Source organism: Puntigrus tetrazona, chromosome 13 (genome assembly GCF_018831695.1).
Source record: "Puntigrus tetrazona isolate hp1 chromosome 13, ASM1883169v1, whole genome shotgun sequence".
Lineage (NCBI taxonomy): Eukaryota > Metazoa > Chordata > Actinopteri > Cypriniformes > Cyprinidae > Puntigrus > Puntigrus tetrazona.
Window position 1 is genome coordinate 2793897 of NC_056711.1, and position 144179 is coordinate 2938075.

Below are 144179 nucleotides of genomic sequence, written 5' to 3' on the forward strand. Positions count from 1 at the left end.
CATTGTTGGGATGGCTGAGGTCTTCCACGATCTTCCTGGCCCTGGTACAGCACCGCTTGTTGTAGATGTGCTGCAGCACAGGGAGCTCAGTGCGGATGGTGCGCTCAGCTGACCGTACCACCCTCTGAAGAGCTCGCCTGTCCTGCATGGTGCTGTTCCCGAACCAGGAGGTGATGTTTCCCGTCAGGACACTCTCGATGGTGCAGGTGTAAAAGTTCCTGAGCACCTGAGATGGGAGTCTGAAGTCCCTTAACCGCCTCAGATGGTAAAGACGCTGCCGGGCCTTCTTCACCAGGGTGTTGATGTGACAGGACCAAGACAGGTCCTGCGTGATGTGAACACCCAGGTACCGGAAACTGTCCACTCTCTCCACTGGGGTCCCGTTGATCATGATGGGATGGTAAGAGCGCACCTGCTTCGTGCTGTCCACTAAGTCCACTATTAACTCCTTTGTTTTGCTGACGTTCAGGAGCAGATTGTTCTCCTGACACCATCTCTCCAGGTTGTTGATCTCCTGAAGGTAGGCCATCTCATCGTTGTTGGAGACCAGGCCCACCACGACAGTGTCGTCAGCAAATTTAATGATGGTGGTGGAGTTTGTAGTGGCCACACAGTCATGTGTGTACAGCGAGTACAGCAGGGGCTCAGAACACAACCCTGAGGGGCTCCAGTGCTGAGAGTGAGGGAGGATGAGGTGTGTTTTCCCATCTGTACGGCTTGTGGTCTGTCGGTCAGGAAGTTGGTGATCCAGTGACGCAGGGATGAGTCCCAGAACCTCCAACTTCGAGGTGAGCATGGAGGGAACTATGGTGTTGAACGTATTACATATTCACACGATCACATAAACATCAGCTGGCAGAGAGACATAAAAGAGAGGGATAAAATTCCTGAGCATCCGCAAATAACCACAACATCATCGCCACTGTCGCACTCGGACTACATTTCCCATCAGCCTTTTCACGGTCAAACCCGCACCTCATTCACGCACACATTAAAGCCACTCACACATCTAGTCTTGATTTGCCCCGACTATGGTTTCTGAGCGGTTTCTCTGTCTGTTTCCTGCCTAGTTTCCCGTTGACCTCGGATTGTTTTTCGTTTAGTGATTGTTCTCTGCCTGCCCCGACCTCTGCTTGGGCAATTTTAGTAATATCTCTTACTCAATGTTTTTCTTTTTCGTTTTTGTTTCTAATTTTTCTTTATAAACAAAGGCTGTCCTCATATCAAACTTCACTAGTTCCCAATATTTTCCATGCGACTTTTCTAAATCTGCAATTATTCTATATTTTTCAATAATAGTTTTTATTTTCAAGCAGGTTTGCGAACAGGTTTGATGACGCGCTGAAGATACTGAAAGCTGATTGGCCTGCTGACAACTATCGGTTAAATATATGGGAAAATAGCGAAATCAATTTATCCAGAGCTCAAAATAACATCTCTGATTTATGCCTTTATTAATACATCTCGCAAATTAATATTAAAAAGTTCACAAAATGCAACGCTAACGATAAATGCGTGCTCTCGCGCTGTTACGTTCACGCACGTGACGTCGGGCGTAAGTATACGTAAATTGAATTGTGGTTTCTATAGCGACGCGTGTTACCGTATGAATTCTTCACATATAAACACAAAAATCCATAAATATCTGCTGGTTGAGAGACGAGGCGATTTCAGAGACTTTTGAAGATCCTTAACTGCTGAGATTGAGATTTTCGACGGAGTTCAGATCGAGAGGAGACTTTTATTTTAGGAGTAGCGTTTAAAGGAAGTTTTTATTGTTCTCTTATTTCAGATTTCTTCCTATTTATTTTCTTTCTTTCTTTCTTTCTTTCGTTGTTCCTTCCCTTTCCCTTTATTCTTCCTTTAATTAATTAATTAATTACATTTTTATTGATTTATTGGAGTTTGGAGGAGATTGTGAGCCGCTCATATGAGTGAAAGACGTGGTGAGTGTTTTAATTTTGGTTTATTATTGGTATGTTATGCTGTGATGTTCATTGTTTAACAGAATGAATGTGAAAACACGTGTTTAATTCTGTCACAATTATAATGCTGGGAAACTACAGAGCTGCTCAAATGCATTTCAAGACCAAATAGAGAGTTTAAAAATGTAAAGGAACAGGATGTGACCAGTGACATTGGTTGATTATTGAAGGCTGTAAGTGTCTGATGTGTGAAATATTGCAGCCTCCGGCCGCTCCAGATCCAGGAGAGCTGCTGTCTCTCAGACGGCTGCTCAGGAGGTTGGGAGACGCGGCTCTGGCGAAGACGCTCGGGAACCGCTGACAAACCCAAACCAGCCTTGGAGCCAAGAGCTGCCTGGGTACACATCGCTCCTCTGCCGTCAGAGTTGGCCGTTTCTGTGTCCACAGATCAGCCTCACGGGAAGAGGAAGCGACAGAGCGGCAGCCAGGAGGATGAGGGTCCGTCCCCCTCATACAGAAGAGCTGCCAAACGCTCCCGCAGAGGTCAGAGTGCACTTAAAACACCTCACCACTCACTAAACGAGTTGTCACGTTACAGTAAGGTTCAGTTACAGGTGCAGATGCCGCAGCTTGTTTTCTGTTAAAGAGGTTTCTTGTGATCTTGTGTGTTGCAGAAGCGTATGTGAAGGGCCCATTGCTGGGGCGAGGTGGATTCGGCTCGGTGTACGCTGGGACCCGCAGGTCTGATGGACTGCCAGTAAGACTTTCTCTCACCTCCTCAGTTAAACGGCCTTTAGAAATGTTGCTGTCGGTAAACGTGGTCGGTGATAAGTAGTCAGCGTGGTCTTCATCTGTCTACAGGTGGCCATCAAGCACGTCTCTAAGAGAGGAACACCGAGCCTGAGAGTCGTGAGTTCAGAGCCGATCTGTTGCTCTGTTTGCTCTGCTTGAGCGCTGGATATAACGCGCAGCGCTTGTCCTGCAGGACGGTCAGGATCAGCTGCCGCTGGAAGTGGCGCTGATGAGTCTGGTCAATTCGGCTCCTGCCTGCCCCAACGTCCTGCAGCTGCTGGAGTGGTTAGACTTTCCCAGACGATACACCTTGGTCCTGGAGCGTCCCGTTCCTTGCCAGGATCTGGAGAGTTTCTGTAAGCAGAACGGACGCCTGGAGGAGAGTCTGGCCAAGAAAGTGCTGCTGCAGCTGATCGCGGCGCTGAAACACTGCGAGCCGCGGAGTCCTGCACCGGGACGTCAAACCGAGAACCTGCTGATCTCCACAGACTCACACGACATCAAGCTGCTGGACTTCGGCTGTGGAGATCTGCTCAAAGACTCGGCCTACAGACACTTTGCAGGTTGCTTTGATCTCACTGCAGTGATCTGAGTTTGTTTGTGGACTTTGGAGTCTGTTTTGACCGGAGCCTCTTCAGTTGACGTCTGTGCTCTTGTTGTCTCTCTCAGGCACTCTTCAGTACGCCCCTCCTGAGTGGTTTTCGGCGGCAGCGCTATCGCGCGGGACCGGCTACGGTTTGGTCGGGTCGGGTGACGCTCTACAACATCTTGTGCGGCTGTTTCCCCTTCAGAGGCACATTGAGGGTCACCTCCAGAAGCAGACTGCACTTCCCTAGAGAGCTGTCCACAGGCAAGAGACCGAACTCACGTCCAGATCCAGGTGGAGCGTGCGCTTCTGTGTTCCTGAACACTGTGTTGTGTGTAACAGAGTGCCGTCAGCTGATTGGCTGGTGTCTCAGTGTATCGGCCTCAGATCGGCCCGGTTTAGAGGACATTGAGCGCCACCCTTGGTTACACTGAGCAGGTGGCCAGTGACACACACTTATCTGACTTATCTGCTTGTCTTGTTAGGATCAGACTAGATAAATTGATTGTTTGCACAGGGTGAGCAGGAGGGACACAGGAAGTGCAGGGAACAGCTTCCTGGTCGTCCTCCAGAAAGAGCAGAGGATCATGGACTGATGGTGAAGGGTTTTGATCCTCTGCTCCAGTCTGTGAGGAGCTCTGTGTGGATGCTGCAGGAGCCACAGATCGATATGTTTAGTTTCTCTACAATTAGTGTAGAGAAATACGAGAAAAGTGTAAATAAGCAGAACACGATCTTAATAATAATTAGTCTTAATAATTAGATTTTGAAAGAAATCTTTATTTATTCAGTTGATTGATTGCAGGCTGCCCTAGAGCCACTAAAATAATTGATTACATTGTACATTTTTTTAATCAATGACAATAAATTATTCATAAATTATTGATTCTGCCTGAATTTTCTTTTTCATTTTTTCATTTTTTTTTTTTTTTAAATATCATGCTGCTTATATTCGGGTTTTTTCAAGTGTTGTATTCATGTGGCTATGATTATGAATGGATGATGAAGGGATTTCCAGACAGTGGTCATCTGTCCAGAGAAGAGAGCCGAATGCTGAATGTGTGTTTGGTCCTTGAAGAGGGTTTGTCAAAATGAGTTTCACTGTAAATAAATGAACCTAATGGAGCACTGCTGAAGCTAATTTGGACGAATCGTTGACGGGTTGCATTGCATGATTAGTTCAAATAAACCTTAGAATAACTCTCCTATGTTAGTTTCTGTGTTGTATGTTTTAGCTCAGTTTGAATACAATCATGTTTGATTTAAATCACCCTTCATCCTTGGCCCAATGTTTTATTAATGAACTAAGAACAAGTGCATAGAAAAGAAACTAAAACACAACACAAGTGTATGTTTGATGTCTTGAGGCAGCACAAACACACACACACGTTGCTACAATGTAAACTTTTAGTTCATGTGTGTTTTGTATTTAAAAATATCAGAACCAAAAATATTCATGTCAGGATTTCCAGGGTTAAAAACACATTGTTGACTCCTTATACTGGAACACAAGATTGATTCAGTAAAACCAAAAACTGGCAACCCTGATTAATCTGATCCTAATAAATTATACACATACTGTTGATTAATCGTATACGTCAACTGATTCATTACTTTATTTAGTGTATATATATCTATTATGCATTTATTTTGTGATCCACTCATTCACGTCACATGACGTTTATTAAATAATAATAACCAAAATAATGTGTTCATAGTTTAAACACCTTTTGAAATTTTAATCCCATCTGAATAGAACGATCGAACTTCATCTAACTTCAATCTCCATTCTTTCTTCATGGTATATTTGTATGGGATTTTTTTTTCTCTTGGTCTTGTTTTGAGATCCTTTCTTTATTTGGATTTCATCAATATTTCGGATTAATGTTAAGGTTTACTAATAAGTTTTTTAAAATGCTTTATTTATTCAGTGCCACAAGAAAAAGTGGTCATTTCAAATTCAAATTAAAATTTTATTTGTCACATACACATACATACATGGTACGACATGCAGTGAAATGTTCTTTACAACCATCCAGCTTTAAAATAGAAAGCCAAATTTAATTATATATATAAATATAAAATATAAAAATATGTATAAAAAGAAGTGTGCAAAGTAAAGTATAAAAATAAAAAAAGTATAGAATATAAAATATAAAGTATAAGATATAAAGTGTAAAGTGTAAAGTGGCTGTGCAAAGTGACTAGTGCAATATTTTCCTGTGTAATTGTCCAATTGTAAGTGGCGAGTATCTGGGGAAAGAGGGGTGGACATGGGAATCCCGGTGATTAGGTACTGGGCGTTCTCTGGTTCAGACTCGAATGGCCTGCGGGAAGAAGCTCCTCCTCAATCTCTCTGTGTTTGCCTTCAGGGAACGAAAGCGCTTTGCTGAACGCAGCAGAGAAAAGAGTCCATTGTTGGGATGGCTGAGGTCTTCCACGATCTTCCTGGCCCTGGTACAGCACCGCTTGTTGTAGATGTGCTGCAGCACAGGGAGCTCAGTGCGGATGGTGCGCTCAGCTGACCGTACCACCCTCTGAAGAGCTCGCCTGTCCTGCATGGTGCTGTTCCCGAACCAGGAGGTGATGTTTCCCGTCAGGACACTCTCGATGGTGCAGGTGTAAAAGTTCCTGAGCACCTGAGATGGGAGTCTGAAGTCCCTTAACCGCCTCAGATGGTAAAGACGCTGCCGGGCCTTCTTCACCAGGGTGTTGATGTGACAGGACCAAGACAGGTCCTGCGTGATGTGAACACCCAGGTACCGGAAACTGTCCACTCTCTCCACTGGGGTCCCGTTGATCATGATGGGATGGTAAGAGCGCACCTGCTTCGTGCTGTCCACTAAGTCCACTATTAACTCCTTTGTTTTGCTGACGTTCAGGAGCAGATTGTTCTCCTGACACCATCTCTCCAGGTTGTTGATCTCCTGAAGGTAGGCCATCTCATCGTTGTTGGAGACCAGGCCCACCACGACAGTGTCGTCAGCAAATTTAATGATGGTGGTGGAGTTTGTAGTGGCCACACAGTCATGTGTGTACAGCGAGTACAGCAGGGGGCTCAGAACACAACCCTGAGGGGCTCCAGTGCTGAGAGTGAGGGAGGATGAGGTGTGTTTTCCCATCTGTACGGCTTGTGGTCTGTCGGTCAGGAAGTTGGTGATCCAGTGACGCAGGGATGAGTCCCAGAACCTCCAACTTCGAGGTGAGCATGGAGGGAACTATGGTGTTGAACGTATTACATATTCACACGATCACATAAACATCAGCTGGCAGAGAGACATAAAAGAGAGGGATAAAATTCCTGAGCATCCGCAAATAACCACAACATCATCGCCACTGTCGCACCTCGGACTACATTTCCCATCAGCCTTTTCACGGTCAAACCCGCACCTCATTCACGCACACATTAAAGCCACTCACACATCTAGTCTTGATTTGCCCCGACTATGGTTTCTGAGCGGTTTCTCTGTCTGTTTCCTGCCTAGTTTCCCCGTTGACCTCGGATTGTTTTTCGTTTAGTGATTGTTCTCTGCCTGCCCCGACCTCTGCTTGGGCAATTTTAGTAATATCTCTTACTCAATGTTTTTCTTTTTCGTTTTTGTTTCTAATTTTTCTTTATAAACAAAGGCTGTCCTCATATCAAACTTCACTAGTTCCCAATATTTTCCATGCGACTTTTCTAAATCTGCAATTATTCTATATTTTTCAATAATAGTTTTTATTTTCAAGCAGGTTTGCGAACAGGTTTGATGACGCGCTGAAGATACTGAAAGCTGATTGGCCTGCTGACAACTATCGGTTAAATATGCGGGAAAATAGCGAAATCAATTTATCCAGAGCTCAAAATAACATCTCTGATTTATGCCTTTATTAATACATCTCGCAAATTAATATTAAAAAGTTCACAAAATGCAACGCTAACGATAAATGCGTGCTCTCGCTGTTACGTTCTCACGCACGTGACGTCGGGCGTAAGTATACGTAAATTGAATTGTGGTTTCTATAGCGACGCGTGTTACCGTATGAATTCTTCACATATAAACACAAAAATCCATAAATATCTGCTGGTTGAGAGACGAGGCGATTTCAGAGACTTTTGAAGATCCTTAACTGCTGAGATTGAGATTTTCGACGGAGTTCAGATCGAGAGGAGACTTTTATTTTAGGAGTAGCGTTTAAAGGAAGTTTTTATTGTTCTCTTATTTCAGATTTCTTCCTATTTATTTTCTTTCTTTCTTTCTTTCTTTCGTTGTTCCGTTGTTCCTTCCCTTTTCCCTTTATTCTTCCTTTAATTAATTAATTAATTACATTTTTATTGATTTATTGGAGTTTGGAGGAGATTGTGAGCCGCTCATATGAGTGAAAGACGTGGTGAGTGTTTTAATTTTGGTTTATTATTGGTATGTTATGCTGTGATGTTCATTGTTTGACTGAATGAATGTGAAAACACGTGTTTAATTCTGTCACAATTATAATGCTGGGAAACTACAGAGCTGCTCAAATGCATTTCAAGACCAAATAGAGAGTTTAAAAATGTAAAGGAACAGGATGTGACCAGTGACATTGGTTGATTATTGAAGGCTGTAAGTGTCTGATGTGTGAAATATTGCAGCCTCCGGCCGCTCCAGATCCAGGAGAGCTGCTGTCTCTCAGACGGCTGCTCAGGAGGTTGGGAGACGCGGCTCTGGCGAAGACGCTCGGGAACCGCTGACAAACCCAAACCAGCCTTGGAGCCAAGAGCTGCCTGGGTACATCGCTCCTCTGCCGTCAGAGTTGGCCGTTTCTGTGTCCACAGATCAGCCTCACGGGAGAGGAGAGGCGACAGAGCGGCAGCCAGGAGGATGAGGGTCCGTCCCCCTCATACAGAAGAGCTGCCAAACGCTCCCGCAGAGGTCAGAGTGCACTTAAAACACCTCACCACTCACTAAACGAGTTGTCACGTTACAGTAAGGTTCAGTTACAGGTGCAGATGCCGCAGCTTGTTTTCTGTTAAAGAGGTTTCTTGTGATCTTGTGTGTTGCAGAAGCGTATGTGAAGGGCCCATTGCTGGGGCGAGGTGGATTCGGCTCGGTGTACGCTGGGACCCGCAGGTCTGATGGACTGCCAGTAAGACTTTCTCTCACCTCCCTCAGTTAAACGGCCTTTAGAAATGTTGCTGTCGGTAAACGTGGTCGGTGATAAGTAGTCAGCGTGGTCTTCATCTGTCTACAGGTGGCCATCAAGCACGTCTCTAAGAGAGGAACACCGAGCCTGAGAGTCGTGAGTTCAGAGCCGATCTGTTGCTCTGTTTGCTCTGCTTGAGCGCTGGATATAACGCAGCGCTTGTCCTGCAGGACGGTCAGGATCAGCTGCCGCTGGAAGTGGCGCTGATGAGTCTGGTCAATTCGGCTCCTGCCTGCCCCAACGTCCTGCAGCTGCTGGAGTGGTTAGACTTTCCCAGACGATACACCTTGGTCCTGGAGCGTCCCGTTCCTTGCCAGGATCTGGAGAGTTTCTGTAAGCAGAACGGACGCCTGGAGGAGAGTCTGGCCAAGAAAGTGCTGCTGCAGCTGATCGCGGCGCTGAAACACTGCGAGAGCCGCATGAGTCCTGCACCGGGACGTCAAACCGGAGAACCTGCTGATCTCCACAGACTCACACGACATCAAGCTGCTGGACTTGGCTGTGGAGATCTGCTCAAAGACTCGGCCTACAGACACTTTGCAGGTTGCTTTGATCTCACTGCAGTGATCTGAGTTTGTTTGTGGACTTTGGAGTCTGTTTTGACCGGAGCCTCTTCAGTTGACGTCTGTGCTCTTGTTGTCTCTCTCAGGCACTCTTCAGTACGCCCCTCCTGAGTGGTTTTCGGCGGCAGCGCTATCGCGCGGGACCGGCTACGGTTTGGTCGGTCGGGGTGACGCTCTACAACATCTTGTGCGGCTGTTTCCCCTTCAGAGGCACATTGAGGGTCACCTCCAGAAGCAGACTGCACTTCCTAGAGAGCTGTCCACAGGCAAGAGACCGAACTCACGTCCAGATCCAGGTGGAGCGTGCGCTTCTGTGTTCCTGAACACTGTGTTGTGTGTAACAGAGTGCCGTCAGCTGATTGGCTGGTGTCTCAGTGTATCGGCCTCAGATCGGCCCGGTTTAGAGGACATTGAGCGCCACCCTTGGTTACACTGAGCAGGTGGCCAGTGACACACACTTATCTGACTTATCTGCTTGTCTTGTTAGGATCAGACTAGATAAATTGATTGTTTGCACAGGGTGAGCAGGAGGGACACAGGAAGTGCAGGGAACAGCTTCCTGGTCGTCCTCCAGAAAGAGCAGAGGATCATGGACTGATGGTGAAGGGTTTTGATCCTCTGCTCCAGTCTGTGAGGAGCTCTGTGTGGATGCTGCAGGAGCCACAGATCGATATGTTTAGTTTCTCTACAATTAGTGTAGAGAAATACGAGAAAAGTGTAAATAAGCAGAACACGATCTTAATAATAATTAGTCTTAATAATTAGATTTTGAAAGAAATCTTTATTTATTCAGTTGATTGATTGCAGGCTGCCCTAGAGCCACTAAAATAATTGATTACATTGTACATTTTTTTAATCAATGACAATAAATTATTCATAAATTATTGATTCTGCCTGAATTTTCTTTTTCATTTTTTCATTTTTTTTTTTTTTTTTTAAATATCATGCTGCTTATATTCGGGGTTTTTTCAAGTGTTGTATTCATGTGGCTATGATTATGAATGGATGATGAAGGGATTTCCAGACAGTGGTCATCTGTCCAGAGAAGAGAGCCGAATGCTGAATGTGTGTTTGGTCCTTGAAGAGGGTTTGTCAAAATGAGTTTCACTGTAAATAAATGAACCTAATGGAGCACTGCTGAAGCTAATTTGGACGAATCGTTGACGGGTTGCATTGCATGATTAGTTCAAATAAACCTTAGAATAACTCTCCTATGTTAGTTTCGTGTTGTATGTTTTAGCTCAGTTTGAATACAATCATGTTTGATTTAAATCACCCTTCATCCTTGGCCCAATGTTTTATTAATGAACTAAGAACAAGTGCATAGAAAAGAAACTAAAACACAACACAAGTGTATGTTTGATGTCTTGAGGCAGCACAAACACACACACACGTTGCTACAATGTAAACTTTTAGTTCATGTGTGTTTTGTATTTAAAAATATCAGAACCAAAAATATTCATGTCAGGATTTCCAGGGTTAAAAACACATTGTTGACTCCTTATACTGGAACACAAGATTGATTCAGTAAAACCAAAAACTGGCAACCCTGATTAATCTGATCCTAATAAATTATACACATACTGTTGATTAATCGTATACGTCAACTGATTCATTACTTTATTTAGTGTATATATATCTATTATGCATTTATTTTGTGATCCACTCATTCACGTCACATGGCGTTTATTAAATAATAACCAAAATAATGTGTTCATAGTTTAAACACCTTTTGAAATTTTAATCCCATCTGAATAGAACGATCGAACTTCATCTAACTTCAATCTCCATTCTTTCTTCATGGTATATTTGTATGGGATTTTTTTCTCTTGGTCTTGTTTTGAGATCCTTTCTTTATTTGGATTTCATCAATATTTCGGATTAATGTTAAGGTTTACTAATAAGTTTTTAAAATGCTTTATTTATTCAGTGCCACAAGAAAAAGTGGTCATTTCAAATTCAAATTCAAATTTTATTTGTCACATACACATACATACATGGTACGACATGCAGTGAAATGTTCTTTACAACCATCCAGCTTTAAAATAGAAAGCCAAATTTAATTATATATATAAATATAAAATATAAAAATATGTATAAAAAAGAAGTGTGCAAAGTAAAGTATAAAAATAAAAAAAGTATAGAATATAAAATATAAAGTATAAGATATAAAGTGTAAAGTGTAAAGTGGCTGTGCAAAGTGACTAGTGCAATATTTTCCTGTGTAATTGTCCAATTGTAAGTGGCGAGTATCTGGGGAAAGAGGGTGGACATGGGAATCCCGGTGATTAGGTACTGGGCGTTCTCTGGTTCAGACTCGAATGGCCTGCGGGAAGAAGCTCCTCCTCAATCTCTCTGTGTTTGCCTTCAGGGAACGAAAGCGCTTTGCTGAACGCAGCAGAGAAAAGAGTCCATTGTTGGGATGGCTGAGGTCTTCCACGATCTTCCTGGCCCTGGTACAGCACCGCTTGTTGTAGATGTGCTGCAGCACAGGGAGCTCAGTGCGGATGGTGCGCTCAGCTGACCGTACCACCCTCTGAAGAGCTCGCCTGTCCTGCATGGTGCTGTTCCCGAACCAGGAGGTGATGTTTCCCGTCAGGACACTCTCGATGGTGCAGGTGTAAAAGTTCCTGAGCACCTGAGATGGGAGTCTGAAGTCCCTTAACCGCCTCAGATGGTAAAGACGCTGCCGGGCCTTCTTCACCAGGGTGTTGATGTGACAGGACCAAGACAGGTCCTGCGTGATGTGAACACCCAGGTACGGAAACTGTCCACTCTCTCCACTGGGGTCCCGTTGATCATGATGGGATGGTAAGAGCGCACCTGCTTCGTGCTGTCCACTAAGTCCACTATTAACTCCTTTGTTTTGCTGACGTTCAGGAGCAGATTGTTCTCCTGACACCATCTCTCCAGGTTGTTGATCTCCTGAAGGTAGGCCATCTCATCGTTGTTGGAGACCAGGCCCACCACGACAGTGTCGTCAGCAAATTTAATGATGGTGGTGGAGTTTGTAGTGGCCACACAGTCATGTGTGTACAGCGAGTACAGCAGGGGGCTCAGAACACAACCCTGAGGGGCTCCAGTGCTGAGAGTGAGGGAGGATGAGGTGTGTTTTCCCATCTGTACGGCTTGTGGTCTGTCGGTCAGGAAGTTGGTGATCCAGTGACGCAGGGATGAGTCCCAGAACCTCCAACTTCGAGGTGAGCATGGAGGGAACTATGGTGTTGAACGTATTACATATTCACACGATCACATAAACATCAGCTGGCAGAGAGACATAAAAGAGAGGGATAAAATTCCTGAGCATCCGCAAATAACCACAACATCATCGCCACTGTCGCACCTCGGACTACATTTCCCATCAGCCTTTTCACGGTCAAACCCGCACCTCATTCACGCACACATTAAAGCCACTCACACATCTAGTCTTGATTTGCCCCGACTATGGTTTCTGAGCGGTTTCTCTGTCTGTTTCCTGCCTAGTTTCCCGTTGACCTCGGATTGTTTTTCGTTTAGTGATTGTTCTCTGCCTGCCCCGACCTCTGCTTGGGCAATTTTAGTAATATCTCTTACTCAATGTTTTTCTTTTTCGTTTTTGTTTCTAATTTTTCTTTATAAACAAAGGCTGTCCTCATATCAAACTTCACTAGTTCCCAATATTTTCCATGCGACTTTTCTAAATCTGCAATTATTCTATATTTTTCAATAATAGTTTTTATTTTCAAGCAGGTTTGCGAACAGGTTTGATGACGCGCTGAAGATACTGAAAGCTGATTGGCCTGCTGACAACTATCGGTTAAATATGCGGGAAAATAGCGAAATCAATTTATCCAGAGCTCAAAATAACATCTCTGATTTATGCCTTTATTAATACATCTCGCAAATTAATATTAAAAAGTTCACAAAATGCAACGCTAACGATAAATGCGTGCTCTCGCGCTGTTACGTTCACGCACGTGACGTCGGGCGTAAGTATACGTAAATTGAATTGTGGTTTCTATAGCGACGCGTGTTACCGTATGAATTCTTCACATATAAACACAAAAATCCATAAATATCTGCTGGTTGAGAGACGAGGCGATTTCAGAGACTTTTGAAGATCCTTAACTGCTGAGATTGAGATTTTCGACGGAGTTCAGATCGAGAGGAGACTTTTATTTTAGGAGTAGCGTTTAAAGGAAGTTTTTATTGTTCTCTTATTTCAGATTTCTTCCTATTTATTTTCTTTCTTTCTTTCTTTCTTTCTTTTGTTCCTTTCCCTTTTCCCTTTATTCTTCCTTTAATTAATTAATTAATTACATTTTTATTGATTTATTGGAGTTTGGAGGAGATTGTGAGCCGCTCATATGAGTGAAAGACGTGGTGAGTGTTTTAATTTTTGGTTTATTATTGGTATGTTATGCTGTGATGTTCATTGTTTGACTGAATGAATGTGAAAACACGTGTTTAATTCTGTCACAATTATAATGCTGGGAAACTACAGAGCTGCTCAAATGCATTTCAAGACCAAATAGAGAGTTTAAAAATGTAAAGGAACAGGATGTGACCAGTGACATTGGTTGATTATTGAAGGCTGTAAGTGTCTGATGTGTGAAATATTGCAGCCTCCGGCCGCTCCAGATCCAGGAGAGCTGCTGTCTCTCAGACGGCTGCTCAGGAGGTTGGGAGACGCGGCTCTGGCGAAGACGCTCGGGAACCGCTGACAAACCCAAACCAGCCTTGGAGCCAAGAGCTGCCTGGGTACATCGCTCCTCTGCCGTCAGAGTTGGCCGTTTCTGTGTCCACAGATCAGCCTCACGGGAAGAGGAAGCGACAGAGCGGCAGCCAGGAGGATGAGGGTCCGTCCCCCTCATACAGAAGAGCTGCCAAACGCTCCCGCAGAGGTCAGAGTGCACTTAAAACACCTCACCACTCACTAAACGAGTTGTCACGTTACAGTAAGGTTCAGTTACAGGTGCAGATGCCGCAGCTTGTTTTCTGTTAAAGAGGTTTCTTGTGATCTTGTGTGTTGCAGAAGCGTATGTGAAGGGCCCATTGCTGGGGCGAGGTGGATTCGGCTCGGTGTACGCTGGGACCCGCAGGTCTGATGGACTGCCAGTAAGACTTTCTCTCACCTCCCTCAGTTAAACGGCCTTTAGAAATGTTGCTGTCGGTAAGCGTGGTCGGTGATAAGTAGTCAGCGTGGTCTTCATCTGTCTACAGGTGGCCATCAAGCACGTCTCTAAGAGAGGAACACCGAGCCTGAGAGTCGTGAGTTCAGAGCCGATCTGTTGCTCTGTTTGCTCTGCTTGAGCGCTGGATATAACGCAGCGCTTGTCCTGCAGGACGGTCAGGATCAGCTGCCGCTGGAAGTGGCGCTGATGAGTCTGGTCAATTCGGCTCCTGCCTGCCCCAACGTCCTGCAGCTGCTGGAGTGGTTAGACTTTCCCAGACGATACACCTTGGTCCTGGAGCGTCCCGTTCCTTGCCAGGATCTGGAGAGTTTCTGTAAGCAGAACGGACGCCTGGAGGAGAGTCTGGCCAAGAAAGTGCTGCTGCAGCTGATCGCGGCGCTGAAACACTGCGAGAGCCGCGGAGTCCTGCACCGGGACGTCAAACCGGAGAACCTGCTGATCTCCACAGACTCACACGACATCAAGCTGCTGGACTTCGGCTGTGGAGATCTGCTCAAAGACTCGGCCTACAGACACTTTGCAGGTTGCTTTGATCTCACTGCAGTGATCTGAGTTTGTTTGTGGACTTTGGAGTCTGTTTTGACCGGAGCCTCTTCAGTTGACGTCTGTGCTCTTGTTGTCTCTCTCAGGCACTCTTCAGTACGCCCCTCCTGAGTGGTTTCGGCGGCAGCGCTATCGCGCGGGACCGGCTACGGTTTGGTCGGTCGGGGTGACGCTCTACAACATCTTGTGCGGCTGTTTCCCCTTCAGAGGCACATTGAGGGTCACCTCCAGAAGCAGACTGCACTTCCCTAGAGAGCTGTCCACAGGCAAGAGACCGAACTCACGTCCAGATCCAGGTGGAGCGTGCGCTTCTGTGTTCCTGAACACTGTGTTGTGTGTAACAGAGTGCCGTCAGCTGATTGGCTGGTGTCTCAGTGTATCGGCCTCAGATCGGCCCGGTTTAGAGGACATTGAGCGCCACCCTTGGTTACACTGAGCAGGTGGCCAGTGACACACACTTATCTGACTTATCTGCTTGTCTTGTTAGGATCAGACTAGATAAATTGATTGTTTGCACAGGGTGAGCAGGAGGGACACAGGAAGTGCAGGGAACAGCTTCCTGGTCGTCCTCCAGAAAGAGCAGAGGATCATGGACTGATGGTGAAGGGTTTTGATCCTCTGCTCCAGTCTGTGAGGAGCTCTGTGTGGATGCTGCAGGAGCCACAGATCGATATGTTTAGTTTCTCTACAATTAGTGTAGAGAAATACGAGAAAAGTGTAAATAAGCAGAACACGATCTTAATAATAATTAGTCTTAATAATTAGATTTTGAAAGAAATCTTTATTTATTCAGTTGATTGATTGCAGGCTGCCCTAGAGCCACTAAAATAATTGATTACATTGTACATTTTTTTAATCAATGACAATAAATTATTCATAAATTATTGATTCTGCCTGAATTTTCTTTTTCATTTTTTTCATTTTTTTTTTTTTAAATATCATGCTGCTTATATTCGGGTTTTTTCAAGTGTTGTATTCATGTGGCTATGATTATGAATGGATGATGAAGGGATTTCCAGACAGTGGTCATCTGTCCAGAGAAGAGAGCCGAATGCTGAATGTGTGTTTGGTCCTTGAAGAGGGTTTGTCAAAATGAGTTTCACTGTAAATAAATGAACCTAATGGAGCACTGCTGAAGCTAATTTGGACGAATCGTTGACGGGTTGCATTGCATGATTAGTTCAAATAAACCTTAGAATAACTCTCCTATGTTAGTTTCGTGTTGTATGTTTTAGCTCAGTTTGAATACAATCATGTTTGATTTAAATCACCCTTCATCCTTGGCCCAATGTTTTATTAATGAACTAAGAACAAGTGCATAGAAAAGAAACTAAAACACAACACAAGTGTATGTTTGATGTCTTGAGGCAGCACAAACACACACACACGTTGCTACAATGTAAACTTTTAGTTCATGTGTGTTTTGTATTTAAAAATATCAGAACCAAAAATATTCATGTCAGGATTTCCAGGGTTAAAAACACATTGTTGACTCCTTATACTGGAACACAAGATTGATTCAGTAAAACCAAAAACTGGCAACCCTGATTAATCTGATCCTAATAAATTATACACATACTGTTGATTAATCGTATACGTCAACTGATTCATTACTTTATTTAGTGTATATATATCTATTATGCATTTATTTTGTGATCCACTCATTCACGTCACATGGCGTTTATTAAATAATAACCAAAATAATGTGTTCATAGTTTAAACACCTTTTGAAATTTTAATCCCATCTGAATAGAACGATCGAACTTCATCTAACTTCAATCTCCATTCTTTCTTCATGGTATATTTGTATGGGATTTTTTTTTCTCTTGGTCTTGTTTTGAGATCCTTTCTTTATTTGGATTTCATCAATATTTCGGATTAATGTTAAGGTTTACTAATAAGTTTTTTAAAATGCTTTATTTATTCAGTGCCACAAGAAAAAGTGGTCATTTCAAATTCAAATTCAAATTTTATTTGTCACATACACATACATACATGGTACGACATGCAGTGAAATGTTCTTTACAACCATCTAGCTTTAAAATAGAAAGCCAAATTTAATTATATATATAAATATAAAATATAAAAAATATGTATAAAAAAAGAAGTGTGCAAAGTAAAGTATAAAAAATAAAAAAAAGTATAGAATATAAAATATAAAGTATAAGATATAAAGTGTAAAGTGTAAAGTGGCTGTGCAAAGTGACTAGTGCAATATTTTCCTGTGTAATTGTCCAATTGTAAGTGGCGAGTATCTGGGGAAAGAGGGGTGGACATGGGAATCCCGGTGATTAGGTACTGGGCGTTCTCTGGTTCAGACTCCGAATGGCCTGCGGGAAGAAGCTCCTCCTCAATCTCTCTGTGTTTGCCTTCAGGGAACGAAAGCGCTTTGCTGAACGCAGCAGAGAAAAGAGTCCATTGTTGGGATGGCTGAGGTCTTCCACGATCTTCCTGGCCCTGGTACAGCACCGCTTGTTGTAGATGTGCTGCAGCACAGGGAGCTCAGTGCGGATGGTGCGCTCAGCTGACCGTACCACCCTCTGAAGAGCTCGCCTGTCCTGCATGGTGCTGTTCCCGAACCAGGAGGTGATGTTTCCCGTCAGGACACTCTCGATGGTGCAGGTGTAAAAGTTCCTGAGCACCTGAGATGGGAGTCTGAAGTCCCTTAACCGCCTCAGATGGTAAAGACGCTGCCGGGCCTTCTTCACCAGGGTGTTGATGTGACAGGACCAAGACAGGTCCTGCGTGATGTGAACACCCAGGTACCGGAAACTGTCCACTCTCTCCACTGGGGTCCGTTGATCATGATGGGATGGTAAGAGCGCACCTGCTTCGTGCTGTCCACTAAGTCCACTATTAACTCCTTTGTTTTGCTGACGTTCAGGAGCAGATTGTTCTCCTGACACCATCTCTCCAGGTTGTTGATCTCCTGAAGGTAGGCCATCTCATCGTTGTTGGAGACCAGGCCCACCACGACAGTGTCGTCAGCAAATTTAATGATGGTGGTGGAGTTTGTAGTGGCCACACAGTCATGTGTGTACACAGCGAGTACAGCAGGGGGCTCAGAACACAACCCTGAGGGGCTCCAGTGCTGAGAGTGAGGGAGGATGAGGTGTGTTTTCCCATCTGTACGGCTTGTGGTCTGTCGGTCAGGAAGTTGGTGATCCAGTGACGCAGGGATGAGTCCCAGAACCTCCAACTTCGAGGTGAGCATGGAGGGAACTATGGTGTTGAGCGTATTACATATTCACACGATCACATAAACATCAGCTGGCAGAGAGACATAAAAGAGAGGGATAAAATTCCTGAGCATCCGCAAATAACCACAACATCATCGCCACTGTCGCACCTCGGACTACATTTCCCATCAGCCTTTTCACGGTCAAACCGCACCTCATTCACGCACACATTAAAGCCACTCACACATCTAGTCTTGATTTGCCCCGACTATGGTTTCTGAGCGGTTTCTCTGTCTGTTTCCTGCCTAGTTTCCCGTTGACCTCGGATTGTTTTTCGTTTAGTGATTGTTCTCTGCCTGCCCCGACCTCTGCTTGGGCAATTTTAGTAATATCTCTTACTCAATGTTTTTCTTTTTCGTTTTTGTTTCTAATTTTTCTTTATAAACAAAGGCTGTCCTCATATCAAACTTCACTAGTTCCCAATATTTTCCATGCGACTTTTCTAAATCTGCAATTATTCTATATTTTTCAATAATAGTTTTTATTTTCAAGCAGGTTTGCGAACAGGTTTGATGACGCGCTGAAGATACTGAAAGCTGATTGGCCTGCTGACAACTATCGGTTAAATATGCGGGAAAATAGCGAAATCAATTTATCCAGAGCTCAAAATAACATCTCTGATTTATGCCTTTATTAATACATCTCGCAAATTAATATTAAAAAGTTCACAAAATGCAACGCTAACGATAAATGCGTGCTCTCGCGCTGTTACGTTCACGCACGTGACGTCGGGCGTAAGTATACGTAAATTGAATTGTGGTTTCTATAGCGACGCGTGTTACCGTATGAATTCTTCACATATAAACACAAAAATCCATAAATATCTGCTGGTTGAGAGACGAGGCGATTTCAGAGACTTTTGAAGATCCTTAACTGCTGAGATTGAGATTTTCGACGGAGTTCAGATCGAGAGGAGACTTTTATTTTAGGAGTAGCGTTTAAAGGAAGTTTTTATTGTTCTCTTATTTCAGATTTCTTCCTATTTATTTTCTTTCTTTCTTTCTTTCTTTCGTTGTTCCTTCCCTTTTCCCTTTATTCTTCCTTTAATTAATTAATTAATTACATTTTTATTGATTTATTGGAGTTTGGAGGAGATTGTGAGCCGCTCATATGAGTGAAAGACGTGGTGAGTGTTTTAATTTTGGTTTATTATTGGTATGTTATGCTGTGATGTTCATTGTTTGACTGAATGAATGTGAAAACACGTGTTTAATTCTGTCACAATTATAATGCTGGGAAACTACAGAGCTGCTCAAATGCATTTCAAGACCAAATAGAGAGTTTAAAAATGTAAAGGAACAGGATGTGACCAGTGACATTGGTTGATTATTGAAGGCTGTAAGTGTCTGATGTGTGAAATATTGCAGCCTCCGCCGCTCCAGATCCAGGAGAGCTGCTGTCTCTCAGACGGCTGCTCAGGAGGTTGGGAGACGCGGCTCTGGCGAAGACGCTCGGGAACCGCTGACAAACCCAAACCAGCCTTGGAGCCAAGAGCTGCCTGGGTACATCGCTCCTCTGCCGTCAGAGTTGGCCGTTTCTGTGTCCACAGATCAGCCTCACGGGAAGAGGAAGCGACAGAGCGGCAGCCAGGAGGATGAGGGTCCGTCCCCCTCATACAGAAGAGCTGCCAAGCGCTCCCGCAGAGGTCAGAGTGCACTTAAAACACCTCACCACTCACTAAACGAGTTGTCACGTTACAGTAAGGTTCAGTTACAGGTGCAGATGCCGCAGCTTGTTTTCTGTTAAAGAGGTTTCTTGTGATCTTGTGTGTTGCAGAAGCGTATGTGAAGGGCCCATTGCTGGGGCGAGGTGGATTCGGCTCGGTGTACGCTGGGACCCGCAGGTCTGATGGACTGCCAGTAAGACTTTCTCTCACCTCCCTCAGTTAAACGGCCTTTAGAAATGTTGCTGTCGGTAAAGCGTGGTCGGTGATAAGTAGTCAGCGTGGTCTTCATCTGTCTACAGGTGGCCATCAAGCACGTCTCTAAGAGAGGAACACCGAGCCTGAGAGTCGTGAGTTCAGAGCCGATCTGTTGCTCTGTTTGCTCTGCTTGAGCGCTGGATATAACGCAGCGCTTGTCCTGCAGGACGGTCAGGATCAGCTGCCGCTGGAAGTGGCGCTGATGAGTCTGGTCAATTCGGCTCCTGCCTGCCCCAACGTCCTGCAGCTGCTGGAGTGGTTAGACTTTCCCAGACGATACACCTTGGTCCTGGAGCGTCCCGTTCCTTGCCAGGATCTGGAGAGTTTCTGTAAGCAGAACGGACGCCTGGAGGAGAGTCTGCCAAGAAAGTGCTGCTGCAGCTGATCGCGGCGCTGAAACACACTGCGAGCCGCGGAGTCCTGCACCGGGACGTCAAACCGGAGAACCTGCTGATCTCCACAGACTCACACGACATCAAGCTGCTGGACTTCGGCTGTGGAGATCTGCTCAAAGACTCGGCCTACAGACACTTTGCAGGTTGCTTTGATCTCACTGCAGTGATCTGAGTTTGTTTGTGGACTTTGGAGTCTGTTTTGACCGGAGCCTCTTCAGTTGACGTCTGTGCTCTTGTTGTCTCTCTCAGGCACTCTTCAGTACGCCCCTCCTGAGTGGTTTCGGCGGCAGCGCTATCGCGCGGGACCGGCTACGGTTTGGTCGGTCGGGGTGACGCTCTACAACATCTTGTGCGGCTGTTTCCCCTTCAGAGGCACATTGAGGGTCACCTCCAGAAGCAGACTGCACTTCCCTAGAGAGCTGTCCACAGGCAAGAGACCGAACTCACGTCCAGATCCAGGTGGAGCGTGCGCTTCTGTGTTCCTGAACACTGTGTTGTGTGTAACAGAGTGCCGTCAGCTGATTGGCTGGTGTCTCAGTGTATCGGCCTCAGATCGGCCCGGTTTAGAGGACATTGAGCGCCACCCTTGGTTACACTGAGCAGGTGGCCAGTGACACACACTTATCTGACTTATCTGCTTGTCTTGTTAGGATCAGACTAGATAAATTGATTGTTTGCACAGGGTGAGCAGGAGGGACACAGGAAGTGCAGGGAACAGCTTCCTGGTCGTCCTCCAGAAAGAGCAGAGGATCATGGACTGATGGTGAAGGGTTTTGATCCTCTGCTCCAGTCTGTGAGGAGCTCTGTGTGGATGCTGCAGGAGCCACAGATCGATATGTTTAGTTTCTCTACAATTAGTGTAGAGAAATACGAGAAAAGTGTAAATAAGCAGAACACGATCTTAATAATAATTAGTCTTAATAATTAGATTTTGAAAGAAATCTTTATTTATTCAGTTGATTGATTGCAGGCTGCCCTAGAGCCACTAAAATAATTGATTACATTGTACATTTTTTTAATCAATGACAATAAATTATTCATAAATTATTGATTCTGCCTGAATTTTCTTTTTCATTTTTTCATTTTTTTTTTTTTAAATATCATGCTGCTTATATTCGGGGTTTTTTCAAGTGTTGTATTCATGTGGCTATGATTATGAATGGATGATGAAGGGATTTCCAGACAGTGGTCATCTGTCCAGAGAAGAGAGCCGAATGCTGAATGTGTGTTTGGTCCTTGAAGAGGGTTTGTCAAAATGAGTTTCACTGTAAATAAATGAACCTAATGGAGCACTGCTGAAGCTAATTTGGACGAATCGTTGACGGGTTGCATTGCATGATTAGTTCAAATAAACCTTAGAATAACTCTCCTATGTTAGTTTCGTGTTGTATGTTTTAGCTCAGTTTGAATACAATCATGTTTGATTTAAATCACCCTTCATCCTTGGCCCAATGTTTTATTAATGAACTAAGAACAAGTGCATAGAAAAGAAACTAAAACACAACACAAGTGTATGTTTGATGTCTTGAGGCAGCACAAACACACACACACGTTGCTACAATGTAAACTTTTAGTTCATGTGTGTTTTGTATTTAAAAATATCAGAACCAAAAATATTCATGTCAGGATTTCCAGGGTTAAAAACACATTGTTGACTCCTTATACTGGAACACAAGATTGATTCAGTAAAACCAAAAACTGGCAACCCTGATTAATCTGATCCTAATAAATTATACACATACTGTTGATTAATCGTATACGTCAACTGATTCATTACTTTATTTAGTGTATATATATCTATTATGCATTTATTTTGTGATCCACTCATTCACGTCACATGACGTTTATTAAATAATAACCAAAATAATGTGTTCATAGTTTAAACACCTTTTGAAATTTTAATCCCATCTGAATAGAACGATCGAACTTCATCTAACTTCAATCTCCATTCTTTCTTCATGGTATATTTGTATGGGATTTTTTTCTCTTGGTCTTGTTTTGAGATCCTTTCTTTATTTGGATTTCATCAATATTTCGGATTAATGTTAAGGTTTACTAATAAGTTTTTTAAAATGCTTTATTTATTCAGTGCCACAAGAAAAAGTGGTCATTTCAAATTCAAATTCAAATTTTATTTGTCACATACACATACATACATGGTACGACATGCAGTGAAATGTTCTTTACAACCATCCAGCTTTAAAATAGAAAGCCAAATTTAATTATATATATAAATATAAAATATAAAAATATGTATAAAAAAGAAGTGTGCAAAGTAAAGTATAAAAAAAAAAAAAGTATAGAATATAAAATATAAAGTATAAGATATAAAGTGTAAAGTGTAAAGTGGCTGTGCAAAGTGACTAGTGCAATATTTTCCTGTGTAATTGTCCAATTGTAAGTGGCGAGTATCTGGGGAAAGAGGGGTGGACATGGGAATCCCGGTGATTAGGTACTGGGCGTTCTCTGGTTCAGACTCCGAATGGCCTGCGGGAAGAAGCTCCTCCTCAATCTCTCTGTGTTTGCCTTCAGGGAACGAAAGCGCTTTGCTGAACGCAGCAGAGAAAAGAGTCCATTGTTGGGATGGCTGAGGTCTTCCACGATCTTCCTGGCCCTGGTACAGCACCGCTTGTTGTAGATGTGCTGCAGCACAGGGAGCTCAGTGCGGATGGTGCGCTCAGCTGACCGTACCACCCTCTGAAGAGCTCGCCTGTCCTGCATGGTGCTGTTCCCGAACCAGGAGGTGATGTTTCCCGTCAGGACACTCTCGATGGTGCAGGTGTAAAAGTTCCTGAGCACCTGAGATGGGAGTCTGAAGTCCCTTAACCGCCTCAGATGGTAAAGACGCTGCCGGGCCTTCTTCACCAGGGTGTTGATGTGACAGGACCAAGACAGGTCCTGCGTGATGTGAACACCCAGGTACCGGAAACTGTCCACTCTCTCCACTGGGGTCCGTTGATCATGATGGGATGGTAAGAGCGCACCTGCTTCGTGCTGTCCACTAAGTCCACTATTAACTCCTTTGTTTTGCTGACGTTCAGGAGCAGATTGTTCTCCTGACACCATCTCTCCAGGTTGTTGATCTCCTGAAGGTAGGCCATCTCATCGTTGTTGGAGACCAGGCCCACCACGACAGTGTCGTCAGCAAATTTAATGATGGTGGTGGAGTTTGTAGTGGCCACACAGTCATGTGTGTACAGCGAGTACAGCAGGGGGCTCAGAACACAACCCTGAGGGGCTCCAGTGCTGAGAGTGAGGGAGGATGAGGTGTGTTTTCCCATCTGTACGGCTTGTGGTCTGTCGGTCAGGAAGTTGGTGATCCAGTGACGCAGGGATGAGTCCCAGAACCTCCAACTTCGAGGTGAGCATGGAGGGAACTATGGTGTTGAGCGTATTACATATTCACACGATCACATAAACATCAGCTGGCAGAGAGACATAAAAGAGAGGGATAAAATTCCTGAGCATCCGCAAATAACCACAACATCATCGCCACTGTCGCACCTCGGACTACATTTCCCATCAGCCTTTTCACGGTCAAACCCGCACCTCATTCACGCACACATTAAAGCCACTCACACATCTAGTCTTGATTTGCCCGACTATGGTTTCTGAGCGGTTTCTCTGTCTGTTTCCTGCCTAGTTTCCCCGTTGACCTCGGATTGTTTTTCGTTTAGTGATTGTTCTCTGCCTGCCCCGACCTCTGCTTGGGCAATTTTAGTAATATCTCTTACTCAATGTTTTTCTTTTTCGTTTTTGTTTCTAATTTTTCTTTATAAACAAAGGCTGTCCTCATATCAAACTTCACTAGTTCCCAATATTTTCCATGCGACTTTTCTAAATCTGCAATTATTCTATATTTTTCAATAATAGTTTTTATTTTCAAGCAGGTTTGCGAACAGGTTTGATGACGCGCTGAAGATACTGAAAGCTGATTGGCCTGCTGACAACTATCGGTTAAATATGCGGGAAAATAGCGAAATCAATTTATCCAGAGCTCAAAATAACATCTCTGATTTATGCCTTTATTAATACATCTCGCAAATTAATATTAAAAAGTTCACAAAATGCAACGCTAACGATAAATGCGTGCTCGCTCGCTGTTACGTTCACGCACGTGACGCGTCGGGCGTAAGTATACGTAAATTGAATTGTGGTTTCTATAGCGACGCGTGTTACCGTATGAATTCTTCACATATAAACACAAAAATCCATAAATATCTGCTGGTTGAGAGACGAGGCGATTTCAGAGACTTTTGAAGATCCTTAACTGCTGAGATTGAGATTTTCGACGGAGTTCAGATCGAGAGGAGACTTTTATTTTAGGAGTAGCGTTTAAAGGAAGTTTTTATTGTTCTCTTATTTCAGATTTCTTCCTATTTATTTTCTTTCTTTCTTTCTTTCTTTCTTTCGTTGTTCCTTCCCTTTTCCCTTTATTCTTCCTTTAATTAATTAATTAATTACATTTTTATTGATTTATTGGAGTTTGGAGGAGATTGTGAGCCGCTCATATGAGTGAAAGACGTGGTGAGTGTTTTAATTTTGGTTTATTATTGGTATGTTATGCTGTGATGTTCATTGTTTGACTGAATGAATGTGAAAACACGTGTTTAATTCTGTCACAATTATAATGCTGGGAAACTACAGAGCTGCTCAAATGCATTTCAAGACCAAATAGAGAGTTTAAAAATGTAAAGGAACAGGATGTGACCAGTGACATTGGTTGATTATTGAAGGCTGTAAGTGTCTGATGTGTGAAATATTGCAGCCTCCGGCCGCTCCAGATCCAGGAGAGCTGCTGTCTCTCAGACGGCTGCTCAGGAGGTTGGGAGACGCGGCTCTGGCGAAGGCGCTCGGGAACCGCTGACAAACCCAAACCAGCCTTGGAGCCAAGAGCTGCCTGGGTACATCGCTCCTCTGCCGTCAGAGTTGGCCGTTTCTGTGTCCACAGATCAGCCTCACGGGAAGAGGAAGCGACAGAGCGGCAGCCAGGAGGATGAGGGTCCGTCCCCCTCATACAGAAGAGCTGCCAAACGCTCCGCAGAGGTCAGAGTGCACTTAAAACACCTCACCACTCACTAAACGAGTTGTCACGTTACAGTAAGGTTCAGTTACAGGTGCAGATGCCGCAGCTTGTTTTCTGTTAAAGAGGTTTCTTGTGATCTTGTGTGTTGCAGAAGCGTATGTGAAGGGCCCATTGCTGGGGCGAGGTGGATTCGGCTCGGTGTGCGCTGGGACCCGCAGGTCTGATGGACTGCCAGTAAGACTTTCTCTCACCTCCCTCAGTTAAGCGGCCTTTAGAAATGTTGCTGTCGGTAAGCGTGGTCGGTGATAAGTAGTCAGCGTGGTCTTCATCTGTCTACAGGTGGCCATCAAGCACGTCTCTAAGAGAGGAACACCGAGCCTGAGAGTCGTGAGTTCAGAGCCGATCTGTTGCTCTGTTTGCTCTGCTTGAGCGCTGGATATAACATGGCGCTTGTCCTGCAGGGCGGTCAGGATCAGCTGCCGCTGGAAGTGGCGCTGATGAGTCTGGTCAATTCGGCTCCTGCCTGCCCCAACGTCCTGCAGCTGCTGGAGTGGTTAGACTTTCCCAGACGATACACCTTGGTCCTGGAGCGTCCCGTTCCTTGCCAGGATCTGGAGAGTTTCTGTAAGCAGAACGGACGCCTGGAGGAGAGTCTGGCCAAGAAAGTGCTGCTGCAGCTGATCGCGGCGCTGAAACACTGCGAGAGCCATGAGTCCTGCACCGGGACGTCAAACCGGAGAACCTGCTGATCTCCACAGACTCACACGACATCAAGCTGCTGGACTTGGCTGTGGAGATCTGCTCAAAGACTCGGCCTACAGACACTTTGCAGGTTGCTTTGATCTCACTGCAGTGATCTGAGTTTGTTTGTGGACTTTGGAGTCTGTTTTGACCGGAGCCTCTTCAGTTGACGTCTGTGCTCTTGTTGTCTCTCTCAGGCACTCTTCAGTACGCCCCTCCTGAGTGGTTTCGGCGGCAGCGCTATCGCGCGGGACCGGCTACGGTTTGGTCGGTCGGGTGACGCGCTCTACAACATCTTGTGCGGCTGTTTCCCCTTCAGAGGCACATTGAGGTCACCTCCAGAAGCAGACTGCACTTCCCTAGAGAGCTGTCCACAGGCAAGAGACCGAACTCACGTCCAGATCCAGGTGGAGCGTGCGCTTCTGTGTTCCTGAACACTGTGTTGTGTGTAACAGAGTGCCGTCAGCTGATTGGCTGGTGTCTCAGTGTATCGGCCTCAGATCGGCCCGGTTTAGAGGACATTGAGCGCCACCCTTGGTTACACTGAGCAGGTGGCCAGTGACACACACTTATCTGACTTATCTGCTTGTCTTGTTAGGATCAGACTAGATAAATTGATTGTTTGCACAGGGTGAGCAGGAGGGACACAGGAAGTGCAGGGAACAGCTTCCTGGTCGTCCTCCAGAAAGAGCAGAGGATCATGGACTGATGGTGAAGGGTTTTGATCCTCTGCTCCAGTCTGTGAGGAGCTCTGTGTGGATGCTGCAGGAGCCACAGATCGATATGTTTAGTTTCTCTACAATTAGTGTAGAGAAATACGAGAAAAGTGTAAATAAGCAGAACACGATCTTAATAATAATTAGTCTTAATAATTAGATTTTGAAAGAAATCTTTATTTATTCAGTTGATTGATTGCAGGCTGCCCTAGAGCCACTAAAATAATTGATTACATTGTACATTTTTTTAATCAATGACAATAAATTATTCATAAATTATTGATTCTGCCTGAATTTTTTTTTTCATTTTTTCATTTTTTTTTTTTTTTTTTTTAAATATCATGCTGCTTATATTCGGGGTTTTTCAAGTGTTGTATTCATGTGGCTATGATTATGAATGGATGATGAAGGATTTCCAGACAGTGGTCATCTGTCCAGAGAAGAGAGCCGAATGCTGAATGTGTGTTTGGTCCTTGAAGAGGGTTTGTCAAAATGAGTTTCACTGTAAATAAATGAACCTAATGGAGCACTGCTGAAGCTAATTTGGACGAATCGTTGACGGGTTGCATTGCATGATTAGTTCAAATAAACCTTAGAATAACTCTCCTATGTTAGTTTCGTGTTGTATGTTTTAGCTCAGTTTGAATACAATCATGTTTGATTTAAATCACCCTTCATCCTTGGCCCAATGTTTTATTAATGAACTAAGAACAAGTGCATAGAAAAGAAACTAAAACACAACACAAGTGTATGTTTGATGTCTTGAGGCAGCACAAACACACACACACGTTGCTACAATGTAAACTTTTAGTTCATGTGTGTTTTGTATTTAAAAAATATCAGAACCAAAAATATTCATGTCAGGATTTCCAGGGTTAAAAAACACATTGTTGACTCCTTATACTGGAACACAAGATTGATTCAGTAAAACCAAAAACTGGCAACCCTGATTAATCTGATCCTAATAAATTATACACATACTGTTGATTAATCGTATACGTCAACTGATTCATTACTTTATTTAGTGTATATATATCTATTATGCATTTATTTTGTGATCCACTCATTCACGTCACATGGCGTTTATTAAATAATAACCAAAATAATGTGTTCATAGTTTAAACACCTTTTGAAATTTTAATCCCATCTGAATAGAACGATCGAACTTCATCTAACTTCAATCTCCATTCTTTCTTCATGGTATATTTGTATGGGATTTTTTTTCTCTTGGTCTTGTTTTGAGATCCTTTCTTTATTTGGATTTCATCAATATTTCGGATTAATGTTAAGGTTTACTAATAAGTTTTTAAAATGCTTTATTTATTCAGTGCCACAAGAAAAAGTGGTCATTTCAAATTCAAATTCAAATTTTATTTGTCACATACACATACATACATGTACGACATGCAGTGAAATGTTCTTTACAACCATCCAGCTTTAAAATAGAAAGCCAAATTTAATTATATATATAAATATAAAATATAAAAAATATGTATAAAAAAGAAGTGTGCAAAGTAAAGTATAAAAAATAAAAAAAGTATAGAATATAAAATATAAAGTATAAGATATAAAGTGTAAAGTGTAAAGTGGCTGTGCAAAGTGACTAGTGCAATATTTTCCTGTGTAATTGTCCAATTGTAAGTGGCGAGTATCTGGGGGGAGAGGGGTGGACATGGGAATCCCGGTGATTAGGTACTGGGCGTTCTCTGGTTCAGACTCGAATGGCCTGCGGGAAGAAGCTCCTCCTCAATCTCTCTGTGTTTGCCTTCAGGGAACGAAAGCGCTTTGCTGAACGCAGCAGAGAAAAGAGTCCATTGTTGGGATGGCTGAGGTCTTCCACGATCTTCCTGGCCCTGGTACAGCACCGCTTGTTGTAGATGTGCTGCAGCACAGGGAGCTCAGTGCGGATGGTGCGCTCAGCTGACCGTACCACCCTCTGAAGAGCTCGCCTGTCCTGCATGGTGCTGTTCCCGAACCAGGAGGTGATGTTTCCCGTCAGGACACTCTCGATGGTGCAGGTGTAAAAGTTCCTGAGCACCTGAGATGGGAGTCTGAAGTCCCTTAACCGCCTCAGATGGTAAAGACGCTGCCGGGCCTTCTTCACCAGGGTGTTGATGTGACAGGACCAAGACAGGTCCTGCGTGATGTGAACACCCAGGTACCGGAAACTGTCCACTCTCTCCACTGGGGTCCCGTTGATCATGATGGGATGGTAAGAGCGCACCTGCTTCGTGCTGTCCACTAAGTCCACTATTAACTCCTTTGTTTTGCTGACGTTCAGGAGCAGATTGTTCTCCTGACACCATCTCTCCAGGTTGTTGATCTCCTGAAGGTAGGCCATCTCATCGTTGTTGGAGACCAGGCCCACCACGACAGTGTCGTCAGCAAATTTAATGATGGTGGTGGAGTTTGTAGTGGCCACACAGTCATGTGTGTACAGCGAGTACAGCAGGGGGCTCAGAACACAACCCTGAGGGGGCTCCAGTGCTGAGAGTGAGGGAGGATGAGGTGTGTTTTCCCATCTGTACGGCTTGTGGTCTGTCGGTCAGGAAGTTGGTGATCCAGTGACGCAGGGATGAGTCCCAGAACCTCCAACTTCGAGGTGAGCATGGAGAGGAACTATGGTGTTGAAGCGTATTACATATTCACACGATCACATAAACATCAGCTGGCAGAGAGACATAAAAGAGAGGATAAAATTCCTGAGCATCCGCAAATAACCACAACATCATCGCCACTGTCGCACCTCGGACTACATTTCCCATCAGCCTTTTCACGGTCAAACCCGCACCTCATTCACGCACACATTAAAGCCACTCACACATCTAGTCTTGATTTGCCCGACTATGGTTTCTGAGCGGTTTCTCTGTCTGTTTCCTGCCTAGTTTCCCGTTGACCTCGGATTGTTTTTCGTTTAGTGATTGTTCTCTGCCTGCCCCGACCTCTGCTTGGGCAATTTTAGTAATATCTCTTACTCAATGTTTTTCTTTTTCGTTTTTGTTTCTAATTTTTCTTTATAAACAAAGGCTGTCCTCATATCAAACTTCACTAGTTCCCAATATTTTCCATGCGACTTTTCTAAATCTGCAATTATTCTATATTTTTCAATAATAGTTTTTATTTTCAAGCAGGTTTGCGAACAGGTTTGATGACGCGCTGAAGATACTGAAAGCTGATTGGCCTGCTGACAACTATCGGTTAAATATGCGGGAAAATAGCGAAATCAATTTATCCAGAGCTCAAAATAACATCTCTGATTTATGCCTTTATTAATACATCTCGCAAATTAATATTAAAAAGTTCACAAAATGCAACGCTAACGATAAATGCGTGCTCTCGCGCTGTTACGTTCACGCACGTGACGTCGGGCGTAAGTATACGTAAATTGAATTGTGGTTTCTATAGCGACGCGTGTTACCGTATGAATTCTTCACATATAAACACAAAAATCCATAAATATCTGCTGGTTGAGAGGCGAGGCGATTTCAGAGACTTTTGAAGATCCTTAACTGCTGAGATTGAGATTTTCGACGGAGTTCAGATCGAGAGGAGACTTTTATTTTAGGAGTAGCGTTTAAAGGAAGTTTTTATTGTTCTCTTATTTCAGATTTCTTCCTATTTATTTTCTTTCTTTCTTTCTTTCTTTCTTTCTTTCTTTCTTTCTTTCTTTCTTTCTTTCTTTCTTTTCTTTTCCCTTCCCTTTTCCCTTTATTCTTCCTTTAATTAATTAATTAATTACATTTTATTGATTTTTATGGAGTTTGGAGGAGATTGTGAGCCGCTCATATGAGTGAAAGACGTGGTGAGTGTTTTAATTTTGGTTTATTATTGGTATGTTATGCTGTGATGTTCATTGTTTGACTGAATGAATGTGAAAACACGTGTTTAATTCTGTCACAATTATAATGCTGGGAAACTACAGAGCTGCTCAAATGCATTTCAAGACCAAATAGAGAGTTTAAAAATGTAAAGGAACAGGATGTGACCAGTGACATTGGTTGATTATTGAAGGCTGTAAGTGTCTGATGTGTGAAATATTGCAGCCTCCGGCCGCTCCAGATCCAGGAGAGCTGCTGTCTCTCAGACGGCTGCTCAGGAGGTTGGGAGACGCGGCTCTGGCGAAGGCGCTCGGGAACCGCTGACAAACCCAAACCAGCCTTGGAGCCAAAGAGCTGCCTGGGTACATCGCTCCTCTGCCGTCAGAGTTGGCCGTTTCTGTGTCCACAGATCAGCCTCACGGGAAGAGAAGCGACAGAGCGGCAGCCAGGAGGATGAGGGTCCGTCCCCTCATACAGAAGAGCTGCCAAACGCTCCCGCAGAGGTCAGAGTGCACTTAAAACACCTCACCACTCACTAAACGAGTTGTCACGTTACAGTAAGGTTCAGTTACAGGTGCAGATGCCGCAGCTTGTTTTCTGTTAAAGAGGTTTCTTGTGATCTTGTGTGTTGCAGAAGCGTATGTGAAGGGCCCATTGCTGGGGCGAGGTGGATTCGGCTCGGTGTGCGCTGGGACCCGCAGGTCTGATGGACTGCCAGTAAGACTTTCTCTCACCTCCCTCAGTTAAAGCGGCCTTTAGAAATGTTGCTGTCGGTAAACGTGGTCGGTGATAAGTAGTCAGCGTGGTCTTCATCTGTCTACAGGTGGCCATCAAGCACGTCTCTAAGAGAGGAACACCGAGCCTGAGAGTCGTGAGTTCAGAGCCGATCTGTTGCTCTGTTTGCTCTGCTTGAGCGCTGGATATAACGCAGCGCTTGTCCTGCAGGGCCGGTCAGGATCAGCTGCCGCTGGAAGTGGCGCTGATGAGTCTGGTCAATTCGGCTCCTGCCTGCCCCAACGTCCTGCAGCTGCTGGAGTGGTTAGACTTTCCCAGACGATACACCTTGGTCCTGGAGCGTCCCGTTCCTTGCCAGGATCTGGAGAGTTTCTGTAAGCAGAACGGACGCCTGGAGGAGAGTCTGGCCAAGAAAGTGCTGCTGCAGCTGATCGCGGCGCTGAAACACTGCGAGAGCCGCGGAGTCCTGCACCGGGACGTCAAACCGGAGAACCTGCTGATCTCCACAGACTCACACGACATCAAGCTGCTGGACTTCGGCTGTGGAGATCTGCTCAAAGACTCGGCCTACAGACACTTTGCAGGTTGCTTTGATCTCACTGCAGTGATCTGAGTTTGTTTGTGGACTTTGGAGTCTGTTTTGACCGGAGCCTCTTCAGTTGACGTCTGTGCTCTTGTTGTCTCTCTCAGGCACTCTTCAGTACGCCCCTCCTGAGTGGTTTCGGCGGCAGCGCTATCGCGCGGGACCGGCTACGGTTTGGTCGGTCGGGGTGACGCTCTACAACATCTTGTGCGGCTGTTTCCCCTTCAGAGGCACATTGAGGGTCACCTCCAGAAGCAGACTGCACTTCCCTAGAGAGCTGTCCACAGGCAAGAGACCGAACTCACGTCCAGATCCAGGTGGAGCGTGCGCTTCTGTGTTCCTGAACACTGTGTTGTGTGTAACAGAGTGCCGTCAGCTGATTGGCTGGTGTCTCAGTGTATCGGCCTCAGATCGGCCCGGTTTAGAGGACATTGAGCGCCACCCTTGGTTACACTGAGCAGGTGGCCAGTGACACACACTTATCTGACTTATCTGCTTGTCTTGTTAGGATCAGACTAGATAAATTGATTGTTTGCACAGGGTGAGCAGGAGGGACACAGGAAGTGCAGGAACAGCTTCCTGGTCGTCCTCCAGAAAGAGCAGAGGATCATGGACTGATGGTGAAGGGTTTTGATCCTCTGCTCCAGTCTGTGAGGAGCTCTGTGTGGATGCTGCAGGAGCCACAGATCGATATGTTTAGTTTCTCTACAATTAGTGTGAGAAATACGAGAAAAGTGTAAATAAGCAGAACACGATCTTAATAATAATTAGTCTTAATAATTAGATTTTGAAAGAAATCTTTATTTATTCAGTTGATTGATTGCAGGCTGCCCTAGAGCCACTAAAATAATTGATTACATTGTACATTTTTTAATCAATGACAATAAATTATTCATAAATTATTGATTCTGCCTGAATTTTCTTTTTCATTTTTTCATTTTTTTTTTTTTAAATATCATGCTGCTTATATTCGGGGTTTTTCAAGTGTTGTATTCATGTGGCTATGATTATGAATGGATGATGAAGGATTTCCAGACAGTGGTCATCTGTCCAGAGAAGAGAGCCGAATGCTGAATGTGTGTTTGGTCCTTGAAGAGGGTTTGTCAAAATGAGTTTCACTGTAAATAAATGAACCTAATGGAGCACTGCTGAAGCTAATTTGGACGAATCGTTGACGGGTTGCATTGCATGATTAGTTCAAATAAACCTTAGAATAACTCTCCTATGTTAGTTTCGTGTTGTATGTTTTAGCTCAGTTTGAATACAATCATGTTTGATTTAAATCACCCTTCATCCTTGGCCCAATGTTTTATTAATGAACTAAGAACAAGTGCATAGAAAAGAAACTAAAACACAACACAAGTGTATGTTTGATGTCTTGAGGCAGCACAAACACACACACACGTTGCTACAATGTAAACTTTTAGTTCATGTGTGTTTTGTATTTAAAAAATATCAGAACCAAAAATATTCATGTCAGGATTTCCAGGGTTAAAAAACACATTGTTGACTCCTTATACTGGAACACAAGATTGATTCAGTAAAACCAAAAACTGGCAACCCTGATTAATCTGATCCTAATAAATTATACACATACTGTTGATTAATCGTATATCGTCAACTGATTCATTACTTTATTTAGTGTATATATATCTATTATGCATTTATTTTGTGATCCACTCATTCACGTCACATGGCGTTTATTAAATAATAACCAAAATAATGTGTTCATAGTTTAAACACCTTTTGAAATTTTAATCCCATCTGAATAGAACGATCGAACTTCATCTAACTTCAATCTCCATTCTTTCTTCATGGTATATTTGTATGGGATTTTTTTTTCTCTTGGTCTTGTTTTGAGATCCTTTCTTTATTTGGATTTCATCAATATTTCGGATTAATGTTAAGGTTTACTAATAAGTTTTTTAAAATGCTTTATTTATTCAGTGCCACAAGAAAAAGTGGTCATTTCAAATTCAAATTCAAATTTTATTTGTCACATACACATACATACATGGTACGACATGCAGTGAAATGTTCTTTACAACCATCTAGCTTTAAAATAGAAAGCCAAATTTAATTATATATATAAATATAAAATATAAAAATATGTATAAAAAAGAAGTGTGCAAAGTAAAGTATAAAAAATAAAAAGTATAGAATATAAAATATAAAGTATAAGATATAAAGTGTAAAGTGTAAAGTGGCTGTGCAAAGTGACTAGTGCAATATTTTCCTGTGTAATTGTCCAATTGTAAGTGGCGAGTATCTGGGGAAAGAGGGGTGGACATGGGAATCCCGGTGATTAGGTACTGGGCGTTCTCTGGTTCAGACTCGAATGGCCTGCGGGAAGAAGCTCCTCCTCAATCTCTCTGTGTTTGCCTTCAGGGAACGAAAGCGCTTTGCTGAACGCAGCAGAGAAAAGAGTCCATTGTTGGGATGGCTGAGGTCTTCCACGATCTTCCTGGCCCTGGTACAGCACCGCTTGTTGTAGATGTGCTGCAGCACAGGGAGCTCAGTGCGGATGGTGCGCTCAGCTGACCGTACCACCCTCTGAAGAGCTCGCCTGTCCTGCATGGTGCTGTTCCCGAACCAGGAGGTGATGTTTCCGTCAGGACACTCTCGATGGTGCAGGTGTAAAAGTTCCTGAGCACCTGAGATGGGAGTCTGAAGTCCCTTAACCGCCTCAGATGGTAAAAGACGCTGCCGGGCCTTCTTCACCAGGGTGTTGATGTGACAGGACCAAGACAGGTCCTGCGTGATGTGAACACCCAGGTACCGGAAACTGTCCACTCTCTCCACTGGGGTCCCGTTGATCATGATGGGATGGTAAGAGCGCACCTGCTTCGTGCTGTCCACTAAGTCCACTATTAACTCCTTTGTTTTGCTGACGTTCAGGAGCAGATTGTTCTCCTGACACCATCTCTCCAGGTTGTTGATCTCCTGAAGGTAGGCCATCTCATCGTTGTTGGAGACCAGGCCCCACCCACGACAGTGTCGTCAGCAAATTTAATGATGGTGGTGGAGTTTGTAGTGGCCACACAGTCATGTGTGTACAGCGAGTACAGCAGGGGGCTCAGAACACAACCCTGAGGGCTCCAGTGCTGAGAGTGAGGGAGGATGAGGTGTGTTTTCCCATCTGTACGGCTTGTGGTCTGTCGGTCAGGAAGTTGGTGATCCAGTGACGCAGGGATGAGTCCCAGAACCTCCAACTTCGAGGTGAGCATGGAGGGAACTATGGTGTTGAGCGTATTACATATTCACACGATCACATAAACATCAGCTGGCAGAGAGACATAAAAGAGAGGGATAAAATTCCTGAGCATCCGCAAATAACCACAACATCATCGCCACTGTCGCACCTCGGACTACATTTCCCATCAGCCTTTTCACGGTCAAACCGCACCTCATTCACGCACACATTAAAGCCACTCACACATCTAGTCTTGATTTGCCCCGACTATGGTTTCTGAGCGGTTTCTCTGTCTGTTTCCTGCCTAGTTTCCCCGTTGACCTCGGATTGTTTTTCGTTTAGTGATTGTTCTCTGCCTGCCCCGACCTCTGCTTGGGCAATTTTAGTAATATCTCTTACTCAATGTTTTTTTTTTTCGTTTTTGTTTCTAATTTTTCTTTATAAACAAAGGCTGTCCTCATATCAAACTTCACTAGTTCCCAATATTTTCCATGCGACTTTTCTAAATCTGCAATTATTCTATATTTTTCAATAATAGTTTTTATTTTCAAGCAGGTTTGCGAACAGGTTTGATGACGCGCTGAAGATACTGAAAGCTGATTGGCCTGCTGACAACTATCGGTTAAATATATGGGAAAATAGCGAAATCAATTTATCCAGAGCTCAAAATAACATCTCTGATTTATGCCTTTATTAATACATCTCGCAAATTAATATTAAAAGTTCACAAAATGCAAGCGCTAACGATAAATGCGTGCTCTCGCTGTTACGTTCACGCACGTGACGTCGGGCGTAAGTATACGTAAATTGAATTGTGGTTTCTATAGCGACGCGTGTTACCGTATGAATTCTTCACATATAAACACAAAAATCCATAAATATCTGCTGGTTGAGAGACGAGGCGATTTCAGAGACTTTTGAAGATCCTTAACTGCTGAGATTGAGATTTTCGACGGAGTTCAGATCGAGAGGAGACTTTTATTTTAGGAGTAGCGTTTAAAGGAAGTTTTATTGTTCTCTTATTTCAGATTTCTTCCTATTTATTTTCTTTCTTTCTTTCTTTCTTTCTTTCTTTCTTTCTTTCGTTGTTCCTTCCCTTTTCCCTTTATTCTTCCTTTAATTAATTAATTAATTACATTTTTATTGATTTATTGGAGTTTGGAGGAGATTGTGAGCCGCTCATATGAGTGAAAGACGTGGTGAGTGTTTTAATTTTGGTTTATTATTGGTATGTTATGCTGTGATGTTCATTGTTTGACTGAATGAATGTGAAAACACGTGTTTAATTCTGTCACAATTATAATGCTGGGAAACTACAGAGCTGCTCAAATGCATTTCAAGACCAAATAGAGAGTTTAAAAATGTAAAGGAACAGGATGTGACCAGTGACATTGGTTGATTATTGAAGGCTGTAAGTGTCTGATGTGTGAAATATTGCAGCCTCCGGCCGCTCCAGATCCAGGAGAGCTGCTGTCTCTCAGACGGCTGCTCAGGAGGTTGGGAGACGCGGCTCTGGCGAAGACGCTCGGGAACCGCTGACAAACCCAAACCAGCCTTGGAGCCAAGAGCTGCCTGGGTACATCGCTCCTCTGCCGTCAGAGTTGGCCGTTTCTGTGTCCACAGATCAGCCTCACGGGAAGAGGCGAGCGACAGAGCGGCAGCCAGGAGGATGAGGGTCCGTCCCCCTCATACAGAAGAGCTGCCAAACGCTCCCGCAGAGGTCAGAGTGCACTTAAAACACCTCACCACTCACTAAACGAGTTGTCACGTTACAGTAAGGTTCAGTTACAGGTGCAGATGCCGCAGCTTGTTTTCTGTTAAAGAGGTTTCTTGTGATCTTGTGTGTTGCAGAAGCGTATGTGAAGGGCCCATTGCTGGGGCGAGGTGGATTCGGCTCGGTGTACGCTGGGACCCGCAGGTCTGATGGACTGCCAGTAAGACTTTCTCTCACCTCCCTCAGTTAAACGGCCTTTAGAAATGTTGCTGTCGGTGGCGTGGTCGGTGATAAGTAGTCAGCGTGGTCTTCATCTGTCTACAGGTGGCCATCAAGCACGTCTCTAAGAGAGGAACACCGAGCCTGAGAGTCGTGAGTTCAGAGCCGATCTGTTGCTCTGTTTGCTCTGCTTGAGCGCTGGATATAACGCAGCGCTTGTCCTGCAGGACGGTCAGGATCAGCTGCCGCTGGAAGTGGCGCTGATGAGTCTGGTCAATTCGGCTCCTGCCTGCCCCAACGTCCTGCAGCTGCTGGAGTGGTTAGACTTTCCCAGACGATACACCTTGGTCCTGGAGCGTCCGTTCCTTGCCAGGATCTGGAGAGTTTCTGTAAGCAGAACGGACGCCTGGAGGAGAGTCTGGCCAAGAAAGTGCTGCTGCAGCTGATCGCGGCGCTGAAACACTGCGAGAGCCGCGGAGTCCTGCACCGGGACGTCAAACCGGAGAACCTGCTGATCTCCACAGACTCACACGACATCAAGCTGCTGGACTTCGGCTGTGGAGATCTGCTCAAAGACTCGGCCTACAGACACTTTGCAGGTTGCTTTGATCTCACTGCAGTGATCTGAGTTTGTTTGTGGACTTTGGAGTCTGTTTTGACCGGAGCCTCTTCAGTTGACGTCTGTGCTCTTGTTGTCTCTCTCAGGCACTCTTCAGTACGCCCCCTGAGTGGTTTGGCGGCAGCGCTATCGCGCGTGGGACCGGCTACGGTTTGGTCGGTCGGGGTGACGCTCTACAACATCTTGTGCGGCTGTTTCCCCTTCAGAGGCACATTGAGGGTCACCTCCAGAAGCAGACTGCACTTCCCTAGAGAGCTGTCCACAGGCAAGAGACCGAACTCACGTCCAGATCCAGGTGGAGCGTGCGCTTCTGTGTTCCTGAACACTGTGTTGTGTGTAACAGAGTGCCGTCAGCTGATTGGCTGGTGTCTCAGTGTATCGGCCTCAGATCGCCCGGTTTAGAGGACATTGAGCGCCACCCTTGGTTACACTGAGCAGGTGGCCAGTGACACACACTTATCTGACTTATCTGCTTGTCTTGTTAGGATCAGACTAGATAAATTGATTGTTTGCACAGGGTGAGCAGGAGGGACACAGGAAGTGCAGGGAACAGCTTCCTGGTCGTCCTCCAGAAAGAGCAGAGGATCATGGACTGATGGTGAAGGGTTTTGATCCTCTGCTCCAGTCTGTGAGGAGCTCTGTGTGGATGCTGCAGGAGCCACAGATCGATATGTTTAGTTTCTCTACAATTAGTGTAGAGAAATACGAGAAAAGTGTAAATAAGCAGAACACGATCTTAATAATAATTAGTCTTAATAATTAGATTTTGAAAGAAATCTTTATTTATTCAGTTGATTGATTGCAGGCTGCCCTAGAGCCACTAAAATAATTGATTACATTGTACATTTTTTTAATCAATGACAATAAATTATTCATAAATTATTGATTCTGCCTGAATTTTCTTTTTCATTTTTTTTTTTTTTTTTTTTTAAATATCATGCTGCTTATATTCGGGGTTTTTCAAGTGTTGTATTCATGTGGCTATGATTATGAATGGATGATGAAGGATTTCCAGACAGTGGTCATCTGTCCAGAGAAGAGAGCCGAATGCTGAATGTGTGTTTGGTCCTTGAAGAGGGTTTGTCAAAATGAGTTTCACTGTAAATAAATGAACCTAATGGAGCACTGCTGAAGCTAATTTGGACGAATCGTTGACGGGTTGCATTGCATGATTAGTTCAAATAAACCTTAGAATAACTCTCCTATGTTAGTTTCGTGTTGTATGTTTTAGCTCAGTTTGAATACAATCATGTTTGATTTAAATCACCCTTCATCCTTGGCCCAATGTTTTATTAATGAACTAAGAACAAGTGCATAGAAAAGAAACTAAAACACAACACAAGTGTATGTTTGATGTCTTGAGGCAGCACAAACACACACACACGTTGCTACAATGTAAACTTTTAGTTCATGTGTGTTTTGTATTTAAAAATATCAGAACCAAAAATATTCATGTCAGGATTTCCAGGGTTAAAAACACATTGTTGACTCCTTATACTGGAACACAAGATTGATTCAGTAAAACCAAAACTGGCAACCCTGATTAATCTGATCCTAATAAATTATACACATACTGTTGATTAATCGTATACGTCAACTGATTCATTACTTTATTTAGTGTATATATATCTATTATGCATTTATTTTGTGATCCACTCATTCACGTCACATGACGTTTATTAAATAATAACCAAAATAATGTGTTCATAGTTTAAACACCTTTTGAAATTTTAATCCCATCTGAATAGAACGATCGAACTTCATCTAACTTCAATCTCCATTCTTTCTTCATGGTATATTTGTATGGATTTTTTTTCTCTTGGTCTTGTTTTGAGATCCTTTCTTTATTTGGATTTCATCAATATTTCGGATTAATGTTAAGGTTTACTAATAAGTTTTTAAAATGCTTTATTTATTCAGTGCCACAAGAAAAAGTGGTCATTTCAAATTCAAATTCAAATTTTATTTGTCACATACACATACATACATGGTACGACATGCAGTGAAATGTTCTTTACAACCATCCAGCTTTAAAATAGAAAGCCAAATTTAATTATATATATAAATATAAAATATAAAAATATGTATAAAAAGAAGTGTGCAAAGTAAAGTATAAAAATAAAAAAAGTATAGAATATAAAATATAAAGTATAAGATATAAAGTGTAAAGTGTAAAGTGGCTGTGCAAAGTGACTAGTGCAATATTTTCCTGTGTAATTGTCCAATTGTAAGTGGCGAGTATCTGGGAAAGAGGGGTGGACATGGGAATCCCGGTGATTAGGTACTGGGCGTTCTCTGGTTCAGACTCGAATGGCCTGCGGGAAGAAGCTCCTCCTCAATCTCTCTGTGTTTGCCTTCAGGGAACGAAAGCGCTTTGCTGAACGCAGCAGAGAAAAGAGTCCATTGTTGGGATGGCTGAGGTCTTCCACGATCTTCCTGGCCCTGGTACAGCACCGCTTGTTGTAGATGTGCTGCAGCACAGGGAGCTCAGTGCGGATGGTGCGCTCAGCTGACCGTACCACCCTCTGAAGAGCTCGCCTGTCCTGCATGGTGCTGTTCCCGAACCAGGAGGTGATGTTTCCCGTCAGGACACTCTCGATGGTGCAGGTGTAAAAGTTCCTGAGCACCTGAGATGGGAGTCTGAAGTCCCTTAACCGCCTCAGATGGTAAAGACGCTGACGGGCCTTCTTCACCAGGGTGTTGATGTGACAGGACCAAGACAGGTCCTGCGTGATGTGAACACCCAGGTACCGGAAACTGTCCTCTCTCCACTGGGGTCCCGTTGATCATGATGGGATGGTAAGAGCGCACCTGCTTCGTGCTGTCCACTAAGTCCACTATTAACTCCTTTGTTTTGCTGACGTTCAGGAGCAGATTGTTCTCCTGACACCATCTCTCCAGGTTGTTGATCTCCTGAAGGTAGGCCATCTCATCGTTGTTGGAGACCAGGCCCACCACGACAGTGTCGTCAGCAAATTTAATGATGGTGGTGGAGTTTGTAGTGGCCACACAGTCATGTGTGTACAGCGAGTACAGCAGGGGGCTCAGAACACAACCCTGAGGGGCTCCAGTGCTGAGAGTGAGGAGGAGGATGTGTGTTTTCCCATCTGTACGGCTTGTGGTCTGTCGGTCAGGAAGTTGGTGATCCAGTGACGCAGGGATGAGTCCCAGAACCTCCAACTTCGAGGTGAGCATGGAGGGAACTATGGTGTTGAACGTATTACATATTCACACGATCACATAAACATCAGCTGGCAGAGAGACATAAAAGAGAGGGATAAAATTCCTGAGCATCCGCAAATAACCACAACATCATCGCCACTGTCGCACCTCGGACTACATTTCCCATCAGCCTTTTCACGGTCAAACCCGCACCTCATTCACGCACACATTAAAGCCACTCACACATCTAGTCTTGATTTGCCCCGACTATGGTTTCTGAGCGGTTTCTCTGTCTGTTTCCTGCCTAGTTTCCCGTTGACCTCGGATTGTTTTTCGTTTAGTGATTGTTCTCTGCCTGCCCCGACCTCTGCTTGGGCAATTTTAGTAATATCTCTTACTCAATGTTTTTCTTTTTCGTTTTTGTTTCTAATTTTTCTTTATAAACAAAGGCTGTCCTCATATCAAACTTCACTAGTTCCCAATATTTTCCATGCGACTTTTCTAAATCTGCAATTATTCTATATTTTTCAATAATAGTTTTTATTTTCAAGCAGGTTTGCGAACAGGTTTGATGACGCGCTGAAGATACTGAAAGCTGATTGGCCTGCTGACAACTATCGGTTAAATATGCGGGAAAATAGCGAAATCAATTTATCCAGAGCTCAAAATAACATCTCTGATTTATGCCTTTATTAATACATCTCGCAAATTAATATTAAAAAGTTCACAAAATGCAACGCTAACGATAAATGCGTGCTCGCGCTGTTACGCGTTCACGCACGTGACGTCGGGCGTAAGTATACGTAAATTGAATTGTGGTTTCTATAGCGACGCGTGTTACCGTATGAATTCTTCACATATAAACACAAAAATCCATAAATATCTGCTGGTTGAGAGACGAGGCGATTTCAGAGACTTTTGAAGATCCTTAACTGCTGAGATTGAGATTTTCGACGGAGTTCAGATCGAGAGGAGACTTTTATTTTAGGAGTAGCGTTTAAAGGAAGTTTTTATTGTTCTCTTATTTCAGATTTCTTCCTATTTATTTTCTTTCTTTCTTTCTTTCTTTCGTTGTTCCTTCCCTTTTCCCTTTATTCTTCCTTTAATTAATTAATTAATTACATTTTTATTGATTTATTGGAGTTTGGAGGAGATTGTGAGCCGCTCATATGAGTGAAAGACGTGGTGAGTGTTTTAATTTTGGTTTATTATTGGTATGTTATGCTGTGATGTTCATTGTTTGACTGAATGAATGTGAAAACACGTGTTTAATTCTGTCACAATTATAATGCTGGGAAACTACAGAGCTGCTCAAATGCATTTCAAGACCAAATAGAGAGTTTAAAAATGTAAAGGAACAGGATGTGACCAGTGACATTGGTTGATTATTGAAGGCTGTAAGTGTCTGATGTGTGAAATATTGCAGCCTCCGGCCGCTCCAGATCCAGGAGAGCTGCTGTCTCTCAGGCGGCTGCTCAGGAGGTTGGGAGACGCGGCTCTGGCGAAGACGCTCGGGAACCGCTGACAAACCCAAACCAGCCTTGGAGCCAAGAGCTGCCTGGGTACATCGCTCCTCTGCCGTCAGAGTTGGCCGTTTCTGTGTCCACAGATCAGCCTCACGGGAAGAGGAAGCGACAGAGCGGCAGCCAGGAGGATGAGGGTCCGTCCCCCTCATACAGAAGAGCTGCCAAACGCTCCCGCAGAGGTCAGAGTGCACTTAAAACACCTCACCACTCACTAAACGAGTTGTCACGTTACAGTAAGGTTCAGTTACAGGTGCAGATGCCGCAGCTTGTTTTCTGTTAAAGAGGTTTCTTGTGATCTTGTGTGTTGCAGAAGCGTATGTGAAGGGCCCATTGCTGGGGCGAGGTGGATTCGGCTCGGTGTACGCTGGGACCCGCAGGTCTGATGGACTGCCAGTAAGACTTTCTCTCACCTCCCTCAGTTAAACGGCCTGTTAAATGTTGCTGTCGGTAAACGTGGTCGGTGATAAGTAGTCAGCGTGGTCTTCATCTGTCTACAGGTGGCCATCAAGCACGTCTCTAAGAGAGGAACACCGAGCCTGAGAGTCGTGAGTTCAGAGCCGATCTGTTGCTCTGTTTGCTCTGCTTGTGCACTGGATATAACGCAGCGCTTGTCCTGCAGGACGGTCAGGATCAGCTGCCGCTGGAAGTGGCGCTGATGAGTCTGGTCAATTCGGCTCCTGCCTGCCCCAACGTCCTGCAGCTGCTGGAGTGGTTAGACTTTCCCAGACGATACACCTTGGTCCTGGAGCGTCCCGTTCCTTGCCAGGATCTGGAGAGTTTCTGTAAGCAGAACGGACGCCTGGAGGAGAGTCTGGCCAAGAAAGTGCTGCTGCAGCTGATCGCGGCGCTGAAACACTGCGAGAGCCGCGGAGTCCTGCACCGGGACGTCAAACCGGAAAACCTGCTGATCTCCACAGACTCACACGACATCAAGCTGCTGGACTTCGGCTGTGGAGATCTGCTCAAAGACTCGGCCTACAGACACTTTGCAGGTTGCTTTGATCTCACTGCAGTGATCTGAGTTTGTTTGTGGACTTTGGAGTCTGTTTTGACCGGAGCCTCTTCAGTTGACGTCTGTGCTCTTGTTGTCTCTCTCAGGCACTCTTCAGTACGCCCCTCCTGAGTGGTTTCGGCGGCAGCGCTATCGCGCGGGACCGGCTACGGTTTGGTCGGTCGGGGTGACGCTCTACAACATCTTGTGCGGCTGTTTCCCCTTCAGAGGCACATTGAGGGTCACCTCCAGAAGCAGACTGCACTTCCCTAGAGAGCTGTCCACAGGCAAGAGACCGAACTCACGTCCAGATCCAGGTGAAGCGTGCGCTTCTGTGTTCCTGAACACTGTGTTGTGTGTAACAGAGTGCCGTCAGCTGATTGGCTGGTGTCTCAGTGTATCGGCCTCAGATCGGCCCGGTTTAGAGGACATTGAGCGCCACCCTTGGTTACACTGAGCAGGTGGCCAGTGACACACACTTATCTGACTTATCTGCTTGTCTTGTTAGGATCAGACTAGATAAATTGATTGTTTGCACAGGGTGAGCAGGAGGGACACAGGAAGTGCAGGGAACAGCTTCCTGGTCGTCCTCCAGAAAGAGCAGAGGATCATGGACTGATGGTGAAGGGTTTTGATCCTCTGCTCCAGTCTGTGAGGAGCTCTGTGTGGATGCTGCAGGAGCCACAGATCGATATGTTTAGTTTCTCTACAATTAGTGTAGAGAAATACGAGAAAAGTGTAAATAAGCAGAACATGATCAGAAAGAGACTGGGGCAGAGCTAACATAATGTTAGCGAACAAATGCTAACATAATGCAAAAATAATGATGCAAAAAAAGTCCATTTGGTATTAGACACAGATTGTAAGTTACCAAAATGTTCAAGAATTGTTTTGCTTTGGCTCATTTTAACATGAACAAGCAGGAAGAATATTTTCACCATATTGCAGATTATAAGACATAGAAATATCTTGCATTTCACAATTAGTAATAAGTAGGTCTTAATAAATCTTAATTAAGTCTTTATAAGTAGATTTTGAAAAAATCTTTATTAACTTAATTAATGATTGATTGCATGCTGCCCTAGAGCTGGCGTTAAGATAATTGATTACATGACTACTATTGTTTTGACAAAAAATTGCAATAAATTATCCAAAATTTATTGATTCTGCCTGAATCTTATTTTTCATCTTTTGTATTTCTTTTAAAAATAGCATGCTGTTTATATTAATTTTTAAAGTTAAAAGTTTTGTATTCATGTGGCTATTATTATAAAATGAGAGGCCACGCAGAATCTAAACCACTGGATTTACAAACATCTAAATTTTACGAAGTGTTTTTTCAACATTTTAATATTGCATAAGTTATTTATTAGCACATTTAGTTTTATTTAAATTATTTTTTTCTCAATATTTAGATTTTTTGCACCCAGATTCCACATTTTTTTATGATTGTAGTGAATGCCAGTTCGTGGGAAATTTATACCTGTAGATATATTTCAATATTTCTGTTTTGCTTAATTTTTTCTTCATTTTCTGTTTCTCGTGGAGGTGTATTCAAGCGGTGTCTTTGTCTGTGTTCTGTGTTTTGGTGTTCCCGATTTGAGTTGAATTTGTTTTGAAGTTTTCATTCTGTGTGTGAAACTGTCGTGCTTGAATTATAATAATTATTATTAACCGTTTTGGTTGTTTGTTTGGAGATTGACGTCTTGATTGGTCTTGATTTGTCAAAGTGCGGGGTGTAGGTTTTGCTCACAGTGTAATTTTAACCCTGTCCCCTTGGATCTGTTATCGACTACATTGAAAGGTAATTTTAATTTTAATATCCATATTAGGGGCGCTTTAAAGATATACAACTCTACTAAGATGTTCCAGAAAGACTGCTTTGTTTTCAAATGTTTTAAATACATTTTGCATCTACATTACATTTGCATTACCTAATTAAAGTTCAACTTAAAGAGGCAAACAGACAGAGGAAGTGCTTAAAATACCAGCCTCGGGCACTGTCCAAATAAGTACAAGCTGGAAAGGGAAGGAATAAATAAAGATTGATAAAATATAAATTTAGGATTAATTCAAGTTTTGCTGAACTGGACTCTAAAAAAATGGACAATAAAGTAGTTAAATAGTGTTGCTTTACATGTTTTTTTCCAGTCGGTTTTCACTGAATTAAATGACAGCGTTTCTGTATAAATGAATATTTTTAGCTAGCGCGATTCAAAAGATTCGAGTCAAAGTCCCGCCACTAATTTCCATGAACCACGCGCATGCGTGATCCGATGGGAAGGACGGGTCGTTATTGACTCGGTTCTCTGAATCTCCTTTCCACAAATAAACGAATCCTGGCGCTCATTGAGTCACGTGACACCCCTATGGATTCCTGATGAATTGAATTAATTAGCCTGCGTCCCAGTGCGCATACTATCCGTCCTAAACTCTAGACGATATCAGTCGCTTTCAATGCTATTTAGGGCAGATAGTACAGACAGCACGCGCTTTGTGACGCAGGGTTAGTAAACGAAGGAAAACTAACAAATCACCCTCTGAGACGACTCGCTGCTTCCGAGTCATTCGAAACGAACGAATCGTTCACGTCGCTACACGAGCAGACTTCCGCTTCCGGTGCGCCTAAAGTCCGCCCTCTGTGAAATGGGTTTGCTGGTGAACTGTTGATTATGTTGACTCACACGTGTTGAGGGCTTTTCTGTGTTTTAAAAGAGACTTAAATCGAATCAGCAGCTATCCCCCCGGTCTTTAAAGCGAGTTCGCTCAGTTTGCGCCAGGACTGCGCTTTCATCCGTGATTGTTCAATCAGAAACTCCAGCAGCATCAGCAGCGTTAGCGGCTAACAGCAGCAGGGTAACACACCGGTTTGCTCTCATCTAAGGGCCACCGCGCTCTGAAATGTGACAAGTACCTGGTTTCCACAGACGTTTCACCCGTTTTTGAAGTCGGCGAACCGGATTTCTTTCGTATTACGCGCTTTTCTTTCACGAAACCTCATTACACGCATCATGGGGGCTTACTTGTCTCAACCCAACACGGAGAAGACCACGAGCAACGGCGGGAGTGAGAGCATGCACTTCGGCTTCGCGGCCATGCAGGGCTGGCGAGTGTCTATGGAGGTAAATCGCACCGCTCCGTTTACTCTCCGTCGCTGCTGCTAATGAGATCTGCTTAGCCGGTGTAATTAACGCGTATTTGGTGTTCAACGCGTCCAGTCGTAAGTGTGAGCGTGTTAGTTCAGTAGTGTGTGTTGTTTTGTATGGCAGGGCTGGTTTTGGCGCCAGTGAGGTGAAAGCGACTCCCGCCTCTGGCTCCTGTTTTACGGCTTGTTTTGTTTCCTAGGACGCGCACAACTGCATCCCGGAGCTGGATGAGGAAACTGCGATGTTTGCGGTCTATGACGGGCATGGAGGTACACTGCTAACCTTTGTAGCCCACAACAAATTGTATTTGTTTACCTTCAAATATTTTTCCCATTTTTGTTAAAGCATATAAGAACCCTACTAAGAGTCAATACGTTATAGTATTGTAAGGGCAGACAAAGTGATAGTTCCCCCTCCTAAAAGTCAGTGGCCAGCAAAACAGTTCACCTCTTATTGTCCATAGATGAGTTATATAGGTTAGAACAACATGATGGAGGGTTTTGTTTTTGTTTTTTTACCACAAATTAAAACTATTTACTCACCCTTAAGTTGTTCCAAATGCAAATTAGCTGCTTCTTTTTTCTCGAACACAAGAAATTATTTTAAAGAATATGGGTAAACAATTACCATTGTCTTCAGTAGTAAAAACACTGTGGTAGCCGTTAACTCTTTGGTTATTCTTCAAAAAATATTGGTGGTTCTTCAAAAAACACAGTTTTGGGTGATCTATCCCTTTAAAAATCTCCTCTTGTGCTGAATTGTACAGTAGATAAAATCATTTCTGGGTGAATACTCCAGAATAAGGTGAAAATGGCGCGTTGTTTTCAAGAGCAATTTATGCATTTGATAGTTTCTTATTGTGAGAGTCTGTTCCTGTGTATGTCCAGGTGAAGAGGTTGCTTTGTATTGCTCCAAGTACTTACCTGACGTCATTAAAGAGCAGAAGGCGTATAAGGATGGCAAACTGCAGAAGGTAACTTTCACTTCACCTCTTATGCGCTTGTGCTCATCTGATTGTCACCGGAAATCAGTTTGTGCCCGCTATAATCTTTCGACTGTGGTATTTTGGTAGTTCATATGTGCCAAGCTTGTAAATATAATCGTTCTGATTTGATACGAAGACGGCAGGATTCTGCAGAAAATCAGTGTTTTATTGTCGTTAATGTCTCTCACGCATCTTTCCGTAGTCTAATTAGATTATCTTATCTAAAAGTGATCGCTCTGTGTTGCTTTCTTTCACATTCCCAGGCTCTGGAAGACGCGTTCCTAGCTATAGATGCCCGAATCACCACCGAGGAAGTCATCAAGGAGCTTGTTAAGATAGCTGGGCGTCCTCAGGAAGAAACAGAAAAAGTAGCAGATGAAGATGACGGTTAGTGTTGGGGTTTTATATACTCTTGTCCTTTAGCCACAGGAGCTGGAAAGGCGTTATTGTCATTTCTGAAGCCCTGTTGGAAGTTATAAGATGCTTTCGAAGTGCCTTTTATTATTATTTTTTAATAACATTTTTATTGGTGTGTATTCAGTCTTCCTTGTGGAGTTTCCTAAGGGCTTCATCTCATAAAATTGATATCAACTTAATATTGATAGACCACCATTCTTTAAAGATTGCCATTATATTTGTTTAAATGGTGTAAAGTTACTTTGCAACGTGTTAGTAGCTAGCACTTGTGATGTGAAATCATGAGAGTTGCCGATAGTGAGCCCTAATAAGTTTATTTTATTTTTAAGTCAGTTTTGTCACCTTGGGCCGGTTGCTCAAAAGTAATCTGATCATATTTTGGCCATTTTAAATGGGTCGTTAAAAAGAAAATAAGGATTGTAAATTTGGATTAGGTGTCTTGATTTCGATCTTGACTAAATCCTCAGGTTGTTATTCAAAATGGTTTAGTAAGACTGGGAAACTTTTGATCCGAATACAGGATTATTTTGGTCCTAGCAGGTCTAAAAAATACAACATCCCCCCCTTTTGTAATTTTAATTTAATGTAAATTATTTTTATTTTTCACAATCAACAGGACCAGTCAGAAGAAGTTATGTGTAAATGCAATGCATAACTAGAAAGCAAAGTAAGTGTTAAGAGCCCCCGTAGAGCACTAATAATTGGAAATCTGAAACGGTGTGTATCTTGATCAGAGTGATCCAATCCAATTTTGCTTTAGAAAAAAATAAGAGATGGTTTACCTACTCCTAGATGGCAAAACACGGGATTTCCAGACCATTCTGATAAAAATGTAACTCTTTGAACAACTCTTTGTTGTAACTCTTTGCGCCCGTGTTGTAAACTGCAACGATTTAACTGCTAGAAATGAATGTTGACCCTTTTTGTTAGTTGATAATGAAGAAGCCGCTCTGCTGCATGAAGAGGCCACCATGACAATCGAGGAGCTGCTTAGCCGCTTCGGACAGAACCAAAACAAAAATGCCAAAAAGCCGTGTCCGGGTGCCTCTAAAGAGCCTGAGGATGGAGAGAAATCTCACGCTGAGAAGGGAATCAATGGTGAGACGGACAGCGGGGCATCTGAAGCCGACAGCAACGGGAAGAAAGCCGCCGGGGCTGGAGATGCGGCCGGAGGCTCCAAGATGAGGGCCTGCAGGCGGGCGGCTGCGTCCGGCGGCGGCTCTGCGTCTGATGGAGCCGCTGAGAAGTCTGGGGATGCTGGTCCTTCCTGCTCCTCGTCTGCTGCTCCCGCTCCAGGCAGTGCCAAGTCCAAGTTCTTTGAGGACAGCGAAGAGTCGGAGGAGGGGGAAGAGGAAGAGGATGGAAGTGAGGAAGAGGTGAGGGGATAAATCTAGGGCTTTCGGACAGTTAAGCACCAGGTGTGTGTGATGGATCTGGGTTACTTGCATTTTAGGTTCAATCTCAAATACAGTTGACCTGTTAATTGGAGAGTCCACTGCTTACTAGCTGATATGGCAAAACAAATTACTAAAATATCAATAACTGACCCCAAACCCTTCGTGTTGCATTTTTAAAACTCTCTTCATAACCATCATTGGTGATCTCTGGAGTGGTGTTATAATAACTTTAAACCATTTGTTTGTAATAATGTTAAAATTTCCTGTTCATTGAAGAATCCTAAGGAAAGATGCATCAACGTACCAAAATGTTTTCAATGCTGAAAACCTTTTTTGATCATGTTGCCATATTACTGCTGTGGTGTTTCATCAAACAGAAATTACTAATGAAACCACTGGTCATTCTAAATATGGCCCAATATATGCTGTGTACCTAGTGCTTTTTTCAAAGATACTTTTTTTTTTTTTTTTTTTTTTTTTTTAATAATACTTTCTGCCACGTAATCAAGTACTGCTTTCCACTCAAGTGACATCTATTTATCATTGTAACTGTTTTTGTTGTGTGATAGGACTGCAGTGAGGAGGATGGTGAGAACAGCAGTGAGAACGATGAAGAGGATGACACTGAAGAGGGAGAGGAAGAGGACAGTGATGAAGAGGAGGAAATGTGCTTGCCAGGCATGGACGGAAAAGAGGAGGTTAGCACGTGGCCTCTGATATGTGGTCAATTGTGGAAATGTAGTGTTTATTAATGAAATGAAGCATGTGATCATGTTTCATATTGAATCATGTTTTATATTTTTCTTGCGTTATTCAGCCAGGTTCAGACAGTGGCACCACTGCCGTAGTTGCTCTTATTCGAGGGAAGCAGCTCATCGTGGCTAACGCTGGAGACTCCAGATGCGTGGTGTCTGAAAAGGGAAAGGCAGTGGACATGTCCTATGACCACAAGCCCGAGGACGAGCTGGAGCTGACCAGAATAAAGAACGCTGGGGGGAAGGTGACGATGGACGGCCGCGTCAACGGAGGCCTGAACCTCTCCAGAGCCATTGGTAACGCCGCTGATTTATCTCGGCAGATGCTCGATACGGCACGCTTCCTTTTTTTGATTAAGAACCGCAGAAAACATTGTCACCGTTTTCTTGTAGGTGATCACTTTTATAAAAGGAACAAGGCTCTTCCTCCGGAGGAACAGATGATCTCTGCTCTACCTGATGTCAAAGTCCTGACTCTTAATGAAGACCATGAGTTTATGGTTATTGCCTGTGATGGCATTTGGTAAGACTAATAACTTAATATAACTAACACGATTGTCCAGATTCAAAGCTTGATACAGCCCGTGCTTAAAACATAAAAGCTGTAAATGTAGTTCATGATGTTTGCTAGTAATAAAACCTAAAATTGTTGTAAGCGAATGATTCAAGATCATAAGAAATGCAGTTTCTATAATGAGCTGATTAAAATTTTTGAAACTAACTCTTTAAACAATGAAGTATGTGTGTGTGTGTGTATATAAAATGACAATATAAAAACATGATTTTTAAAAGAAAAAAGTTAAGTTTTTGCAAATAAACTCTTCGTTTGTCTTTGTTTAAAGGAACGTGATGAGCAGTCAAGAAGTGGTGGACTTTGTAAATGAGAGATTGAAAACTGAGACCGGTAAAAACAGACCCCTGTCTGCCATTATTGAAGAGGTAAATACTGGAAAGTGTTTGAGCTAAAATGATTTCAGAATTGTATTCAAAATGTGGGGATTTTTTTGTTTAAGCATAGTTGTGTGTAACGGAAGTAATTTCTAAACATGTGATCGATTTGTACATTTCAAAATAAAAGTTCTTGACAAAACATTCAAATGAAATGGATTTAAAGGTTGTTGAATTTAATAGACTTGTAGCCTTTAGAACCAAGAAAAAAAAATCAGTCAGCTTGCTAAAAAGTTTTTTTTTTTTTTTTTTTTTTTCCGTGTAGCTGCTGGACCACTGCTTGGCACCGGACACTTCAGGAGATGGTACAGGATGCGACAACATGACCTGTATAATTATCACCTTCTCCCCACACCTCGGGAACAACGTAGAAGTGAGCACCAAGAAGCGGAAGCCAGAGGACACGGCGGCGGAGGAAAACGGCAACGACAGCAAAAAACCCAAAACTGAATAGAAGAGCAGTCGCTGGAGGTGCTGGTTATTTTGAGGACACTTTCCCCTTTGAATTCAGACCACTGGGAAAATTTTAAAGAGAGCTCCATAAGAAAGAGCCTTTTAGTTTTAAACAATTCAAAGACGCAAGCAACTAGAACTGTTAACCCAGACCATTTGTTCTTTGTTTTTTTGTTTTTTTTCTGTTCTGATTTGTTTAATACTCGTGTGTAAGTGATAAGTGAATGAACGAAGCTCAGTATGGTAGCCGAGGTGATGAGTCGGTGTACTCCTGATCCCGTTTTGTCCACCGTACCCTTGTTTATGTACATAGTGTTTTTCCAGTAACCGTCAACTTGATTTGGATGCTCTTTTTGTTACTTTCAGTAGTGGATTATTGTGTCAGTATTTGTGACCCCTTTTTTTTTTTTCCCTGAACACCAGTACGTATACTGATCAAATACATTTTTAAATTTTTTTTTTGTTAAAAGATGCCTGTCTGTTTTGTTTTGTTTTTTTTCCCCCCCTGATGAAGCCAGGGCCCACAATAATCCCGTCGAAATGCTCTCAGACGCTAAATTACATTCCTTTCTCTCTTGTTTCTTGTTAGTGATTCAGAACAACTTTCGTTTGGGTCATTGATCCTAATGTCTGTAATAAGTCGGCTTCTTTATTTTTGATCAGAAGGCTGACATTGGGGTCAATGTTTTAATTGGTAATAATTCAATAAACTTCAGTTATAGAGTTGGAAGTCCTCACTGCTAAATAGTTTTTTCATTGTCCTCGGTCTTGAAGCGTCCATCTAATTCATTAAGGTTTATATACGACGTATTTTTGAATATATATTTTGGTACTTTTTCAGAACATCTTGGTGGGTTGTACGGGGAAGTCATTGCTCAGAACTACAACTTTTTCTGTACCAATAAACAAGTGGAGACAAGTACAGCGATGCTGGGTTTTTTTTGGGAATTGGGCTTTGTTCAAGCAACGAAATGTCTGTCTGCTGTCTTCTGTGTAGATGTTAGTAATCTGAACGCCAAAAATGACCCCTAATTTAGCACTAATACGTGCTGAGGTCTGTACAGAACAGCAGGCGACGTTAACATTGTGTAATGGTTCTGATACATGTGCCTTGTAAACTCTTAAACTTAAAAATAAACAATGACCAGTCACACAATTTGGCACAAATTCAAATTATATCCACGTTCCAAAAAATAAGAACGGACAAATGAAGTGTAGTTGTAAGCTACTCTAATACACCTAAACAAATTCAGCTATTGCTCTCCACATATTGCATCTCTAAAAAAATGTAATGTCAAAATCATTGGGGTTTTTTTTCTTATCAAAGTGATGTTGCAAAAATAAAACTAAAAATGTTCACAGGCCGAAAGCCGTTTTTGATCAACGGAGCATGTAAAAGAGGAGCGTTTTCTTTTTTTGTGTGTGTGTGTGCTTGAAAGGATGATGATGCAAGAGGAATGCAGAACCAAGTGGGAAAATGTAACGAACTCAAAAACTGAACTTGTAATAAGGTCTCTTAGCATAATCTGGCCTTTATGCTTTCCTTCGAGTCATTTTCTTCTGAGAATTAAGCGGGATGAAAACCAAGAAAGCGTCTCGGACGTGGCAAAAGCTTTTCAAAGAGTTCGTTTCGTCTCTCAACAGGAAGTTGCATGGATCGCACTGGATCACCTTAAGCACAATAACCTTTTGCGCAGCTCCTATTTGCGCAATGTGGACCTCTGGAAGTACATAATCAAGTCAGTTGTTTAGGATCTGCAGCGTCTGAAATGTGTTGGCGGTGGAGGAGGAAGGTTAGTGCTGGTAAATGTCAAATTATGTTAATTTCTGTCTTTATTAAGGCTGTTATGAATTCAAACACTGTGTGACGTAACGCACAAACTTGAAACGGAAGATGCTAACCTTTCCTTATTCCCCGCATCGTAATGACTAGGAATGCTCCCACGGTGAAAACCCTTTAGTGGACACGTATTTCACCCAATCCGAAAACATTTAAGAAGGTCGTCATCCATAGGAGTTAAACGAGATAGATTTGCCATGAACTTGTGCACTGAGAAGGGTCAGAACCATATACTGTGATATGGAGAACATACTAAACACTTTGAACTCGACAAAGGTGTCTTCATTAGCAAACTGTATTGGCTACTTTACTTCACAGATATTAATCACATACTTTCAATTTTTTTTTTAAATTTGATGCACCTTAAAGACATTTAAATGTAGCCCTTTTTTCAAAATTTGAAAAGTGGATTTAAATTTATTTCACGATTCCATCATTTTCTTTTTTTCTATACGTTCTGACCCCTTTAATCATTTTTTTGTTCTTAGAATCTTCACTGAATTCAGCTGTCAGTTATTTCAATGTAAAGCTCCATTTGATTGGGACAATCTCCCTTACTAGATTCATGTTTTTAATAAATCGTTTCCATCGGTGCTCTCGTTATGACGGCACCCATTCACTGCAGAGGAAGTGATGCAATGCTGCAATCAGACTCATCTACATCTTGACTGAGAGCGATTCTCTACATCTCTGAATACTGCGTGACCTTTGGCGTGAATCTAAAGAGGGGCTAAAAATCACAAAAACACCAACTGGATGAAAGCTTTCACAAAAACGGCTCAGAAAAGTGAAGCGTATTCTAAAGAAATCTCATGCAGCTTTTATCTGTATCACTCTTAAAGACAAAGGTGCTTCATGCAAGGACCTTTTAGTCAAGATGGTTCCATGAAGAATCTTTATCGTCTGAAGAACCTGTCTGTTTCACAAATCGTAGACGATTTGACATATGTAATGAAATCGCATTTGTGCATTTTAAACCTGGCCGCACACATAAAATACATGGTTTATTGATTCTCTACAGATACAAAACAAAAACTGAACTAGTCTCTAAGATGTGTATGGTCGTGTGAAACCGGCAGCATTCACCACAGCGGAGCTCTTCTCAACATCCCCTCCCAGCGATATGACTCGGCCATCTGAAACAAATAAACGTTATTTACGTGGCAAATGCAAATCACGTGACATTGCCTTATAACCGACCCCTACGCGAAACAGTTAGCGTTTTACCTGCATTCGTTTGTGAAGAAATACAAGCTTTTGATTCAGTAACTCAATGTCCTGCAATGAAAGTCACAAAATCATTCACTGATTGAATTAGAGTTTTTATTAGCACGTATCTGTACATAAAAAGCGCAGCCTATCCTCTTGAAGACTTGAAGTCTTTTGTGTACGTCCAGTCAAATGCTCTCTGTCTAGTAGGCCTCATCTGTGACGTGACTAAAGCCTCTCATGCTTAAAAACGAATGAGCAACATTCTGTTCCGAAACGAAAAACATCAAAGCCGGGAAGAAGACTGAGCTAAATATAGCTTCAGATCAGTTCACCTTTGTCAACCTTTCATGCTGTTTGAGCTTGATCTGAGGCAGCAGTTCTTCTAACCTTTCGATCTGAAGCGAGAGGAGACACGAGAGAGCAACGTTCATCGAGTCAGGTTTTGAAAAGGCGAATTTGTTTTACATTTAAAAGAGCGGTTTTAGCACCAGAGACGGCCTCACCCTTTTCCCGACGCTCTGCAGTCTCGACTTCAGGGTTTTATTGATGACGATCATGGGAATTCTTCTGGGTCTCGGGTTGACTGCAAAAAAAAAAGGGTTATTTTTGTTCGTGTGATAAACCTTGAGAATAAAAAAAGCTTACCATGCTGGTGGTTTTTGGCCACTTCGAGGACGTACGGCCTGGGTACAAAGATATGTATTTGTTTTTTCATTAGATCAGATTCGTAGAATATAAATGAAGCATCCTGCAGTGAATGGGTGCCGTGAGAAAGAGAGTCCAAACAGCTGATAAAAACAGTATAATGATCCACAAGTAACCCGCTCCGCTCCAGTCCATCAGAAACAAATACAGCATTAAAGGCATTTTAACTTAATTTAAACTGTTGCTTCTGGCAGAAATAGTCTATAATATAAAATCCATATTTAATGCTTCCTCCTGTGAGTAAGTCTGAATCGGGAAAGAAATATGCGAATATCAAACATCAAGTGAAAACAGTCCTAAACAAATATATATTGTGTTTTGAAATGAAAGGACAACAGGAGATGGACTTTTTTTTTCACTGAAGGAAGCGTTTATTGTGGATTACAGACCCGAAGCAATCTGGCCAGAAGCAAATGTTCAGACATCCCGATGGATTTGTTTCGTACAAGCTGTTCGTCTCCCAAGATGTTACCTGACGGACTGGGGTTGTGTGGGTTACTGCGTTTTCATCGGATGTTGGGTCTCTCGTTCTGACGGCACCCGTTCACTGCAGGCTAGAGGATGTAAGGTGATGTAAGGATACGTTTCTCTACATCTGGTCAAGAAACAAACTAATCAACATCTTGGATGGCCTCGGGCCATTTTAATTTTGGAGATGAGCTATTTTTTTTTACCCAAGGCAAACATGTAGCATGCCAGGCATTTTTGTAAAATATACTGTACTTCAGCATGTGTGGTAAATGTGCAATATTTACAGCTACTGGCATTCAATGATTTGACAATATATTTAAATTTATCGAGTCAGTTCAAGTGTACAGTGCATCCGGAAAGTATTCATAGCGCTTCACTTTTTCCACATTTTTTTTATGTTACAGCCTTATTCCAAAACGGATTAAATTCATTTATTTCCTCAAAATTCTACGCACAATACCCCATAATGACAAGGTGAAAAAAGCTTTTTTGAAATTGTTGCAAATTTATTAAAAATAAAAAACCTGAAAAATCACATGTACATAACTATTCACAGCGTTTGCCGTGAAGCTCTAAATTGAGCTCAGGTACATTCTGTTTCCACTGATCATTCTTGAGATGTTTCAGCAGCTTAATTGGAGTTCACCTGTGGTAAATTCAGTTGATTGGACATGATTTGTAAAGGCATACACCTGTCTATATAAGGTCCCAGGGTTGACAGTGCATGTCAAAGCACAAACCAAGCATGAAGACAAAGGAATTGTCTCGAGGCACAAGGCTGGGGAAGGTTACAGAGAAATTTCTGCTGCTCTGAAAGTTCCAATGAGCACAGTGGCCTCCACCATCCGTAAGTGGAAGATATTTGGAACCACCAGGACTCTTTCTAGAGCTGGCCGGCCATCTAAGCTGAGCGATCGGGGAGAAGGGCCTTAGTCAGGGAGGTGATCAATAACCCGATGGTCCCTCTGTCTGAGCTCCAGCGTTCTTCTGTGGAGAGAGGAGAACCTTACAGAAGGACAACCATCTGTGCAGCAATCCACCAATCAGGCCTGTATGGTAGAGTGGCCAGACGAAAGCCACTCCTTAGTAAAGGGCACATAGCAGCCTCTGAAGGAGTCTCAGACCATAAGAAACAAAATTCTCTGGTCTGATGAGACTAAAATTGAACTCTTTGGAGTGAATGCCAGGCGTTACGTTTGGAGAAAACCAGGCACCGCTCATCACCAGGCTAATACCATCCCTACAGTGTAGCGTGGTGGTGGCAGCATCATGCTGTGGGGATGTTTTTCAGCAGCAGGAACTGGAAGACTAGTCAGGATAGAGGGAAAGATGAATGCAGCAATGTACAGAGACCTCCTGAATGAAAACCTGCTTCAGAGTGCTCTTGACCTCAGACTGGGGCGACGGTTCATCTTCCAGCAGGACAATGACCCAAAGCACACCGCCAAAATATCAATGGAGTGGCTTCACAACAACTCGGTGAATGTCCTTGAGTAGCCAAGCCAGAGCCCAGACCTAAATCCTATTGAACAGCTCTGGAGAGATCTGAAAATGGCTGTACACCGTCGCTTCCCATCCAACCTGATAGAGCTTGAGAGGTACTGCAAAGAGGAACGGGCAAAAATTCCCAAAGACAGGTGTGCCAAGCTTGTGGCATCATATTCAAAAAGACTTGAGGCTGTAATTGCTGCCAAAGGTGCATCAACAAATTATTGAGCAAAGGCTGTGAATACTTATGTACATGTGTGTTTTTTTTTTTAACTTGTTTAAAAAGACGTACTTACATTTGCTTGCTGTTTGGTGGCATGCAGGAATTTAATGGAATTAGACATCCTCGATTATTTCGTATCTGCAAATTGATTGCTAAATTATTTCATTTCACACAAATATGGAGCAGACAGTAAAACACCACAGGACGGTCATGCAAAATACCTTGAGTATCGTCTGAGAAGTGTCAAGCCTGAAAGAATGAGCTAGTATCTGTAAAGAGACACAATGCTCGTTTAGTACACAGCCTGTATTAAATCTAACCCAAGAACTAGTCAATAACGCACTTGTTTTATGCTGGTCGCTTGGGCTCCACTCGGAATGTGAACCTCCCGGAGAGCTATGATCCTGTTATCTGCAAATGTGCGTGTGATTTGTATGTCAAAAAATAAAAAAGGGCAATCATTCAAAGCCGTAGTCAAAACTAGAGTAACTGCCTTGCGCTGTCAGATGCACCTGTTGCTCTCTATCCATCTCAACTGATTTTACAACAGCGTCCACAAGGCTAAGCTAATTACTTTTCACCAATTTAGCACATTTTTCCAATTTACAAAAAACAAAGGTGGTGACAAAAAGGCAGACGAGAGAAATTCTACGGCAAACCTGTTCACGTTACCATGGCAACCACAGGATGCTGCCCGCTGTTTAACTAACTACAGTTCAGACAGAATATTAAAAAGATGAGACCAACCGTTGAGATCGAGCCTCTTGAGGGCGATCCAAACAGGACGAATGTTTTCCGTATTAAAAAAAGCCATCGGAGGATCCGCACGCACCTCTCCGTCCAGAATCAGGCGAGGGCTGGTTGTGCTTTAACCAGCGGTGTGAAGACAGAAACCATAAAACCATATAAAAAGTATATTTTTCATAACTAAAGCCAACATTTTAATAAAATGTTATTTTTTTTACTATTAAAACATTGATGAATGTAGAACAACTACAATAGACTACATTTCTAAATTAAAGCACAGATAAGGAGTATAAATGATGACTGATGAGTTGTAAAATATAAGAAAAATCTATGGATTTATATATATATATATATATATATATATATATATATATATATATATATATATATATATATATATATATATATATATTTTTTTTTTATTTTTTTTTACTATGTATGTTTTTGGGTGTTTGTACAAGCGCATCATTACGTTAATTTTGATTTTCACTTTCTAGATATAGCCGTTTTATCTGTACATACATTGCCACGTAGTTTTCCTTAAATGTTTGTGTTTACTTGTTTGTTTACCAGCCCCGAATTAATTAATTAACAAAATGTCTGTACGTGACTTTAAATTTGAAAAGCGGCCCGAGTGTCCCTCTCAACGGTTCTTGACGTTTCTCGGCTCACACGTCACTGCCGTCGCTCGAGACTCGCGCACGTTATGAACTGCGCTGGATTTGGGATGTAAGGTTAGCGAATAGATGCGTCGTTCGTCGGACCAGCTTTTATTCTGCTCGAAGCCTTGCTGAACGTAGCTGCGAACGCGGAGGAAGAGAGAAAGACGACGCGACAGCAGCAGGATGAATGAGTCCGAGGGACTGCGGTTCAGGAGGTTGAACAGACCTCAGATAATTACAGACGAAACCCATGAACCACAGTACAAAACCACGAGGTGAGATGAGTGACACCAGACCACCCGGGAGCTGAAAAAATAAGCTTTCCATTGATGTATAGTTTGTTAGGATAGGACAGTATTATTAACTATTATGAGGGAGCAAAAAAAAAATCTAAATACTGAGAAAATCGCATTTAAAGTTGTCTGAATTACGTTCTTAGCGATGCGTATTACTAATCAAAAATATATTTTAATATATGCACGGATATATCTTCATGGAGCGTGATCTTTACTTAATGTACCAATGGTTTTTGGCATAAAAGAAAAATCTAATGTACCCATGCAGCGTATGGTTGGCTGTATCTCCAGGCTGTTCGCATTTAACTCATCTTCTGTGTTGCCTTTTTGTGTGTTTCAGCACTTACAGCGGGAAGGTGTTTCGTGTGACCTTACTGACGCTGGTGGCTTTCCTGTTCTTCCCGCTGCTGGTGGTGGTCTTCCTGTTGGAGTCCCCCATCCAGCCGGAGGTGTTCAGGTGAGCCTTCTGCTCTCGTCAAGATCTGAATGTTCCTGTCACGCTTTCGCACTGCTCGGATAGAAATGACTCGGATTGATTTGTGGTGTAAAGCGTGTACAACAGGATGTTACTCATGCAGCAATAAGCGCGAATGCTCATGTGATGATCTATGAGGAAAACAGTTGGGACGTTGTGTCAGACGGCGTTCCTCGGCAATGCCGGTTGTACGTCTTATTACAAAACACCAGAAAATGACCTCCTGTAAAATCCCGTTGCCAAGCTGGAAATGTTGCAATCCAAAAGAAGACCTATTTCAGCTTTAATGGTTAAACGGCAACTACTTTTTCCCCAATTTTTGTTCAGATCTTTTAATAATTGGGTCCTTTCATTATTTTTTTTAAAGGGACCTTAGGCACTAAAGTCTGTGGTGATTTATACCGACTCCAAAGACGTCAGCGCCTTAAAAGTTTCCCTAACCCTTAAGATTCTTTAGTATTATAGATTATTACATTATCACTTTTATTTAGAATTAGCTTTCATTTTTGTTTTCAATTACAAAAATCTCAGAAAAATTCAGAAATAGTTTACATTCATTAATAAAGTACTAAAAAAGTTAATCTTCTCAATATTTATAATTTTTTTGTTGCTGACTTTTGACCTTTTTTGTCCAATATTAAAATACCATTAAAGCATGTAAAAACGTTATCGATCCCAATATTTATATATTTTTTACTTTATTTTTATTATATATCCTTTTTATTTTTTTGTCTAATATTAAGATTAATTTCAAGCTTATTTCAATTACAGAAAACTATTTTTATACTAGAGTTATCTAATATAAATGAAACCTGGTATGCCGGCTAGTAAAGATGATGTGGCTCTTGAGGTTACTCATTTAAATTTAAATTGAATTGACATTTACAAATAATTGTTTGTTCCTGAGACAAGACAAATGACTTCAGCAGACCGTTTTTAAAGATTTTTTGGTGTTTCACAGACTGAGCGAGAAAAAATGAAGACGCAGTTTTCATATTTCACCGTTTCTTTAGTGCTGATGGGAAACCTCTTTAATAATTCTTTTCAATCCGATCCATTTTATTCGCAATTGTTCTGATCTGATCAGTGTTCTTGACAAAATCCAATATAAATATTCATCTTAAGCCCCTCGGTGCTTTCTCATTTCTCTCTTCGTTCTGACAATAGTTAATAATTGATGCCTCTGCAGTTGATATGTAGGGCATTTCAGCTCCTGCAGTCTTCTCCCGTAAGAGCTCTATTAATTTCAGTGCAAACATTTTTGTTTTTTTCCCTCTCTCTTGTGTTTAATAATTAGTCTCGGCGAGCCGCCTCTGATGACCGGCTGTTACGAGCCCAACCTAAAGCTCAGGCAGGCAGAGCGGCTGTTTGAGGAGCGTCTTGTCGGCCCAGAGTCCCTCGCTAACATCGGAGGTCAGTATTTAGAGCGCAGTGCAGTCGAAGCACGACCTTTCACCCAGTTGGTCTGACTGCTGACTGTAGAGTCGACTGTAGGGCCGTGCGGTTGATTAGGTGGTTTTGCGTTGCGTTCTTGCGCGCCCGGACAACGGGAAGATCTTAAGACGTAAAAAAATATTACAAAAATTGAAAGAAAAGATTATTATGACATATGTAATTACAAATATGCATTGATGGCAGCATGTGTTGTTTCCGAATCGTTCTTGTTTTGCAGATGTTTTGTACACTGGGACCGCTGACGGAAAGATTGTCAAAATCGAGGGACGGAGCATTCATGTGTTAACAACACTTGGCAGGCCACCGTGTGGTGAGAAACACTCGAGCATTTCCTCAAACTCTTTGTAATGCGGGATTTCAACATGAGTGACCTTGGTGTTTGAAACACTCGGGTTCGTGGTTTTGTTGCACAAGCCATGAATCTTTGTAACTCTTAGGAACCTTTAACCTTTAACTCTTTGTTTTAGGTTCTTTTTTTTTTTTTTTTTTTAGTTTTGGATCATCTGTTGGTGATCATTTTTATCATTTCTTATTTGATATGTATTGATATATGTTGAAATTATGAGCACCATGTGAATTATGAATGGTGCGTGCATGTATAAATATTATAAAAATATAGTATTTTTTATTAGAACTCAAAATAAAAAATTATGTATTCAAATCTTTTTTTTAAGTACTTTAAGATATATACATGATATATACAAGATATATTCGCACACACACATATATATAGTTTTTACGTATGACTGTCCTTTTTATGTTTATGTATCTTTAAATACATTCTAAGTTTTATGTTTATATGTAAAATATAATTAAGATGAAATAATTAATAAATAATATAATTACAAATAAATAAATAATAAAAATAATTAAGAAATAATTAGATGAATATAAAAATAGACATGTATATATAAGATGAAATAATTAATAAATAATATAATAATAAATAGATGAATATAAAAATAGATGTGTGTGTGTGTATATATATATATATATATATATATATATATATATATATATATATATATATATATATATATATATATATATATATAAAAACATAATACACACATGTATATAGTATTGTTTTTGTTAATTTAATAATGTATTTTGTTTATTTCACTGGTGCTTTACATTAATGCATGTAAAGCAGACGTACATTCATTTAAAACATTAAAGCCCTGCATAGAGATGTACAGAGTGTAGTTTTATGAAAACATGAAAGTACAGTTTTATGACAGTAGGACAGGCTTCTGATACGGTGGACATGCTCCTTCCTGTAGCACGGCGGTGTTAAAAACCGCTGACTCGGTGAAAACAAACAAAGTGTGCTCAGAATTTTAATCGTCGACTAGCTAAAGCATTTTATTCCATCAGACGCATACGGGTTATTCAACAACAGCAGCTTTATATAATAACTGCTAGATGTTGATTCGTTAAAATAATTCCAATGTGTAATTAATTGCTATTATCGTTAGTGTTGGGGTATCGGTCAAGTGACTTGTTTCCTGATTCAAAGGCTCTCGAGAGTATGAACACACTTGTGGACGTCCCCTGGGAATCCGCGTGGGGCCCAACGGCACCTTGTTTGTATCCGATGCCTATTTGGGACTGTTTGAGGTCAATCCTGTCACAGGTAATGAACGGGTATCCACATGTTCTGCTTTAAGAATTCACTACTCAATAATGAGAAATGCACGTTTTCTCATTATTCATTCACCTGCCTGTTTTTTCTGTCCTTTTTCCCCCAATGGAACACAATTGGGGCATCTTCACTCCCATCATCCAAATGGGTTTTAAAACAAACAAAGAAAAGCAGTGCTCTGTCTCTTTTTGCCGTTTAGGTGAGGTTAAGTCTCTGGTGAGCACAGGGAAGATGGTTGGAGGTCGCCGCCTGGGCTTTGTCAATGATCTGGATGTAACTCAGGATGGGAAGAAGCTGTACTTCACCGACTCCAGCAGCAGATGGCAGCGCAGGGACTTCATGCACCTGATCATGGAAGCCACGGCAGATGGACGGTAACTGGGACGTGAAAAATGCACTGGCACATCTGATTTTCACGGGTTTTTGCGCTTCACTGCATTATTATTTGAACATTGTGCACTGCTCGAATCACTGATCGGTTTCATAGGGAACGATGTTTTCAAACAGTGACTGACGCCGTTCATTTGGTTGTTTCAGCGTTCTTGAGTATGACATGGAGACTAAGGAGGTGACTGTAATGATGGAGAACCTGAGGTTTCCCAACGGCATCCAGCTCTTCCCTGATGAGGAGTCTGTTCTGGTGGCCGAAACCACAATGGCCAGAATAAGGAGGTGACTTTCGGAGACATATATATATATATATATATATTTATTTTACTCAAAAGATAGAATGTTATTATCCCAGAACTATAGCAAAATATTCATTTTCTGTTTAGGAAATTGAGAAATATTTTATTATTATTAATGATGAAAACGTTTTTTGGGAACATATGTTTTATCATTCTTTATTGAAGTAAGCAAAATTATAAAAATTATAATTATAAAAGTCTACTTTTGATCAATGTAATGTATCCTTGCAGAATTGAAAAAGTTATTTATTTTTTTTTTTTTTTTTTTTTTTTTTTTTTTTTTGTCATGGTTTCCACAAATGTTTTCATAAGCAGTACAACTGTTTTAAACGACAATGATAATAATAACAATTATGTAAAACTTTCAGTTTCTCCTTTTTGGGCTTCTCCCGTCGCTTCTTTATCTCCTCTCACAGCTGGATTCATGAATTACGTAGCGTTCGTTCGCTGCTCTTGATGACTTGTGTCTGCTCAAGGCGCAGGCCGTTCTCCTTACCTGGATAAATGATGAGTGCATGCAGTTGCCAAGGCAACGGGCTCCATCATTAAGCTTGCTGTGTGGAGAGATGCATAGCTTGTTTCTCTTACTAAAGCGAGTGTGGTCTCACTGCAGCAGAAGCTTTAATATTAATGCACTGTATGCCGGCGCTCGTCCGGTTAACTCTTGCTCTTCTCATAGATTGACTGAGGGTTGCTGATGAACTGAATGCTAAATTGTTACATTGAAAACGACTCTAACGTTGATAGCTTTATGGGTTTAACTGATATATCGCTCTGTCACTGCTGCATGTTGAATATTAGCTTTCTGTTCACAGAGTTCATGTGTCTGGTCTCAATAAAGGAGGTATGGATACATTTATAGACAACCTCCCTGGCTTTCCTGACAACATTCGGCGCAGTTCTTCAGGTGGATACTGGGTTGCCATGTCAGCGGTGCGACCTAACCCTGGCTTCTCCATGCTTGACTTCCTGTCTCAGAGACCCTGGTTAAAGAAGCTCATATTTAAGGTATAATTGTGAATGATTGTTATGTTAATTTTGCAAATGTTTAAATATTATGCTCTAATTTCAAATGACAAATATTTAAATGTCATATATATATATATATATATATATATATATATATATATATATATATATATATATATATATATATATATATATATATTAACTTTATTAACTTGCTTATATAATATATATATAATATGTGCTAATAAGCAAGTTAATGGTAGGAGTTGATCACTAAACTAAAGTGTTACCAGATATTTTTTTTTTTTTTTTTTTTTTTTTTTTTAAATGTAACTGTAAAATAATAAATAAATTACTTTTAAATAGACAAACAAGTAAACATTTATACAGTAGATGTTCATTTAACTTTTTGAGGTTGTTTTAAATGTAACAGCAAAAATCACTTAAAATTAAGTCTTTTTTTTTTTTTTTAAATGTACAACTGAATCGAAATTTACAGCCATGCCGTTCAACTATGTAGTTAAATATAATTGTAAAATAAGAAATAAATCACTTCAAATGGACAAATAAATAGACCGGCATTTATAGCTGTTTATTTCAGTTATGTTTAAAATGCAGTTAAATGTTTCGCCACTTTTCAAATGGACAAATAAATAGGCATTTGAACAATGTTTATTAAAATTGTTTAAAATGTAGTTTTACTGGTTTTAATGGTAATTCAAAATAAAAATCATATCCAAAATAAGTTTTTGTTTACATGTGTGTACTGTGTATATTTATTACGTATATATTAATACATTTACATGCAAGTGTATATATATATATATATATATATATATATATATATATATATATATATATATATATATATATATATATATATATATATATATATATATGAAAAATGTGATGTTTGTATATGCAATGTATATTTTCAAAATATATGCTGTATTTATATGTGCATAATAAATATACGCAATACTTGTTAAACATAACACTAAAATAACATGCATCAGTTTTTAAAGCAACAATTTATATAGTGTTTTTTAGTTCTTTTAAATTGAGCTAAATATAACACTAAAATAAACAGTTGAATATAATGCTAATCACAATTTCCATACAGTTTAATAAACAGCTTTTAATGTGTCAGTGTTGATTTTAAAACGGTCAAAAATGTATTTAAATGTAACCCTAACGAATACATCTCAGAAAGTCGGCAAACAGACATTAAATAAATCATAAAAATGCTGACATTTTGTTGCCCTCTACCCAGCTGCTTCTACCGCATTTCTACTGCAGATATATCTGTAAACTTGTCCGTGTTTGGCGTGTTTCAGCTCTTCAGTCAGGACACCCTGTTGAAGTTCGTGCCGCGCTACAGTCTGGTGGTGGAGCTGCAGGACGGAGGGACGTGCGTGCGCAGCTTCCACGACCCGCACGGCATGGTGGCGGCCTACGTCAGCGAGGCGCACGAGTACGACGGCCACCTGTACCTGGGCTCCTTCCGCTCGCCGTATCTGTGCAAGCTGGATCTGAGCAAAGTGTGAAGCGCGCCACGAGCCCGACAGATGCTCTGCTCGAGTCATTTCACCCTGGTTTCCAAACTAACAGATTTCCAAGCAATTAACGTTGGCAAACATCAACAAGAACACTTATTAGCATCTTCCATATTATAGTCAACACTGAACAAACGGAGCCCCTTCATTCGATGACCCTTTTCTTCATTTAGCTCTGGCAGACGCCTCTATTTTTGTTCCATTAACCCATGTGGGTAACTTTCTTTTTTTAGAGATGCGTGGTGCATAATAAGCTCTCTGGCAGGCTGTTTCTTATATCAAAAGATGTGCCATTACTATTTTCGTTTCTCCCCCTTGTGACAGAGATTATGCAGTTTCTGTACTTGTTTTATTTGCACCAAATGTCGTCTGGCTCTTAAAATAGAGCTGCCGAAGGTTTTTTTTTTTTTTTTTTTTTTTAAGGCGCTGTGATACGAAACAAGACGACTGGTAAAAACTCTAATAATTCCTGTGGGTGGATGCATAGAGATGCTGTTCGGGGGAAGCGAAAGGGTATCTTCATTTCACTATAAAAGAATCTCCACACAACTATAATTAACTCCGGCTTTAAAAACATCTGAATGTTTTGGTTTATTTTTTAATTGAGTGGTTGTTCTTACGTGTCATCATTATTTGTATATGTTGCTGAAATGAGATAAATGCTGCTGGCTTTATAGTATTTACCGCACCTTTACACACATGTGTTTTCCTTTCCTAATTTTATGATGTCTGTAAGAATGATCAGCAATAATGTCATATACGGCAACGGTGGTTCTCAGTCGGTGGATTGTGGCCACAGTGAGTGGGAAAAAACTGTGCTAAATGGAAATAATAAATAAAATTAATCAGTTATTCTTGCTTAGGGAAGCAAAATAAATGGGATTCAAGCAATAGTTCACTGAAATTGATCACCCTCTGGACATCCGAGATGTACATAAGTCTGTTTCTTCATTAAATCTGGAGAAATATAGCATGACACTACTTGCTCATTAATGGATCCTCTGCAGTGAATGGGTGCCGTCAGAATGAGAGCTGATTTAAAAAAAAAAAACAACGCCACAATAATCCACACGACTTTAGTCCATTAATTAATGTTTTGGAAAACAAAAGCTGCATGAAGCAAATCCATCAAGACCTTCAAACTTCAAATCGGCTAAAGTGGTCTTGTCTGAACCAGAAGAGAAATCTGCACAGATCAAGCTTCTGCAAACAAAACAGTTTCAACCCAATATATGATTGGATTTTAACGCGAGAGGGCGACGGGACTTTGAGGAAGCGTTATAGATTATGGATCGGTATTTTGACTAGAAGCAATGGTTTGAAGTGGCCTTCATGATGGATTTGTTTCTTACAAACATGCACTTTTCTCTTCACAAGACGTGGAGTATTGTGATTGTGTTTTTATCAGCCATTCTGACGGCACCCGTTCACTGCAGAGGGTCCAGTGGCGAACAAGTGATCTCACGCTAAACTACTACAAATCTGTTCTGATTAAAAATCGAGCTCACCTACATCTTGGGTAGACTTAGTTTGAGTACATTTCCTGTAGTTTAAACAATAAAGCATAATAGGTTTGATGGCCGTGAACTGGGCATGGAGTCAGTGTGACTTGCACTGATTTAAAATTTCTAATAAAAGTAAAGATTGTCGGTCTGGACGTTGTTAGTTAACTGAAACTAACTAATTTGTTGTCTATAAACATTTCAATGCGTTACATAAAAATACAATATAATGCTTAAACTAAAGTTCGGACTAATGTGTTGCTTTATTAAACATTCAAATATATTTACTGATAGTCACATATTCAAATGTACATCAATCACTGGTTTAACACAAAAGAATAAATGTTTTTTTTTTTATGATCACCGTTTCGAGTGCACTCCAAAACTGGCTTCTGAAACAAATCCGGTTGAGAACCTCTGTCCCATTGGATGCATGCACACATCTAATGGCCATATGGACTTATACATCTAGGACAAGTACATTTCCAATAACACGCAGGACATGAGTAGTAAAAAATGATATATCAATAAATCTGTTCGTACAAACCCGAAAGATGCGTGTTTGATCAGTGCCTTTCTAGAGTCAGTTAGCTCAGAAGATCTGAGGCCCTGGAGCCGAGAGATTGAAGCGATGGCACCCTGATCTTGCTGTAGGTGAGTAAAAGTGCTTCTGCACATCAGAGAAGCTCACTGAATAATTTACGCTCGGAGTGAGAGTCGAAACCAGCATCTGATGAACCGAAGGTCACTGCACATGATGCTCAATCAGTGCTTTATTTTCACATTCGGTTTGGGTTTAAGTAAGCGCTGCATTTCGGGCGAAAACAAATTTCACAATGTATCATTTGAACGACATTCAAAAGATGTGGTTGACATTGTCTTCATCCACGGAATGGACCAGACATCAAAGTGACAGAAGAATGTCTAGAAAAAATAAAAACATTATGAGTGTCTTCCAAAGACAGTTTGTTAGTGTAGTCTATTTGTATGCATTTAGCAATTCGCGAACAGTGTATCGTACAATTCGTGGTAATTTTCCTTATCCCCTAGTTAGTGGGGACTTTGGAGTGAGCAGAGCACGTGCGCGTCGTTATTTATTCGTTTGTCAAAGCGACGTCATTTTCTGCGTCAACAGATTCGTTAAAGAGAAGCCTGGGAATTAAGACGTAAATGGATTAATATAACGTAAATGATGTCCCTTACTAAAATATGTAGAAGAAAACCCATGACGGTATATTTTATTTGAAAAATCCACATATTTTGGACTGCGTTGGGCGCCATTATTCTGACGAGGCAAAATGGTGGCACTCGGTGAGCTAGACAACTCAGAATACACAGCTCGGATAATAAACTACTGATATGATGGCCACGGCAAATTAAAGAGCTTACAGGACAAGATGGATATAAGCATGGGCTTAAACCAAATGTTGTAACATGATTTTTTTTGTTTTCTCAACAAATGCTCTGGATATCGGGCAAAATCCGCGATAAGAAGCTCCCCCAGCGGCCGCGGTGTCGTAATAAGTTTGGGTTTGTTTACATCTTAACCGGATGCCATAGCGTTTCTCGTCTCGGCCGTTCGTAAGCTCTTTCGGTATCTGTGGTCTACTAAAAGAGTCGAAGGCTTCAGAGTGCAGAGGACAAAGAAACGGGTCTTTACGAAGTTTTATTCGTCTACAGGTAACTCCCATTATTTTGTCTGACTCTTACCGCTAGGAAAATGGCTAGGAAAGTCGTACATCGCTTCTCTTGTTGCCCTTCGACTGAAAATGACAACCAAAAACGACACAATATGGTATCAGAATTGTATTTTGTGAACCGTTTATTCTGAAAAAAGCGCCGAGTGAACCATTTGATGTTATGGCGCCCTCCATAATCCAGACACGGTTGTCGGTTTTTGTTAAATAACATACATCTTTCATGGGTTTCTGTTACATATTTCACTAAGCTATTTCACTATACATGCCTTAACACCCGGGGATCCCTTTAAGGGACTGATGTGCTACGGCCGTTGTCATGGGAACATCCCAGCGGAAGATAAAGAGGAAATGACGTCGTTTCCTTTGACAAGTGCGTTCCAAACGAATGAAAAAATAAATGACACGCACGATTCTTCAATGCCACATGATCCTTCAAAAAATCATTATAATATGATTACTATTTTTATTTGTGCTCCGTCGTTAATATTGGACACTGATTTTGATTAATAAAATGTTCAAAAGAACACCTTGCTCTATACAGTATACACTTCATGGGTGAAAAATGTGAAATGATAAACTATGATCCACAAATTACTGGCAAGGAAATTAGCAAGAATTAAACAGATGTTCCTCTAAACAAGCCACTGGTTCAGAAAAACATGTCAGACAAAATGAGGAGGGTTTTTTTGTTGGAATAAGGGAGGTTTGATTCAGAGTTGAGTGGAGCGATGAACCACGATAAAACACGAGTCGCACGGTGATGTCTTTGAAGATCTGGTGAGAAATGCAATAATGAATGCATCTCCATCAAAGTGAGTCACGGAGGAAGATGTGTCATGATGTGGGGAGCCTTTAAGACGCTGCTGAGTTGCTTCGCAGCGAGAGGTCAATTAATGCTTCGGAGTAGGCTACAGGAGAATATTTCAGAAACGCTCGCTTCCCACATACGAAAAAAAGAGTTATATATAGAGAAACGATCTGGTGTTTTTTTCCAATAAAGGAACTGCTTCTGCCTGCACTGCATAGGCTACCAAAAAGTGCCTCAGGCTGATGTTTTGGCCTGGTCAGAGTCCAGATTTGAACCCTATAAAGAAGCATTTTTTTCAAATACTCCTATTAAATCGAACTACAATGACTATTCCCCCTGTATTATGCAAGGTTAAACACACAGCTTAAACATGTAAAGATTCATTATGAAGTTCATTTATCTACAGTATTTATGAAATTCTTGCCATTTTGGGTCAGGCAATGTTTGACAATGTAGTCTTTTTTTTTTTAAAAGAAAAAGCCAAAAAGGTGTTGTATTGTGGTTTCCAGAAAATGATTAAGTAGTAAATACTGTTTTCAACACTGATAATATTGTTTTGTAACATCAAATGGTTCGTTAGAAGGATTTCTGAAGGATCGTGTGACACTGAAGACTGGAGAAATGATGATCACAGGAATAAATTACATTTTTAAACAAAGTCAAACAGTTGCAGACATACATACAGCACTGTGTTAGTTCATTAGTATTTTCAACAGTCTGTCTGGAACGAGATGAAGACACAGAACAAACTGAGGCAGACTCAATCCAGAAGAACTGTGACAGCGCTTCAAGAAACCCGCCTGCAAAGCGTGCTCAGACAAGATGTTAACTAATAAAGAAATTCTATTTGTGACATTTTTAATGGAATCAAGTGGCCGAAACGTTTAACAGTACTGGAGCTTTGCATGTACAGTAGGTTTCTTACAGAATCTTGGAGGCACAGTTCTTCTGGATTTATGCATATAGACGCTCCACTCAAAAATATTTATCTCATTAGAAATCGCTCTTTATGCTTGACATCTTTACAATCGTAATCTTCATTGCAAAATCCGCAAATCAGAACGTTTATTTTGCCTTCACCTTAGGAGCCTTCACCTTAGAACTTCTCCAGCTCCACAGAAAAGCGCACATACCTGCTGCAGCACACTGTCCGTCTGGAAGGGACAGCTGTTGAGGTCCTCGGTGCTGCCCCTCTTCCTGCACACGGTCCGTGAGATCTCCACCTCCAGGACGTAGCGGATGCCTCTGACGATCTACGACGGAGCAGAGGCCGTATGACGCATGTACACACACACACACACGCGCACACACACATAGCGAGGCCCTCAGGCATCTTGAGTTATACCTGTCTCTTTGCGTCATCAACAGTTGATGCTTTGAACAGGAAGGCATCGTTGGATTTATTATTAAACGAGTAGGTTCCAGTCAGGACGGCCTCCTTCACCCCGGTGTCATTCTTACTGACGTTCTGTAGAGTTCCTGGGATCGGTCGGTCGAAGAACGTGTGAGCAGGAACTTTCTCTGAAGCCCAAGACGAAAGATGGAAACTTTAAAGTCCACAGAAGAAACACACACACAAAACTAAACATCTTTATCTACAGAAAAATGGAAAAGCTTGTCTTACCGAGTGAACTTAAGCCTGCTAAGAAAAGCAAGACTAGAGACCGATCAGAGACCCTCATGTCTGTTGAAGTTTTCTCAATTCTACTCAGCAACTTCCTGTTCAGCAACACTTCAACCACCAGCCGTGTGCTGCAGTCCTCCAGAGAGCAGGCACACTTCCCATTGGTCAACAGTACTGTTTCCTACACGGACTCTCAGAGGCCTTGCACGGGAACCCAGGTGAGCTCAATCACCTGCTGATTAGTGCTTGAGCGCTTTGTGACGTTCCTTAAAGATGCTGCAAAACCTAGGATATTTTTGGCTTCTGTCGGGCCCAAATAATTTACAAGCGCATGCAGACGTCGAGGGTTTGCTTCTATAAATATCCAGCTTTGTAGAGACCACCGAAATCGTCAAGAACAAAGAACCGAATCCTTCCTCAAACTGAACTGAAAGAGGCTGCGTGTGTTGAAACGCTTTGAAAGATGCAAGTGAACTCCTGTGGTTTCCTCCCACATCCGGTGATGAAACGCGCTGATAAGAATACACATGTGAGTAATGCGTATGAATGATGATTTATTGCCTGAGCAGAGCTAAAGCATGTTGATTTGGGTCAGATCAGAGATCTGCATCTCTGCAGTCTGCAAAGTCATAATTACTTTATAAGTAATAATTGCGGGATAAAAGTGTGTGTGTGTGTTTATTAGGCATCATAACATCCTTTTACTTCCATGGGTTTTATACATCTCATAATTAAAATTTGATCATAATTGTGAATTTTTATATCATTAACTTCTTATTCAATAATTTAACATTTCATCTCGTAATTATGTCTTGGCATCTCATAATTTTTATATTTTATGTCACAACTATGATTTACTAAAACATTTTTTTACCTGATGTGGAGGAAATGGGCAAACAATTAATTGCTCATATCATATTAAAATCTGATTCTGTTTATGGTTATTGGACTTTTTAGCCTAATTTTGGCTTTTCATGCTATAATTATGACTTGAACTCCTTATTATGTTTTTATCATCACTACAGATTTTATTTCATAATTTTGACGTTTTATCTCCACACCCCCTAAAACTTAAAGGGTTAATTCACCCAAAATTATGCACCGCCATACTTATTTTCAAATCAGAATATCCGACGAATAACTAACAGTGATGAACCTTCTACATTTTTTTTTTTTTTTTTTGCACACAAAGTATTCTTATAGCTTCATAACTTTTTAGTTGACCCGGTGATGTCTCATGGACGTTCTTACTGAAGTTTGGTCTTGAGCATATGTTGCAATGCTGTCTGTGCTCTTAGAAATCATCAAAAATATCTTAACTTGTATTCCAAAGATGAATAAAGGTCTGGGTGAAGGGTGAATAAATAATGACAGGATTTTTCATTTTTGGGTGAACCTTCCCTTTAAAAAAACGACATGTTTTATGTGGACTTTGTTTACATAGACATAATGATTGAACAAACTGTATTTTATACCTTACCCCTTAACATAAGCCTCACAGAAAACTTTCTGTATTTTTAAGTTTAAAAAAACATGATTTATATACTGCCTTCCTCAAGGGGACCAAAAAAAATGTTGCTATAAATAAAAAAATATCAGGTATTATTTAACTTGCACACACACTCACAAACTATAATTCCTCCCTGAACTTCTTCTCTTCTCTAGTTCACTTCTTGGCTATCAATCCTGCCGTTGTATATTACAGATATTAGTTCCTCTTTTGCAAGTCACTTTGTAATTATATCATGAGACTTATCTAATAATTTCGACACATCTCTTCTGTAAGCATCTAACCAGCCCAAATGTGCACACACACAACTTTTCACATTCTCAAAAAAACAAAAAACTCAACGTAGGCCCCCACAGTGACACGAGTCTTGAGTTTATTGTGTATTCAGGTCCCCACCAGGATAGAAAAACAAGTACACGCATGTAAACACACAGAGTGCCCGCTGTCAGAAGACTGAAACATTCAATTCAGTACGTTATTTGACTATGAAGACCAACTACCTTCATATATTAAAAAAGTCTTTGGTAAATAGAAAAGTCATAATTATAGTGACAAGTGAGTCTTATGAGTGAGTCAATATTCCAGTGATTCATTCAGGAATAAAACAATCAGTAGGTGGTAAAGTATGAGTCACTGAATCATTCATCCTAATGATTCATTCAAACACAATGCCTCGTTCAGGAAAAATAATCTTTACTAGCACAGTTACAGTGTGTTGCTTGAAGACCTGGAGCAAAAATATGTAGATGGGTAACTGGTAAAAGCAGCAGCACGAATGATGTTGATCCGTTAATCAGCGTGGTTGTAGCCTATGTGTGATAGAGTAACTCACAATATCGACCAACTCACGTTTTAGGCACACTGCTAGGTATTTCATTAGCGTATCGTAGCAAAACGTGTTGATTTTCAGACATCTCTCTGAAAATAACTTTTTAACGAGTCCCATTTACAGGCCCTATTAAGCAAGCGATCGTCTCCTGAGGCCGCGGTCTATGTTTGTGTTCCTCTCCAGCAGATGGCGCTGTGTCGTCGGTGTGATCTCAATACATCCTCTCGCGTTCAGTTGAAGTAGCATTCATCCTGCAGTCACCAAAAACACACGAGCCGCCTTTTAAGAAGATAACAAGAGGAGAAATGTCGTGTCTTTTCTCCTCTCTTTATCTTCTGGAGAACATGAAAAGGCTTGTTTTGGCCATGTGTCCTTCACATATCTCAACACGGGCTGAAGAACCGCTTACTGTACTTTAAAAAAAAAAAAAAAAAAATGAAGGATGAGTGTAGACCTAAATCCTTATCGTACCAAATAATAAATTGATCATATCATATTAAAATCTGATTCTGTTTATGGCTTAGCTGAAATTTTGACTTTTCATGCTATAATTATGACTTGAACTCTACTGATTTTATCTCCTAATTTTGACGTTTTATCTCCATACCCCCTAAAACTTAAAGGGTTAATTCACCCAAAAATGTCATTTTTGTGAAAATAAATATAATGTCTTTATTTAACCATTTCTCCCTTTTCAGTTTTCGTTCTCTCACAAAGAACCCGGATGCGCCGCCATACTTATCGTAAGTATACATAAGTATAGTTCAAGTATATTTTTAAGTTCAAGTATATTTTTAATAGTTCCTCTTTCTAATATCTAAAATATACTTTTATGTATAATTTAAGTATAACAGTAGTAAAAAAGATTACATCAAAGTTTTACTAAATGTGAACTTATAAATGTATGCACGTATGGGTGTAGTGTTAGTTTAATAATTAAATACTTGTATAATTTTAGTACACTATGAAGTATAGTCTCAGTAAAGTAGTGTTATACTGCAGATATACTCAAATGTTTATTTGCTTTTTCAGTGAATTTTACATCATGCTTTAAGTACACTACTATGTTCTTATTTGGGTATTAATTAATATACATATTTTGTATGTTCATATATTCATATAACAGCATCAAAAGAAATAGTATCTGTCTGTAAACAACATTTAGTCTAGCGTCATGCATTATGACTTTCATAAATAAAAATAAATAAAGATACAAACATTTTGAACAAAAAGCTGCAAAAAAAGACTATTAGTGGGATTCAGAATGATAATCAAAATGCAAACCCCAAAGCTTGTCAGTCATTGCTACCTTTTTATTAGTGACATTTTATTCCATAACGTTACGCACTTTTAGCATCTACTGTTTCTTTTTTTTTTTTGTACTAGCGCCCCCTACTGTATAAAAATGAAAACATAAATTCTAGGTAAAACTCAAGTATACTTAAATTTATATTGGTTATATTTCTGACAAGTACATTAAGAAGTAGACTAAAAGTAGCCTATACTTTCCTATTCATACTTAAAAAATAGGTTTACTAACAGCACACAAAGCAACTTTTTGCTATTCGCAAAATGGTTTGAGGTGGTTTAGATTCTTTGTTTCCCAGAGCTTAACAAATGCTGTGCGACGTAGATATTCTCCTTTTATTAGCCTGTTTTATTATCCCAAAAACAAATGAGGATGAACACGTAAATACTTAAGGATCATTTTGATCATCTGCATATAGGCTATCCATTTATGTAATTTCTTTCTTTTGTAATCTCAGATGTGTTGCTTGAAAGCTCTGTACTTGAAGGATGAGAGCTTCAAAGTCTTTCTAAATCTAGCAAGCACTTTGATTCCACACCAGCAGCATATGAGACCTTGCGCTCTGTTCATACTTGAGAAAGCTGTGTCTTCTTTTGGTCTGTCTGTCTGTGGCAACCACTTAGAGATGACTCTGAACAGCCTAGCAAAATGTGACAAACAGCTAGAACAGACAACAACATATACATTGTGTGCTATATAAAAGGGAAGTACGCAAATTCAAGCAGGTGTTTTCCGTTAGAGAGATGGTATCCGTTTTAAGCAGACTTCGTGATTTACAACTTGGCAAATTGTTTACATGCACGGCTATATAATGCAATAAAGAAAAGGTCAAATAAAAAAGAAGTGCCCTTTAAATAACGACAACCCATTTAAAAAAAACGAAAGGGCTTAATCATTTTGTGCCCTAATTTTGAACTTTAGCATGTTTTCTTATTTTATTTTATTATAAGCCATTTTGCGGTCTTCTTGGAAATGTGCTGAGCACCGTATGACATATTTGCAGCCTACCAGGTAAAAAACAAGTACATTTCCATAATGAACTTAAATCGCGCCATTTCTGCGCACTAATTTTGTACTTAATACTAAAAATTATTCTTTAGTACTTCTGAAGATTAACTTAAGTGTGCTATTTTGAGACACCATGCATATGAACTAAAATGCACTTTTAACAATGTATTTTAAAAATGTATTTAGTTACCACTTGTAGTACACTTGAGTGTACTATTATATGAAAGATGGTTTCAAGTGTGCTACAAGTGGTAACTAAATACATTTTTAAATACAAAGGTAGTATGTTAAAAGTGCATTTTAGTTCATAGTCATGGTGTCCCAAAATAGCACAGTTGAGTACACTTAGATGATCTTAAATTTATCTTTAATATGCTAAAAATTATTCTTTAGTACATCTTAAGTAAAAAATTAATGCGCGAAAATAGACCACTTTAATTGCATTATGAAAGTGTACTTGTTGCATAGCAATGGCCACACAATGTCTTAGCAAGCAGATGCCTAAGCAACCACTCATAAAAACTTCAAATCCATCCAACTACTCAAAAAACACAAGATACACCTTCAAACAAACTATAAAATGTTTTCTTGAAATTCCAATTTCTTGATAAATTCCAATTTCAAGGCTTCATGAGGACTTTTTTCTGTCTTTTTGGGGTAGGCCATTCGTCTTTAGCATGTCAATAAAGCTAGAAACGCATGTTGTTCTGTGGAAATTGGAAACTGTATTGATTCCTGCAGTATGATGTATCACTAAGTTATTCTCAGAGATATACAGCATCATTAATCAGCATGATGTTGGGTGATGTTCCTCTTGCTGGCCAGTGTGACCTCTAGATTAATCTGTCAGCTAATGGATTCAACCTGGTGTGCAACAGGGAAACGATTGTCTGTGCTCTAAAGCCCATCTGCTCTCCGGAGCGAGATGTGAGGATGAGCGTGCTAATGTTCAGAAGTGCGATGGAGACCGGTGAACTACCTTTAGCAGGGTTATTATGAGTGCAGCCAGATGTGGGCTGGTCAAGATCTTCTGTCTTACACAGAGATGTACAAGAGGCCTGTGACAGGAGATGAGGTTGAGGGTACTTGGGTCATATGCAATAAATATATGCTACATCCCAAGATCACAAAGGCTATGGCTGACCACGTAATACGGAATGTGATCATTTAAATATTTGGATTGCACTCATTCTGAGCAATGCTCAATAAAAGTAACCTTTTTATAAGGTATTATGTGAAACTCCGATTCTGTATGGAATAGCATGGACTTGCCTTATTGGGTCATTGGGTAAACCTTGTGGTAGAAAAGTGTACTTGAATTGTAACTGAATTTGCTCTTCAAATTGTAATAGTATTACAGATAATATATACATTCAATAAAACACCACTTAAAGGGCATATTCACCCACAAATGTAAATGCAAAATCATTTTTACCCAGCCTGAAGTTGTTCCAAACCTGTACAAACCTGTTCTTATGTTGAGGCCAAAAAAAAAATCCCAGGCACCGCTAGATCAAGCCCAAAAAGAGGCATTGCCTCTGGTGGAGTGGGCTTATACTCCAGTGGGGCATTGCAGGCCCAAGAAAAAGTATTCTAGCATTAATCTCATCTTCTGTCCACCTGGAAAGAAACGGCTTCATGACAGCTATGGAGTCGCAGGGCTCAAACTGAAGGCAGGTAAGGCTCGCAGAGAATGCCTTCAAGTTTTCAACAGCATGAGCTGAAGGTTGGACGACAGTAGTGGGTCGAAGGTAGGGGTTTTTAGATCCCTTAGAACAGAGGACAGAGCCCATGTGGGAATGTTGAAGGGGCAAGGCAGGTTCAGGTTCTTGGACCCCTTCAAAAAGTGGACAACTGTGTTGCTACATAGAGTGCATGGGGAATGGTCCTTATCCAGCATCTCTTAAAGGAAAAACAATTTCACTGACGTGTCACAGGAGGTTGGGTCTTTGCCAAGGGTTGTGCACCAGACCAAGACTACCATCACATGACTGACAATTTAATCTCATTAAGACATCTCATAGACTTGGCTCTAGCACGAGAAATTGCATTTTAGGATGCTCTCAGGAACTTCTACAGGCTCCCTTCGAGGTCCTAACAGGCCAGTCGGGGAGACTGGGGAACCAAAGCTGGCTATCCACCTGATCATGTGACTCCACTCCAAACCCAGCTCTTTAACAGCCTTAGACAGGATGCAGAAAAGTTCAGCATCCATGCCTTGGTCTCGCTGGGCTCCAAAGATGGCAAAGGAGTGGGGTCGTTTATTGAGCCAGACAGCTCCTCCACGCCTGAGGACTTTTCCCCATAGCATTTCAGCAACCCTTTACTAGTGATTATATCAATAGGAAACTAATGCACACAACTGAGTAGGATGAACTTTTTATCCGATAAGACAAAATGTGCATAAAATATTATGAAAATGCATTTACCAAATAAATTCCACAATGCACATCAAAGAAGTGATGTTACTTTGCACAAGGTGACGGGATAATTTAACTAACCAGTAGACTGATCTCATTGCACAGCATCTGAAATGTAGTTTTGGTTGTTCTGAAATGCCTGGGCAAAGCCTGTCACTAAAGCATTTCTGTATTATTGTCTTACACGACTGTATTCCCAAACAGCAGGCATCAACCTCAAAAAGCAATGACAGCATTTATTGTGTTTTGTCGGCTCGCTTTGAGGCAATTTATCAAATATGAAAATTATTATAATCAGTGGCATCTCCTACTTTTGTTAGTGATATTTAGTGCCAGTTTATCAAGAAGTGGATGGAAACGATACTTTATTCATAAAGGTTTTATGCAATATTCTAGTTTTGCATCATTTTATTCTAGTTAAATTAGCATCTTTGGATGGAAATGGCAAGTGTCTTCTATCAACCAATTGCATTTTTCAACACACACAAACATATATACAGTGGGTACGGAAAGTATTCAGACCCCCTTAAATTTTTCACTCTGTTATATTGCAGCCATTTGCTAACATCATTTAAGTTATTTTTTTTCCTCATTAATGTACACACAGCACCCCATATTGATAGAAAAACACAGATTTGTTGACATTTTTGTAGATTTTTTTTTAAATAGAAAAACTGAAATATCTCATGGTCATAGGTATTCTGCCCCCTTTGAAGATCCTGAGCACTCTGGAGAAGGTTTTCATCCAGGACATGCCTGTACTTGGCTGCATTCATCTTTCCCTCGATTGCAACCAGTCGTCCTGCTCCTGCAGCTGAAAAACACCCCCACAGCATGATGCTATCACCACCATGCTTCACTGTTGGGACTGTATTGGACAGGTGATGAGCAGTGCCTGCTTTTCTCCACACATAACGCCAAAAAGTTCTATCTTGGTCTCATCAGACCAGAGAATCTTATTTCTCACCATCTTGGAGTCCTTCAGGGTTTTTTTTTTTTTTAGCAAACTCCATTCAGGCTTTCATGTGTCTTGCACTGAGGAGAGACTTCCGTTGGGCCATAAAGCCCCGACTGGTGGAGAGTGCAGTGATGATTGATTGATTTTCTGCAAATTTCTCCCATCTCCCGACTGCATCTGTGGAGCTCAGCCACAGTGATCTTCGGGTTCTTCTTGACCTCTCTCACCAAAGCTCTCCTCCCCTGATAAGTCAATTTGGCTGGACGGCCAGCTCTAGGAAGGGTTCTGGTCGTCCTAAACGTCTTCCATTTAAGGATTATGGAGGCCACTGTGCTCTTAGTAACCTTAAGTGCAGCAGAATTTTTTTGTGACCATGTCCAGATCTGTGCCTTGCACAATTCTGTCTCTGAGCTCTTCAGGCAGTTCCTTTTGACCTCATGATTCTCATTTGCTCTGACATGCACATGAGCTGTAAGGTCTTATATAGACAGGTGTGTGGCTTTCCTAATCAAGTCCAATCAGTATAATCAAGCACAGCTGGAGTCAAATGAAGGTGTGGAACCATCTCAAGGATTATCAGAAGAAATGGACAGCACCTGAGTTATATATACACACGAGTGTCACAGCAAATGAATACTTAAGACCATGTGATATTTCTGTTTTTCTGAACTTAAAATGATTTTAGAAAATGGCTGCAATATAACAAAGAGGGGGTCTGAATACTTTCCGTACCCACTGTGTGTATATTTGTTTAAAATTCTTGTTGTGTTGCAAATTAATATGTTCAATATAAGAAAGAAGCCCATACAGGTTTGGAACAACCCAAGCTGATAAAAGGTTTTTATTTTGGTGAACTGTCCCTTTAAGAGTAAAGACTAAATTTCACTTATAATGTCAGATTAACAGTTTACTTTAAAGTACATTTTCAAATCGTGTTTTAATCATCTTAAAATCATATTTTAAAAAGTTTTAAATATACTTACTTGCAAGTTCTTTGCTTCTATTTATATAGAGTTTTTACCAAATACAGATACATCATTATATGTGTATTACCAATATTCAAGTGTGACATTCAGGTTTCACTAGAAAACACAAGTTTTATTTTACCATAAAGGTTTAAGCATATTTTAAAGAAAAGTAATTATAATAAGCAATTATGAATTTACATAAATATGTACTTTTTAATATTTCTAGGAGTATCACTGTGTTATATAGAGAAGTAATGAGCTGAACAGGAAGTAACTGAAGTGGGGGTGCTTCACTTTGTCAGCTTTTCCAAACTAGTTTGTCCTTTAGCAGCGAGTGGAAGATTTTGAAGGACTCTGGACGTCTTCAGTTGGTTTGCGAGCCTAAAAGGTTATAGAAAATATGAGTAGCATATTGCCAGTCGGACCAAATAATTAGTCCAAAAAACCTAGACTGTGTGTGGCTGAAATGACTGTCTCTGTTGGTTTACTGTTATACTGTAACTGCAGATTTTTTGCTTATGGATATGCTTTCAAATAAAACTGCTAGGGAAACAAATTTGGTTTTGATTTAGAAAAAAAAGTCTTTTGCAGCAGAGAGCTGCTGCGACATATTGCCCCTGCAGGAATTTTTACAGAATGAATGGGATGGATTGTGACAATCATCATATTCAGCACTTGATGCACGTTGCCAACTTGCATTCGGGACTTCTTAATTTAGGCTAGATGCAATCCGAGCTTGTCAGTCAGGAGAAATCTCCAACTAGACCTCCGTACTACAGAGGAAAGGCATTTGTGCGTAATAGGTCTCATGTCAGACTTACTTCGTGCTGTAGTATTTTCTGAGTGATGGATGTTTGACCTTTTCCAGGGTGCATGTTACACCACACCATGTGACTCGCTACTGCTGTTTTATGATAATCTCGTCGATGCATATCCTTCAGGGCCACTGCCGGCCGAATGGGTGACCTAAGCAGAATAGTAATGTTGCAAACAAGCAAAACACCTACTACACTGGGTCACAATTTGCTAAGAACTACAATACAATATAAAAAGTAAATAAGTTGTAATTAAATTGTATTATCTACGAATTACAATTCACCTAAGGCTATGATTTTATTAATACAGTGTGATTGGTTAATTTTGGTAAGGGTTGTGATGTCCACATTTTTAAATGAAATATGCAATAAAAATCGACAATGAAAAACATTAGCCTGTAAGCTCAAGAGTCAACAATGTTTCACAGGATTGTGAACCTATTTCTTTTTTTTTTATTTAACTGCTAGAGCGCCAAAAGTTGCTAAGCTTTAACTTTAAAGATGACACATCACGAAAATAGAAATGTAAAAAAATAGAAAGGTTTTAAGTGCTAAAATCAGGTCCCCCGTTGCATCTACCAACAAAGCAAATGTGAAAAAGATTAGCCCAGTAATTTTGTTTTAGTGAGCCTTTTTCTGCAAGCCTCTGAAAAGAGCACGTCTGATCCTAGCTCCCCTAGTGACATTGCAAAGGATTTCATTATAATATTAACACCCCTTAATCTGTAAGTTTCCACCCAAGGCCTGACATTTTGATTTCACAAGCGATAACGGTGAACCAGTTTAAATGTCATGGCGAAAGTTTAAAAAAAACATGCTAAGGGGCCATTCACATGTGGCGTCTTTTGCACGTTCATGTTTGCTATTTCAAATGTAGATATGCGGTTTGCACACTCGTAAGGGAAGCTTGTTTTTCTATGAGCGGCATCGATAAAAACACTGCAGGTCATGTGGCAAGAATCAACCAATCAGCTTCATCCTTTCCTGTAACAACATTGAATGCTTAGCCAAAATAAAGCAGTAGTTAGTCAAAGTTGTATTGGGGAGTAATGAGTAATGATTAAAAAGACAGGTATGAAAATCAGCCTGTTTCTGCTTCCAATCAAAATGATATAATAAATGATCTGTGGGGCATTTTTAGCAGTAACTTCACAGACACAATCTGGGGGCACCAGAGAGTTATATAAAGAAGGGCGTAATTTGTGTCCTTTATCGCAACTAACATGAACTGACCAAAAAAATCTGTATTTTCATTTACTTTACTTTTATGAATGTTAGTTACTAAAAACAGTAAAAATATATATATATATATATATATATATATATATATATATATATATATATATATATATATATATTTATATCATATATTTTTAAATTTAATGCTCTGTGTGTGTGTGTGGTAAAAGAAAACCATTACCTCAACATGCCACATCTGCATGATCAACTTTAACCCTTTTAGAACAAAAATGCAGATGCACATTTCTCACCCGTTTAAAAACAAGGACAGACTGCTCCACTGCTGAAGGTAACCTAGCAACAGTTCACTGAGAAGTGATGCTGGATGAATGTTTTACAACAAATCCCAGGACGCTGGAGTCTGAGACCGAAATCTAGACATCCACACTGATAATCTATTAAACTGAGATGACTTTTATACACCTGGGCATAAGCTGGAAATCAGCATCTGGGGCAGTCGGTGTCTTGCAATGTGTAGAATCTCAAACAGACATTTCTCAAGGCTTTTGTTCTCTTTTTTTTTTTCTCTCTCTTACATTCTCTGTGTTCACTGTGTCTTACATTAGGTATCAGTAATGTCAGCAAATCTGCATATTAGTATGATTTCTGAAAATGATGAGTAATGATGCAGAAAATTCAGCTTTGCGTAACAGAAATAAATTGCATTTTAAAATATATCCATCCAGCCATCCATTCACTATCCGGGGCCGGGTCGCAGGGGCAGCAGTCTAAGCAGGGACACCCAGACTTCCCTCTCCCCAGACACTACCTCCAGCTCTTCTGGGGGAATACCAAAGCGCTCCCAGGCCAGCCGAGAGACATAGTCTCTCCAGCATGCCTAGGTCTTCCCCGGGGCCTCTTCCCGGTGGGACATGCCCGGAAAACCTCCATTGGCCACCTCATCTGGCCTCTCTCGATTTCGAGGAGCAGCGAGTCTACTCCGAGTTCCTCCCGAGTGACTGAACTCCTCAGCCTATCTCTAAGGGAGCACCCAGCCACCCTACAGAGGAAATTCATTTCAGCCGCTTGTATCCAGGATCTTATCCTTTCGGTCATGTCCCAAAGTTTGCCTTGCAGCTCAGCTCCTTCTTTACCATGACAGACGTGTACATCAACTGCCTTACTGCAGAAGCTGCACTGATCTGTCTGTCGATCTCTCGTTCCATCCTTCCCTCACTCGTGAACAAGACCCCAAGATACTGAAACTCCACCACCTGAGGCAGGAGCTCCCCACCAACCTGAAGGGGGCAAGCCACCCTTGTCCGACTGAGAACCATGGCCTCAGACTTGGAGGTGCTGATTCTCAACCCAGCCACTTCACACTCGGCTGCAAACTGCCCCAGTGCACAGTGTAGGTCCTGGCCAGATGCAGGCAACAGGAGGGACCGTAAGGGGCCGGTGCTTTGTGGTTTTGGGGATGGCCGAAGGCAGGGACCATAGCGACCCAACCCCTGGACACAGAATATGGCTTTTAATCTGTTTTTTCACCTCTCTGGGGCGGAAGGAGCCTGAGTTGCTGCGGGAGGTGGAGAGGTACCGACTAGAGATAGTTGGGCTCTGGAACCCTTCTCTTCGAAAGGGGGCTGGACTCTCCACTACTCTGGTGTGGCCCGCAGTGAGAGGCGGCAGGCAGGTGTGGGCTCGCTTATAGCCCCCCAGCTTAGCTGCCATGTGTTGGAGTTTACCCCGATCTGCGAGAGGGTCGCCTCCCTGTGCCTTTGGGTTGGGGGAGGTCTCTCACTGTCATTTGTGCCTACGTGCCAAACGGCAGTGTAGAGTACACGGCCTTCTTGTAGTCTCTGGGAGGGGTGCTGGAAAGTGCTCCGACTGCTCCGCTGCTGGCGGACTTCAACGCTCACGTAGGTGATGCTAGTGACACGTGGAGGGGCGTGATTGGGAGATGTTCGACTTTTATAATATACAATATAAGTACAACATTGTTGCTTTGGAAAGAATATGCACTTTTGACAAGTATGGTGAAGAAAATTTATTGTTTTTTTAAATGGTGTGAACCCTCAAAAGCTCAAAATGTTATGAGCTAATGATGTTCTGTTTAGATTGCCAAAAAGTGGATTTTACAAATGCACAGATACCAAATCCATATGTCATAATTGTTTATAATCTATGGGATTATAATGGTTTGCAGGATCAAGTCTGAATGAATCTCTTATTTAGGTCACAGTCAAATGTTTATGGATTGGTTTAAATATTTCAGTGAAAACCTAGAGTGGATTTGCTATGCTAAATCCTAAATAAACAAAATAAATCTTATATGACACCGAGTGCACGGAAATTAAAAATAAAGCGAGAAGGGCTGAAGAAATGACTTATCAGAAATAGCAGTACAATTTCATGCTCAAAACAAAAACTTATGCGGAATGTCACTTCTGGTGACCTTTGCCCATAATGCCATAAGTTTCGATAATAATCCCTATTAGAGTGTCGTTAACAATACGGTGGTGATTTGTTGATTTTATCAAGACATGATCCTTCCATGACTTCCTTCCTTTTGCCTGGATTCAGGCTCTGAATGACAGTACAAAACTGAAACCATACCTCATCACCTAAGGAAAGCAATCCACTGTGTATAAGAGTCAATCAATGTGCAATCTGAGGCTCGATTCTTCTCTCGTATTCTATGAATAACGCATACAGTGCTAGAGGGAGCTCAAAGCAGGTACGATCAGTGCTGTATTTGGTCCCTGATGTGATGCTCGGGAACAGCACTCGAGGCTATTAATGGAACTTGAAATATGACATGTTTTTCCACCCTCTTTACTCAAGGGTGATTAGTTACCGGAGCTGAAATAATTCCTGTTAGTCTTGTGACTGGCACGATGCGAGACGGGGATCAGAGGTATGGTCCATTAATTGGTGATTTATATCTTTGTGACACTTCTAAAACATTTTTTAAATGATATAAACATCAGTCAAGAATTCATCCTGCTAGCACTAGCGTAATAGTGTACAGCAGCAGACACGCGTGTGCTTAAGAATGAACAGACTGTATCGTTTGCTGGTGTGGACACTAATATTAATATCTTTTAGAGTTATTAATCTTGGTGTGAACGGCCTTTGGGGATAGAATAGGTTGACATTATACTTGCAAAGTTACTTGGAGTCAGCAGAAAGTCAGGAACACATCACAAAAAAGTTAGCAGATATAAATCAGACTGCTCTGCTAATAATCTAATGAGCATTTGTTTATAAAGTTATTTACTGTTAAGAGAATGCTCAAGGGACCATCAAAATAAAGTGTTATCAACTCTTCTAGCATTAGGCCTATGTGTGCAGGTTCCTCTCCTTGGTAAACTTTGATTTATGTCATCATCCCTTAATCTAAGGCTTTTCTGATCTCTCTGAAAAAGTTATGTTGTTGAATCTCATGGTAAGATTTAAGCATAATTGATGTATTAATTCTCTTAAATGGCACATTTTGCTTTGATTGTTAAACCAACATTTGATGTTGGACTGACTCCCTCACTTGCAACACTGATCAACGCACATACATAGAGGACTTTAAATAAGGCAAACATAACCCCTTAAACATTTTCTACTAATTTATGAGGTTTGTTTATACGTGCACAAAAGCCTAAATTTAAACAGGTTGATCTCACTTCATGACTACTTCAAAGACAAGTGTTCTACGATCAGATGAGTCCTTGTTTGAAATCATTGATGCTGTGTTCTCCGAGCCAAAGAGGAAGCTATCAGAATGAGAAGGAGTTATCAGAATTCAGATCAAAAGTCAGCATCTCTGATGGTATGGAGGTGCGTAAGTGTATAAGTGAATATGGTATGAGCAGCTTGCATGTTTTGGACAGCATTATGAATGCTGAAAGATATATAAAGATTTTAGAGCAACATATGCTCCCCTCCAGATGACGTCTATTTCAGGGAAGGCCTTGTGTATTTCAGCAGGACAATGAAAAACCTCACAGTGCGGCTTCATAGTAGAAGAGTCTGGTGCTGAATTTGTGAGAACATTTGGCACATCACTAAATGAAAAATATGTCAAAGACGACCACAAACTCTTCAGCAGCTGGAAACCTGTATCAATTAGAGTTGGGTATCGTTGGCTTTTCTTTCAATACTGGTGCAAAATCGATACTTTTAAAATGGTTGAAGCGCCTAAAGGTGTCTGTACCCATGCCAAACTGGTTCCTGGTTTCGGTACCCAACCCTGGCAAGAATGGGATCAAATTCTCATAACCTCGGTGCCCAGACACGCTCAAACTCTTTTGAAAAGAGGAGATGCTACGCCATGGTACCCCCTTTGAGACCTGTAGCAGGCATCAAATTGGAAATTAGGTCGTTTTGTGCATAAAACTGGAAAATTTATGATGTTATCTATGTTCTATTGTGAACAAAACATTGGCTCATGTGATTTTTTTGAAATTCTTAGTTTTCATTTTATTCCAACTTCAAAAAAAACGTCCCAACATTTCTGGAATTTGGGTTGTAACGTAAAATAATATAATGTAATTATTTCTAAAATGTCATTTATTTTTCAGTCCATTTTTTCTTATCCAAAAAATGCAACACAATCATGCAGTGGAAAATGTTCAAAACTACCATTCGGTTAAATTAACAACCAATTTTTGTCTAATTTCTGAGCTTGTGTTTTTCTCGTGGACTGAAGGCTGCTGTTCTTATCTGAGAATGTAGGTCAGGACAAAACGCTTGTACTCTCGTTCTCTTTGAGGCTTTGAGGAATTACAGTGTAGGCTCAACACCAAAGACATACCCAGAATCTGGAGCCCCCCTCTTCTCCTGTACCTCCCCCTCATATTCCTTTTTTTGCATCCCATGTTTTGTTCTCTTCCCTTCCCAATCGCTGTATCTCTTCACATTCACTTACCATTTTTTCCTAAGCACATCTGCTTTCAAAATCAGTCATCAAAGTGAAGGTCAGCTGCTGTCTGTTTTGACTGATTGTGGAGCCCGTTTGAGTGAAGATATATATGTGTATTATCGCAAACCTGTATAAACATTTATTTGTTCCGATACGCAGCATTTCTCCTCAGAAAATGAAATGTGTACGGTGCAAGCATCTTTCCTTTCCTTCCATGCTGCTTGTATTTTTGCTTTGTGTATTAATATTGCATAATTAAATTTTTTGGTTCAACTACCCCACAGAGCAAGCAGAAAATATGAAATCATACACCATTTATCAACACTGGCTCAGACGTGACTTGAGAAGCCGAAGCCCTGTCATGCCCCTGTCATCCCGGTGCGCCCAGTATCTGTGATGTTACATCCTGGATGAGCGATTTGCCAGTATTTGCTTTTAAAATAATAATTAAAAGCTCGTTGCTGGATGAGAATGATTTGCATCTGACTGCATTAAATGTGCTTTTAAAAGGTGATTTATTCTTTCTTTCTTTTCTTATCTATCACTATCTATCTATCTAGTTGCCTATTAGCAGTCATGTTACTAGCATATAGCAATATATGATTATTAATATTTACAAAACACCTATCAATGCCTTACTGTACATTAACTGTTAATGTTAAATGTGTAAACTTAACAACTACGTACTATTAATTATTAATAAGCAGCAAATTAGGAGTTTGCTCAAGAAAAAACTTAAAACATAAAGGGTTAGCTCAGCCAAAAATGAAAATGTCTTTATTTCCCTTTAACGTTTGCTAGGTGTATGTGACTTTCTTTAGACGAATCCAATCCGAGTTATACCAACTAACAATCGTTCCTAACAAATTTTACATATTTTATGGGTAAATGGGTTCCCTATACTAAAGTGTCACCATGTTTTGTTTTGTTTTTAAAACTGATTTCAGGCGAGAGTCTTAATTTATAATAAAGTAAAGTTTTATTTTTATATATATATATATATATAGGTTAAAAACATTATAAAAACAATAGTAATATAAAAGGCATACAGTTTGCACGCTCGGTTGTTTAGAGGCAGCACTGGAGAAGCTGGAGAAGCTTACTTCAGCATACTTCAGTCTTTTATAGAATAAGTGGATAAGTGGATTAATAAGTGGATTCCAATGTCCACTAATATCATACATCACAGAAATTCCCAAAGTAGTTAATTATATAAGGACCTAAATTTTCAAATTTTCTTTAGACTTTTTCCTTAGATGCCTTCTTTGCTGCGTCTGCAACACCTGGGGACCTTGATTTCTGCAGAAGGGGTCCCAGGCTGTCCACGGGGCCCAGAAACCGTATTATATTAATAATAATAATACTGAGGAAATATATAAACAGAAAAGGCAGACCTGAAACAGGACAAATGCTTATTTTCCTCAACAACATATATAATTTTTTGGTTTCAGCGTTTTACTTTCTGAAATCCTACCGGACGAATGTGATGCAATCAAAACGCACCGATGCAACCCTGCTTTTTCTTAGTCAGGTTAACATTTAAAAACAATGCATCGTGTTAGTGCTGAAGCTGTCCAGGAGATTTAATTTGATTGGCGCTGACGTGCACGACAACCCTCATGAGAGACCCAGAGGCACAAATAAGTTTCTTCATCCGGGATGAGTGCTGATAGGTACTGCGTCTCAGCAGACGAGACAGCGAGTCAGGACCATTTGGGTCTTCGTTGTGATCTTCAGCTCAAGATTATTTATGCACCCTGAGATTGATGGAGCTAGTGCTTCATTTGCGGCAGAGGGGGGTCCCAGCACACCCACTACACTTTTTAAGAGTGGACTAGGGTCTGAAAATCAAATATATTTGATATTCATGTTGCATAGAGCGTTCAGCACGCTATCTGGTTGGGACAGAGACGGAAACACTTCTCTGCATGCAGAACAACATCCATTACCATGTTGGACTAAATATATTTCTGTAATAAATCCAATAAAAATTGCAAATCTGTTTCATTTGATGTATTAACAGGAGAAAAATCTAACGTGGTCCCAACTTAATTCAGGATTTCAGTGACATCAGTTTAATTGGAGGTCATTCGAATTAAAGGTCAGATTCATTGTAGAAACCCGGAAAACAGAGGAAATATAAAAAGCTGAACAGTCGAAAACCATGCTCTCTCGTTAATTTTTTTTTAAAGAACTAATTAAATACACTTTTTGTGCATAATGATAATGAAATCAAAAAGCTGATTTCCAGAACACTGCAACATTTTTCAGCCAAGTTTCAAAAACAACATGCGTTTTTCATTCTATTTACTTTCGTTTCTAGACCTGATGTAGGTAGGTTTCGCTTAAATTGTCTTTTTGATACAGACGAAGTGATTTCACATAGTATATCGCATAAAACACAGAACAAGAGAAATAATTGTTCATTAATGCGTAACGCCGGACGTGAATTAGTCACTGCTATCCCAGAAGTCATGGCAAACGTGAGCACATTTATTTCTCTTTGATTGCTCCTTTTAAATCTTTATTTTCCCTTTTCTTGTAACTCCTGCATGCTTGTCCGGAAGCATAGAATAACCTTCAAATGCAATTAGAGTTAGTCGACTTCCCGGCTAAACTATGCCAACGGCTTAAGATGCACCTTTATAATAAGCTTGATTAAGTTGGCATAAAAATGATTAAAGGTGAAGTGTGTAATTTCTGCATCAGCAGCGCCAACAGAACTGCAAAGTTGGCCCAGACGTTACAACATTAGTGGTGACATATTTTTTTATCTATCTATCTGTCTAGCTAGCTAGCTAGCTATCATATATATTTAAAATGATACTGTAGGGATATTCCTCGTGCATTTTGCTGTAGTAGTGTTTTATGCTGGCAATTAATTCTACACGTATTGCATTATGAATACCGAAATGCATCCATGAGCGGGAAACAGAGCCGTCTCTGCAGAAGGCAGGGTTTTATTTAGTCTCCAGGCTAGGCCAGTGTTTGTGCGCAGGAGAAACTCAATCGCTGTTCATTTCTAATTAATGGCCCTGGAGGAAAGGCTGCAGCAATGATTTCCTAGCCAGACACCTCAGCGCAAGGCCTCGCCACGCTGATGAATGTGCCAACGGTTTTCTTTTTTTCTTTTGTTCTGCGTGTGACTTCTTTACCTGCCTGTTCATTTCTGACGTTGTTCAAATCGCATGACCGTTAATCTTCTCCGTGCGGCGCTACACAGAGGTCGTATATGTCAAAGGCAAGCAATGCTTTTTTTTCCCCGTGTTTGGAGAACGGATGCGGTGCAGAGCGTTCTATAGATTCCGTGCCTCTGTTCCAAATGTGAGTGTGCTGCCTACATGGGCGGCAATTTGAAGTACACTACAAGTGCACATTAAGTACAATAAAGCACATAGCTTTGTGCCTATGTAGACTGTCCCAAATAGGTGTTTTACAAGGTTTAAATTAGGATTTAAATTACATGGTTGACTGAAAAACTGCAGCTGACTTATAGATAGTTACCTTATATATAGCCATTTGTGCTTAATTTAACCCATGTCGCTTTAACCTAGTTTAGTTCTGGCTAAATAAATTATGGATTTAGGTTGATTTAAAAATAATGTTTTAGTTTTATGAAACCAGTAACCAGTTTTTTTTTTCAGTGTACTTGCAGCTTTTCACTAAAAACTGGCACACACTGCATTGCAGGATGACATATTCCATACAGTGTTTTAAATAAACATCACGCCGCGTGGATATTATGCATATTTATTGTGGAAAATATAATTTATGGAACAGAACATCCCACAAGCAGAAAAGTCTGTAAACTTGCCCAGCTTTATTGATATGCACCTCACATAATCCAGGAAGAACATGACTTATTTTCTCCAATAATATCCTCAGGTCAAATCTGTTTTCACTAACAGTTGGATTTCTGTTCAGGTGCTCATTTGAATTAATTAGAATTCATTGTAGCACTGGACAGTCCGATAAAGCCACAAGTCATTTCAATCTGCCAATTATGAGAAGATTATTATTAGCATGCCAATTCTAATTATAACTGCTCATTTTTTTGTCGGCATCTGATAGTAACATAAGTAGATTTATTTTTTCTAACTATTATTGCTTACATTTTCTGTGCAATTAACCTTCAAGACTTGATGTGCACACCGGTTAAATTCATTAGATGTAATTTAATAATATTTTTGATACAGATGAAGTGATTTCGACTATGTAGTACATAGAACAAGGGAGATGCATATTAATATATAATGATGGATATGAATTAGCTGCTGTTACGACAGATATCATCTCTAATTGCTCCTTTTAAATTCATTTTTGTGATCTTGCGATTTCTGGATGTTTGTCTCAAAGCCTTCAAATGCAATTAAATTGGCTGACTCCTTTGGTCACAAAAAATAATATTACACTGTAAAAAGTAATGACCAGTAATAATTACTTCAACCAGCTCTGAAGCCTGCTACAGATCTCAAAACAGTTGGGTCGGGGGTATGCTTACCATGGTGTAACATCTCTTCTTTTCGAAACGGTTTGAAGATGCCTGGGCATCGAGGTTATGAGTTTCTGGAGCTTTGGTGTTGAAATGTTGACCTACTCTTGCCTGATTTCGTTTTCCAGCTGCTCAATGGTTCTTCTTTGATATATTTTTTGCCGAATGTTCTCTATAGCAGCGGCTCCCAACCGTAATCCAGGAGGCCCCTGATTTAGCTCATTACTTTATTAGGCTGGGAACCACTGCTCTACAGGTGAAAGATCTGGACTGCAGAGGGCCAATTAAGCACCGGACTACGAAGCCATTCTGTTGTAATAGCCCTAGTAAGGTTGTGCATTGTCCTACGCAATTTGCATTTCCACAATATTTTTATGCACTCTTTCGCACATTGGAGAGCCTCTGGCCATCTGCATCTCTAAGACCTCCCTTTTTATAACTAATTTCATTACACACCTGATATCAATTAACTTAATTAGTTGCTTGAATCAGCCGAATCCTTTCAAAATCCTTTTCGAGCTTTGTTGCGACCGTGCCACCTTTTTTTGAGATCTGTAGCAGGCATCAAATTTGAAATGAGCTCAGTTTTTTTATTTTATTCAATCTTAAAAATGTCTCAACGTGTTAAAAACTGTAATAATTGTATGTAACAATAACAGAGCATGCTGTTGAGAAAGTCTTTATTGATATGCACCTCACATAATCCAAGAACAACATGACTTATTTTCCCCAATAATACCCTCAAGTCAAATCTGTTTTTGCTAACAGCTGGATCTCTAATGTTCAGGTGCTCATTTGAATAGTAAATTCATTGTAGCACTGGACAGTCCGATAAGGCCGCAAGTCATTTCAATCTGCCAATTATGAGAACAAAACCGCAATGTTTTACGAAACCGAATCCGCCCCCCAAGTTATGGCGTACAACAGGTATTATGTTGCAACCTAATTATTTGGGTTGTAGTGGGAGAGAGATTAACTGAAACCCACAAATGCAGTAAACACATACAAAGCCCTCTAATATTATTAAAGCTCTTGAGATCACATCTCAGCGAATGACTGCAAACATGAAACAACTGTGCATTAGGCTAATTGCGTTCTGACGCCCAGATGCCATTTAACCCTTTTAGCAGTAGCAGGAGTAATAGGAGCAGTAGCAGTACAAATACAGATGGCTGTGCTATGAATAACAACTGTCTTTTTTGGACCAACGTTTGTCTTTACGATTTATGGACAGGCGGACAAAATGTGTTTTCAACTATCAATCTGAAATACAGTATATTTGCATTATTATTGTAACGTAACGGACGAGGCTTGAGGCGTGCGGATCCAAATGCGAAGCTTTATTCACAGGCATAGATAAACAGGCAGGGTCGAACATCAGCGAGCGTGGATCTGCTATCACAAACATTATCCAAAGGGCGAGACAAAACGGGTAATCCGATGACGAGCAAGAGTCCAGGTACTAAACAAAGATAATCCAAATCAGAGAGAGACCGCTAAGTAATAATGCTCTGATTATGTGTTATATAGACTGTGTGATATGATTTAGGTGAGCATGTGATTGGTGGCAACTGTGTGTGCGCAATCAGTGCAGTGAATCATGGGAAATGTAGTTAATAGCAACAGTCGGTGAGGCGGGAAGGTAGAAATAACAGAATAAAAGTCCATCGAATTCATACAATTAATTTTTGTATTTGTTTGATCACAGATACTGTAAAACAGTAATATTACAGTTATATCATAATATAATTAGCTTAATTAGGTATTCTGTTTTAATATATTATAAGATGTAACTTCCAATGCAGATTTTCTAGCAACATTACTCCAGTCTTCAGTGTCAGAGGTGGAAATTGTACTCTAGTGTTTTTCTGGATTCTTTGATGTATAGAAAGTTCAAAAGAACTTGCTGAATAAAACGAAGGAATAGTCGACCCAAAAATTTAAATGTGCTGAATCTTTATTCACCGTCAGGCCATTCAAGATGCCCATGAGTTTGTTTCTTCATCGGATTTAAAGAAAGTTAGCATTCCATCAGTTGCTCACCAATGGATCCTCTGCAATGTCAATGGGTGCCGTCAGAATGAGAATCCAAACAGCTGATTAAGTAATCATGAAGTAATCCACACCACTCCTGTCCATCAATTAACATCATGCAAAGCACAAAGCTGCACGTTTGTAGGCAAGAAAGATCCACCAATAACATGTTTTTTTTTTAACTTTAAACCTTTGCTTTTGGCTAAAATACATTATGGATAAAGTCCTCTATCCATAATGCTGCTTTTTGCAGTGAAAAAGTAATCTCGTCTGAATCGGGAGATTTCAAAAATAAATATGTTAGTGGATTGAGCTGTTTGGACTCTGATGGCACCCATTCACTGCAAAGGATCCATTAGTGAGCAAGTCATGTAATGATGCATGTTTAAAAAAATGAAGGAACTTAACTTAACTTAACACATCTACATTGTGGATTGCCTAAATTGTAACTTCTGTGTCAACCGTTTCTTTAAATTCTTTAAAAGTGAAGTGATATTTATAGTTAAAATCAGTTATGTGGTACTTCCTCAAAAGTGATTCATTAATGGAATCTAGATTATGTTGATCTGATCAGAAACAGTATTCCACGTACTCACGTAATTAGATTAATGTGATTGCGCTTTCCTCCTCCGCTGGTGGAAAACTGCAGATGTGAACTTCAGTGAATGACTCATCATCTCTTCTCGGTAACAGATGCTCAACTGAGAGAGTCAGTCCTTCAGATGAATCAAGCAATACTTGCTCCTAAAATCATGAACCAGGACTGCAGAAACCCCAGTATTTTCTTTCAAATGGACCTCATTCATTCATTCACTGTCACCGAAGTGCTTCATAAACCCTCTGACCCTTTTTAGTTCTCTCTCATCATGTCTTTCTGTCCACAGCTATTAGTCACAACTGAGACCGTAAAGCCTACTGCATCATATTTGATCCCTTGATGATAATTGATAAATTAATGTGAATTTCTAGCATGGTCAAACTTTACTGAAAAACCTGTAGTGTACAGTATAAGCCTGATTGATAATTTAGACTTTTTTGGCAAGTAAAATGATTTTTAGTATGAAACAGTTTTGAAAAAAACAGATGAACACTTACTGAACTAAAGCTGCTTGATTATTCAATCACCATTGTATACAGTGATCATAAAAATAAGCATTTAAATATCATCTTACTAAGACATATAGAGTAACAACTGATATATTTTTAATGCGGTATGGTCACATTGGCTTCTCATTTCATTTTTTGGCCATAAAAATATCAGCAATGGCACTAAATCGCTTTTTTTGTAGGTTGGCCTATAGGAGCCATAAAAGCTTGATGATCATATTCTCATTTTTAAGTCCTTATGATAAAAACAACTTACATGCTAAACAAACTGTAAATGTAAAGGTTCAAAAAGCTACACTTTTACAAATCAGATTTTTCTGATTATTATATGTCAGTCTTTACTAGTTTAATTATTACTAGACAGCATCTTTTTCACAGAACCTTAATTGGGAAGCAGTGTTTCCCAAGCCACTGACTTTTATAGGGAAGCTGCAATTTTTTTGAGATCCTAACCTCAGGCACCCCTGCATGTAAAATGCATGAATTGGCTTAGCTAATATCTCTGGTGCACTGTGTTGCTATGAAATATGCACAGGTGTTTAGTTATTCAGTCAGCCCATGGGAACAGAAGAATGAAAACAGAGAACAACAGGGCTGAAACTAGTCAAGCTGGACACTTTTAAAAGAATATATGACCCCAAAATAAATCTTTGCCACGTTTTATACATGTAATGTACCCCAAACTTAATCTTATTAATCATACAACCCGATTTCCGGAAATGTTGGACATTTATAAATTTGAATAAAATAAAAAGAAAAAATTTAAATCACATGACCCAATACTGTATTCACAATAAAACATAGATGACATAACAAGTGTTTAAACTGAGAATTCTTTTAATTTTATGCGCAAAATGAGCTCTTTTCGAATGTGATGCCTGCTACAGATCTCAAAACAGTTGGGTCGGGGGTATGTTTACCATGGTGAAACATCTCCTCTTCTTTTCAGAACAGTTTGAAGATGTCTGGGCATCGAGGTTATGAGTTTCTGGAGCTTTGGTTTTGTAATTTGGTCCCATTTTTGCCTGATGAAGTTTTCCAGTGGCTGAAGGATTTGTGGTCGTCATGTATTTTTTATTTAATTATGCACCAAATCTAGACAGCAGCAGAACGATTCAGCACCAGACTCTTCTACTATGAAGCCGCGCTGTGAGGATTTTCATTGTCCTGCTGAAATACACAGGGCCTTCCCTGAAATATACGTCATCTGGAGGGGAGCATATGTTGCTCTAAAAACATTTTATATGTGCATTCATAATGCTGTCCAAAACATGCAAGCTGCTCATACCGTATACACTTATGAACCTCCATACCATCAGAGATGCTGACTTTTGAACTGAACTCTGATAACTCGCTGGAGGGTCTCCTTCCTCTTTAGCTCGAAGAACACAGCATCGGTGATTTCCAACAAGAATGTCAAATTTGGACTCATCTGACCGTAGAACACTTGTCCACTTTGAAGCAGTCCATTTTAAATGAGCCTTGGACCACAGGAAACGATGACCTTCTGGACCACGTTCACATATGGCTTCCTTTCTGCATGATAGAGCTTTAGTTTTCATCTGCAGATGACTTGGTGGATTGTTTACCGACAGTGGTTTCTGGAAGTATTCCTGGGCCCATTTAGTAATGTCAATGACAGAATTATGAGGATGAGTGACGCCGTGTCATCTGAGGCCTGAAGACCACAGCCATCCAACAAAGGCCTTGTCCTCTACGCACAGAGATGTCTCCAGTTTCTCTGAAAGTTTCGATTATGTCATGCACTGTAGATGATGAGATTTGAAAAGCCTTTGTAATTTGACATTAAGTATTCGACATTCTTTTTATGCACTCTTTCACAGATTGGAGACCCTCTGTCCATCTTTACTTCTGTGAGACTCTGCATCTCTGAGACATCATGTTACACAACTGATATCAATTAAGGTAATTAGTTGCTAGATGTTCTCCCAGCTGAATCCTTTCAAAAATTGTTTATAATCTTAATTCTAAGAGTAATCAACGTTGAGTACTATTGTAGGGTTAACCCTGTCTGGTGTAAATGTTCGAAAATGATTAACAGTTGAAATTTAGAAAAGCAAACAAAAAGTTTTCTTATGTTATCAGTTACATTACTTTAATAAAGTAATTAAATGTTACGTTACATTTTGAATAAGCTGTAACCTATTACATTTTCAAAGTAACCTTCCCAAAACTGGTATTTACTATGATAATAAATGTAAATGTTGTGTAATTGCAAATAAGTACTGTAACATTAAATCAAAACCTATAGCAAATTTATAGTAATTATAAACAGTATAGTAATTACACTGTAACAAATGAAAAAATACAACCTAAATGGCTTCTTTTTTCTTTGGAACAAAAAGTTGATTGACTTCACTGACAAAACAAACACTGGAATATATATTTTTATGTTACACCAATGAAATTCATAGACGTTTTGAATTAATTTATTCTTAAAAATCACAGAATAGTTTTAGGGTGAGCTATTTCTTTAACGTACATTAACATAACTCATCAACAGTTCATCAAAGTTCACATAAAAAGATATGAAAGCAAATTGGCCAAATGAGATAAACACGCAACACCGTATCTGAATGAAAAGACCACATTTAATTAGCATGAGCTTGCTGGCAAGAGGTGTTTCCCAAAGTATTAGGAGAAAATCTGACAGCGGAGGCATTTACAGCTGCACAGACTGACATGTATAAACTGAAAGCCTTAAGACTTAATTACAGAGTAGTTAATATTAAATGTTACAGCCCCACGAGAATGATATTTATCCATACATTCTGAAAAAAGACCACGCGCAGGCTTGAGCAACCCATCTATATGGCTTTATGTTCATTTTTGTGTCCGTAATATCAAAAGAGAGTTGAAAATGCCCCTTCATGTGTCACAGACCTTAAGATTCAGTAGCTCTTATTAAAAAGGCTTGAAAGCACTGTGGCACTTCAGACAGATGCTTAATGTACTCCAAAAAACATTCAAGAAAAATCTCTGATTCTTCAGTTTCGGATCCAGATCCCATTCAGATCTTTAGACAAGTTCGATCTGTATTTATTATGACGAACCGATATTAAAGTCAACATGAAGTTTTGTTCATAACACCTTTTAATTGACTTAAAAGTATGTTTCCAAGTAAAATAAGAATTGTAGGGACCTGGGTAGGGTTACACCAGCTGTTTGAGAAGTCCACACTAGATTTTTAGTAACTACTAGCTAGCTAACTCTGGGCTTGATTTGCGTTGCACCATTTGTTCATAAGGCAGAGTGTAGCTAGTTAGTTTTAAGCGCTGAGTTCATAAACATCTTTTTCCGCATTATGTTCTCTAAAAATGTATATGTCAAAGTAAATGTCATCATATTAGGAGTGTACAGTATTTATTGTGTGTGTGAGCTGACATTATCAGTGTCACTTACTCAGCAAAAAACAAACAAAAACACATCTTTTATAAGAATCAATTGATTTTATACAGTCGTTCAAGTTTATATTAAATGATTATTATTATACGCTCAAGTATTATATTAGACACAATTGTCTTTTTTCTGTTTCGTCAATGAAAATAATTTTGTGGAACATTTTATATCTCGGAGAAGACGCTCCTGGATGAATCATTCGAGTGAATGATTCAATGATCCATTCATAAAGACAGTCACTTGCTTTGATTCTAAATGAATTAGCCGTTTTGCGTGAATCGTTTGAATAAATGATTAACTGGGGGATTATTTGAATGTGTTTTTGCGCTGGTTGAAAGAAATACGACACCAAAACCTCCATTAAGTCCTCGTCTTAATGGGCGATTCATTTAAAATCGGTATGTATAAAGAATTGCAGTTTGTCAGGTAAATCGTGAGCTAATTCAATCAGTTTGCTGTTTTATTCCAACAGTTATTTCAGGTTTGTTTAGTAAATGTTTAGTAGGTGCAATGCTAAAATATTTACCGCTGCCTGATGGTGCATGCACACCAAATGCAAAGTAAATACTTTGCGAAGTTACTCATTCTAGTGTACTTACAGGATGTTTTTTGTGAGTTGAATTTTTTCAACTTGCACAGAAGATGGGATTAAGGTGAATATTGCGCTTTCGTGGCAATCACGCCGCCTAATTTGCGTCATTTGCTCAGCACAAACTCGCTTCTATATGCCTGGTTGAACTAACTCTATGTAATGTACTTGTGCGAATAATTAAATCACCATGAGTTGTAACTCATTGGACCTTTGCTTCAAAATTACGCTAAGCGGTAACTTGCGCACAGCTGGTGCAACCGGCCCCTGATTTCATCCAGTGGGAACTGACTGGATTGGCCATCCGATGACAAAAATGGACAGTTGTGCAGTGGAGAGCAAATAAATAATTCAATATAATTAAGAACATGCATTAAGGAAATAAATCAGGTCCATTTTGATTTCATATTGACTTTAATTTGGCCCAAAACGTGTGTGTGTGTGTGTGTGTGTGTGTAGCATTAGATTTGCACTTGCACAAACACTGAGCACAAAAAAATAAATAAAACAATAGTGGTGGTGGCGGCACGTTCACATGAAAATGCAGAAAAGTGACCAAGACAATTTACACAAACGATGATCCTCCCAACGAAATGGGAACGCGACTTTTAAAAGTGCAGGAGTGGAACACATTGCTGGTGAGTCCCATTGAGTGACCATTGGGTGTTTCCCAAAGGAGCTGATCCCAAAGTGAACCAGTCTTTATCCGACTGTGAGAGTGGTTAGGGCACGGGAAGGCTACAAGTGATTGTTTTTGGAGAGGTATGCGATAAGTGCCACAGCAACACCCACATAGATGCCCGTCCCGATGGTGATGGACAGCACGGCGAGGAACAGCGCCCGTCTGGAGCTGGAGCTGGCGTGGTGAAAGTCTCCTTTAGTCACCGCTTTGTTGGTCTGCGTGAGAGAGGGAGAACAAAGACACAAATAGCGCACGTTGACATGTTTCGAGAAGGTCTGGATTGTGAACGAGCTATGATCGCGTACGAGAGCTGCAGAGGGAAAGAAAACAGAGAAATTATTAATTGGCCGCTCTCCAGCAGCTGACTGACAGATCTGGTAAAGTGCATAAATAATAAGTGCTGCGTGACTCAGAGCTCTCCTGCGGGGACCCGCAGCCTTTGAAGTCCAGGACATGTTGCCAAGATTAAGGACAGATATTTCTGATGAATTCATTTACATCTCAACACCCCGCCGCCTCAATGTTTTCCTTCGCCGTTCGCTTACAGATGCTCCTTCCTGACCGCTATGAGATGCATTTCCATCTATTATCTTGATTTATTAAATAATGGTGATAATTGCTTGAGGAGAAAAGCTGGACTGCCTGTCTGTAGGCTTGCGTCTTTCATCTTTGCCGACGTCCATCAAACGGGCCGGCCCACAATAACCTGATGATGCTAATCGGGTCATATTGAAATTGCCCTCACATTTAGCAGCCGATCGTAATTCAACTTCTTCTGAGCGACTGCATCACGAGGTAGAGCAACAAAACAAAATTATTCTAGTCATGCTCAACCTAGATTTTCCTCTAATGTGCGATTCTCTTCGCCTGGATGATATCAGACCGGTGTGCATCAGACTGAGAGTTGGTACGTTTGATTCATTTCTGGGAATCAGTTCAAACTGTTTGCAAATCTGATTGAATTTGTTCATATATTTAAAAAATATTTAATTATATAAACTAAAATGTGTTCTAGTCTTAGGACAACTTTGATGTCAGTTTCAAATGTTGACTACTGTATATATATATATATATATATATATATATATATATATATATATATATATTACTGTATACAGTAAGCCATTTTACATATCTAGTGATTATTGTTGTTTTTTCATGTTGGATATTTTTAAAAGTCTCTTTTTCTCACCAGGGCTGCATATTTGATCAGAAATTAGCAAAATTTTGACATGTTATCTGAACGTATTTTAAAATGTAATTTCCAGTATTCCTGATGCAAAGCTGAATTTTCTGCAGCCTTTAGTGTCACATTATGCTTCAGAAAACATTCTAATTTGCTCAAGAAACTAGTATTATTATTATTTTTCTCATCAATGTTGAGAACAGTTGTGCTTCTTCCCATTTCTGTGGAAACTGTGATCATATTATTCAGGATGTAAATTTTACTGTCACCTTTCATCAGTTTTTAAAAGCGAATAAAAGTACGCATTTCTTTAACAAAATACATTATTGACCCATAACTTTTTATCGGCAGTGCATTATGACGTTCCTATTCATATGGGAATGTGACTATAGATGTGATTATGAAATACAATCAAAAGTGTTTATTTTACTACAGAATAACAGGCACTAGCTGATAAAGTGAGAGGACAGTAGGCCCAATGGACAGGAACCGAGAAACTGTTCTCAGGGCTGTTTGCACAGAACTCAAAGGCATAATTAGCTCAAGAGACAGTTTCTAGCGTCTGGAAGATCCACTAGCTTCCTGTGAAAGTGGTCATTCACGGGACAGCTGTTAAATTTATGCGCTCAGCTTACGTCTGGGTCTCTTGAGATTATCGCAAGATGTCAGGACTCCACAAAGCATGGCAACATGCTGCAGACAGGCACAGGAGTGTGTTAACGGCATGGAAATAACCCAATGGTCAAAGAAAGAAATTAAAATATGAGGTGAGAAACGGCACTTTTCCATTTTTTAAACAGCATTTTTTGCGTGTTGCTTGACAATCACTGCCGTCTTTTACAAAAGCTTTGCTGCAACCTGGCCAAGCCGACCAAACACGAAAGTGATTTAATTTTGTGAGTGGATGAATTTTTTTTTTTTTTGCTGTGCGCTTACTAATTTAATCATTTTTGGGTTTGTAATACATTTAAGCCTCTTATACATTTAAATATCACTTGGCAACTAGATTTGCCATGCTTTAATGCTTCAAATAATGCTTGTATTACATTTTGGCATATACTTCTCCCATACCAATCTCTGCTACTACTTTCTGCATTCTTAAAAATAAAGCCCATATAAGATAACAACGCTTCCTATAGTGGAAAAGTCCATTTCCTGTTGTCTCTCACATCAAAATCCACCAACATACTTGCTTAGAACTGTTTTTTTTTACTTGCAAACGGTGCTTGATCTGTGCATATCGCCTGATTCATGTTACTGTTTCACTAAAGAAAGCAATATTACACATTTTTAGATTGCAGGATTTCAACCGAAAGCATTGGTTTTAGAGTTGAGTTTAACACAATCTCTCAATCTGATGGCACCCATTCACTGCAGATGATCCACTGGTGAACATGTGGTGTAATATCAAGTTTCTACAAATCTGTGTTGCCAAGAATCAAATTCAGGTACATCTTGGATGGCCTATAATGGTAAGTACATTTTTACCAAATTTGAATTTTGGGTGAACTATTTCAAGTTGAAAGAAGAATTTGTGAATCAATTTCTTTTACAGTTAGAGCACAACAAGGGCACTGCGATGCATTAATCATAGGCTGTTATGTCATGTTCAGCAGAGCCGAACACACTTTATTCCTGCTTTTACTCATCCAGAATTCACTAAATCCATCACAGAAGACTTCATCTAATAAAACTGTCACTGACATTATCATGATGCATTGTTGGAAAAGCAAACAGTCCACTGGCGAGCTTTGAGCCCTCATTGGTACACATGAGAGTCTTGTGCGGATGCTTCCCTTGGGCTTGCAATACAAACCAAGTTAACATGATTTTTGTAATGCTTGCTGTCAGGGCATAAATTTTAGTCCATGCAGTCCAAGAAGCAAAGAGTATGTTGTTATCTTCACTTCGGTTATTCATTTGTCTTCCCTTCCTGGCATATATTTTAAATGTTCTTAGGCCTCTGGAAATGTCACCCAGTTCACCAGAACAGCCACTTTTACTCTGTCCCTTTCAGACCATCCCTTGTTTTTGAGCAGTCAGGCAAATGTGAAATTATGTTAGTGTCAATCTATCTGTCTCTCTTTTTGTCTATCTGTCTCTCTCTCTCTTACTTTTTATCTATCTGTCTGTCTGTCTCTCTTTTTGTCTATCTATCTATCTATCTATCTATCTATCTATCTATCTATCTATCTATCTATCTATCTGTCTGTCTGTCTGTCTGTCTCTCTTTTTGTCTATCTGTCTGTCTGTCTCGCTCTCTTACTTTTTATCTGTCTATCTATCTATCTATCTATCTATCTATCTATCTATCTATCTATCTATCTATCTATCTATCTATCTGTCTGTCTGTCTGTCTGTCTGTCTCTCTTTTTGTCTATCTGTCTGTTTGTCTCGCTCTCTTTTTATCTGTCTGTCTGTCTATCTATCTGTCTGTCTGTCTGTCTGTCTCTCTTTTTGTCTATCTGTCTGTCTGTCTCGCTCTCTTACTTTTTATCTGTCTGTCTGTCTATCTGTCTGTCTCTCTTTTTGTCTGTCTGTCTATCTATCTATCTGTCTGTCTGTCTATCTGTCTCTCTTTTTGTCTATCTGTCTGTCTCTCTCTCTCTCTCTCTTACTTTTTATCTATCTATCTGTCTGTCTGACTCTCTCTGACTCTTTTTGTCTATCTATCTATCTATCTATCTATCTATCTATCTATCTATCTATCTATCTATCTATCTGTCTGTCTCTCTTACTTTTTATCTATCTATCTGTCTGTCTGTCTCTCTTTTTGTCTGTCTGTCTATCTATCTGTCTATCTATCTATCTCTCCGTCTGAAATAAAATCTATTGTTAAGTGTAATCTACAGTATTTTTAATGCATCCTTTGTTAAAAATGAGTCAAGCAGCAGTATTTGAACTTTGATTTGTAAAGTAGTTTGTCTTCTTCCGCCCCTGCTGTTAATGTGCACAGTCAGTGTGCAAACATGATTATCAGCCTATTGTTCCGTACAGATGAAGGACTGTACTTAGTAGACTAATTACTGCTTCAATTTAGACATGCATAATTAATTACCATCAAATCAAAGTAAAAAGTAATTAACAATAGAGCAATGACACAGACGATAAGGAAAAAAAAAAAAAGGAAATGAAAAAGAAACTAAACGAGGCACGACAATTGCTCGCTTTGTCGTATCAGTGATCGCACCAGATCTCACTGTGCAGAATACATTTCCTGCGGTATTAATATGTGACGTTCCCGCATAATCGTCAACTACAGCGCGAATGCATATCGGCTTGTGAAGTGGGCTTGTGTGCATCTCTGTGGTGATCCGTGCAAAGAGCACCCACGGTGTTGCTGACGAAATGAAAACCATTTTGTTAAACGCATCCACCCATTGTTCACAAAAGGTATTTTATTCAAAGCTTATGTTCTGCGAGGCCCACACTTGCGCCCTCTCTCGCCAAACCATTACATAAGGAGCTTATTGTGTTTGTGTTAGAACACGCTCTAAAAGCAATGAATCAGATTATGCACACAGGCTTAGCAAAAACAGATAGGACAGGAACGGCATTCACTGACCTACTCAGATTAATAATTACTCATGCTTTAAGGTCTAATAAGGACAATTCGTGTGAAATGATAATTTGATTGTAACATATCTGAAGACATGGTTTTTGTACTGTCATGCATGAGTAGTACTGGTATGAGAATCATATAGATCTTGTCTATACTAGATATTCACAACAGAAATGTATTAAATATTACATTTTAATAACATTTGCCCCTTAAAAATAAAATCCTTTAGGATTTACACTGCGATGGGATCCATCACATTAAAATCCATTAGAGTTTTAAAACGATCTAAAATTGAAAATTGATTACTCGCTTTGGTGAAAAGCACGGAAAGCTGCATGGATGCAATCACTGGGAAACTGAAACAGAAAACTTAAAAATGCATCCCACAATACACAGATGTAATTAGTAGCCAGTCAAACAAAACCGGGATCTTTGAGTGGAGATGAATCACAAATCATTGAAAAAAAGAGAAGAAGATATTCTGAGAAGAACTGGAAAACTACTAGAATGATCAAATTAAATCTAGATATATTTTAAAGAAAGTTGAAAAACGGCAGTACTGCGGTTTAACGATTACCTTTTAAGATTTGTGTTTTCAGCTGGACATGTAAAACATTAATTTAAAATAAAATTAACTACAAAACTATTTTTTAAACTACTATTTAGGGTAAATTCACCTAAAATGTTAAATTTTTGATTTAAAAATGATTTATCTAAAGTGAAACATTTTTATTTCAAATTTAAGGTTAAAGGAACATGCCACTTTTTTGAAAATAGGCTAATTTTCCCACTTCCCTAGAGTTAAACAGTTGATTTTTCCAGTTTTTAATTCCATTCAACTGATCTCCGGGTCTAGCGATAGCACTTTTAGCTGCATCTCAACATTGATCATTGTATCCATTTATCTAATCTAACCGTTAGCATCACGCTCAAAAATAAGAAAAGAGTTTGAACATTTTTCCTATTTGAAACCTGACCCTTCTAAAGTTACACTGTGTACTAAGACCGATGGAAAATGAAAAATTGTGATTTTCTTGATTGATATAACTAGGAACTATACTCTCATTCCGGAATAATAATCAAGGAATGTGCTGCCGTACCAATCGCAACTTTTCACTTTATGATGATCTAAGTACATGATGTAACTCTAGAAGAAGCGAGTTTTAAACAGGAAAAATATCTAAACTCTTTGGTCATTTTTGAGTGTGATGCTAACGGTCTAATCTGATTCAATGATCTATGCTAAGCTACAGCTAAAAGTGCTCAGCCAGACCCGGAGATCAGCGTTTTTATCAAAAACTGTAAAAATGTTCCATTAAAAACTAAACTACCCATAATTTTGAAAAAGAAACATTTAATAATAATGATAATAATAAATGCAGAAAGCGGTAGTCTGATGTTTCCTCCACCTGCCACTCAGAACCCCGTGCAATATGGGAAACTGTGCCATGCAAACTGTATTCAGCGCTGAATTTTTTATTATTATTTGCATACTTTTCATAATTCCTTTTGGTTAGTTGAAATATAAAACACTGCAGAAACAACGAGCATAAAAGCGCGCCGTATGACTTGTAGTTAAGTCGAATGCTTTATGAGCCTGATTTTCTATGCAATTGCATTAGTAGACAGCAATAACCTTTTAAAAATGATGCCAGCGAAAGAGAAAAGAAGAAAAAGAGCGGTTCAAAGAGGCTGCTTTGGCCTCCCTCGAGGCACATCACGCCTGCTTCATTCTCACAGAATGTCCCACCGGCGGATGACTTTCACATCGGCCATCCATTAGCTTCTCAGTAAACCCAGTGAGAAGATGAAAAGCCCTGGAGAAACGCTAGATGTATAATACATGACCATTCAAACAGAGACAGAGCCTTCAACGCACGCGTTTCCGAACGCAGGCACGGATGTTAACTTTTAATTGCTAAAAAGTGCAATTTCAGCTAATTTTACTTGATTATACCTTAAGTCCAGAGCGAAGCAATAATCAAATTACTGAAGTGGGATAGAAAATACTGGTATTAATTACTCACCATCACGTCATTCCAAACCTTTGCTCTTCTTCGGAACATAAAACATTGCAGACATTAACGGACATTAAAAGCTGTGAGACTTTTAGTTAAGTCAAATGCTTAATATGTCTGACTATGTTTGCGACAGAAGACAGCGATCACATTTTTAAAAAGATGGCACTGAAATAAAACGTAAGGAAAAGAGAGGTTTGGAACAATTTGAGGGCCATTATTGACTGAGTTGTCATTGTTGGGTGAACTATCGCTTTGAGAAATGTATAAAAGACATTTTTGTGAACGCTAATAAATGTCGGCGATATCTGTTGGGAGGAGTCAACTAATGAGGGTTTTAACTGAAAGCCTTTTTCGTAATTGTTAGGTCAGGGCCAGGTGGCACATTTTATACAATGTCATTTTATGCAGTTTATTAATTGTTAAGAATTTGCTTGATTGCCTTAAACTGCTTTAGTGTCTTCTTTGCAACAAAATACACAGCTATGTGGTTACAAAAAAAACATGTTAAACTATTATCTTCTTCGTTAATTGTTCGATTTGATTGCTTTTTAACATGAAAACACACAAATGAAAAGCTCTGCAGCTGAAATCGGAGTGAAATCAAAACTTTTGCACGGCTCACAAGAAACGGCTCTTAATACAAACCCCTCAAAGAAATTAATTGATTTCAACCACGTGGATCAGACATTTAAGCATTCATATTATTACAGCGCCTTCACAAATTAGCAGTGTATGTAGCCTACAAGATGCGTCCAGCATCTTTTAGAAGATACGCACAAAAGCATTCGGTTATTTCGAGTCAAATCAGCTGTTTGTGCGACATTTCTACTTGATAAAAGATTCTGTAATGATGTAAATCTGTTGAGGTTTGCAGAAGGATTGCAGTGAATTGATTTTGGTGTAGGCTTAGATTTTAAGAACCAGGCTGAGAAAGGATTTCAATTTTTTTATTTATTTATTTTTTTTTCAGGCGGAGAATTAGAGAGCTGTGGGTGTTGAGTCGTGATGTACCGCATGAAAGAGAAAGACGGAGAGAAACGGAGAGAGAAACGGAGAATGAGGGCCGTAAACTGCTTTTAAAGCCGGTGTCAAAAGTGAACGCTGAAAGTTTAAGCGCGTGATGAATCACGCACGGGCGCATGTCCAGCGCGCATTTCAGCCCAAAATCAAAAGAAATTCATCCAAATGAATTGTTTCGAGTCCATCAAGAGCATTTTTATATCCTGAATTAGTTACGCTGAACGTTTTTGTTTGATTCGGAAGTAAACGAACGAAAGGAGACGAACGCCATCGTAATAAGAGAGGGAATGAGTGAAAATGCTGCAATTACCACTTCTCTGTACAGTTCCTGTCTAAGAAGAATGACTCTCTCTCTCTCTCTCTCTCTCTCTCTCTCTCTCTCAGCGCTCTTTCTGTAAGCAATCTCTCTCCTCTCAAGAGCATTGCGGTAAGCTATAAATACATTTGACACTGCAGCATACTTTAGTCACCTTTGTGAAACAAACCCGGGAATTCTCCATCTTTTGCCCTGCAGCATACATTAGGCTATAATGGATATTAGCTTGACATATAATGATTAGCTTGGCTTTTCCCTGATGGTGGGTGGTGGAAACCCACCGTTTAGCGATGCGTCCTTCCACAGATTTAGTTGGTTTCCGAAGCCCGGGATTTTCAGACACAATAGGGGACAAATATGCTTTAAGCATTATTAATACCTGAACGAGTTATAATAACATTTACAGATATATTATAATATAATATTAGTATTAATAGTAGTATAATAGCTAATAAAAATTGAATACAATAGATCTGAATATTTATATTGTGTGATATATGCACTATATATATATATATATATATATATATATATATATATATATATATATATATATATATATATATATACTATTATTAAGAAAAAATGATGATGACAATTTATTAAAAATAATAATAAATAATGATAAAACTGATTAAAATTATTATTAGTGTTAAGAACGAACAACAAAAAGAACAACAACAGTAATAATAATCATAATAATACATTTCCTTTGTAGTATTATTATCCACCCTTTCTCTAAAATAATAATAATAATAATAATAATAATAATATTAATACCATCCTGGCCAGTGTTTGGAAAACTGATGGATAACTATAATAATAAAGAGGACAATGATAATAATGGTTCTGCATGAATAATAATAATATGCCTTCATTTGACAAATAATATAAAGTTAAAACTGAATAATCTCAGCACTTTACTTAAAGGTTGTTGCTGTTGTTATTATATATCGATTTATTTGAATAAAAAATGAAGCACAATCGATGCAACTCTGTGTTGAGCTGCATTCTCACAGGAATGTGCAAAAAAGCAATCCTAGACATCTATTAATTCCTCAAAAATCATTATTTATGGCCATTTGTAAAACGGCTCATGGCCTCTTCTGGTTCACTGCCGTATTATAAAACAGACTGTTCAGACAAATGATGTTGTAAAGTAGCCATTATACTGTATGCACACCTGTGACCACGCATCGGTCCTGATATGTTGCTAGGCAACTGTAAACAGTCTGCACTCTTAAAAATAAAGGTTCTTTCCTGGCATCGATGGTTCCATAAAAACATTAAACATTCACGGAACATTCCGTTCCACAAAAGATTCTTTATCCGCCTGAACGCGGAAGTAAGTGATTAGCAAATTTTAATAAGGAGAAGAATATAAACGTGCAGCAAATGCTAACACTGTCTGCATTATAAAACTAAAAAAATACACTAAAATAATATGATAAGACAAAAATTTGCAATAGAGACATTGCAATTTGCAAAAATTGCACGAGACCCGAAGAAAGACCCATTAAATTAACAAATGAACATCTTTATGTGGAAAACAAGGTGGTAGTGGAAAAGGGTTCTTTACATTTTTAGAGTGTTTTTCACACTAAAAATGAATCTTTTAAGAAGTGTTCACTGTAAGGTTCTTTTGGGAAAACACAGAGCCGTTGAGAAACACATTTGAGAAAGACTCTCCCATAGCAGCAGTTGTATTTTATGAAACGCATTATAGTTAATGTTTATTTTTAGATAATATGCAGTTAGGCTATATTTGGAACCGTGACCAGATGCTAGTTATAATTTTTTACGCTTTTAGTCTTTCTGCAACCTTTCTCTCATTGTAGGAAGTTGAATGAGTTGACTGTCTATTCTGCTTAACCCCATTCTAGTTTTTTGTCTCTGTTGAGAGCTTCGTGAACCACGTGATCGCGCGGCGGCGAGATCAAAGCCTGTCGCAACTGAAAACAGAAATAGCTCTACGACCATTTGTTTAAAGAGAGCACGGTTAGCCTCCATCTCATTAGTTTTAATAACTGTAACTGCTTCTTGCGTTTTGGCATTTACGTCGGCATGCATGAGGTGATAGAGATCTTCTCACCTCGTGAGACAGGTAGAAAGCTGCGATGCCCAGGGGCCAGAAACAGCAGAGCATGGAGAAAACACTGAGGCCCAGGTGGTCCCTCGGAGGCATCAGAAGGAAATTGTCTTCACTCTCTGAGTCACTGGAGTACTCGCTCTGCAGAAAACACACAAAACGCCGAATGAATCAGATGACAGAGTGGCTTTTCATCTAACTCTCCATTTCACAGCTCTCTGCTTCTTTTCAGGGGAAAGGAAGAAAGTGGAGTAATAATGGCAACAAGCTTGTGGGAGGCCTGAGACGGTCATTCTCGCACGGGGTCAAAATCCAAACAAATCGTCAACGTGGAGGGTCTTTATGGGGTTAAAATCCATTTTACTTCTTGCTCAATGTACCTGGTCTTTTTGTACGCTGTTTAATTGACATTTTATTTTAATAGAGAACAATTAGTCTTAACTGCTATTTTCTTAATAAGAAATGAAGAATATTCTGTTTGATAAGATTGTTCTAAAGAAGATTTTCTTTAAAAATCATTGTCAATAACCTCTTGAAGTTAAAATAACCCCTACCTTGTATTATATCCCCAAAGGTAATATGTTTAGAGAACTGCATCAAATATTAAGCATGAAACGTAACACTTTTTTCCCTACTTGGTGCACGACCCCAAATACGAACGTTGTTTTTTCCCCCGCCGCGCAAGGACCTAAACAGCTTGCACAACCTGGCTCTCTTGTCACCAATTTGCAGCAAAATGCCCTCTGCATATGTTAACACATCGAGGGCAAAGTGAACCGCAGCACTCGGACGACAGTTTGCCCTCGCACACGGTCTGAAAGAAGAAGGCCGGAGGGAGAGTTGTGTTTCCTTTTGTTAGCAAAACATATTTTTGAAGATTTTCGTAGGCCCCATGGACTATGTTAACAATGTACCGCCTTTTTGGGGGGCCTTGAACGTGATAGTGTATCACCATTTAACAGGTTTCTTAAATTAAACATTTGCTGTAAAAATAACTGTTGTCTTATATAATATTGCACCGTGACCAATCAATTAAAAAGGCTTTTGTTTAGAGTTACTCCACCCCACGATGTAAATTTTGCCATTAATCGCTCCCCCATGTCGTTCCAAACCCGTAAAAGCTGTTTGTACGGGAAGAAAACTAAATTATTGACTTTATTCAACAATTTTGTCATTCAACAGTTCTGCAAGCAAACTGCATGCGCTCTTCTATTTCAGCTGCAACACTAGAATATGTTTTCTACTGGGATTTACGCTTTGATGTTTTTACCAAACCAGCGCATCCATGTGGTGCTGGCACAGAAGAGCGTACAATATTTGCGTCCAATGGATATTCTCCAAAATGGCATGACGGTGATGATAAAGTGCCAAATTATTGAATAAAGTTTTACAAAAAGTATTTTTGCCTCTTCAAAATTGTACGGTTGAACCACTGTTGGCAGATGGATGATTCTGATAATGTCTTTCAGATTTTTGACGGCGTCCGTTACTTGACAGTCTCAAGCCTCCCAGTTTTCATCCAAAATCTCGTAAGTTGTGTTCCAAAGACAAACAAAGCTTTTACGGGTTTGAAACGACGAGTAAGTGATTAGTGACAACATTTTCATTTTTGGGGTGGAGTGACCCTTTAAAGTAATGTCAAGCTGATAGAGTCAAGTTAAATAAAGCATTTGCAGGAAAGCAGCAAAAAAAGTTATCATTTAATTTTTTTGGAGTCATAAGTACTGATTGTTCTACTGTATTGCCCAAGAAAAATTCTGAATTCGTTGAGAGTCGAACGTGTGGCGCAACGACTGGGTGGAAGCTTTCTGAACCTGTCATTTTAGGCAACCAGTCAAATGTTTTTCATCATTCAAGCCACTCCCCCAAAACCACATTCCCATGACTCTTAATCATTGACTGCATTCACCTGTGTCTTGTTACCTCATCTGTCTCACCCTACTTAAAGCCTGCTTTTCTCTCATTCATTGCTTAATCTTGCTAATGTCCCTCTGTCTTTCTTAGCCATCGGATTCTGATTCTGATTCTGATTCTGATTCTGATTCTGGTTCGGTTGTCATGATTAGTTAGTTTGCCCTGTTTGTTTTCGTCTGGACTGAGCGCTCTGTGTGGGACCTTATGCTTGTTTATGGACTACGGCTTCCGGATTAGCCTTCAATAAAGAGCTGAGTTTGAATCCTCAGCCTTGGTGTCTGTGCGGATCACGGCAGAAACATTTAATATTACAGTATTATATTACTGTTCTATTACAGTAATGGGGAAAAGGCAAAAGCTGTACCCGGTCTCATGACATAAACGTACCTGGTCACACTTTTAAGTGAGACACAAAATACGTAACAATAAGTACATATCAGTGCAGTTTCCAAAAGAAATGAACACTAGAGACACCTTTAATTCCTTTTCACATAAATTTACAGAGTTTTGATTAACGAAGCGTGGTTTTCGACCAATACGTATCCGTAAATATCATGTTTTGACTTCACAAGTATATTAATATGCTGAGATATTTGAAAACTGATGCGTTTGATCGATAGCATCACACATGTCCAGCTTCATTCGGTAGCTCATGGAGTAAAGGGATGTACTCGAGAGGTGAAGAGCTCTGGTTTGAATCCTGTGTAACGTAATAAAAAGGCAATACATACCTATATCAACGTAATAAAAATGCGCCAGGGTTCACGTATTGAACCTGTGCATTTCTCTTTGAGACCGGTGTGAAACGTCCAGTAAGGTAAATAAAAAACGATGTTGCACAAAAAGCGCACAGAGGTACATATTTTTATGAGACCAGGTTGCAAATTAATTTTGGAGTGAAAAGTTATCAGAAATGTTTGTAAGATTCCTCCGATTCATTCAGACACACAAGACATGTTTCCTAAACCAGCAGTGTATTCATACAATTACATTCACTTATACGTACAAGGACAGTTCACACGGCACATGCAATATAATAACTGTATTAGCCAAAAGATATATTTCAACTGTGGCCCGTAACGCGAGGGAGAGTGCAGAAATGAAATGACAAATGGATTTTAATACTCTTTCGATTGTATCATCTGGGTGCACCATATTTCTGTTCATGCAAACCTCGTCCGCAAGATCTTATTCTGTCAGATTGGCTTTTTCTGTAAAGTGGCAAGTTTGTCTGATAACCTGGCGCATCGCTTTCCAAACAGGGTGTCACATACCGCGGCGCGCGTGAGGATGAAACGACCTCTGTGTGTGTGTGTGTGTGTGTGTGTGTGTGTGTGTGTGTGTGTGTGCGTCCGCATAATAGGAATGTCAAGTGTTCCGTTAATTTGAACTTCAAAAGGCCAGGGCTTCTAAAGGCTGCGATTACGAAAGGAGGCACGATAGCGCTCTCTCTGCAGGTAAGAAAGCAGCGGATGCAAATTCGCTTCTCACGAAAAAAAAGAAAGAAAACGAAGCACTTGTGAAAGCAATAAGGGAAAGTGTTACATGAGTCATCTGAGCGGCTGCACATGCCGTCCCGTGCCGTATGACGTGATGTTTTTCAGGCCAGCGCAATCAGATTTTCGTTCCTCTCGTTTAATAGGCCGATTAATCTCTCCATAAATTACATTTTTGATTAGCTGTTAATGCTGTGTTATGGAATACCCAAAAGAGGTATGAGGGTGCCTGCAGAGGGTTGCGCAGCTGTAATTGAACTATCACAACAAGCTGCAAGCGATCGCATGCAGTGACAGCTTCCTAAAATTTGAATTCCACGAGAATTACAAAAGAATCTGCCGCGAGTAGTGTTTTTTCTATTGAAATGAAAAGGTTACAGGCCGTGATACAGTCATTTACGCGTGCCATTCGTTTTTCGTAAGATGTTTTTTCTAAACCAGTGGAAGCTTGTTTTGCGACAGTATGAAAAAAGAAATAAAAAAGGTAATTGTCTCACAATTCTGCCCCTATTTTCCCTCATAATTTGGAGACAGCGTTCTCAGAGTTATCAGAACCTATCAATTTCTTTTATATAAACCTGTTGTTGTAAAGTTGTAAAACGGCTCTTTTCCCTTCAGTGACACAGATTGAGTGATCAGATTAACAGATCGTTGTTTCCAAGCTATGGTTGATAACCGATAAATGGCCTTTATTGATGTTCAAGTCGATTTATGCTTCACAATATAAAAATAATGCAGATCGAAAACAGATGTGCAGCCAATATTGTAACAATATACTGTGCGTCCTTAAAAGTATATGATACCTTTATGGTATGTTTGGTATTTTATATATTTATTTGATCTAAGAAGATTATCATTATTTGTTGTTGCAGGAAGTGCAACTGCAAGAAGATGTTATTAGGTATATCTCACCAAATTGAGCTTCTGTCTTTATGAGCAGGTAAGACCTTTGTGTATTTTATGAGACGCATGCTGCAGCACATCTGCGTGTTTCTCTGAGCTCTCTGCCGGTCGATCGCGCAGGACTCACATCGGCCTCAGAACAGGTGGTGCAAACAGGCGGGCAGCAGCAGGAAACTGGCTGTCCAGACCAGCTCTCTTTACACTCTCTACAGCCTTCTGATCACCCTCTCTCTCTCTCCCAGTCATCTGGCAAGAGCTCCAGACACGTGCTCGCTCGGATCAGCCGCGCCATACGACAGGGTGCTGTTGAAGACGGAGCTCACGCCTTCCTCACAGCACTGGATACAGTACGGTTTACATCGGTAAGAATTAGCTCCAAACCAAACGTTTGTGTGGCGCTCACATTATTTGAAAAGACTGAAAATCCATTTGGCTCTGTTACAAAACCTAGCGAGCTGCAGCATTGTAAAGCCCTCTCAATCCCTCTCACCAACTATTTTTTTTTTTGTAAAACTACTTATTATCTGCCTTGCGAGATTTATCAGCTGCAACACACTTATTTTTGCATCTGCTCTGAGTCTGGGTTGAATGAGGAGCAGTGAGAAGTGCTCATAAACTGGACGTTGTCAACAAAAGAGCTTTTTTTTCACCAAAATTAAAGCTTTTTTTGTCTGAAAGTGAAAAAATTAAGACAAACTAAACAAAAACTAATTAAGATGAATTAGTGTTATTAAGTGTAAAATATTTTTTTAAATACTAGATGATTTGACTTTTATTTTATATTATTTCATTTTATCATTTTATTTGTATTTAAAATAACTAGTATATTATTTTTCTTAAATACTTAAAAATATATATTTTACAGTGAAGTATTACAATAGTTTTTTCAATATTTTTATATTTACTTAAAATAAAATGATAACTATTAATATTTATTTTTCTTAAATACTTTCAAATACTAAATAGTCTGTAAAACATTCTTTGTACATAAATAACTATCACACTCTTTCTTACTAATATTTTTCTTAAATTCTTTTATTGAATAAAATTTTTATGAAATACTGCCATGATATTTTTATTTTGTGTAATATTTTTATATAGTAAGACAAAATAATGCTAACCGTTATAATCACATTGATATACAACCACAAATGCTGATTTGTTTTAAATTGCAATCACAATTGTAGCAGAAAATCGTGATTGCTCTGCCCCATTAAATCATGAAGCCCTACGCGCATAAAAACCCCCACTTCTTACGTGCTCTTTTTGCACATTTGGATGAACTATATTCAAAAGTGTATATTACGTGCCACCTCTCACCTCGAGTTCTTGAAACTCATCGTCATCGTCATCCACATCGTAGGAGAGCGTCTGGATCTTGGCGTCTTCCATGGAGAGATCCAGCAGCTTGCCGTCGGTGAACAGAATCCCGTCTTTAGCGACAGCTGAGCCGGACGGGCCGGGGGTCATCTCCTCAATGAAGGTGGTCTCGCAGCAGTCCCCCCCCTCTCCCCAAGCTCTCAGCACGCTCTCGGGGTACAGAAGCAGGTTGGGTCTGTAGTAAGGGTCTATAGCCTGGGGCAGGGCGCTGGGGTTGAGCAACTGTGGGGGTCCTCGACCATCCGGTGTCCCATTTATGTCCTTGGACACCACATGGCCCTGGTACTGTGGAGCAGAATAGACAGACACCAGTCCTTCCTTAGTCTCCACCATCAGGTTGTGGGTATTGATCAGACCGTTGCGTTTGCAACATTCATGTCCCAAGTCGGCAGTCCCCGCCGATGGGGTCATCCCTTGAGCGAGAGCGTCTTTCTCGTCTGCCGCTCCTGTTTCTAGTCGTGTCCGGACTCCTTTCTCCATGCTGGTCTGTTGGTGCGGAGGAAGCCGTGCCTCATGAATGGCTTTGTGGAGGCATGAGGTTCAAGTGTCACTTCCCCTCTTTCCTGCAAAAATCGCGTCTGGTTAGAAAACTGTGATATATATATATATATATATATATATATATATATATATATATATATTTAAAAAGAAATGATATGAATATGAACATAAATATAGATGTAAATATTTAAATAAATATAACGGGTTCATGAAGGAACCGCATGGATTACGTAAGTTGATGAAACATCTGATTAAAGCTAAATTAAAATAAAAAATAACTGGTGTGATTGGTGATTAGCAAAATACATCTAGATGAATTCAAGTCAAACATATTATTTAATATTAATGAAACATCAAAAATATATTACTTTATACTACCAGAACTATATTGAAATAACAAAAATAATTTATTGCATAAACATTTTCATTTGTAGTAAAAGCATAATTTTAATATATTATATTATGTATTTTTTATGTTCTGTTTTATTTTACAATACATTTATAATATAAATATATAATACATTTATAACTTTCATTATATTATTTATTATACTGCTGTCATCATTTTTGTTGAATAGAATTAAAGCGACAATTATAACGATAGATAGGTTATTAATATTGTTATTATTATTATTTTTCCTATAACGTGAACATGTGAACATTATCACTCTAAAAAGAGTTTTCATTAAAGTTCAACCACTGAGATTCACCGATGAATGAAAATAAAAGGTCCACGTGCATGACAGAAACGAACATTTTGGAGCAAAATCTGCTTAGCTCTTACGAAACATTTAATAAGGTTAACGCATTTTTAACGATCATGCCTTAACTTTTTCGTTGTTCCAGAGATTCAGATTAACAGAACAAACTGTAATAAATCTGAGTTTTATTTAATTTACTCTTTTCACAATCATTTTTCCAGATGAATACAGATTTAATCGTCATTTCTAAACAAAGAGGACAACCGTCATGGCAGACAAATCTCTCCCAAACGTGTGACTGTTTGTAGCTTTTATTTAATGCATGTCTAAGCCATTGATCTCAGCCTCTTCACCAGCGCGTTATCCGAAACCCTGCGGCCCGGGTACACATAAACTTTCTTTTCTGCTAAGTTCAGCAGAGCGCCGGAGAGAAGCAGTGCCCGGTGCTGGGGGCACATAATGGGTGCGCGGCATCCTATAATCTGATTTAGAGTCTACTGCCACGAGCGCAGAAAATCCATCACACCATCAGCAGTGTCCTGTAAGCAATTAGATGCTCCAGTGCAGGAGCCCTACTGTACGTGATCGTAGCTTTTAGTGTTTTCTTCAAAATCACAGGGCCACAGATTCATCACAGCTTTAACAACCTGAATATGAGCGCATATCGCCATTTAAATCCGCCCTTTGGGGGTAAAGGCATCTGTGGAAAGGATTAGACACCCTAAAGAGAGCTGGATGCCCTCCAAGGAAACATATATCAGTTTAACAGGGCCGCTGAGAAAACATCAATACCACATTAAAGACTCCATGAATATATCATTGGATCTATATATCAGCCAGGCCATTTAATTCAATGATATTTAGTTGCTTTCAGATTATCGGTTAGGCCTAATTAACTGAGGTGTTTACCTCCACACTTGTAAGACCCACAGCTTTGTCGGTGGATTTATGTTTTTCGGAGTGAATGTCGCGTAAATGTTTCTTTTCCGTTCGTTAAGCCTAGCACTTTCTGGCCACAGGAAAACCTCCATTTGTTTACAGCGACTGAATCTTGCACCTTGAATAGCTCCTTGCATCTAAATATAAGTATAATGTACTGGTCTTGTTGTACTGCAAAGCATTTTTGCCGCTGTTGAGGAGGGACATGTGACAGGTTCGGCGGTGAGGGTAGGTTTAAGGGTGGGCTACGGTGTAAGGGAAGGTCAACAGTGTAATTATAAATGTAATAACTGACATTAATAGCAGATGCAATTGCAAATAGGTATGTCTTTAATATGAGGTGCATTGTACCACATGATTGATTTAAATGTAAACACACGGCAGAAGTGCACTTACGATACAAAAATGCACAAAATAGTAATTAATTAATTAATTAATTAATTAAAAGAAAAATATGAGGCGGAATAAATTAAACGATGTGGAAAACGACCACTTTTTGATGCTCGTAAATAAACAGACGTGTAAACAAATGATTTTTGTATTCGTAGGTCCTGAATGGTGAAAATACTCGTTCAGCCTTTAAAATATAATATTTAGATTATATATAAATAAAAATCACGAATTGAATCGACCGTCTATTCTGTCGACTCCGGGACCGGGTATCGGCGCCGATCAGCCCCAACGGTTTGACCCGAGAGATGGAAAACCCGAGGTGGATCTGTAGCCCAGCCAGGCTTCGAGCGGACGGGAAGGGAAGCTCCGGGGCTCCGCTCCGTCTCGTACTCGATCCAGACCGGAGTTTAGTCTGAGCACTGCGTGGCCGCGGCGACAAGCAAAGCGAAGAAATGTATGCAACTCGATTCGCAAATTACTCTACACAACATTAATTAGGCCTAACTGTTTAGGGAACCTGTAGAAAAACTTTCACTGCACGCCGTTAAATAACAGCACCTCTCAATAGGCCCTGATTATTTAGTACACCTTATTTTTCAAAGCAAATTTGATTTTATTATTATCATTAATAATAAACTGATTATTTATATCCAGTATTATGTAAAAAAAATATATATATATCCCCAAACACTGTATTAAAGCTCATTCCATAACTAAAATATAATTTACACAAAAAAAACGTTTTTTCCACTGAAAGTCTATTCTGAAAATCCAAAGCAAACAAAAACAAGAGCTGTCCGCGCGCACAAATCTGTCTGAGGCACAAACACCTTGCGAATATGTCACAGCGCTGACCACATCGACATTTAATGAGTATGATCCTTCACCATCGCAGTCGTCCGTCAATCAATCAACCTGCGCATCAAGTGAGCTCCGCGTTACGGTCCTCTGCGTAAAACGCGCCCGTGCCAGAAAGAGAAACGGGGCTGATCCCAGACAGACGGACCGCGGGAAAGCTTTCTGTTGCCAGGCTTCGGAAAGGCAGTGATGCACTGATGTCATCTTGGTGCAATCATTCATTTGCTGTACAAGTTCGTGATCAGACTGGTTAACTTACCTTCCGAGGTGAGCCGGTACAGCGCTCAGTAAACGTTCATCCGAACCGCGACTGATCTCAGCGGCGAGTCACGGGCTGCATCCGGTTACTATTTGATTTCTGGAGCAGAGTGATGAATAAAAAGTGCAAGTGTCCGGTTTTTGCCCCCGTTTCGAGAAGTCATCTATCAAGAGCGAGGGGGGGGGATCACCAGCAAAACCCTTTCATGCGGACACGATGTCGATTATACTGCATTTTGCCAGCCGTTTCGATACGACTGCGGTAAGACTTGTTATAAAGCGAAAAGACGCGTCGAGACTGTTGATGTCCGAGCACTACAATGCACTCGCTTTCTCCTCATCTGCGGTCTTTATACGGATGCGCTCGAGTTCCCCTGGGTCCTAAAGATCGCACAGGACCGCCGGTTTCCATGATTTATATATTTATTTATCGCTCGCGCTTAATTCAGATTTAGGTCGGTTAACAGTACAGCGGTGCATGGTATGACTTACAACTTAAGTATTCACATCTTATTGCTTTCATGAAAACTATATGCCACCTAACACACGTTATAATTGAGATATAGGAAATTATTAGGAGGTGTATGGGAACAGTGATATGGCCAAGAGCTGAGTTTCCCGCCACGGCTGTCGCGTGCTGTAGGAGAAGAATTAGAATTAAACTCGTGCCGTTGACCAATCAGAAGCCAGGACCAGAACAGAACAAATTCCGTCACGCATGCACGAACAAACTAATTAATGACTAAGCGACGATAAAATATTAATATTAGGCTATATGAAATGCGGGTGGAGTAGAAAGCGATATGTTTAAGATATGAGATTAGTCCTGTCCAGCTATGAAAACATAAAAAATTACATGGAAATTAATGCTGTCTGTATCAATACTGTGTTCTCGGCGTGCGTTATTTAATCGTACTGTGCTGTTTTTGACATTAAGATTCAATAACTGTTGTTTACTGTTTTGGGATTTGTGTTTAAGAGAGCAGGAATGAGGGCTGGCCTTGTTTAGTGCCCTCTAGGCAAGATTTAAGGTGGTCCCAGCCAATTTCACCGCCGATCATTCACACAGAAACCGCATAGCTTTATGACATATAGGCCCACACAGGCTGCAATATAAATAAGAGTAGACTACTTCACAAAGAGCTGACATTAAATTTAAATTCAACGGTAGATGCAATATATAAGCTAGTCTTTATCGCATTTCAGTGCGTTCCTTCGTTTCAAACTTTTTCGCCTCTTTGTCGCCATCTGTGTTTGAAAGCTTGGCATTGCAGTTCCGCGCGGAGTTATATTTGATGCGCGGGTTGTGCTCTGTCTCGGCTCCAGCGCGGATGAATCTAATGTTTTGAGGTGTAATGTAAACTGTCGATCTGAGCACCGGAGTGAGTCTTGTGTTTAGTGATCACACGTTTTAAACTAGGTCCTGGAATATACGACCCAAATAAGAGTTTTCACTGGATATTGTAATCTGAACAAGTAATGGGTCTGCCACACTTTGATCTAACAACTGTGGAAAAAAAGCATTACAATAAACCCTGCTAGATTAAATGAACAATGTCACGTGATCAATTATTATTGCTGTCCTTTATTCTCAAATTATTAATGTTAACAACGTCAGTATTGCGTGACTATGAGTAAAGTGCATATTAGCGTGTAGATTTCAATTTCTAGACAGTCTAATCTCTAATTGTCACGTCATAAGAATTTCATATTAAGAAATTATTTTAACCCAAACTATGGTCCCTTCAAACTGTTTTTTTTTTTGTTTTGTTCTTTTTTCAGATATAAATGGAATACAATTTAATTTCGTTCAGGTGTTTCATGTAATCCTTTCTGAATTACAATCCTCCATCAAAATTTTTTTTTGACATTTAATTATTCATTTAATAGCCTGTACTTGCTGGGACAGCCTCTTAATGTTTAAAGAAAGATGTAATGTCGAAACCTACCCATACCACTTAAATTAAAAAAACATTATTACAAGCTAACCGTTGTGAATCGAGCTAAAGTAAGGAGATGGTTTTCAAATAAACTTGCTCAAATATTGATTTTGGATTATTTTCAATCAAAAAAAGTTACAGACTGCAACTGTAAAATGTAGAGACGCACTTATATGTCCGATTCTGTTTACCAATGTTCTTACAAGCAAATCTGATTCCTATGTTTTATATATATATATATATATATATATATATATATATATATATATATATATATATATATATATATATATATATATATATATACAAGGCCATAAAGAAAGAAGGTTTTTTTTGCATTATTGCAGGCCAAACCATTATCATTCATAATCATAATAAAATCCCAAGTGTGGTCAACAGTATATACCTGCCTTATCAAGTGCACCTAATAAGAAAAGAAGGAAGGGCTGAAGAGTTGATTCTGCTTAAAGTTGGTGGTTTGCAGAATGTAGACCCTGTGTAGAAATAGGAAAAAGCCCTGAACTGTTGCTCTTAAATGTGATGCACTGATTTTAGTGAGATAATAAAACAAGCGCCTAGGTCTGGACCACAACAGGTTAGGTGTTGTTTTGGCAAACTTCATACAGACTTTCAGTTGTAACACTGCCATCCAGTGTTTAAAAAGTACAAGGCAAACTGTACATGTATGTTCTTTCATTTTTTAAAGACATTATTTATCAGCTAAATGTATATATATATATATATATATATATATATATATATATATATATATATATATATATATATATATATATATAGCTATATAAGTAGGCTATAAGAAGCTTCTCAAACATAGCCTATAATAAGGAACAGTAGCTTGCTGTAAGGCTAACAACATCCATCTTTTTCCTTGTTCCTTCTTGTGAAATGTGGTGTGAAATGAGATGACACTGTATATATCCTATTTGTTCAAGAAAAAAAATTGCAGCAATTAAGTAAAACAACGAGAATGTTACCCCGCTGACTTCAACTCTTTTGTTTATCCTATCTAAAGTATTCCAGGTGTCACTTAAATTAACATTAAGCGACTTAACATTTCAAGCTGACTAAACAAAGTTTTAAAAGAATAATTCACCCAAAAATGAAATTCCGTCATCATTTACTCACTCTCAGGTGTTTCCAAACCTGTACGAATCTCTTTTTTTCTAACGAAACTTTTTTTAAAAGTTTGTAACCATTGTCTTCCGTGGTATTTTTTTCCCCCTATGCAGTCAACAGTGACCCCAAACAACCTGGTCACAAAATTGTTGTATCCTTTTTGTGTTTGTGTCTGACAGAACAAAGATATTCATACGGGTTTGAGACAACTTAAGGGTGAGCAAATGTGACAGAAGTAAACAAACAAAACACACACACACACACACACACACACACACAAAAGCAAACGTTTCAGTTCTGGCTGGATTATCTTCAGTGCCAAAGATTACAACAATAGTTAAACAATTCTGGAGACCACCGCACAAAACAGATGATTAACCGAATCAGTTATATTACAATTAATTGTGAACGCAATAATATATATATATATATTTACTTGTGCACGTGCATAGCTTCAATTTATTCTTCGGGAATAAAGTTGTGCTCAATAGAGCTTGAACTTTGTATTCATGTGAGTGCGCGGACGTGCGATTCGATGACAGCAAAGCGTTAACAATAAAAAGCATCGGGGCTGCTGTTGTTCCTCCACGCCTGCAGGTGGCGCTAATGCGTTGCCGCGCGCAGACATTGGCGCACAGGCGAGCTGAACGCATACCTGTTCCACAGGAAGCAGGACAGGACTACACTTAACTATACAACAGGCAGCAAAAACGACTTCAGGCTGGGCAACGATACGTTACCACGGAGAAGAAAACTCCATCCACCCCGGGGGAAAGTCGAGAAGGAGGGGAGGCCCTGCAACACCGGAGGTGAGTCCAAGCGGACCTCTACGGTTTTCTCGGGGCTTTTTAATGTCTTTTTGTCACAGAGGCCGCGCTGACAGCTAGTTACAGCATATGCACCCTGCTAGCGACGCGACGCAACTAACTTGGAAGGCTCTCGAAGCCGCGCGACGCTGCCTCGCGCGGCTCTGTCTCCATAAAGTGCTGTTTTTTGAAGGCTCGCCGCAGTTTGACGCGTCGCGCGTCACGTTGCCCGCGCGCCGTGTTGCCCGCGCGCCGTGTTGATGTTAGCGCTAGTGCGCACTTGCTCAGCTCTTTCACCGCATCTCAAGAGAAAAAGCAGCGCGGCTGGAAGGGGTTCGACGCCGTCGGATGCGAGCGCAGAGCGGGCTGAGGTCAGTGGATCCTCCGCGGAGCGCTGGTCGAGCCCGCCTGAAGACATCGGGCCCTGTTTAGCAGCATCGCTAGCGCTAAGATGACAGCAGCTGGGAGAACTAATAGACTTAGTTTAACCGCGGGGGGACATGGCGACTCCGTGTTTACTGAAGATTTCTTTAGAAACTTTGAACTTGGTTAGAGATGGATGACAGCGGACGTTTTGGTGATGCTAGCAAGCAACGTTTCACAAAACGAAGTGACCCGAAATAAAGCATCTGTCATTTTTTTTTTAGTCCCGTGTCATTCATGACTGAGTCATAATGAGATGTTAGAATGAGTAATGTCCTTAAAACTAAAGTGTTAGGACAATTAGGTAGTTTTGGTCATCATGAATTGTTGCTATGTAACTACAAGGGGCCTTAATGGACTATGGCAGATTTATATTTAGTGTGAAGTATCTAATCTATTTAATTCAATAAACTTCAATATGGATGTGTTTCAGAAACATCCCTATTCTTTACTCTTGCCTTATCTATGTTTTTTGTCCATCTTCGAAAAACAAATGAAGAATTTCTGTGCCTCCATTCAAAGTCACTTGCACCAAACCTTGCCGTCGTCATTTTCTCATATCATATCAAACTCATAAGACGTCTGTTTGTCTTACAAACACACATGAAGATATTTTTATTGAGTTATAACCCAACCCCTACTGAAAACCTGTTCAACCAAAACTTTGACTCTTCAAAAGGTTCATACGACAAACACAAATGGTAAAAATTTGCTTTTTGTGCAAAAACTTTTCAAAAAGATCATAAAGACCTCATAAAAGCACATCGGATATTAGTAAACAAAAACCCAAGCATGCTCGAGAACACTTAAGAACCAGTGAGGTTTTTTTTCTCACATGTCAAGCAAGGACGTTTGAGCTTTCGTTTATCAGCTGTACATTGATCAGTGTTTATATACAAATAAAAGCCTGCATTGAATCTGCTTGTCTTCTAAAGCGATCATGTCTTTTCAAAAGACTTTGATTAAATGGCTCAATACACTTGGATTACATCGACAATGTCTTCTTGAATGTGTTAGAACATCAAAGGTTTGCGTGAATGGATTTTCAATCAGGGTCAGAAATCAGTTTTTACTAAATGTCTCTATTTGAACCAAAACACGTTTCACAGTGATGCACTTTGTAGGAGCATGCATGTGCTTTGTCAGTTTGAAATGTCAGTCAGCGACGCAGTCAGCATGGGTCTGAAAATCATATTTCACTGATTTGGACTCTCGTCATTGAGAATTAGATGGGAATAAAATGCTGCGCTTTATAATAGACTTGTGGTGAGAAACAGCAGTCGTCCAAAAGTGACGTACAAATAATAAATGACAAATAAACAGATTTTTAATCCCTTTTAAAACTAGATTTGCTCAAGTAGTATTTACCAGTTGGTCATACAAGACTAAGACGTTTTTATTTTTTTAACTTTTAATGTATGTCGAAAACTACTGTAATGTATTTAGAAAATTTTATGAAGTGAACTCACTTAAAAGTGTTATTTAGCCCCCCAAAAATTGGTAATGGTTAATGTTAAAAATCGTGTATAATACAACTAGTGTTTGCTTATTTGCTTGCTTTTATTGTATTTGTTATAATTGTATTTTTGTGATTGTTTTCGCCATCAAAACAGCCTTAGATGCTGACATAGCATTTAATAAATATATACTACCATTACTAGTACTACTACTTGTCCTACTGCTTCTCTCAGAAAACGTGCAAAAAAAAAAAAGTGATGCTTTAATTACTATTTGGAGCTTTGGGATCACTATAAACTGATGAAAGCGCGGCTCACACATCCTCATTATATCACTCTTTGCGTCCTCAGCTACCATGGTGGGTGAGCGCCGCAACGGTAACCTGCTGGTTCAGCTGGGCCCGAAGCTGCAGGCTTACCCAGAGGAGCTTATCCGTCAGAGGAGGACTCACGACGGCCAGACGGAGTACCTGATTCGCTGGAGCCTGCTGGCCGTGGACGACAGCAGCAGCTCCGGCTGCAGCAATGAGGCGAGCGGCGGCAGCGGCAGCAGCTCCGGCGTCGGAGGCTCCAGTGGCTCCACCTCAGGAGAGAGCAAGAGCGAGAGCATCCTCATGTGGATGTCCACGGAAGACGTCTACGCCAACTGCCCCACTCTGCTGGGCAAGCGCAAGGCTGACTCCCAGAGGCCTCTGCTGGAGGAAGAGGAGCGGCCCAGCGGCCAGTTCCCCGCTGACGTCACCTTCGACGAGGGAGAGCTCCTGGACATGAAAGACGACGTGAAGAATCTCGTGCGACGCGCCCGGAAGCAGATGGCCAAGAACAGCGACTTCGGGATCAGCATCACGCACACCATCCACGTGCTGAGCGCCTACGCCAGCATCGGTTCTCTGGTAGGGGTCTTCAAGGAGACCGGCGCTCTCGACCTGCTCATGGAGCTGCTCTGCAACAAGGAGCGACAGACCAGACGCAGCGCTGGCAAGATGCTGCGAGCCCTGGCTTCTCACGATGCGGGTAAGTCTGGCTTTTTGGGGTCTGGCTTCTGTATCTGACTTGTGGTTTTGTCTGAGACGCTCTGAATAGGGGTGTAACGTATCATACCGTCTAAGATAATACCAGTATATCGTGTATACGGTACGATACGGTACACCCCATCGTGATATCAATGATTTAGGGGCTTGATGACGTATTTCTAGGGATGCACTGAATGTTGATTTTAATTTAAATTGTGCTTTGTTGATATAATGTCTGCTGGAATGTTAAAAATGTTCTTTTTAAATGGTTTTGTATTAATGTTTAACAGTAGTAGTTTATTCCATTCCATTTATTTTTCATTTAACATTAAATATTTGAAGCATCCAACTTTTTACATTTATTTAAAGCAGCGCAGTAGTTACCTTCCCTGGTCATTGGTTACATTTGTGAGAAGTAACAATTACTTTTTTTTTTAAGTAATTTGCCCAACACTGCATTGCACAATAATGCTGCTTCTTCCACCTTATGAAAGTAGATTTTATGAAAGCAGGTAGCCTATCATCAATGACAGTAGCTCTTTAAAAAAGGATGGAAAATGCCCTTCATTGTAGTGTTTGCACTAAAAGAAATGCTGCTGCCTGCCAGCTGCAGTCACCAAGAAAACATTTTTTTTTTTTATAATATATTTTGTGTATGATACCATTTTGAGGCTGCATCCCCAACCCCCTACCTCTGAATAATCACAGGTCTTTTGAAACTTCTCAGGTCATCTGTTATAGCTGTTGTATGTCCAGTGGCTCAAAACAAAACTCTCAGTTCCTTGGGTATTTCCCTTAAATGAAAAGTCACTTTCCTTAAACTGCCCAGTATTTGTATGTAGTTCAAACCTTGATCATACTTATTGATGCAGCAGAGTGAAAAGCATGGAGGCACAGTTTAATGGCGTTATTGGTTTAATTATCATGTTATGCCCATTGCATATCTTTAGTAGCATGTAGGCTTCTACAACCTTTCAGTAGTGTTTAATAAGGGTTGCAACAGTATAAAAAATAAATTACTATAAGAGCACAGCAAGTGTGCATTAGTTCAATATTGACTTTCCAATGAAATTTTCATCCATGCTGAGAATAATGCACACACACATTAAAAAAAAATTATCACTAAGATTGTTTGGTAAATAAAGGGTATTTACTATTAAAATTAAAATTAGGAAAAAAATACTGTATCATTATTTATTATTATGGTTATATTTATTTATTTTTTCTGTCTTGTCCTCACTTTCCTTCTGTTTCAAATAACCTGTAAGTGCTATGCATGTTTTACTTTCACTTTTTAACTTGCAGTTGTTTGCTTTTAGTTTGTTTGAGCTTTCCCTCCCTTTCGTTTGCTTTTAAATGATCTAGTTTAAAAAAAAAAAGAAACATGATAATTTTACTTGGACTTTTGCATTAGCGGCAATACAACAAAATACAACGTAAAGCATAGAACTTTTATTAACAAACGAATAAAAATACACCATGCTACATGCCTAATATAAAAATTAAAAAAAAAAAAAAGCGGCTAGTTTTTTTTTTTTTTTATAATAAACCTCATCACTCTTCTCGTCAGTCAGCTTGACTCACTCACTTGTGATAAATTAATCTGATCTGTGTGTGACTGTCATTTGTTCAGTTTTAATTGTCTGTTCTCTCACCTAACTGATTTTCCTTATTATAAAAAATTCAAAACAATCGTGTCACGGTGCTGTGGCTTAATACCGTTATCACCCCCAACACCGTCTATACAGTCATTTTCTGTCTAATCGATGTTGTGCTTTGTACATTATAAAGCACCATAAAGTTTTCCTGCACTATATTTCAAGTGTTCTGAAGCTGTTCCACAAATTTTTTAATTTGTTATTTTGTATCAAAATTAAGTTGTCTATGTAGTAGATTATGTAATACACAAAAGAGTGATGAAATTCTGCAATGATTTAACAAAACGGTATCGGCAGATACTGATATAGATACAGATATATTTTCAGTATTGGATTGGACCTGTTCTTAAAAAATGGTATCGTTAAATTAATAAGTGATAGTGTTTACCCCATTTTATATTTCAAGCCAAAAGCCTAGTGTGTTTAGGGCTGGGTGCAGACGCTCATTATTGTACCGCTCTCCAGCCCTTCGATGAAAAACTGCCTTCTGCTACAGACAAAATTCAAAACCAACTTTTGAATCATCAGTCCAGAGCTCCTGCTGCCATTTTTCTGCCCCCAGTTCCTATGTTTTCGTGCATACTTGAGTTGATTGGCCTTGTTCCCATGTCGGAGTTATGGCTTTTTGGCTGCAACTCTTCCATGAAGACCACTTCTGACTTCTCCAGACAGTAGATGGGTGTACCTGGGTCCCACTGGTTTCTGAAGGTTCTGAGCTGATGGCACTGCTGGACGTCTTCCGATAATTTTATGTATTTTTTTTTAAAGTGTAATAAACTTGATGTGTCCTTCATCTGCTGCACTGTTTCTTTGGCCGACCACTGCATATACAATCCTCAACGTTGCCCGTTTCTTTGTGCTTCTTCAAAAGAGCTTGAAGAGCACGTCTTGAAACCCCAGTCTGCTTTGAAATCTTCGTCTGGGAGAGACCTGGTTGATGCAGTATAACTACCTGTGTCTTGTTGCTGTGCTCAATCTTTCCATGGCATGAAACTGTCTTTCACATCCTCACCTTGGTAGCAGAGTTTGGCTGTTCCTCACCCAGTTTTAAGACTCCTACACAGCTGTTTCTGTTTCAGTTCTTGACTGGGTTTCAACCTATGTTTGACATTGTTTGGTATAATTGGTTGATCATACACCTCACTATAAACCTACAAAATCCCTGACTTTGTGCAAGTGTACCTATAAGAATTGATACTGGTTTGAAGGCAAAAGGTAGTAACACCAAATATGGATTTGATTTAGATTTTTCTTTTGTTCGCTCACTTTTTTAATTTTAGTTTTTTTTTTACTAGGAATCGCAATTCCAGTGCAGAAGAAAGCGCAAAATACGCAGCAAACGTATAAATTACACAAATACCTCTAATAAAAGAGAAACAGAAAATTAAATAATGCATTGTGTAAAAATAGAGAGAAATGAAACGGTTTAATTTAATGTGAATGATATTGGAAGCTCCATGTGTGGTACACTTGGAATGTAATTTTCTTTAACTAGAGGATTAATAAAGAATTTATTTGAATCATGTTGTAGGAGTTGACTAAAGACGAGTATCGGTCAAATGTTCTGAAAAAATCAAAAAGATTTAGCAAAATCGCCCAGCCCTAAGTTTTAAGATTATGTTGAATGGAGCACAAAGCCTAGTGTGGACCTTAAGACTCCCGCCTGTGTGCTGTGAGGTCTTGGGTAATGTGAGTCATCAGTGAAGGGCACAGAGAGAGAGGTCGTAGCGCTCTCAGAATTGAATGTTGGCAGGGTCTCTCAAGATTACCAAGAAGATGCTTTAGGACCCTTCAAGACTAGACGAGACAATACTGTTTATTTCTCAACACATGAGCTCTTTTGTCACGCTCAATTATTTAGAAAAATCTTCTGCTTTAGAGCTGCGCCTAAAATTAGAGCTAAAAGCTAGTGGTATTAATAAATCAGATTCAAAGAGGCAAAGTTATCAGACATTACTTTTACTGTGATTCATTGTTTCCTTTTTCCTTTTTTAAGAGGAAATGGACTCCTTACGAAGGAGGAGGGGTTTCCAGTTCCTTCCCTCATTCTTTTAACTGTTATTCATACTCTTTCACAGGATGTACTTATTCGTCTCTTGTTCCTTTGATTATACTAAAGCATTTTTGTCATTTACTTCAGCGTAACAGAGTCCACAGGCATGTGGCTTATGTTAAGCTGCTCGAGAAATCCTGAACATGTGATCAGTACAGTCATGACATTATTATTGGTATTTTACTATATAGTAGATTTATAGTAGATTTTCTGGCTATATGAAATCAAGTAACACTGTTTCCATCCAAAGCTAATTTAAAAGTACTTTAGAAAAAAACAACGCCTTCATTTTGAGTATTTATTTATTTAGAATATTCAAGAAAAAAAAAAAAATATATATGAAAGTAGTTGTTTTTTTCTAAAGTACTAGAAAAATATATATATATATATATATATATATATATATATATATATATATATATATATATATATATATATATATATATATATATATATATATATATATATATATATATATATATTTCAACTACTTTCATATTTCCTTTATTTTTCTTATATTTTTCTTTATAAATATATACACATACGAAAGTTGTTAGAATATTCTATAAATATAGACGTAATATATAACATAAAAGCATATGTTAAATTGTTACATTATATCTAGATTTATAGAATATTTTTTTTGAATTTGAGCTCCTGTCTTTAACCATTCCAAAAACAAATTCGAAAGTGTTGAGATATTTGAATATATAAAAACAAAAAATAACTACAACTGCGTAAACTGAATTAGGTTTCTGTGTGCGCAATAGACCAGCCTCTCTGACAAACAGAGCAGTGTTTAGCCAGCACCGCAGTGTTTGCACATTTCGGTTTCCTTACGGTTGACACTGCATGTTAAACTGGTTTAGGATATTTTAACATCCAAATCATGATCAGTCGTGAGTAGTAAAAGTTTAAGGAAGTGGCACAACAGTATTCACCTTACGGCATTCTGCAAGGTGCTGATACTTTTCACACTTCTCACAAAGTAGATTAATCATTTTGACTGGACGATTTTGCAAAAAGTGGTTTCTAAGAATAGTGAAGTATTAGCACAAAAGTTGCTGACCTGGTCAGTGCTTTTTACTGTGGGTGAGATGTGAATGGTTTTTTCTCATCTTTGTCTAATAAGTTTTTGCATTGTAGCTCTTACCCAGTTGATTATCACCAAACAATCAAGCCTCTTGATGAAGTGCTAATATGTGATATAAAACGAGTCTAATTATTGTGAGCAGAAGCGGTGAAAACTTGATTCACTCATGTTGATGGGTTTGATTCCCAAATAAATGGTGTTATTGAAGTAAATGTGTGGAGAACATAAGTATAATGTAAAAAAAAAAATCTTTGTGTGTTGAAGGCTGATGTTGTTTGTCTTTAGGGAGTCGTGCCTATGTGCTGTTGTCCCTCAGCCAGCAGGATGGCATCGAGCAGCACATGGACTTTGACAACAGATACACCCTGCTGGAGCTTTTTGCAGAGACCACCTCCTCCGAGGAGCATGGCATCTCCTTTGAGGGCATCCATCTTCCACAGGTACTTGTCTTCATCCCTAGTCTGTATAATATGTTGTCTACGTGCTAACCCAGATTGAGTCCCATTAGTGATTATTTGTGATGATTAATTTGTAGCAGTGAAGTCATACCTCACCTTCATATTGGGAATGCAAGGTTTTGCTAAAAGTGCCTCTATCAGTGGTAGACATTCACTTTATTGCCAAAAGTATTCGCTCACCCATCTAAATAATCAGGTGTTCCAATCACTTCCATGGCCATGGGTGTATAAAATCAAGCACCTAGGCATGCAGACTGTTTTTACAAACATTTGTGAAAGAATGGGTCGCTCTCAGGAGCTCAGTGAATCCCAGCGTGGAACCGTGATAGGATGACAACAAATCCAGTCGTGAAATTTCCTCAGTCAGGTGTATTATAAGAATGTGGAAGCGTTTGGGAACGACAGCAACTTAGCCACAAAGTGGTTCACAAACAACATTTTTCTTATGCATGCATTTATTTTGTATATATGAATGCAAAAACACATTCTGTAAACAAAAACATTTATTTTGTATGCAAATCATTGTTTGACAGCACTAGTAAGCATTAGTTTGTCTGTTGTAGATTCCAGGCAAGCTGCTTTTCTCTCTGGTGAAGCGTTACCTGTGCGTCACTTCGCTGATGGACAAGCTGAACACGGCGGGGGTGGAGTCCTCCTCTGAGCGTCAGGAGGTTGGCCCCTCCTCCTCCTCCTCGGCAGCCTACCAATCGGAGCACGCTCGCGTGCAGCGGGAGTTCGAGTTCACCATGGCCATGGCTAACCTCATCTCAGAGCTGGTGCGCGTCATGGGCTGGGACCGTAACCGGCAGCTGCCCCTCAATTCCACAAGCTCCAGCAGAGGGCTTGAGGAGATGAACAATGAAATTCAGAAACACCCCGTCCGGTCCATCTTTCAGCCGCGCTTCTCTGCCGCCGTCTTCCTTCATGGCCGCTACAGCAATGGCTGCGGTCACACCACCAAAGAAGAAGAAAACGGCTAATGGTTTCAAGACTCGTTCTGACTTCACTTCCCGCTCTGCTTATGTGGAGTATGTGCAGGACAACCTGAAGAGCGGCATGATGGTCCGTATGCTGGAGGACTATGAGGAGGTCAGCGCCGGGGATGAAGGGGAGTTTCGTTACAGTAACGACGGCTCTCCGCCGGTGCAGGTCAGTGCATAGAACTTTAAATTTTATGAATTTAAAAAAATTTAGACTAATTTAGATTTAAATATAAATGTATAAAAAAAAAAAAAAAAAAATATATATATATATATATATATATATATATATATATATATATATATATATATATATATATATATATATAAAAACAAGTGGACAGATTGTATATTTTTTTAATTTATTAATTGACAAATCATTTTTATTAAATCTGAAGTCTGTATATTGTCGCCATCTATGTTTGAAAGCCTGGAATTGCTTTTCCTTGCGAAATGATCTTCCATGCATGGGTTGTGCTCCGGTGCGGGTGAATCTTAATGTTTTGATATGAATGTGACCAGTCTCCACGGTTCGGCACGCACGTGATCCGCAGATTAACGGTGAAGTTCAACCATCATAGAGTTAAAGTTATCATTTGCACTTGTTTTGCCTTGCCAGTTTACACATTCAAGCAATTTCAGACCATTCAGATGAAGAAGTCGGCAAATCGGGGGAGAGAGAGAGAGAGAGAGAGGGAGAGAGCGAGCGAGAGAGAGAGAGAGAGAGAGAGAGAGAGAGAGATCAAGACACCTCATTTTAGCGCCTCAACGGATAGATACATACAAAGTTATGTGAAAACACCCGGTTTGGCCAGTATTCTAGTAAACACAGTAGGTTATGTCCATGTCTTAAATTAATGTATACAGCTGAGAGGGAAAGAAACCGAATGTGTGTCAGTATCAGGTCCGTCCATTTAGTCTTAAAGTGACAGCAACAATTTCACATCATTTTAATTTCATATTAAGAAATTCCTTTAACCAAAAAAGTCCTTTAAATTGGTTGTCTGTAAAATACAAATGTTGTGTACGCCCAGGTTATCTGTAATCAGAAGCACATTTAAAACCGGAATATCATTCAATTTTGTTCACATGCATTTTAGAAAAACTTGAATCCTTTCCGGATTGAGATCCACCGTCAAAATAAATCATTTAATTACTCTAGTAGCTGTGAGAAAAGGTTATGCATGATCTGCCTCCTGCAGGATCCGCACAAAAAAAACTATTAAAATAGCCTTTTAGATAATGCGGTAATGCTAGCTAGGTAAATGTGGTAAATATAGGTCATTTAATGATTGGGGAAAAAAAAATTTGTATTGGTTTTGCTAAATTATCAGTTTGAATTACATTCAAGTTTATGCTGCTTAGTTATAGATGTCACATGATTACTAAATACATTTTAGGCCAACATATAATATAGTATAATATAAACAGTCCATTTACCAGTTATTAAAGTGTAATATATGTACTAATTTGCATTTTCATTCATATCCAGAATTGGTTTCATTCAGTTTGTTTGTAGTGTAAAGTATAATTCCTTTTTTGGAAAACCATGGAAATGCGGTCATTTTTCATGTAGAAGTTTACCTTACAGCAGTTTACTTCTGAGCTGTTTCTGCATATGTACGCTTGATTAATTATTGAACATTGACCCGTTGGTTATATAATATGTGAACGACTGTGCTCTTGAATAGTCAAGTGCAGACATGAAGTGTGTGTGTGTGTGTGTGTGTGTGTGTGTGTGTGTGTGTGTGTGTTCATTTTATATAGTGTTTGGATGCTAGATGATGAGATGCTTTGTCAGCGATATTGACACAGGATGACCGTTTTTGTTTTCTAGTTAAAGATGAGCAGTGTGAGTGTTGAAAGAATGGAGCTGTACGCAACAAGTTATATCTTCAATATTTTTAATATAAAATCAAAACCTTTTCAGCCTTTTTCCGCTCTGTCTTTGTTGCTTCTCTCTTTCTCTGAAGAGACGAGGTGCTAAAAGAGATATCGCAGTTATTTTAACACCGGTCGTGGAATTGCAGCGAGCAGTGAAAACTGACACCGCAGAAATGAAAATGCAAGCAAACACAAGTAACATAAAACCAATTTTTCATGACTTTTTCATGACAAGTTGCATTAATAAAAGCATTTTATAATAAACAAAATTAGAAGACGTATTCGTACTTGGCAGGAAATAATGCTTAACATTTTTGAATTAGTTTTTAATTATTATTTTAGTTTATTATTATTTATTTAGCATAATTATTATTTTAGTTTTTTTTGTAAATACCTAATCAAATTCAAAGAAAACTATAAGAGGGGAAACCCTGAACCACCCATACTGTAAACTGTCCACAACTCCAGTTTTTTTGTTTTATGGAAACCTGCTCAAAAACTATTGCTTTTGCCCAATAACATCCTCATCTTTGATGACTGTTTTGACTTTGTTTTTCTTTTGAGGAGTTTTACTGCTACCCAGATGAAAATGTATTATCTGGATTACTACAGGGAAGGAAGTAATATAGAGAACCAGAACTTTAATTCAATAGGACCGATGTAAATGCATCCGTAAAAGCAATATAAAGCAAGTCGCTTTATATAAAAACATCCGCCAAATACGAACGTAAATGACAAGTAAAATATAAGTATGTCAGTAACAAATCAATAAATAAATACATTTGTAGACACGTTCAAATATTTAAGACTTGCACAAATTGTAAATAGAACATAAAAGACCTCCTTAGTTTGGCAGTTAGTCCTATCCGAAGGATAATCGTATTCTTTCACTACACATTTGTTGAAAACTAAAAGATATTCAGTCCGTTTACGGGAACACTGCTCTGTACAAACACAGATGTCCGTCATGTTCTGCGTTTGCAGGTGTACTGGAACTCCCTGTCCAGGACCTACTGGGTGCACTGGCACATGATCGAGATTTTGGGCAACGGCAGCGGAGGACAGGCGGAGAAAGAGACCCAGGAGAAGGCTTCGTCCCTCACAGAGACACTCAAACTCACTACTGGTAAGTCTCACTCAACCAAACGACCGTGTGCGTTTTATGCGTCTCCTTCACTTTATGTGAAAGCAGCAGTGTTTTCTTCTGTGTTTGTGAACGTGGCAGTGAGTCAGACGTTCTTCTCGAAGCCCCCCGGTGGGCTGTACACATTGCCTTACTTGATGGAGGGCTCTCAGGATGACGCAGGCACCCTGAGCCGTGCTGAATGGTGGGAAGTGCTGTTTTTCATCAAGAAGCTGGAACCCAAGCAGCAGCAGGAGATCAACGGCATCCTGCGACAGAGCCTCGATGAGCCGGTACTCACTGTTTCTCCTAAACTGGCTAGTATAGAGGCTAGCAAAACAAATTGAACGAATCGGCGCGTATTCATTTTTTGGTTTATATAGACCTGGCTTTATATTACAGCCACAGGTCAAAAGTTTTAATTTTAGCGGCTCCACTTGAGTTCAATCTTTGATGCATGTCCTAAAATAATTGCCAAATATAGAAATAGATGGCAAAAGATTTTGTTAGATAATGGCTATTGCCATTGACAGAAAAAATATGAAGAATATATCTCCAATATATGGTCCAAACAAAGTAGGCAGTGACTTATTTTTTTGTACTGAATGAGCCTGTTTGGGGTTATTGATGGTATCTTCTCCGTCTCTCCTGGTGTCTTTCAGATGGTAGAGCTTGACGAGTCGACTCTCATCCAGCTGTCCCTCTCGAGTGAAGTAGCACGGAAAGTCCTCCACTACCTGAAACAGAGCTTGCAGGCGTCTTGTTTGGGAGACCTGCTCTGCTCACACACCTTCATCAAGCACTACCTGAACTGTGGCGGCGCTGGCCTCGAGGATGAGGAAATGCTGATGGGCAGCTCGATCGGAGGACAAGGAGCTTCGTCCTCTTCGTCGCTGTCCTCCGCCACAGCATCGTCCTCTTCCTCGGCTTCTTCCTGCACCATGGGCTCCGTGTCCAAGAAAGCCAAGAAGGAGATCCCAGCAGACACGGGCAGCTGTGGCAGCGAGACAGAGAGTGAACTTCCCACCGAGGATGACACAAAGTATCCTGATGACCTGGAGGAGAAGATGAAAGGCAAGCCTTGGAACCCCTTTGTTTTGTTCATAATGATATATTTGCTATAACTGAAAAAGAAAGTTCTTGTTTGCCTATGAAGTTTGTTAGACACAACACAAGAGTATGGTACTAATGTTTCTGCAATAATAATGCATAGTTCAGCTGATTGCTAATAATAGAATAATCTTCAATCTAGTTCAACAATCTAGTAAATGGGAATTAGGCTGTACACTTAATCTGATTGATACGGCCTAGTGTCTGTAAATATTAAACTGCATAGACTGCTGTTTAAATATAAAATATGCGTGTCTGAATGAGAGTTGTGTAGTTTTGTCAACGTGATGCATGCATGATGTTTAAAACTATTTAGTTTTTAGTTTACGTTTAATTGAAACGGTAGGTAAAACAAATTGTGAGTGCTTTGTTTGCAAAAAAATAAAGGAATCGTTCGATTTTGGTACATTTGTATTAAATCACGCAACATTTAAGAATTTAAAAAGTATTGTAATATTGGCTATTTTACAGTGAATCCATTTATTTTGCTCTTGTACGATTACATTCACTCATCAGATATTTTATCCAGCATGATTCTTGATTAAAGATGCGCTAGGTTTTTTTCCCTCTGCAACAGGAAATGATGCATTTCACAGAATGTGTTCTGAGCGTTGTGCTGTAGCTAACAGGATAAGGGTTATTCATATAGGGGCGTAAAATTATAAAATTTTTCATGCCGATTCATGCTGTTCTGATTGTCTTAAAAAATACAGCCACATCAATATATTTCATCGTGCCATCAGTTTTTTTGTAAATTAGTTAATTTTGATGAATGATGTGTTTTAGAGCAAGTGGGTGTACATTCCTTCCTTCCTCTAAGCAAGCGTTTTCCGTTCTCTGCAGTGTTCAACAGTCCGAAGGTGCAGGGTAAGAAGAGCTCGCTGGAGAAGATGGGGGAGGTGGTGGACATCATGAAGAAGAGCAGCTCAGACTCGGGACTGCAGCTGGCCGGCATGAAGGTCATCGGAAAGATCCTGGAGGAGGAGGGACCTCAAGAGAGGAGCACCCTCAGATCAGACTCGGCGCAAACCATCCGGTGAGGATTATGCTTATTTTAATAGCTGGAATTGGATGTCTTTCTTAATTTAAACGTCAATATCACAGGTGCTAAGAAAACTTTTTGTAGAGCATTCTCTTATCAGTACACCCTTAAATTCATGTTAAAGCTCTGATTAGATAAAAAAAAGTTTAGTGATCTCGACTGATATATTCTGTGTAAATAAAAGTATTACACAGTCAATTTTTCTTTGACGTGGTTTCGTCTGTTTGCTGATTTAATCCGTGAGCAAAAAGTGAGAGTTAGCATTCTCTCGCTTTGCGCCTATTTGTAAAGAAACATGATTTGGTGTTCATACTGCAAGTCGTTTCTTTTTCAGCGACAAAGCCTTAAAGATGCTGGTGGAGATGATTGGCAGTCAGCCCAAGCAGAACGCTGTCACCGCGCTGCTGCTGACCCGCAGTCTAATGCTGAAATATGAGTGGAGGGTCTCATTCGCCACCGAGGGGGGTGTTAAGGCCATCCTGTGCTGCATGCAGGAGTATCCTGTCTGTATACAGGTGCAGCAGATCGCACTGGCGGTGAGTGAGGACCTGTCTGAACTAAATTCCTGAAGTCTTCAAGGGCGTGAGGTTCATCATTTTCATCACTGTTTATCAAAACCAAAGTTAATCAGTCCAATTAAAACACGAATGAACATCGCAACTGTTTTCAGTTGAGTAAAAGCAAAGAAATTTAGACGTTCTTAACTTTGCGTCAAAGAAAAAAAGGTTGTTTGAGGTCAAACATGTCCTTTAAAATTGTCATAAACGTATAATTTTTTTTTGCTGCTTTCGCTGGCATAGATAATTATCAACATCAATATTTTAAGTTTGTGCACTTAATGCAACACAAAATGTTTTCTGTATAATAAATGCTAAGCATTTGAATTATTATAGTCTTGAATGTCAGTGATTTGCAATTTGTCAGTGAGCGTGCGGCGTTGGGTTTGCAGAAGAAATAATCATACATTTAAAAAAAAAAAAAAAAAGTGATACCACTTCCAATTTTATGAGAGTAGCACAGCTTTCACTCGCAGCCACTCTAACACTACTAGCCAATCAGAATTATTTGCTCTTATAAACACGAGAAGCGCATGGTAGGCTATCTAAATAAGAGCAGCCCTGAGTAATGGAGAAGTGCGTCTTCATATAGCTCATATTTATATAGAACTAATTAAAAAGCAGCAGAGCTTTGTGAACCGCTCAGAGTAGTCATGTCATCTTCATAAGAACGGTGTGATTGACGGAATTTATTGCACATCGCGATTTCAAAATGCAAGTTTGAGTTCGTAAGTGACCAAATATTAAAATTAGCACGGGACCAGGTCGTCGGCGCCCTCTGCAGGTAGTCGTTATAATACATTGTGGGTTTTTTTAATGTTCCATTATATACAGTTATTTAAGTTATGTATTTTAGCAGTGTTGTTCAATAAAACCATGTAAAAAAATTTAAAATTAAAATTTTTTTTTAAACTTTTTACTGCCTTATTCGTCATACTAAAGTTGCCAAGTTAGGCTTGTTTGTTTTACTAAAAAATCTGTATAATCAGTAAATTACTTGATTAACAAAATAATCATAAGTTTCAGCCCTGGATTGGATAAAATATAAAAAGTTGAACAATACAGTGGTATTTTTAAATAAGTAAAAGACGAATATTTTGTCATTGAATATGTTTGTTTTAGTTAACAAGTATCTGTATTTTGTCTCATCTTATGTTTTCACACTCCTAGTGTTGATAAGCAGCGATATATTTTTCCAGATTTGTGATACAGCTTTTGTTCTTCAGGTCAACTATGTATTCTTCGATATATATATAGTTGACCCCAGAAAAAAGTTCTGACTCAGGATTTGTATTTGCTTTATTGTTAACTGGAATTGAGGCCAGATTTATTGCATTCTTTACAATTCTATTCCTCTTTGAATCCTATTGTCAGAACATTGCAAGTGTGCATTGAAAGGATGCTATTGAAACAAAAGTGGCTTTCTCCAGACTCTGAAGGTCATCACGGGTGCCAGTAAACACGACCCTCGCAGTGTGGGTGGCTGTCTGCCCCTTTCTGAGTCTGGCACTCAGATGATGCTGGAGATTTTTGCGAGCATAGGCTCCGCTACACCCGAAGGCTCCAAAGGGCTCCTGTGTACCATCCCTTCTGCCATCGACCTCATGCTCAGCACGACGGGGTAAGAGGCTCGAAGTCCGCTTTAGACGTAGGATCTCTGTTTGCTGAATTGCCCTTCATTTTTTCTCCTGTGGTTTGAGCAGTTGCGGTCTATCCGTGCGGAACGGGCTGCTGGTCATCATCATGCTGATTTCCAGCCACAAGAGCCTGGCAGAGCAGCTAGTCGCCTGCAATGTCAGTGCCACGCTAAAGAAGTGCCTTTCTGCTCAGAATCAACACAGCATGCTGGCTATTATCGCCCTCAACCACATCTCCATGGTTCACAAACTGGAGAAAAAAGGTACCGTCGTGCATCATTTTAACTGCTTTAACTCTTTCCCAGCATGTTTTTACGGCAAGCCCTGTTCTAGGTGTATTACGGTAAGGAAAGCCCTAGCTCATGCTCCGAATGAATTCACTTTAATTATTCATTGAAGTATTTAAAGGTGAAAGAATGTGATATCTGAATGTATTTTGCTTGAAAATGCAGTACTTTGAGAAAATAAATGGTGCGTTTTTGATCAAACCTATCTGCATTTAAGTAGTAAAGCAAGAAAAATTATATTAAAATTGTATTTTTGTTTTTGTTTAAAAGTAGAGGCTCTCTTGTTTATTTTGATATACAATAAGTTCATATATTCATATCAGAATATGTCTTTCAAGTTGGCGGGAGTTAAAAAGCCCAGCATTTGTAAATGCATTTTGCATAAAATATATAGTCTGCAACTGAACTGCAACGCACTGATTTCGACTCTCCTGTAATAAGAATTGTTAGCTCATTTGAAGTAACACACAGCCCTCTTCGCCCCTCTGTAGAGTCTCAAGATGAGCATGACTTTAAGGACACAGAGCTGAAGATGTTGGTGGTGAGTCTGAAGGAAATGCCAGCCACTAAAGAGGTTATACTGACTCTGGAGCAGCTGCTCTGTGACGACGCCTCCCAGCTGGAGGAAGAGAGGAACGAGGTAACGCGCAGCAGAGACACCTTCCAGGACCTCATCCGCCTCATGGACCAGCACAGAGTGGATCGGGCGGTGCAGCTGTCCATCCTGAGGTGAGCCCTTGACTTCAGCTTATAAATAGTTAATGGCTATTTCAAGCTACTTTTGAGCTTGGTGTGCTCTTAAAAACATGTCTACGTCTCATTTGACCCTAAAATCCAATGATCTGTAAAAAAAAGAAGAAGAAAAAAAAAAAAAAAAAGAAAGTCTACTTCATAGTAGCTTAAATATGTGTTCATGTGTTTATATTTATGTGTGTGTGGGTAGTTGACATAAAAATGTAATTATGTCTTATAGTGTAGAAGAAAAAAGTCTTCATTCGTAGTTACTAATAGCATGAGAGAGGTTTATCTTCAGTGTGATTTTATTTTATTTTTATTTATTTATTTATTTTTTTGCTGTCACACCATAGGACACATTGATACGTCAACCATTAAAATCAAAATTAAATCAAATTAAATTCTAATTTCTGCAATATTTTTTATTCTATTTCAACAGAAATAATAATTTTAATAAAATATTTTTTAGTAAATAATATAAAATAAATTAAAGGTATTATTATTACCATAAAATAATAGTACTTTTACGTTTTTAAATAATTTTTTTTCATTATGATTTTTGACATTATGAAATGAAGTCCTGTAAAATAGGCTTCATTTACATTAATTATTTTTTGGTCACATTTTAGATACTGTTAATGTTTTTTATTGTAATAATCTTTGTTGATAAAAAAACAAACCATAAATTATGGGCAGTGTTGGATATTTAGTCATTTTTAAAGAATTAATTCAAATTAATTGATCATGTCAATTGATGATGTCATTATTGTATTGTTCATTTTGTAACTGTGCTGATTATATCGTTTTATATGCTAATAATAAATTTACAATTTCTTACTCCACAGGATTTTAAACAAGTTTTTGGATAACTACCAGGAAGACCTGTTGCCGTGGCACGAGAGTATTGAGCCTTGCCTGTCGTCTATGACGGCGTTTGTCAGTGACCGGGAGGTACTTTCCCTTCTTTGAGCTCTATAAGATTATGGTTTAATCATACAGGTAGGATTTAATTCTTCTTTATCCTCACTTAGGTCGTACAGCAGTTTATCCGCTTCTTATATCGACTTGCATCTCTGAATAAAGACTATGCCGTTGTGATGTGTCGGCTGGGCACCAAAGAGGCTCTTATCAAAGCCGTGGACAAACACAGCACCAGCTTGCTGATGGTCACAGAGCTGCGGGATCTGATCAACGACTGTGAGAAGTACGCTAGCCTCTACAAGAAAATGACCACCAGTGTTCTGGCTGGATGCATACAGGTAAAGGGAGGCGTGCTCAGTAATCAATATTTTCAAAATAAACTTGTCTAAGTTGAACCAGCCTTATATAATTGGGCTTTTTTTTTTTATTTTCTGGGTCACCTGACCTCTAGCAGACTCGTTCATTTAGGTGGAGCTTGACAAAGCAGGCGATATTGGATGGTCCATTCCTAGAATATTTAAAGTCATGTTCACGCTTTCGTTTATTGTCTCTTTAGATGGTGCTCGGTCAGATTGAAGAGCATCGTCGCAGCCATCAGCCCATTAATATTCCTTTCTTTGACGTGTTCCTGCGCAACTTGTGTCAAGGTTTGCTCATAAAACACTTTTATAAATGTATAATCATTAAAGCATTTATGCACCCCAAGGTTAAATTCCTTATTCAATCATTTGAATCTCATGTTTCATTTATTACAACCAAGACCTGCCTTGCATTTGCTCCAGAACACACATTTGCTTTTAACTGTGCTTTGTTACTACCAAAGGTTTAGGTATAAGTACTCCAGTTATCGAAGGTTTTGTTGATTTGAGTGTGACGTTCTTCAGGCTCCAGTGTGGAACTGAAAGAGGACAAATGCTGGGAGAAGGTGGAGGTTTCCTCCAATCACCATCGAGCTAACAAGCTGACAGACAAAAACCCAAAAACCTACTGGGAATCCAACGGCTGTACCGGCTCCCATTTTATCAACATTTACATGCATAAAGGGGTGATCATCAGGTATGCCTGCCTAGCTACTCTTGTTAGTTAGTAAAATATAGTAGGTAGTAACAGTGACAGTTAACGATTCCGTTCATATGGACATTGGAAGCACCCTTTCATAAAAATAGTCACTTGTTTTGTTCTGATGGATTTCTATATCCAAATTTAATATATTTAATATGGTACCTTATAAAGGTAAAACATTGTTACGTAGGAACCCTGGGAAAATTGCCCTTTAATGGACGAATATGTTACTGTCATTGCAACTGATGGAGATCCTTTTATAATTGTCTTGATTCACAGGCAGCTGACTGTGCTTGTAGCCAGTGAGGACTCGAGTTACATGCCAGCTCGCATTGTAGTCCTAGGAGGAGACGATCCCACAAACATCAATACTGAACTCAACACTGTGAGAACGCTCTTCTAATTCATCTTCATCTTACAGCTGGTGGCTTCACATATATAGTTTTATTGTCTTTTTTTTGTTGTTGTTGTTGAACAGGTAAACGTGGCCCCCTCCGCCAGTCATGTGGTTTTGCTGGAGAACATGACCCGCTTCTGGCCTATCATTCAGATCAGAGTCAAAAGATGTCAACAGGTCAAACCTATGGGATGAAACATGGCAGAAGTTGCCTTAAGTTATACGTAAATCCAGAGATGTCCTTTATTCCACTTCTTGCACAAATCATGTTTCTTCCTGTCAACAGGGTGGCATTGACACACGAGTGCATGGGTTTGAGGTCCTGGGGCCGAAGCCTACGTTCTGGCCTGTGTTTAAGGAGCAGCTGTGCTGCCGTACTTATCTCTTCTATACGACAAAAGCTCACACCTGGTGCCAGGAGATCCTGGAGGACAAGAACCAGCTGCTGCAGCTCTTTAACAAGTGAGACCCTCTGTTAAAGCTATCGAGTGGAATAAAGATAAGAAGAAGTATTATTGTTGCTGAGCTGTATTAAAACTAGGGCCGTCAGTTTAACTCATTAACTTAATTAGTTGTGGAAAAAAAAGGGATTTAATATTTTAATGCGGTTAGCATGCTGACCCCGCCCTCAGACCTGTACATCATCTCACATTTCATACTGTTGACAAATATATGATGCAGGGCAATAACTCCATAAGTTCAGTTATGCCCTAAGAATTCATTTTGTCATTGACTGAATTGAAACTTTTTCAGTATAAGTTAATGCATATAAATGTACGGAGGGTCAAACTGTCATTAACTGTAATAAGCTCATGTAAGAAATGAAGTACTTGTTTTGCATACTTGTCATGTCCGGCACTGTATGCATGCATTTCAGCGCTGAGGTGAAAAAAATGATCTGTCTTCTTTATCGTTGTGTTGTCAGTTTTGTCTTTGCTCTTCAATGTATTTTTCACTGCGTGAGAACAAATGTGTAGCGTGCGAACTACACGGCAACAGTAACTAAGGAGGGCTGGTCTTTGCGAACGGTCAATTAGATGAAAAAGAAAAAAATTAAAACTGTCAGTCATATTTTAAAACACATTTTTGTGCATCTCTGTGCTTCAGGTTAAACAGCGCCCT

The 144179-nt window shown here is 40.0% G+C and overlaps 6 protein-coding genes and 1 long non-coding RNA gene across 9 annotated transcripts in view; 4 read left to right on the plus strand and 3 right to left on the minus strand.

The window, feature by feature from the left end:
* The first annotated feature begins 45953 nt into the window (after nt 1-45953).
* ppm1g (protein phosphatase, Mg2+/Mn2+ dependent, 1G) lies at nt 45954-52364 on the plus strand. Its single transcript, XM_043255905.1, has 10 exons — nt 45954-46466; nt 46690-46759; nt 47378-47463; nt 47739-47862; nt 48823-49268; nt 49859-49987; nt 50107-50341; nt 50438-50567; nt 50887-50983; nt 51258-52364. Exons 1-10 carry the CDS (start codon nt 46356-46358, stop codon nt 51444-51446), a joined length of 1617 nt encoding a protein of 538 aa, XP_043111840.1. The 5' UTR covers nt 45954-46355; the 3' UTR covers nt 51447-52364.
* A 1912-nt stretch (nt 52365-54276) lies between these two features.
* Nucleotides 54277-59488, minus strand: si:zfos-1056e6.1 (uncharacterized protein LOC107988029 homolog). 2 transcript variants are annotated; one of them, XM_043254771.1, is made up of 10 exons: nt 59350-59488; nt 58132-58250; nt 57728-57795; nt 57606-57653; nt 57458-57522; nt 55143-55180; nt 55001-55080; nt 54830-54892; nt 54513-54563; nt 54277-54421 (listed from the first exon to the last, which is right to left on the minus strand). In XM_043254771.1, exons 2-10 carry the CDS (start codon nt 58196-58198, stop codon nt 54368-54370), a joined length of 534 nt encoding a protein of 177 aa, XP_043110706.1. In that variant the 5' UTR covers nt 58199-58250; nt 59350-59488; the 3' UTR covers nt 54277-54367. The 2 variants fall into 2 exon arrangements, with proteins under 2 accessions (XP_043110706.1, XP_043110705.1); XM_043254770.1 differs by lacking the exon at nt 59350-59488 and having other exon boundaries at nt 58132-58425.
* On the plus strand, nt 58667-66771 carry LOC122356236 (adipocyte plasma membrane associated protein). Its single transcript, XM_043254766.1, has 9 exons — nt 58667-59068; nt 59430-59546; nt 60862-60977; nt 61237-61329; nt 62539-62655; nt 62864-63038; nt 63202-63336; nt 64169-64361; nt 65660-66771. Exons 1-9 carry the CDS (start codon nt 58977-58979, stop codon nt 65867-65869), a joined length of 1248 nt encoding a protein of 415 aa, XP_043110701.1. The 5' UTR covers nt 58667-58976; the 3' UTR covers nt 65870-66771.
* A 1340-nt stretch (nt 66772-68111) lies between these two features.
* On the minus strand, nt 68112-71929 carry LOC122356239 (cystatin-F). Its single transcript, XM_043254772.1, has 4 exons — nt 71513-71929; nt 71234-71409; nt 71022-71141; nt 68112-68304 (listed from the first exon to the last, which is right to left on the minus strand). Exons 1-4 carry the CDS (start codon nt 71568-71570, stop codon nt 68212-68214), a joined length of 447 nt encoding a protein of 148 aa, XP_043110707.1. The 5' UTR covers nt 71571-71929; the 3' UTR covers nt 68112-68211.
* On the plus strand, nt 71911-87790 carry LOC122356240. The gene is made up of 3 exons (XR_006252297.1): nt 71911-72041; nt 74550-74594; nt 87708-87790. It is a non-coding gene; the product is annotated as an uncharacterized LOC122356240 (long non-coding RNA).
* Nucleotides 87791-97490: 9700 nt separating this feature from the next.
* Nucleotides 97491-119620, minus strand: LOC122356237 (synapse differentiation-inducing gene protein 1). 2 transcript variants are annotated; one of them, XM_043254768.1, is made up of 4 exons: nt 119286-119618; nt 115575-116197; nt 109945-110082; nt 97491-99962 (listed from the first exon to the last, which is right to left on the minus strand). In XM_043254768.1, exons 2-4 carry the CDS (start codon nt 116112-116114, stop codon nt 99804-99806), a joined length of 837 nt encoding a protein of 278 aa, XP_043110703.1. In that variant the 5' UTR covers nt 116115-116197; nt 119286-119618; the 3' UTR covers nt 97491-99803. The 2 variants fall into 2 exon arrangements, with proteins under 2 accessions (XP_043110703.1, XP_043110704.1); XM_043254769.1 differs by having other exon boundaries at nt 99811-100057; nt 119286-119620.
* A 3375-nt stretch (nt 119621-122995) lies between these two features.
* LOC122357122 (cullin-9) overlaps nt 122996-144179 on the plus strand; it is a 34871-nt gene continuing 13687 nt past the window's right edge. The window contains 21 exon segments of the mRNA XM_043256388.1: nt 122996-123170; nt 125399-126061; nt 131150-131304; nt 131886-132238; nt 132240-132471; nt 135171-135312; nt 135412-135602; nt 135972-136383; nt 137263-137455; nt 137796-137997; nt 139449-139639; nt 139722-139918; nt 140434-140671; nt 141523-141628; nt 141709-141936; nt 142155-142245; nt 142483-142654; nt 142940-143045; nt 143139-143234; nt 143344-143519; nt 144165-144179. The exon segment at nt 144165-144179 is cut by the window's right edge and continues 119 nt beyond it. Of these exon segments, the coding sequence (XP_043112323.1) occupies nt 125404-126061; nt 131150-131304; nt 131886-132238; nt 132240-132471; nt 135171-135312; nt 135412-135602; nt 135972-136383; nt 137263-137455; nt 137796-137997; nt 139449-139639; nt 139722-139918; nt 140434-140671; nt 141523-141628; nt 141709-141936; nt 142155-142245; nt 142483-142654; nt 142940-143045; nt 143139-143234; nt 143344-143519; nt 144165-144179 (4154 nt within the window). The 5' untranslated portion in view covers nt 122996-123170; nt 125399-125403.

Excerpts from the sequence above, each read along its gene's own strand:
- LOC122356236 (XM_043254766.1), top strand. The coding sequence starts at position 58,977 with ATGAATGAGTCCGAGGGACTGCGGTTCAGGAGGTTGAACAGACCTCAG. Across the intron at positions 59,069-59,429 it reads CCACAGTACAAAACCACGAG|CACTTACAGCGGGAAGGTGT; the intron begins GTGAGATGAGTG and ends TGTGTGTTTCAG. Across the intron at positions 64,362-65,659 it reads TAAAGAAGCTCATATTTAAG|CTCTTCAGTCAGGACACCCT; the intron begins GTATAATTGTGA and ends GGCGTGTTTCAG.
- si:zfos-1056e6.1 (XM_043254771.1), bottom strand. The coding sequence starts at position 58,198 with ATGGCTTTTTTTAATACGGAAAACATTCGTCCTGTTTGGATCGCCCTC. Across the intron at positions 57,796-58,131 it reads CAAGAGGCTCGATCTCAACG|ATAACAGGATCATAGCTCTC; the intron begins GTTGGTCTCATC and ends GCACATTTGCAG. Across the intron at positions 55,081-55,142 it reads GGCCAAAAACCACCAGCATG|TCAACCCGAGACCCAGAAGA; the intron begins GTAAGCTTTTTT and ends TTTTTTTTGCAG.
- LOC122356237 (XM_043254768.1), bottom strand. The coding sequence starts at position 116,114 with ATGGAGAAAGGAGTCCGGACACGACTAGAAACAGGAGCGGCAGACGAG. Across the intron at positions 110,083-115,574 it reads ATGAGTTTCAAGAACTCGAG|AGCGAGTACTCCAGTGACTC; the intron begins GTGAGAGGTGGC and ends TGTTTTCTGCAG. Across the intron at positions 99,963-109,944 it reads CTTTCTACCTGTCTCACGAG|ACCAACAAAGCGGTGACTAA; the intron begins GTGAGAAGATCT and ends TCTCTCACGCAG.
- ppm1g (XM_043255905.1), top strand. The coding sequence starts at position 46,356 with ATGGGGGCTTACTTGTCTCAACCCAACACGGAGAAGACCACGAGCAAC. Across the intron at positions 50,568-50,886 it reads ATTGCCTGTGATGGCATTTG|GAACGTGATGAGCAGTCAAG; the intron begins GTAAGACTAATA and ends CTTTGTTTAAAG. Across the intron at positions 50,984-51,257 it reads TGTCTGCCATTATTGAAGAG|CTGCTGGACCACTGCTTGGC; the intron begins GTAAATACTGGA and ends TTTTCCGTGTAG.
- LOC122356239 (XM_043254772.1), bottom strand. The coding sequence starts at position 71,570 with ATGAGGGTCTCTGATCGGTCTCTAGTCTTGCTTTTCTTAGCAGGCTTA. Across the intron at positions 71,142-71,233 it reads TTGATGACGCAAAGAGACAG|ATCGTCAGAGGCATCCGCTA; the intron begins GTATAACTCAAG and ends GCTCCGTCGTAG. Across the intron at positions 68,305-71,021 it reads CGGACAGTGTGCTGCAGCAG|ACATTCTTCTGTCACTTTGA; the intron begins GTATGTGCGCTT and ends TATTTTTTCTAG.